General features: G+C 41.5%; 1 protein-coding gene, 1 long non-coding RNA gene and 1 other non-coding gene across 8 annotated transcripts; 2 read left to right on the top strand and 1 right to left on the bottom strand.

Annotated features, from left to right (window-relative positions):
* Positions 1 to 29,022: 29,022 nt before the first annotated feature.
* Ap4e1 (adaptor related protein complex 4 subunit epsilon 1) lies at positions 29,023 to 92,166 on the bottom strand. Its single transcript, XM_003471870.5, has 21 exons — positions 92,002 to 92,166; positions 89,406 to 89,477; positions 83,713 to 83,836; positions 81,402 to 81,475; positions 80,080 to 80,201; positions 74,156 to 74,315; positions 72,631 to 72,797; positions 69,248 to 69,321; positions 65,192 to 65,314; positions 64,980 to 65,089; positions 63,499 to 63,638; positions 61,990 to 62,102; positions 61,778 to 61,899; positions 59,347 to 59,649; positions 56,413 to 56,527; positions 43,443 to 43,563; positions 37,954 to 38,212; positions 36,509 to 37,072; positions 34,868 to 35,058; positions 32,572 to 32,729; positions 29,023 to 31,630 (listed from the first exon to the last, which is right to left on the bottom strand). Exons 1-21 carry the CDS (start codon positions 92,149 to 92,151, stop codon positions 31,470 to 31,472), a joined length of 3,423 nt encoding a protein of 1,140 aa, XP_003471918.1. The 5' UTR covers positions 92,152 to 92,166; the 3' UTR covers positions 29,023 to 31,469.
* LOC111757405 (small nucleolar RNA SNORA2/SNORA34 family) lies at positions 85,991 to 86,127 on the top strand. Its single transcript, XR_002791765.1, has one exon. It is a non-coding gene; the product is annotated as a small nucleolar RNA SNORA2/SNORA34 family (small nucleolar RNA).
* A 90-nt stretch (positions 92,167 to 92,256) lies between the features above and the next one.
* Positions 92,257 to 130,161, top strand: LOC101788910 (uncharacterized). 6 transcript variants are annotated; one of them, XR_002791738.2, is made up of 5 exons: positions 92,257 to 92,388; positions 101,890 to 102,112; positions 102,952 to 103,053; positions 115,790 to 115,930; positions 127,654 to 130,161. It is a non-coding gene; the product is annotated as an uncharacterized LOC101788910 (long non-coding RNA). The 6 variants fall into 6 exon arrangements; XR_010047495.1 differs by having other exon boundaries at positions 92,259 to 92,388; positions 98,000 to 102,112; XR_010047499.1 differs by lacking the exon at positions 92,257 to 92,388 and adding an exon at positions 92,804 to 98,147.
* Positions 130,162 to 130,788: the final 627 nt, after the last annotated feature.

Genomic DNA, 130,788 nt, shown 5'->3' with positions numbered 1-130,788 from the left:
TTTGTCATCAATGGCCCAAGTAAGCTGGGCTGCACCGTCACAGGTCAACCCCACGCTTCCAAAGCCAATCCAGTGCGCACATTTCAAACACGCTATTGGCATCTGGACCCAGGTGACTCTTGACTATAATCTGGCAACCTAAAAGCCTGCAGATTTCAAAGATTTACGTAGCAGTCTCGGCACCAAAGAGGGACTCATAGGTGTCACACTCTCTTGAGGACTCTAGCTATGGCTCTCGGTGGCTCTGAACAGCTATTTTGGTTGAAGCAAAGTGACAGAGGCCAATAGACACTTCCAGAACCCTTGGTCCTCTGTAGACACTCGTCTGTGCTCAGGACTCCACAAAATTTTCCAGTATCAAGAACCACGAAAGCAAAGTTAGAATCTCTGCATGGAGGGGTGGCCCATAACAGAGGCTGTCACTTTGCAAGAATGATGGAGAAGGAAATTATTTCAGAAAGAGCAACAGGGCAAAGTCACCTCAGGGATCAAGCCCCAGGTGTGCTTCAGAGACGCAACCACCAAGTACGAGCATGGCTCACTTCGGAGTAGGGGTGGCAGGAGCGTTTGCCTCCTGGTGTCTGGCAGTGTCACCAGGTCTTCAACCTTCCCTATGTGGCCACATCACTCATCCTTGCTGGTTTGCAGCTGTGAGTTCCGACCCCTCAGTGACTCTAGGTCTCTGCTCAGTGCAAATTAAAATGAGGAGCCTTCTCCATCTGTGCTTCTTCCAACTCCCTTCTTCCCCCATCTGTGTACTTTTTCAAGAGCAAATCAGTACGTTCATCAGCTGCTCTGATGAACTTGAGTGCATTTTTGATTTTAGAAAAAAAGAGCTAAAATCAGAGCTCCATCTTCTACCCCAGTGTCTTTGGGGATCTTAAAAACTCCAGTAGGACCTCAGAGGTCAAGACCACAAGCAATCAATTAAAATTCTAGATCAGCCCACTCTGGCTATAAAGATATTACATTAGCTGGAGCCATCCAGCAGTGTCCCAAGATGTCAACAGCCTTGAGAAAGAGGGTCACCGATGGTCACGGTGGTCAGCGGGTTCCCCTTGTGCAGCCTGACCTGCTTCAGGAGCCATGGTCCAAGCCAGGCCTTGCCTCCTTCTCTTGGTCGTTGTTTTTCCAAATAGCATCTACAGATCCCTGTAGTCCTGGGGCTGGGAGACGAATGAGTCCTTTTGTTCTCCAGGAGTTCTTAATTTTTGTCTCATTTGGATGTCTTTTTCAAAAGATACAATCAGTGTTAGCACGTTCTGAATCACGCAGGAGTGACCTTATAGCCAAGGAGTGCCATCTGTCTTCAGATCTGGGTTTTCCTCTGCATTTGTGTGTCACTCGTGCTAATTGGGCACCTCACTCAACCAGGCAGACTGGAGCTCAACGTGACTCCCAGGCTAGGTCTGGTGTCCCTGGCAGGTCTGCTGTTATGGCCTGGGGTCCGTGGCTGTTCAGTCCTGGGAAGCTCAGCTGCAGCATGTGATGGTGTCCCCTGACCCTGATAGTGACCAATCTGTGGGAGTTCAAAGGGTGAGCAGTGGGCCAGCACCTAGGGGACTGACAGGCTTCCAGCTTCCATCAGCCCCTTGGAAGAAAACTGACCAAGAAAAACTACCAGTTACAAATCAAATCAAAGAGCTGACCGACCTATCCTGGAGTCCTCATACTAAAAGAGTGTCCACCACTGGACACAGCACGGTCTGTGCTCCCACGGAGGGGAAGAGAGGAGGCACTTGCCAAGAAGAGAAGGTAGTTGCACCTGTCATACTCAGTCCTAGGGGAGCCTCCTCTGCTGCAAGGCCCAGGCCTCCAGAGGGCTTGTGTGGGTCCCAAATCCCACAAGATTGGTGCTGGAGAGAAAGGCATATGGCATTCAGATGGGGAGGCACCCGGTTCTTTCCCATCCCAGGAAAGGGAAGCTCAGCAGAGCAGCACAGCTCAGTGTGTCTCTAGCCTTGCCTTTCTTACTGCCCTGTGGGGCCTAGCAAGGCAGGACATGCAGAAGAGGGTCCTGCAGCCCACCCAGGAGCTCTGCTTAGCCAACCGCTAGAGCTTTCTGGACCATGCTGAGGACAGGGAGCCTGGGGTTTGGCTCTCAGCTCAAGGAGGGGCTGGATCAGAGCCAGAGCTGCCACAGTGTGTAGGCCCCCCAACAGTAGCAGCAGCAGCAGCAGCAGTTAGGTTGTGCAGGGGCAGGGGCACTTTCTTGAGCTCTGTGTCACCAGGAAGGAAGACGGTGGGCCATCCACTCGGGAGCAGCAGGCCCCATGCACAGCACTTCTGCACTGTGGGCTTTTAGAGGAGAATCTGATTCATTATCCAGTGAAGCAGTCATTTGCAAATAGGCTGACAAATGGCTTTTCAGTGGTCTTCTTCAGAAATTTTGAATATCGATCTAAGTTCATAGATTTCAAAGCAGAAAAGCCATAAGCTACAAAATGCACAGTAAAATCAAGACCCAGAGGACCATGTGATGGGGCCTGGGAGCCCCAGGGACCGGGTGTCCTCAATGGTCTGGCCCTCTACTAAGACACATTTCAAACTGAGATCGCATGGAATCTGCCTCTGGACAGAGCAGATGCTCAGGGGCAAACTCACACATAAATTGGGACTGATTTGACTCAAGTATTTTAGGACACCATCAGAACCATTTAAAAAATACAGTAAGAGAGCCAGGCGTGGTGGCGCACACCTGTAATCTCAGCACTCAGGAGGCTGAGGCAGGATTGCCATGAGTTCCAGGCTAGCCTGGCCTACCTATTGAGTTCAATACCAGCCTAAGACCCTGTCTCAAAAAGGTCAATAAATAAAAATATATTAAGGAAGCCATTGTCCCAATGCATGAAATTAGATATCTCAAATCTTTTCTCTTTAACAGCTTTACTGAGATATGATTTCTATGACATAGAATTCCCCTATGTATTCACAGGTATGCACCACCACAGCCGATGTTCCAACATTTTCATCACCTTGAAAGAAAGCTGACACCTTTAACAGTCCCTGCTGCCCTTCAAACCTGGTCAGCAATGTGAAGTTGGTCTTTCCCCAGTGTAGCACAAACAAGAATGTCTGAACCCGAGATTTGCTGTGCAGTCTTGAAATCTGGAGCACACAGAGCCCAATCACCTGGGTGACCAAGAGTCACTGTGCTGCCTGTGACAGGTTCAGGCTCAGCTCTCCATGAGTGGGGTTCTGCAGGGTGGGCCCAGCTTCTGGAGCAGGCTGCACCCCGCCCTGGCCTTCCCACAGCTACTGGTGGAGGCTAAGGTGGGGTCACAGCTGAGGGGTTGGGGGAATTGGAGCATCACATAGGGCAGAGACCTCAAAGCATTGCCCTCAAGCCACCTGTGTCAGAATTCTTAGGGACAGGCACAGTTCCATTTGAAAATGCAGACACCTTGGTCCCATCCCCCACCCTGATTCAGATTTCAGAGCTACAGCGTGGGGATCTGCCCAGCTAAAAAACTCCTAGTGAATTTAAACAGTGAAGTTTGCTAAGCCTAGGGCAGAGGACTGAAATTCTTTGCATCTCAAATTTTGTGGTTCTCACAGAATTTGCGTCTCTACAGAACTGTTTCTACATCCTGCTTTTTCTAGCTCTGAAGTAGTCAATCTGCCTGTTCCTCTGTGTCCAAGGGGAGCCCCTGAGTACTTGGATCAAGCCCATGCTGCTTCTCCAGTTTCCATCTCCAGGGTGGTCAGTGAACACTGGACTTCCCAAGCTGCCGTATGCTGTGCACCACAGCAACCATGGCCATAGCGAGACGACAGGGCTCATCCCAGCAATGCTGTGCTTCCCGCATTCTCATCTCTCAATTAATCAATTATGGTCACAGGTGACTGCTTACAGTGCTTCCTCTAACGCCAAGCCCTAGGTGCTGATCAGGAAATGCAGTTTCCAGGCTCACATTTGGCCCAGCTTCCCCATGGTCTCCTCTTAAGCAATGCGGGATGCTCTGGAAACAGGATTGCTCTCAGGACCTAAGGGAAGAGGGGCAGAGGGTGGCCTGCCTTTCCTTCAGGCAGGGGAGAAGCAGAATCTAAAAAGTTGAACCTAGGTTCAGATGCACCAGACATGGGGATCCTGGATGGGAGGGAGAAGGAGTCAGGGACACAGAGACACAGGAATGTGGCCCCCAGAATGGGTGCATTTTGTTCCCCTGGCTGCAGGTTGATCAGGGCCACTCAACCACGTCAGTGTCCCCACCCAAGCTCTTTCTAAACCAGGGGACCTTTTTTCAGAAAGGAATCTGACAGCCAATAAAGAGGGAAAATAGAGAATGGGGGGAGAGGACCCCAACCATGTTGTCCTGTGGGCACTCATAGGCCTCCTTCAGGGACCAGGTGACCCCGCTGCTAGAGTTGACTAATGCCTTGCCAAAGTGAGGGATTGTCCTCACTATGAGGACATCGTGTGACAACAGGCATTTCTGGAGAGGGCGACCAGTTACCAGCTTGGGTGACCAGGACGTTGCCATCCCCAGATGCAGGATCCAGAGCTCAGCAGAGCACTCGGCCCTTCCATAACTATTCCTGTGGGACGTGAGTGCATTTCTTTCCTGCTGCTCCACACTCCTGCCCCCTGCTCACCCTGGCCTCCCAGGGCCATCTTAGGTGTGTGACTCTGGCTTTCCTGTTCTATCCCCACACATTCGTCCAGGAAAACAACAGACCTGTTTCTTCCCATCTCTCTAACTCCTTCCCCTCTTCGTCATCGGTTTTTAATCCCATATCCTCTCCAGCTTTTGCATGATTTTCTATCGAGATCAACCTCCCAAGAAAAGAAGAGACTTTCATGCTGCTCATATGCACACGAGCATATGAATGCATAAGCACCTTCTTTCCAAACTCCCAAAATCATAGCAAAAATTTTGATTTTCATTTTTAAAAAGTTAAATCCAGGGCTGGGGATTTAGCTCAGTGGCATAAGCGCCTGCCTTGCAAGCGCGCGGTCGTGAGTTCAATCCCCGGTACCAATAAAAACAAAACAAAAACAAAAACAAAAAAAGTTAAATCCAGTTGATAAATTTCCCAACTGAGTTAACTGCAGATAACAAGAGTGTGTGAAATATTCTTACCGAAATATCACCGAAAACTCAAATGGAGTACTGTTTAGTTCACGACACTGATGCCCCTGTGCCTGGAGCAGGTCCTTAGACCATCTGACTAGAGCGTTTCTGTCTCGATGTCCCCCTAAGGTCCCATGTGCTCATAGGTGGGACCTTTAGGAGGTGATCGCATTGTAGGGGTTTGCAGCTGACTTGCTGTTATGAGATGGGGTCCAGCCGGAAGAGGCAGGTTCCTAGGGCATGGCCCAGAAGAGTTTACCTGCCTTTCTGGCTCCTCTCTTGGCTCTTGGCTTCCTGTCTGCTGTGCCATGCTGCCCTGCCTGGGAGCTGGCTGACCATAGACTGTAAGCATGAGCCAAAACAGATCTCTCCTCCTTCAAGTTGCAGGAGTTGGGTGTTGTGTCTCAGCAACGAAAAAATGATGAAGATGGGGAGAAGCAATGGTATTTCACTGCCAGTCTCTCCCTTGCCAGGCTGAGGGCTCCTGGTGGACTCATCCAGGCCAGGCTGGTGAGTCGGAGAAACTCCTGCGCCCAGGAGGGCACTGCAGTTTGGCCAGGCTGTGACTCGGCCTTTGTCAGCACTGAGTTCCTGGCTCTCCTCCCCCACCTTGTAGCTGCCTGGGGAGAAAAGGCCCCTAGGGGACTGGGTGGCCCTCATCATCAATGCTGGCCAATTCCTCGCTTGCTTGTGAGTTCCCAGAAGAAATTCGAACAAATCCGACCATGCTTGGCTGCTGGCCAAGGAATCTTTGAACTTCTTCAATAAAAAGTCTTTAAAACTTTGGTTCTGACCCAAATCTTTTACTCCAGCATAAAAACTGTGGGGCCTCAAGTCTCTGTGTTTGGAGAAACAGTGTGTCCACGGCATGCAAATAAGGGTATTTATCTCAGAAAGGGGTCCCTGCACTCCACTGTGTTCTGCAAGCTCACCGTATCTGCTGTCCAGACTCGAAGCTGCCTGCAGGTCTAGCAGGCCCCTCTGCAGGGCCTGCTGAATGCATTACTTGGGAATGTTCCTAACTCTGTCTTCTTACTTCACTGTCCATCAATTGAGCCTTGTAAAGGCTCAGAGATTGCTGAGTTTCCTCTGAAGCCAAGATGAACAAGAACAAGCTCTCTGTCCATCACACAGGAGAATGTAAACCCCTCCCAGGAACAGGACTCCGGTGCTCTGTAAGTCAGCCGGGCTTGCTCAGAAGCTTACTTCAGAAAAGCAAGGGCCAAGAACACCTTCTGCCATTCTCCATCTGTGGCTTCTCTGGACCCATCTTATTTCATGTTTGGCTTCCCAAATTCTGGTTGGTTTGAGAAAATGGAAATTTCTCAGCAGAACTGAAGTTTTAGGTGTTCCCAGGAAAAGACTGACCTCCTAACACTAGGGCTCCTTTTGAGAGTCCCACACCTTTCTGCTCAGAGTTTATTCCACACCTTCACACCTCAACAGGGCAACTGGGGATCAAACATCTGGCTGCTTGCTTGGAAAACAATGAAATGGAGCACAGCTGTGGCAAGTTTTAATAGAAGATGGAAGGCGAAGGGTGCAAGAAGCAGAAAACTCAGGAAGAGATGGCTCCACCCCACAGAATAAATACTCTGGTGGGGTCAGGTGGACAGCATTAAGCACCTGAGGATTATGACAAAGAGGGGACGGGGAAGAGGTCTCCATTGATCAAGGTTCAACCAGGAAAACAGAAATCATTCCAAAAATTCCCAGCAGGGAATTTGTATTAATTACCAACTTGATAAAAGAGCTGAGAAGCCTAAAATGACAGAGATTAGCAATAGGGGAAGCAGTTCCCAAGCCCTGGGCTGCAGGACAAGGTCACATAATTAAATCAAGATTTGAAGTAATTTTAGGCATGTTTCTGATTTCGGGGAAAGAAACTCCCAACCTGCTAGATGTCCAGTGCAAGTTTGTATTCTCTAAAATCAAAGAATGAATTTTAGGAACAATGGAGGTTAAGAGCAGAATATATTTATTGAGAAAAACAAAGCTTCTGTCTGAGAGAGAGACAGAAGGGGTCCCAAGTGGGTTGCCAAAGATTCTGTCTTTTCTAGGGACTTTTATAGAGCAAAACCACAAAGTGAGGCAGGTCTAAGGTGGAGAACTCACAAGATGGACACGAGGTGGGACAGGACTATGGTCAACCAAAAAGATTAATTGTGCAGGTAAAACTGACCAAATTGGGGTCAATTGGGGAAGTGAGCCTCCTAGCAAGGGGACATGCTCACAGAGCAGTGACTCTTCCTGTAGGGGGCTGGGATGATGACTCCTGGCTTCCTCAGGGTGACAGAGACCTATTTAGAAAATCAGTCCTCAGGATGTGGGTGCATCTGTTTGATCCTTTGTCTTGCGGCCTGGCCCATAGCAGGTGTCTGTCTCCCCCACAGCTGCAAGGTATCTGGGCTTCTGCACTGGCTCCTTCGAGGACCTAGCCCTGTCTATTGTCTATAATATTTCTATCTAACTCAGCTGCCTGTAACATGCCTACCTCTATTAAGGGTAGTTAGAGTTAAAGATTTCTCTATAGAATGGCTGAAGGATTAAATAATCCAGTCTGGATCACATTAGACATCAAAGAAACAACTAAGTGTTTTCCTGGTCTTTGAGTCAACGTGAAGGGGAGGAACAAATGCTGTCAACCACCGAGCCCAAACCTGAGGGCTCTCTCTCCAAGATGGCACCACCTCTTTTGCCAAGGACAATCCCAAAATACACTTCATTTTCTCGCATCTCATGTTGTTCATATCATGTCTTGAAATTTCCACCTCATAACTAAGTATCGTTACTATAATTTTATTAAACTAATCTTGGATGTTAGGTAGACTTCTACTTTGCCCTTCTTCTCCTATAGCTTCAGCATATGAAGTGTGTGAGCCCTGTGTGCGTGGACAGAGTTTTTATTTTAGCACATGTGAAAGACAATCAATAACCTGCATCTCTTTTCCTGAAATAACATAACGAACACATCCCTCTCAAAGATGGTTTGCACTAATAAAGTATAGCACATCAGCGATGGGTCCAGCTAACTCCAAGGATGGGCAAGCGTGAGACAAGTGGTGTCATGCACGATGGCACAGGTTTTCCACACACAGGGTACCCCGACCACTGAGTGGAAGGGTCAGTGAAAAGTTGCTGGACTTGGCGCAAATGAAATGCCAGGACAAACAACGGGAGAATGCATCTGGAAAGTCTTCTGAAAGTTCTAGATATTATGAGTTTGTCATTTATTATATGATGCTAATCTACCACTATTGCTTTATCGTCGGCTATCAATACTTTCACATTGCATGGCAAGTCCTTTCAGCAGCAATCAGCTAACAAAAATGAAAGCGCTCAATGAAAACTAAGCACCAAATTTCCATTTCACGAGACGATTAATAATGGGTACTTGACCTGGACAAACGTTCGTCTGTATTTACCATCTACCCTGCCTGACTGCTTGACAATGAAAAGCAGCAGTGTCTGCTTCAAAACTTAGCCATTATTTTAAAAGCCTGCACCCAAAGAAACTAGTTTATCAGATGCAACTGCAGAAGGCATGATCACAGATCATTTGTCAAAGGCCAACTTTTCATTCTGGTTTTAATTCCAAGTTTTCTCAGGTGTAGGCGAAAGGTAAATTAATAGCAGAACACCGCCAGGAGTTCAATGACAGAGGAGAGGAGAAAATGGGCAGAGCAGTGACCACAGCGAAACTCAGCCTTTCTGAGACCTGGATCCAGACACTTGGAAAACACCAAGAGAGAAACAGACTGCTGTCAGATCACTGACAGGAAAATTAGAGCTACAAAGATGGAGAAACAGACCACAGAAAAACAGTCCGGAAACTCATCATCAAGAAATCAAATAACAACCAGCTCTGGGAAGGCCGCGGAGGGGAAAAGCACCCCTTCTAAACTGCTGATGGGATTGTGAAAAGTGCAGCCACTATGAAAACCGGTGTGGAGATTTCTCAAAAGACAAAAACTAGAGATTCCATTTGACCCAACTGTTCCACTTCTGAGTGACTTCCTGAAAGAGTTACAGATGTCATATTGCGTTGGTACATGCAGACCTTTATAGCAGCACAGCTCACTTAGTTAAATTACAGAAGTGGCCTATGTACCCTTCAACAGATGAATGGATAAAAAATATAGTATTTATACAGAGGACTACTCTGCCATAAAGGATAAATTTGAGTTTTTTTGGCAAATACATGTATCTGGATCCCATAATACTAACTGAAATAAATCAGACACAAGAGATTTAGTATCACATTTTGTCTTAAAGTATAAATAAATTAAAGAGCAAAATAACAGATAGAGAATAGAAAACAGGAAAATACATCTTTTGCAAATGGGAACGGGACAGGAGATGGTAGGATGGGGGTGAAGGGAAGGTTAGGGAATTGAAGAAAAAGAATTAGGATGTTTTATGTACATGCAAACTCTCCACAAGGAATGTGATCATTCTTTGCATAATATACACTAATAAAAAAGAAAAAGAAAAAGAAAATAAATATAAAACATTCCAATATCGGCTTAGTACCAGTGTTATCAGATACTTCAAATAGAAAATCAGTTAAGTTTGATGTTATTTTTCTTCTAATTAAGAGTTTAAAATGTTCATTCTGCCAAAAGTGAAACACTTAATATTATTAAGAGTAATAAATTCAATTAAAGTATGACACTGAAGATAGAATGATCTGTTTTTGCAGTAGTGTCTACACAAGTTTGACAAGAGTTTATCGTTGTAGTAAAACTAACATTTTTACCAGATCAAGACTCTACTGAGTAAAATATTCAGGAATGCCCCAGTTCATGAACACCTCTGTTCACAAACCATTCAGTTAGTGCACAGAAGTTACTGGCAAAATTTTGATTCCACTCATGAAAGCAGGACGTCAGGTGCTCCATATCAGGTGATGAAGGCGACTGTGGCCATCTTTTCCACATGAATCCAGACACAATGATCCTCCCCATGAAACAAATCAAGTTCATGAACCGAGGTACCACTGTGCCTGGAATGTATTGTATGAACGCACAATTTGTAATGCAGTATTGTAAGTCGTGATATGCTACCAATCATAAAAGTAGCTGTATATAGAAAAATTTATATTTAATTACAAAGACTACAGATTTTTGTGACATGGTTGATGTTAATTTTTTTCTTTTTTTTTTTTTTTTTGTTTTTTTTTTTTATTTTATTTAAGGAGAAAAGAAAAAAAAAGCAGGGAAAGGGTACAAGTTATACAGATTTACAGAAAAAAAATGAACAGTAGGAAATCACTAGTTAATGGATTACATATTGTCATCTTAGAAATAATTGTTCAAGTCACAAAATTAAAGCTTGTAAAGTGGACATTCCATCAATGATATTGCAAACAGTTCTGTTCATTGATCCAATAAAACTCTGTGATATCATTTTCTATCTTATACACTTAAATATACATGCAGTTATATAGTTTGGAGCACTTTCTTTTCCTCTCTTTTGTACCATGACTATTACACATTTTGGGTTTCATTGCTCCCACGGTTCTTATTACTTTTTTGGAAGAGAGTAAAACCAAATGTGACATAACAGAACAGAATCGGTCAAGTCAAAAGGGTGGACATTATAGATAATGTAAAAACATAATACAAGGTGATCAACAATGGTTACCATAATGCCTCCCGCTATCTCTAATAGAATTGCCTATATCATTAGTTATAATACAATTGAACAAAACAGTAAAGAATAAAACCGACAAAACCAAAACATTGGAGACATTGTAGGTCTTCAAAAGTAGATAAAAGTCAAGAAGAATGGGCGTCATAATGAATCTCATTATCTTCACAGCTGATGCCTAAACTTTCGAACCTGATACTATCCAGCAAAACAGAATAGGGGAACATCAGTTAAAAACCAGATGGTGAGAGTAATACAGGGCTTTAAATCAAGGTAATGAAAAGTCAAAGTGGGTTACTATAATATATCCTGCTATTTTTTTTCTTTAATTAAAAGGATAAAGATAAAAAAGTAAATAATGGAGTGGAGATGGAGATAAAAGAGGGCATAACAACGAAACAGCGCAGATCAAAGCATAACCATTTAAGCAGAATAGTGTTTCACCACCAGATAATCCTAACCTAAAAGTAGTTACCATATTGTTTCTTTCTTTGAAATCCTTGAGTACAACTTCGTATACTGTAGCATTAAGTATATCAAAACAATGTAAAACCATTCAAGAGAATGACAGCATTACAGAGTATTTAGAATCGACTAACAGAAAATGAACAATGGTTTCTGTATAATCTCCTTGTCTTTAAAAGGTTTTTGCTTATACTATCATACATAATAAAATCCAATAAGATACAGCCTATTTAGACCATTGGAGACAGAAGGACAAAAGCTAGATGAGACTTCAAAACAAGATGATACTAAATCAGTATTACCTATTAAGATGTCATTTTCTCCAAAATAGCTGTTCCTATCATCCAATCTTCTCTGCCTCATTTCTGTTAAGCTCTTTTTCTGTCAGTAGCTGTCAGTTTGTCTTCTTCATTTTGTTCTCTGCTCCATTCGCTGTGGCCTCTCTGCCATTATTTCTGGATTCTTTGTATTTTTCTTTTTTTAGAATATCCTGCAATACTCTCTATAGAGTTGAATTGGTGGTTGCAAATTCCCCCAGTTCCTCTTTATCCTGGAAGCACCTTGTTTTTCCATCAATTTCCAGGGACAGTTGTGCAGGATATCTCAATCTTGGCTGGAGATTATTATCTTTCAAAGCTTGAATTATTTCCCCCCATGCTCTTCGTGATTTGATGGTTTGTGCAGAGAAATCTGCTGTAATTCTGATGGGTGTTCCCTTGTAAGTGGTCTGTTTCTTGTCTCTTACAGCTTTTAATATTCTGTTCTTGTATTGAATTTCCGGAATTTTTATTATTATATGCCTGGGTGTTTCTCTGTTTGGGTTGTAGGTAGCTGGGGTCCTGTATGCCTCATACATCTGAGTATCTTTACCTTTTGCTAAATTAGGGAAATTCTTCTGGATTATTTCTGTGAATAGCTTTTGTAGTTCATTTGTTTGTGTCCCTACTTCTTCTTTTATGTTCTTAATTCTTAAGTTATAGATCCTCTTATCATCTTCTAGCCTTTGTATTATTGCTGTTTGTTTTCTTGTTACTTTTAAGAAGTTTTTCATTTCATGCTCCCACCTTACAAATCTGCCCTCCAGTTCAGATAGTCTGTCCTTAGTTTCTTTCAAGCTGTTATGCCAGTCTTCGATAGATTTCTTAGTATCTTGGTAGTCCCTTTGAACCTGCTTCACGTATTCTATGCTTTCTCTGTTTTCTCCATCAAACAATTCTCCCCTTTTTTTCTGTTCTTCCATTCCACCACCTGTTTTTTCTTGGGTGGTACTTAGCATTTCTCTAACTATTTTGCATACTTCTAGCTTCAGGTCATTGATAACTTCATTCCTGAATTGGTCTATGAGGCTCTCTATATGGCGCCTTATTTGTATTGGTGCGGTGTCTGCTATTGCCTGTTTCTCAGAATTGGGGGCCGAGGAGCCTTTCTTGTTGCTGCCTCTTCCCATTCTGCCTCTTCTTCTCTGTTCCTTATATATGCAAGCTTATATAAGAGGCCCAGCTTCTCTCCCAGTCAGCCACAGCCTGATCAAATTGCGCCAGCTAGGTGTTCCCGCTCACCGCTGCGCACCAGGGAGTTACGGACCAGGCAGCCTACGCGTCTCCCCTCCCGGCCACCGTCAGGCTCTGGGATCTGGGTTGGGACAGCCTACCAGGTCCACCGGCAGCGTCAGGCAGGCCAGGCACTTTTCACCAATCCCGCCCGAGAGGGGGATGTGTGGCAGGAGTCGCCACCGCGCCCTGCTCCCGCAGGACTGCTCGGGCCCAGAAAGTCCTCTGCTGGAGTCAAACTGTGGTAGAGTGTCAGTTTCTCTCACTCACCTCACCACAAGTCAGTGCACACCTCCCTGCCGTTCGCAGATTGCCGTTCTCAGAGCTTCTGCGCGTCTCTCTCCTTGCCGAGCCACTGTAGAGGCAGCCAGCCGCCGCGCGGCGGGAAACCCAAATCGCGGCTTACAATGGCGCGGTTCCAGCCTCCACACCGAGTCTTTTCTGTTCCTGTTTTAGCACCAGGACTGCATTCTAAGTTGGCTTCTCTCAGCCCAGTTCGTTCCTGAGTCAGCAGAGCATATCTCCACCTGCTTATGTCTCCTTAGTCCGCACCATTCCTGGCTTCTAAGCCGAGTCTTTCAGAGAGCCTCTGGTAGTTGCTGTTATCTGTCCGCCATGTTCTCCCGGAAGTCACCGTTAATTTTTTTCTTAATGCTGCAGTATAATAGTTCAGTTTTTACTGTATCATCAATTAGATTTCAGAAGTGTTTGAGAGTTTGAAAAATTCCTTTCAAAGTTAATTTAATTATTTTGAGTGGCACTGAATGCTTACATAAATAACAGCTCTCAATTCTGGTTGCACTTTGTTCAAAATCAATTGGAAGTTTTTAATAAGGTGTCTCCTCAAACAAAGTCTAAAAGACATCAGTTTTAAATCTTTTTTCAAAGTGCAGCTATCAAAGATATAGAAAACAGACCAGCTACAACACTATTTCATGATAAACACAAAATAAGAATACAAAGAAACTCTCACGTCTTGATAAGGGAAATCATGAAAAACCCACTGTTGACATTACTCTTAATGGTAAAATGCTAAAAGACATTACCTCTCTAAATTCAGAAACGAACCAATGATGTCCACTTTCACTATTTTTGTTCAACCCTGTAGGGGAAGTTCTAGTTAGGAAAAAAAAAAAAAAAAAAACATCCAAATTGGAAACAAATAAATAAAATGATCTCTATAGATGACATGATCTTATATATAAAAATGCCAAAGATTCTATAAAAAGCCCAACTGAATTAATAAATTATTTTAGTAAGGTTCTAGGATACAAGATGAATATACAGAAACCAACTGCATTTTTATGCTTCAGCAATGAGCAATATAAAGATGAATTTAAAAGAACAGTCAAATTTACAATAGCATCAAAAAGAATAAAATACTTAGGAGTAAAGTTAATCCAATAAGTGTAAGAACCCTATACACTACAAAGCATTATAAAACGATATTAAAGCGGACATAAATAAGGGCAAAAAATATCTTGTATTAATGGATTAGAAGATTTAAGACTATTGAAATAGGGGCTGGGGATTTAGCTCAGCAGCATAAGCACCTGCCTTGCAAGCAGGCGATCATGAGTTCAATCCCCGGTACCAATAAAAAAAAAAAAAAAAAAAAAAAAGACTATTGAAATAGCAATAATCTCTAAACTGACCTAGAGATTCAATAGAATCCTTATCAAAATTCCACCTGCCCTTTCTTTCAGAAATGGACAAAGGCCTGTAGAAAATTCATATGACATTGTAAGGGGTCATTGAAAGCAATCTTGAAAAAAAAAAGCAAAGTTGGAGGACCTATAGTGTCCCATTTTCAGGAGTCACTACAATGCTACAACTATCGAGATCATGTGGCACCGAGGCCAGGCACACAAGCCAACAGAACAGATCTGAGAGTCCAGATAATAAATACACAGATTTACAGTCAATTGGCTCTTGGCAAAGGTGCCAATGCCATTCAATGGGGAAGGGACAGTCTTTCCAATAAATGGTGCTGGGACCAGATAGCCACAGGACAAAGAACCCATGTACACTCCTGCTTTCTACTACAAACAGAAGTCAACACAAATAGGTCAAATCCCTAAATGTGAGCAACAAAACAATAAAATGCTAACACAGAAATTTAGGTAAAAGAGTACATGTCCTTGAATTTGGCAATGATTTCTTAGATATGATACCAATCACATAATCAAACAAACAAACAAAATAAACTGGACTTAAGCAAAAGACAACATTAAGAAAGTGAAAAGACAGCCCACGGAAGCGGAGAAATACTTGCAAATCATTTGTCTAAAGAGTCTGGCATCCAGAATATTTACTCTTATAAATAAACTGGTTAAAAGAAAACTAAAGAATCTAATTTAAATTGAGCATAGAATTTTATAGACATTGTTTCAAAGATGTGATGTTGAGCATGAGAAAATGGAAGGAAAGAAATGTGAACCATAACCACCATGAGCCACCCCTCCATCTCCGCCAGAATGAATACACTAAGAAAAATACACAATATCCAGTCTGATGAAGATGTGGAGAAATTGGAGCCTCATACGTTGGAGTTGAAAATGATGGTGTCGTTACTGTGAACAGCGTGGCAGCTCCTCAAAAAGTTAAACAGAAGCTACTGTACAATCCAGGAAGTCTGCTCCTTGGTTTATAGCCAGGAGAAATAAAAATGTGTAGAGAATTCATGGAAAAACTTGTGCAGAAATGTTTATAGTAGCATTACTCATAGCAGCCCCAAAGCGGAAATAACTCAGATGTCTACCAACAGAATGGACAAATAAGATGTGGACTTTCCATACTGGAGAACCACTGCGTGGTACAACAGAGACGGGTTCCGGTTCCTTATGAGTGAACCCAGACTAAAGGAATCACGCACAAGATGATTCTATTTCTCTGAAAAGATCAGAATAGGCAAATCCCCAGAGGTAGGAGGAGGAGAGTCTGTCAGTTGGCAGGAGCTGAGGAGAGGAGAAAATTGGAGTGAGTACTAAGAGAACAGGGTTTAGTTGGGAGTTGATAAAAACTAGATGGTGTTGCTGACCATGCAAAATGTAGTCCTCAGACAATGCCAAGAATTTAAAATTCACTGCCCACAATATCAAGCTTTGAATATTGCAGGAAATTTTAAGAAGAAAATTTGAGATAGATTTTAGAAACACATTCTTCAGAAAAACACCTGTGATGTGGCTTGAGGACAGACAGGGCTAAGAATTATGAATAGATTCCAAGAAAACAATTCTGATTATGTTATTTTTCTCATGCTCAGATGATACAAAGATTTTAAATTATGCTTTGGTGTATGTGAATTTTGTTTTTCCAGAAACCTGGTGAGAGTAGTTTTTCATTTTATGTACGTATTTTATTGAATTACTAATAAAAACCAGTTTTTGCTCAATAAATGAGTATCTCAAAAATTATAAAATTTGTATCTAAAACCCTCTTTCACTTTCAGAAGTGTCTTGGTTTCCACCATAAAGTACATGGTCAGAGTGACGCGACCCTGCACCCAGATATGAACCCAGCATGTTCCACAGCTCCCCGAGGACATGGTTCCTGCCGAGCACCTGGTGTGTTAGCCATGTCCCCACACCAACTGGACTTAGCCATCAGGGAGGCATCATGCGACGCCTGGGAATTCCTGACAGATGCTGTCCAGCACCAGGACCATAAAAGTGCTCAAAGGACCAAAGGAAGGAAATAGGAGAGGCAGGCGTGGAGGAAAGCCACCCGCACTCATCAGCTCTGTGCTCTGTCCCTGCCATCCCCACATGTACCCTCTGGTGTGGGTCCTTGGAGACCATGGGAAACCTTGTGTGATTACTGGTGCTGCCCCTCTCCTCCGTGGGCGTCTGGGCCTGGCAGCTGTGCCATCCTGGACCCCGCAGTAGAGCTGCGTTTTGAAGTCCTGCCAGCCTCAAACCTCCAGGCTTCCTGCTGCTCTGGGCATTACTCCAGAGCTCTGGACAGGAGCTGGTGTCTGGGTTTTTCATACTCTGCCCTGTTGGGGGCCAATCATGGCACTTTGACTGAGAAGTGTTATATTCAAAGGATTTCAAGTTGAGGTGGCTGAAATAACTTATTAATCTGAAAAAAAAAAATGTTTCACATAAATAAAGTGGCCAGTGATGTGAAACATGTTCATTTTGTTAAATACATGGTGCATTTGTGAGGCTAAATATCTGTGAGTGTGCATTAGAAAGTAGCTTTCCTTTGCTTCACAATTACCTGTTTTCAACAAAATAAAACAAAAGTAAAACAAAATATCACATTATTATTTAATTCCCAACCTAAGTATCAAATTAATCTAGAACAATAAACAAGTTACTATCACTTCTTTTCCTATTTTCTAGCTGGAATTTGGCAGCTGGAAGGACTTCAAATCTGCACATAACCAAGAAAAGAAAGCAAAATGTGTCTCTCCCATAGAAAAAGAATCCTCCCTACGGCAGGCTTCAGCTTGTCAATCTGCTCACAGACATTTTGACACCCTCTTACTGGCAGGGCTCCCACAGGGCCAGCTGCTCTTCAGCAATGCCAAAGGGTGTGGATGACAAAAAGGAAAAACAAAATAAGCAAAAAGGCAAAGGATATTCAAAGGCAATCACGAGATCCCAGCGCAAGTCCTGATTCCACCCCTACATAGCTATGTGGTCTTGGCCCAAATCGCTTAAGCTCGCTCAGCCTGATCCCTCATCAATACAATGGGAAAATAGTATCAGTCTGATAAAAATGCAAGGAGATTACAATTAAATACACAGCGGTTTAGAACAGCTTCCCACCTGCGGCTCTTCATTAATGCTTCCTGCTTGTTGTGATGACAAATTACTTTTCCTTGGAAGCCTTTTGGATTTCATTAGCAGTATGGAGTAACTGTAAATCTTAGAGAGAAGCGGTGTGAAATGAAGATGTGCAGGTTTCATTTTGAGGAACCTCTGGGGGTAACTAGCGGTGGACCCTGCAGTGCTGTGGCAGTGAGGAACCCCAAGTCTTAAATGCAGGGGGAGCAAGGAGATGAGCTAGACCTGCCCAGACAAAAGAGATGACCTGGCCATTCCTGGTCTTCTGGGAATGAAGGTCATGCATGCCGTGAGTTTTATAGCCAGTTTCACAAGAGAAACTCAGACAAGTAATAATTCTTAAACCAAGAAATAATTTAGTTGGGAATCACTTCATTTAAACAACTATCTAAACGGGAGACTATTAGGCAGCCCAGGGGCTAATGACAGTTCTCAACATTTAGAAGTTTAATGTGCATTGAAGGAAGTATTATTTAACACACAGCCACCCTGCCTCACCTTCCCCCCCACAACCCTTCTATCATGTAGGCAACCAGTAATCCAGAGCATAGGGGTTTCCCAGGAGAGGCCACCTCAGCGTCACTCCATTCTCAGTTCCGCTCAGACCAGCCCACCATGAAATCCTTCATCTTGGCTGCCTGGGCCCTGACCTTCCGGGTCTGTCCAGCAGCATCTGCGGCTGCAAGTCTTCAGGTATCACACTCTGATGAGGAGTCTTAAGGCTTGTCTTCTCCACTTACCTTTCTTAACACTCGGCGATGACACTGAAAGGGCTCTTCCTTCATAGCTCAGTCCAGTCCCTGGGACTGGACCTAGGGATGTCACACTGACTGACATCTCAGCGTTTTTATTTAGAACTCTCCCTTCGTAGCCATTGGGACTGGGACTGCTTTCTTGATTTCTTTTCCAGGCCATTCATTACTGATATATAGAAATAGTACTGCTTTTTCTACATCGATTTTTGTATGCTGCAACTTTACTGAAGTTATTAAATTTAACGGTTTTTAATGGAGTCTTTAGGATTTTACATATATGTGTATAATCACGTCATCTGCCCACAGGGACAATTTGAGGGCCTTTTTCTTACCTAATTGCTCCGGGTGGGTCTTCTAATACTATGTTGAATAAAGCAGATGTACTAAAGTGGGCATCTTTCTCTTGTTCTAGAGCTCAGCAAAGAAACTTTCAGTATGTTAGCTATGGGCTTGGGCTTTCACTCTTAAACATGAGAGATTTTAGCATGGAGTGATGCTAAACTTTATGGAATCTTTTTATGTCTACGAAAATTACTATATTGTTTTTGTTCTTGAAATGTTGGTGTGGTACACTACACTGATTGTGGATGCTGAACCATCCTTGAGCTGAATCCTACTTGATCAGGATAAAAGATTTTCTGGCTGGGGTGGGGGTGGGGGTGCTGGGGCCTTAAGTGCTTTGCCACTGGGCCATATACCCATTCTAGTGATCTATGTAATATGCTGTTGAATTCTATCTGCTAGTATCTCATTAAGAATTTTTGCATACATGCGTCTTACGGATACTGTCCTGTAGTTTTCCTTTTCTATTATGTCCTTGTCTAACTTTGGTATTAGGGTGAAGCTAGCCTCATAAAACAAGTTTGAAAGTTCTCTCTTCCTCAACTTTTCGGGATTAGTTTGAAAATAACTGGTATCAGTTCTTTAAATGTTTGGTACAATTCAGCTGTTAAGCCTGGGCTTTCTTTGAAGGAAGACTTTTCCATTATCATTGTTCATTCTCTTTACTATTGGTCTGTTCTGGTTTTCTGTTCATAGTTCAACATTGGTAGGTTGTATGCATTCAGGAACTTACCCATTTACTTGAGGCTTTTCAGATTACTGACACAGTTTGTAATAGTTTACACTTGTAAAATTTTTTCATGATTTTGAGTCTTTTTTCAGTCTAGCTAATTTGTCAATTTTATCTCAAGTATTTTGTTAGTGTTTTGTATCATTTTTTAGTCTCTATTGATTTACTTATGTTCTGATCCTTACTTTTTGCTAATTTTGGATTTAGTTTGTTTTTGTCATTTGAGTTCCTTGAGATGCAATGTGTATTTGTGGTCTTTCTGTTTTTTTGATGCAGGTGTTTATTGCTATCAACCTTTTTATTAGGACTGCTTTTGCTATGTCTCATAAGTCTTGGTTTGTTGTATTTCTATTTTCACTTTTCTCAAGAAATCTTTAGATTTACTTCTTATTGTCTTCATTGAAATATGGGTCATTTTGGAGGGTTGTTTTATTTGCATGAATTTGCAAGGTTTCTACCTTTCCTCCTGTGGAGTTCTAGCTTTACTCTGTTATGGTCAGAATAGTTACTTAGTATGATTCCAACTTTTAATTTGTTGACGTTTGTGGACCAACATATGGCCTAACATGGAGTATATTCTCTGTACTGTTGAGAACAATATGTATTTTTCAGCTGTAGGATGGAACCAAATGTCTGTCAGGCCTATTTGGTCTAGAATGCTACTTAACAAGGAAGTTTCTTTAAGTTTCTGTCTAGATAACCTTAATAGCAGGGGTGTTGACATCCTTCACTACTGTTTTGCTATCTATTTTCTCCTTTGGATCTCTTAATATGTGCTTTACCTATTTTGCTGTTCAATGTTGAGCACATCAGTAACTGTTATATCCTCATGTATTGATCACTTTATAGTTTCTGAGTTACAATCTATCTTATACAACATTAATATAGCTACTCTTGCTGGATTTTGGGGGGTTTGTATTTACATAGAATAATTACTTCATCCCTTTACTTTCAGTCTATGCATAATAAGTGAAAGGTTTCTTATATACAGCATATAGTTGATTCTTGTTCTTATCCATGTAGAAACTCTAAGCCTTTTAGAGAATTTAATCAAGTACATTCAAGGTAATGATAACTAATGATTTGCTTACCCCCATTTCACTACTTTCTTTTTTTTTTTTTTTTTAAACCGGTACCAGGGATCGAACTCACGACCGCCTGCTTGCAAGGCAGGTTCTTATGCCGCTGAGCTAAATCCCCAGCCCTCATTTCATTACTTTCTAGATTTCATAAATTCTTTTTCTTCCTCTTATGATACCTTCCTTTATAAATATCTAATTTTTCACAGGTTTTGATTTTTTGCTTTTTACTTTTAGTGAATCAACTCTAACTTTTTGCTTTGTGATTAACCTGACATTTACAAAAATATAGTTATGTTACTATAAATAGCAACTTTGACTACAAAGGAACAATAAAACAACATATTAGCTCAACTCCCCCACAAATTGAATTTTGTCACAATTTCCATTTTCTCATATTGCTTTTCCCTTGACAAGTTGTAACAGTTATAATCTTTTAAATAGTTTCTTTTGTTTTCATATTAAAGATATAATTATATTATTACTATGGCTACTGGGTTGGAGTATTCTGAAATCATCTGCATACTTACTTCTAACAATTCAGAATCTCACATATACATATTCAAATATAGTCTTGCTGCACATTAGCATCCTTTCCCCTATCCTCATGCCTAGTTTAGAGAACTCCCTTTATCATTTCTTGCAGGACAGATCTTGTAGTTGGCGAATTTCTTCAGCTCTTCCTGGGAATCTCTCATTTCTTAATGACAGCTTTCATGGGTACAATATTCTTAGCTGAGTTCTCTCCCCTTTAGCACTCTGAATAAATTTTTCCTGGCCTGCAGTATCTGCTCTGGGACATCTAGTACAGTGTCTACCATGGGAACTTTATATGCTATTTTCTTCCTTGTCTACTTTCTGGCTCCTAAACCTAGTGGGATGGTGATATTTGGGTTGAATTTGTTGGTGACCTCTGATCTTCCTTACCCAGTAGAACTCTTTCTCCAAGTTTGAAGTTTTCTGCTATTATTTCCTTAAATAGACTTTCTACCCTATGCCTCTGCTATTTTCTGATTTCTCTTGAGCAATGACTTTTAGATTTATTCTCTTGATGTTGTACTATGTATCCTGTATGCTAACTTCACTTCTCTTCACTCTTTTTCTTTTCCTCAATGATGCTGCCTTCAAGTTCACTTATTGCTTCTTCTGCTTGACCAGTTCTTTGTTGTGGCTCTCCACTGTATTTTTCATTTCATTCATGGCAGTTTTCAACTCTGGAAATGTTCTAAATTGCTTTTCAGTATTCGCTTGGGTTTACTAAGTTTCTCCTAAACAACCATGTTAAATTCTTGATCTGAAAATTTTCACCATTCCCATGTAATGTGGGTGAGTCACTGGCACCTTATTTGTTCCTTGTGATAAAGTTGTGGTTCCCTGTGAGCTCTTGATGCTCATGGATTTACCTCTATGTTTTCACATTTAAGAATTAGATACATATCCCAGTCTTTATCATCTGGTTTATTTTATGTCTATCCATTTAAGGTTACATCTGTCTAGGTGTCCAGTGCAGACTGGTTATTGAATTTTCTTAACTTGATTTCACTGCCCTTTTCAGCACTGGATGATACCCAAGCCCAGGCTTGCTCAGGATCACATAACAATTTTAAATTTGGTCAGACTGGGCCAGGGATTTAGCTCAGCCATATAAGTGCCTGCCTGACAAGCACAAGGTAGAGTTCAATCTCTACTACCAAAAAAAATTTTTTGGCAAGATGTCTGATTTGGATGGGTCTGAATGGGACTTTACAGGTGCATCCAAATTGGGTAGGACTGCTGAGACTCCCATATGGTGAACCAATGGAGGACCCATATGGAGACTTGGATGGGCCTGAATGGAACTTTACAGGTGCACCCAGACTGTGTGGGATTACTAAGACTCCCATATGGAGGAGCAATGGAGGACCCATATGGAAACTCCATTACGGAAGACCAAATCTGCTACATTGCTTTTAGAGCCTGACAAAAATAAGAGTTCCCAGTGGTCACAGTCCCATGTGTATCTCATGAACTAAGATGGGAACATTTTTCCTGTTAAGGAACCCACAATGGTGGGGACACCACTGCCAGGCTTAGTCTCACTTTTTAGAGATTAGAATCCATTAGTCTAACTTGGCACAGCACAGTACTCTGGGATGATGACGCAGGAGGATCATGAGTTCAAGCAAGGAGTAGAGCTGGAACACCTTTGGCTGTTCTAAATGGGAGATTCCAGTCCAGGAGACCAGAAGATTGATAGAAATCCTACTGGTAAAGACCAGGCCTGGGAGTTTTCTGCTGAGAAGGACTGCAATGGTTGTTGGACTCCAGATGATACCTGTTATGGCTGGGCAGAAAGTTTGTGTGCATTTTGCTCATGTCCAGAGACTTTGCCTGAGACTGAGATTAAGGGTGGTGGACTAACTAATCTGGTAGAAGAAATTTCAAGGCAATCTAATGTTGAGGTGGTGGCATAGTTATTGTTGGGAGCTTTTTGCCAGATTTATGTGGGAAATCAACAGCAAAAGCCAAAGCACTTTGTGCATTTGGTGAGAAAGAAAGCTCCAGTAAAGCTATGGACTTGTTTTGTATTTGTATTTATTTTGTATTTGTATCCTTTGGAATGGTAATGTTTATCTTATGCCATTGAATGTTGGAGGTGTTTAACTTTGTTTTCATTTGTACAAGAAGTTACAGTTAATATACTCACATTTACGTGAAAAAATAAAAACAGAAGTTACAGTTAAGAATTTGCCTTAGATTTTGGAGGAGACTTGGGACTTGCACTTTTCCGCCATACTGAAACTGTTAGGACTTTGGCAACTAAGAGATGGACTAAATGTCTTTTGTATAAAGGATATGCATGAGTCTTGGGAGGGGATCACAGATGGAATATTATGGTTAGCTTCTGTGTGCCCCCCAAAGCCTCATGTAGTCATGGAGGTTGCTGAGTCTAGGGTTTGTGATTGGTTCATTGTCTAGCACTGGGATTGGTGGTGTGAGTGTTGTACTCACTCAGGTGCAGGTGCCAGCATACAACATAAGGAAGGGGAGAAGGTGTGCTCTTCCCTTTTACCCTTTTTGCTCTTGTCGCTTGCAGCCACCATGAACAACTGCCCCTCAGCCGTGCCACCCTGCCTTGTATGGACTGAAACCTCTAAAAATGTAGGCTAAATAAACCTTTCCTTTCTTCATTTTGGGCATCAGGTATTTTGTCTCAGCAACAAGAGAAATGTAACCAAGACAGTCCCCAATCTTTCTATGCAACTGATAAATACAGCAACACAGACAAATCTCACAGACATAAAAACAGGTTTTTAAAAAAAAAAAAAAAAGAGCTCAAGGCCAGGTATTTAGCTCAATGGCATAAGCACTTGTCTGGCAAGTGCAAAAAAAAAAAAAAAAAAAAGCTCAATACAAAACATTATATCCTTAATTATTCCATTCATATAAAGTTCTAGAACAAGCAAAACTAATGCCCAGTGAAAGAAATAGCTGTCTTAGAGCAGCATGATGAGAATCAGAGACTGACAAAATAAGGTTCTTGGGGTAGTGGAAAGAGTATCCATTTAATAAAGAGAAGCAGTTAAGATTTGTGCATTTCAATGTATACAAATAAACTATAAAAATAATCTCAAGACCAGGGAGTGTTATGGTTTGGATATAAAATGGTCACAAAAGCCTCATGTGTTTGGATTATGGAGGGCGGAGGTGCTACAGTTTACTTGCTGCTAGCAGTTGGGTTTGGTCAGAAGAGGTGGGTCACTGTGGGTGTGACCCGGAAGGGTCAGTGGTCTCCCTTTTCCCTTGGCTCTTCCCTTCTCTCTGCTTCCTGACTACCATAATGTGAGTAGCTTTCTCTCGTGCTAGGCACTTCTACCATGCTATTTCTGCCTTGGAGCCTACTTATTACCATGGACTAAAACCTCTGAAATCATGAGCCTTTAAATTGTGGGTATTGGGTATTGTGATTCAGCAATAAAGAAACTGATTAAGACGGGAAAAGGAGGTATAGAGAGAATGACAAAATGCTATGAAGGCAGATAATGGTATGCAGGGTTCTATCTTTCTAAAATTTTTGTAATAAAGATGTTTACAAAATTATCATGATTTAGACATTTCTAATCAGGCTATTTTTATTCACAGCAACAGCTATCATAGGAAACATAAGGGATATTCAACATCCTCATCATCTTTAACAAAGCAATATTTGAGAAATTCAAGATAAATGATGCTTTATTTGTAAAAACCTAGGTATTTCTGGCTTCTAAGCCACATACATCCTATGTCTATAGATGAAGACAAATTCATATTTGGATTCAACTCATTTCATCTTTCTTATAACTCACAATAATTATTCTCCTGAATCTCAAGAATCACCGTCAACTAAGATTTTAAAAATAAATCTTTAAAATTTCATCTGTATCATCAAGATAGGAACCAGCCTGATCAAGTGGCTGGTTTTGTCCTTAGCTTCATTAAATTATGTGGCAGCAGCACAGATCCAGTGCCTCCCAAGAATGCACAAGCCTGCTCTGCCCCTTGCCACTTACCACACAACATAATGGCTGGAAGAGATGCACACTTAAATTGATTCCTAACCATTTTCCCCTCACTGAAAAATCCAGCTGGCATATGTCCTGCCAGACTCTCAGGGAAAAATATCTTGAGGTCAGCCACTTTCGTGGCCTTGGCAATTTAATGTTTTAGGGGAGGAAAAGAACTCATGCACTTATGAAAACAGTTTAAAATACAAGCAAATTGATTCCCTTTCTTGGAAAGATGCCTAAAATCTGGCTGAGGACCAATTACAAGAACCCACCAGCTTTTCAGTGTTAACAATGCTCCAAAAAACTCGTGGTGTTCCACGTCATCCCACACACAGGACTATCTTTTCTCCACATCGAGACCATAGTCTTTTTGTTGTTAGGGTGCTCTGAGATTCACCTTCTGAGTGCCTTTCAATCTAGGACCCTATGAAAAGCTTCCTGCTGACATAGTGACACACACCTCTAAGCCCAGCACTCCAGGGGGCTCAGGCAGGAGGATCACAAGTTTGAGGCCAGCCAGAGCAACTGACTGCGATTTTATCTCATAATGAAAAGGGTTGGAGAGTTTTGGTTCAAACTTCAGTACAATTTTTTAAAAGAAGTTTCCTCTGTGGTGAATATGAAACACATTTCCTTTTAATCAACTTCTTCCTGGGGCTTGGACCCTGAGGGCCTGCTCTTTCCTAACCGTCCTGATGCTACTGACCTTGTGACTCTTTAGCTGTCTCTCCCATTACCATACTGCTCATTTTTAACAGAAATAGGTGATGCTGATTTTGTCAGGGGGTCTACCTTGGCATATTCACTGGATCCTTATCTTTAAATGCGAAGATAAAATGTCCACTACTTTCTATCAAGAATGAGATCCTTTAGATCAGTAAAACCCTGTGGACACCTGCTGTAATACAGAAAAGCCCCCTCCTTAAGTCAGATCCTCTCGCCACATTTGCAGAGATCTCTTGAGTGGTATGGATGTTATCGGAGTTCAGGCTGGCAAGAGGCTTATCAGGCAGTCTTGCTTCTTCTCCCAAAAGGTACAGATCAACGCAGGCTACTACACTGGAACCCCTTGTTGCTAACTTAAGACTGAAAACCAGATCTTTTTCTTTACTTTTGGGAGTCAGAGCCTTAGGATTACTATTAGCAATCCCTGGGTTTTACCTGGTCTAAGATGACTGGAAAGGTCTTCTTGCTAGCCATTCATTCATTAACTGAGTAAATGAGAAGAGGACATTAAAACCTACATAAACCAAGCGTGGCAGCTCATGTCTGTAATCTCAGCACTTGGGAGGCTGACACGGGAGAATTGCCACAAGTTGGAGTCCAGCCTGGAATACATAGTAAGTTTAAAACTAGCCTGAACTACACAGTGAGTCTCAAAAATCAAAAACAACAACCACAAAACCCAAAAAAACCCCATATGATTAAGAAAAAGAGAAGACACAAATTACTCCCATCACTACAGATCCTGTATACAACACGATCAACAACCTGATGCCTGAATGAAATGAACCAATTCCTTGAAAGATACAATCTGCCAAACTCCCAGAAATAGAAACAATTTGAATAGGCTTATATCTATTAAAGAGACTGAATCAGTAATTAATAAACTTCCATAACAGAAAGTACCAGATGGGTTCACAGATGAGCTCTATCAAACATAGGAAGAAATTACACCAGACAAGAGCAGAGGGACTAGTTCAAAATTTATTATGAGGCCAGAATTACCTAATACCAAAACCAAAGAAAGACACTGTAAGAAAAGATCCATAACTCTGAAGAACATAGCCAATCAAATTCAATAGTATATATGTGTTAGCTAATATATATATAACATATATAGCCAAATTTAAATAGATATTTCATTTTATATATATATATATATATATATATATATATATACACACTATAATCGAATAAGTTTGAGTCTAGGTATGCAAGGCAGTGAAACAGAATAGAGACTAGAAAGAGACCAACATAAATATGGTCAACAGCTTTTAACAAAGAAGCAAATGCAAATGATGCTGAGCCAAGTGGCCATCCATATGCCAAAAACAAAACAAAACAAGCCTAGACACAGGCCTTACACCCGTCACAAAAATTAAGTCAAAATGGACCACGTACATAAACCCAGAACTATAGAAAACTACAAAATAACATAGGAAATAACAAAGATGGTAAATCACAAGTCAGCAGTTAAGAGGTATGTGACACTGTATGTTATTAGGGGAACACAAAATATGATCTACACTAAACACTTATGAGAATGGCCAAAATCCAGAGCACTGACACCACCAAAGGCTGGTGAGAACACAGAACAAATCTGCAGTGGAGGCAATGCAAACTGGAACAGTCACTTTGGAGAGAATTTGGCAAACTCCTACAAGACTAAACACACTTGTATCATGCCCAATATCATGCTCCTTAGTGTTCCCCAGGAAGTTGGCATGCCCAGGTAAAAACCTATACCCTGACTTTATGGCAGTTTTATTCAAAATTGTCAAGATTTAGAAGCAACCAAAAATGTTCCTCACAGATAAATGCACAAAAATATTGTGGAATACCGAGACAATGGAATTTTGAAGCCATGAAAAAATATGGAAGGAACCCAAAGGTATACTAATTAAGTGAAAGACAATCTGAAAAGGTTACATACTGTATAACTCCAATTATATGCAATGTGGAAATGGCAAAAGGATGCAAACAGTAAAAGAAAAAAAATCAGTGGTGGAGGAGATTCACACACAGAGCATGGAGGGATCTTAAGACAGGGAACATAGTGGACACGATACTACAGAGAAGGATGGCTATCCCTGTGCACTGGTCCAGACCCAAAGGATGAACAGTAAGAGTGAACCCCATGTGTTGTTGGGCGTGGTGGCTCACGCCTGTAATCCCAGTACTCGGGAGGCTGAGGCAAGAGGATCGTTGCAAATTCGAGACCAGCCTGGGCTACAAAGTGAGCTCAAGGCCAGCCTGAACTGCACAGCGAGACCCTGTCTCAAAAAGGCAAAAAAAAGAGTAAACCCCACGTGAGCCAGCAACCCTGGGTAGCTTCGACCTGGCAGAGCAGAGTTGTCAGATGCCGATAATGAGGGAGGTGAGATAGTAATAGGGAATCTCTGCACCTTCCTAACAACTCTGCTATAAACACTGGATTTCTCTTTTTAAAAATCTTAACGTCTGTTAAAATAAAAACTCTACCCACATAGTCTCATCTATGATTCCTAGCCATAAAAAAGCTCTGGTCTCTTATTATGGGGATATGCTAAGGAATAACTAGGACAATTCCTAACACTGGCCCCGTTAGGCAGCAGCCACCCCACCCTCCAACAGCCCCTTTCTTTCCATTTACCATGGAGGGTGTGATGATTTAAATCTTTTTCCAATGCACCAAAGTCTCCGAACTGTTTTCTTGCTATAGACCACAGCCAATGAGAGGAGTAAATCAGTGGGATTTAAACGCTTCTGACCTAGCTTTGTGTTGTAAGATATACAGTGAAGAGATGGCCAGGACACTTGGATTCTTTAGTCACTCAGTTTCTGATTTCCTGGAGTTCTTGCATTGCAAGGCACACACAGAGAGGTGTTACAGGAATACAGCTCTTCTTCGGCCGCTCTGGGCAATAATCTTCAGACACTAATCTGTCTGAAGACCACAGAGTTCTTTCTGACCATCACAGGACAATGGAATTTTCAGTATAAAAAAGTTATCCTAGCTGGGCATGGTGGTGCATGCCGGTAATCCCAGTGACTTAGGAGGCTGAGGCAAAGAGGATACAGAGTTCAAAGTTATCAGCAAGACCCTATCCTGAAATGAAAAGAAAAGAAAAGAGAAGGAGACACGGTGATAAAAAAAGAAAAGGTGACCCCAGAAATAGCAGTGCCTTTACCTTTAACCAGTTGGACCAGGATCTTTGGTACTATTATTGATAAATTATTCTCTTTATTCTCTTTATTCTCTTTATTTTTTAGCTAATGCTTAACAAATCACTGATTGGTATAATTATTCAGCTATTTAAATAATAAAGCACATATAAACCAGAGAAAAGTCCAGATCACTGTATTTATTGCATGTTTAACTGAGCACATTCAAATTACAGACTTCAGCTCCAAAGTAAAGTAACAGATGCCAGCTGTAAGTGTTACTCGGTTGCATTTTTTCCTAACTGTTTTAACACAGCACAACACCTGAAGACACATGTACGATTCAGTGCACTTTCCGTGGCTCATAATCTTGAGACAAACACTATGTTTGTCCATAAAAAGAGATGCATACATCAACATTTGAGAAATATTACCGACATGAAATAAAAAGAAAAGCAAATACTGTACTTTGACCACGACTGTTTTGGCAGCTGATGGCATCACACTGTTAAAGGACCCTCCAGGCAGCGGGGGGCCCAGCTCTCACACACATCATCTGGATACCCACTGACTCTTTCGTCCCCACCCCGTGCCACTGCAGGCGTTATTGGGGGGTGGGGCAAGCACCTTCCCGGCCCACTAGGAGGCTCTCTGTGGCCTTGAATCCCCCACGTCTCCAGTCTCAGCAAGGACGCTTGGCATGAAACTCGCCTGGCTGAGCATCTCTCACGTGCCAGAGCTCTGATGCCAGGGGCCACCTCCCGGGCTGAGCCGGCTGAGAGGACACAGGAGCCTGTCACAGACCTCCACCTCCCCCAGGACCACATCCCCTGAGAACTGAAAGCACTTGCTGAGTCTAGGCAGCCTGCTGACTGATCTATACTTCTTCAGTACCTGTTCTCCAGTGCTTATTTTTAAAATCATAAAAATATGAAAACTATAAGTACTTTGTCAAACATTTCAGTAGAAATCCTGTTACCCTACTTGTGATTAGTGGTCCAGAGAAAAGGAGACTGAAGCCATGTTCTCTGTGGTCTGCCCAGAACTGTGCTTCTGGCCTGCACCTGGCACTGGCCACACCTGGCACTGGCCACACCTGCCGCCACCACACAGTGCTGCGTGCCAGACGTGTCTCCCAACAGCTGCTGCCACCACTCACTGGCAGCCATCTGTCTCTCTTAGCAAGGCTTTACTGCATTTTTTAAGGAGTAAAATTAATGAAATGCTACATTTTTAAAATAACTTAAAAATTAATCCAAAACCAACAGTTCTGTTTGCAATGCTCTGTGCCTTGCTGACTGCCCTAGGGCCCTGTGGCATCTGGGTCAAGAGGAGTGACCTGGAGAAATTGCACTGCTCCACTGGCACTGAGCACAGTGACTTACCATGGGGTTACCATGGTGACATCACAGAAAACAAAATAAGGATTATTTCCGCAGCACCACAAGGTTTTATAAAATACTGCTTTAGTTAAAGCATAATCTTCAGAGCCAGGGATTTAGCTCAGCAGCATAAACACCTGGCAGGCAAGCACTAGACTATGAGTTCGATCCCCAGTACAAAAAAAAAAAAAAAACAAGAAACACCTGAAGTACAATCTCTGGATTTTGGTCCACTGCACAGATTAGACAGAACCTCTTTTCTTACTGATGATGATCCTGACTGAGGCCATACAGACCCAGCCATAGCACAAACACAGTATGATGTACTGCGGAGTCTGCTTGGTACACTCAGCTGGTCACTGCTCCTGTTGGACCCACTGAATACGAGTAGAGTCAAACACCAGGCAAGAGAGTCTGAACATCTCTATACTAGCCATGAATTTTAATTTGTCAGACAACCAAAGTGGTAACTGGCTTAAGGCCGGTCACACCAAAAACTCTTTTATAGCTGTTCGCTTTCTAGTGGGGTCTGTTTCTATACAGAAATATGTTGCAAAGGCTCTAGTAATTCAGTTTCAGGTTTAAAATGGAAAATAGGTAAATTTGATAGCCAAATTATCTGGAATTATGTGTAATAAGTTGTGTACAGTAAAAAACACTACAGATGGAATCTCCCCCACTATCCAGCATGCTGTGGATATCCAACAACTGCTCATGTGTGCTATACCAGCTTAGGTCAACAGTCATCCCAGCAAAACATAATTGGAGGGGCTGATTTACCTACACAACACACTGCATTCCAAAGCCAAGCAGTAGTTAGGTTTGGGATTATCAATTTCACGTCTCCACTCTACCAATACAGAGAACTGAACCTTATTTTTATTACAAATTAGCTAGAGTTAGAGTAACCTTGTTATAAAAGTATTTATAACAAAATAGATATTTTCATTATCTCTATACTAAAGTACTTCTGTAAGTACCTCTATACTTTGTGCTAATATAAATCATTAGCATTTTATAACATTTAGCTTAGGTCATTTTTCTGGACCCAAACATACTGTACAATCCTGAGTAAAAGTATAGGGATAAACTTTCTCGGGGATCATTCTTGACCAAGAATCTAAAACAAACACATAAATCACAATTTGTAATAACCCCCATTTTCACGAGCAGTACCGTGAGTTCTTTAACTTTGGTAAATCTGTTTCTCTGTGTAAACTGTTTATCTTGACAGAGTCCAGCAAGTGCTGCTAGGATCCCTCCAGTGCCTTTTGACACTGATACAATAAACAGTCCGGAAGAGCAGAGCAGGAGGACCTAAACCACAGAGATAATCCATCAGCGTGAACGCGGCAATGCAGGAGGCCGGAGGTGGACGGGAGCAGCCGGCAGGCCAACAGCCCTTCACTGCCTGTGGTAAAACAACAATGAAAACTTCAGGACAGAAGGACTCCAACAGGCATTTCTCCAACAAGACACATGAACAGCCAATAAGCATGTGCACTATCACTAGGGAAATGCAAATCAATCCACACTGAACTGCCCTTCACACCCACGACCAAGGCTGTTCCTAACAAAGCTGATGAAAAAACTGGAACCCTTGCTCATGGCAATGTGAAATATAGCTGCTATGAAAATGATACGGTGTTTTTTCAAAAAAATTAAACATAGAATTAACATATGACCCAACAAGTCCACCTGGATATACAACCCAAAGAACTGAAAGCAGGATGTAAATGGGTATATCACATTGATGTTCAAAGCAGCACTATTTGCCATAGCCAAAAAGTGGGCGGAAAAACCAAGTGTCCACAACAGATGAACAGGTGATAAGAAGGTGGCCATTCACAGAGCGTAATACTTGGGCTGAAGAAAAGAACTTCTGACACATACTGCTATCCAGATAGCCTTGAAGACATTATGCTAAGAAATTAGTCAGACTGGAAAGGACAAATACTGTGGGGTTCCACTGATGTAAGGAACCTACAGGGACACAGACACAAAAGAGAGAACAGTGGTTGTCAGAGAAGGAGAAAGAAGGGGAAGTGGGGAGCAGCCACAAGAAGAGTCTGAGTCAGGAAGACGGGAGTTCTGGTGCTGATGGTAGCACAATGTGCAGGGACTTAATGCCACTACATTTACAAGTAGTTAGGACGATACATTCTCTGTCTTCTGCAGTCAACTGAAAAACAACCTAATACAGCCTGGAATGCACACTCATCTGAGGGACACTCCTCCCAGGAAGTTGTGCTGTAAGGGACGCATGTGAGGCCGGAACTGCATCCCACCAGGGGAGGGAGCACCCGGGGTGAAGCACCTCGGATAAGGGAGCTTCTGCAGAACACCACCAACCTCGGACATCCACCACATGCAGCCTCAGTTTCTGTTGCAGCGTTTTCAGGGCAGAAAGCAGAGAAGCTTGAGGTTCTGGTATTTTTACATTTTGCTTCACATCATTTGCAAAGGATAACCACAATTTACCAAAGTCTTCAGTTGAGATTGTTAGTGGCCTGAAAATAATTTTTAAAATTAGATTTATATCCATAAGTATGAAGTAATTCTAAATAAATGGGTTTCTACTGACTTGTGGAAATAAAATATAATTGCTATAAATATGGATACCACCAAGTTTATCATTTTTAACCAGATATGATTAGAATACTGCTATATTCCAACCTGATGAAATACTAAAAGCAGGAGCTATTATTAAATTGCTATGACTCCTCCATAAATCACTAGGTTCTCTCTTTCAGGTGTTAGTCATTCCAGTAAGATTTTACAAAGTAGTTTCATGAATCATTCAAATGTAATACAAATCTTTTCCTTCATGTATACTTTGAATTTGGGGATAATGAGATTTTTCTCTGAAAGTCATGTAAAAGAATGTGAATACAAAGACCCAGCACCTTAAATAAATTATAAGAAAATTTTAACAAATATACAGTATTTTAAAAATAGTTATAAGACTAAAGACCAAATAACTAACACTGAGGATCTCTGGGGGTAGAATTATAGGCAACTTTGATATTGTACTTACATTTTTCTATAGCATTTAAATTTTCATAACTGTATACTGATTTCATAATCAAGAAAAAATATTTTTAAAGATATGATTTTATTATTATACACAAAACAACTGCTTGTGTTACGTATAATGGTTTCCTCAGGTAACTAATGTTCACCAGGGATCAGACTTTCAGAGGACTGAATGTAAGATTTTTTAAAGTTAGAGTAATAGAAGGCAATAGACATAAATACTATTGACAGGTTGATGGACATGTTTTTACTAACAGACTTCAAGGCTGTGCAAAAATTATAGTAGTAAGTAGTGGTCCTAATTAATCAAATATCCACAAGTATTTGCTTTCTGGTTCAGGCAGCCTTTGTTTTAAAAACTGCTTAAGTACAATATGATACATTTATAGAACTAATTAAAATTGTCTGCAATTATTTTGGTAACACTGCAATGTCTAATATGCTAAATAGTGTACATTTAATAAAATTTAATAACCATTTAAGTAATTTTCTTACAGATCTCTGGTGCTTAATAGAATTTATGAAAAAAATCAAATGAAACACAAATATGAAACTTTAAAAACTTAGAAGGACATGCACGATCTTGGAAGTTATCTAGTTCTTCAAATATAGAAGCACTGCTTTCAGAAGTTTCTCCTAATCAAAGCAACCAGCCTGCCTCCCTGGTAAGCAGCTGTGGTGTGCAGGCTGCGGCCCCTCCAAGGGGAGAACCACCAGCGACTCCTGAGATCCACACTATGCTGGAACTTAGGGCACTGGGAAACCAAGCAACCAGCTTGCCTCCCTGGTAAGCAGGTATGGTGTGACAGGCTGCGGCCCCTCCAGGGTGAGAACCACCAGAGTCTCCTGAGATCCGCGCCAGGCTGGAACTTAGGGTGCTGGGAAACCAAGCAACCAGCCCACCTCCCTGCTAAATGGTAGTGAGCCTACTGGTACATGGGCTGAGAGTCAAACATCCCACTTCCCCTGCCCACTCTTAGCAAATGGGAACCAGAGATCTGAGCATCTCTTGGGAGGCTGACCATACACAATATAGCAAATAAGGGGGATTTCCTTCTACCATCTCTTTGAAGGCAAATATTTTTACTACTGTTTTGCTCTGTTCTGATTAATGGTACTGCTCTATTCAATATTCTGTTTTGATAAGTTCTATAATGTTCTGTATTTCATTTTATTTTGCTATACGTGATTGAAAGAACAACTATTGTGACAATAACAAGATATACTAAGATACCTATTACTGTTATCCCGGTAACCTGCTGGAAGTTATGTCTCAATTGGCTTTGTTCTGTCTTGTTCTGTTGTATTTTACTACCTTCAAAAAAAAAAAAGAAGAAGTTTCTCCTGATCACCAATCATCCTCAACCCAATCAGGTCTCATACTACAGTATCTCACGGACCTACTTATCTGCTTATCACAGTATAATTCATAATTATATGTGTATTTACTATGATTGTGCAAGGTCTCCTGCCTGGACTGGAGGTTCTCTGAAGGTAGGATGAACGTTTACCTGTTATACACCCTAGCACCCAGCACAGTGCCTATGTCTTGAGGAAAGCCTAATAATACCTGCTAAAATAATGACCAAATTAATATGCCAAAAATATTTACCGAATGAAATCTAATAGTGATAAGTTTAGAGAAAACTCCAGCTGAACAGCATGAGTGTCCACCATCTGATAAGTGATAGAACCAGAGAGAGTCTCTTCTGTGAAAGGGCTTTCCATTTGCAAGCTATACTGGAAAGTTTTGGTGTTTCCCACTTCTGTTACAGGCAAACAGCACCCAGCTTGCTCACTGATCTGGAAATAAAAGTTAAAAACAATACTGAAAGAAGGAACAATACACTCTGCTACATGAATGCCAATTTCCTATTTAATGAAGTGGTGCAAAATCATGCTAATGTGAGAAGCTAATAAAGGACATTATGAAGATGATCTACAAAAAAATTCACAAGCACACATAATAAATACGATACGGGCCCAAACTACGTAACAAATGACATTACAGTTAAAATCTATGTGCAGGCTTGTTTTTCTAAGACTGTTAAGTTCTCATGTGGTAGCTGTCAATCTTGCCTGGCAAAAGGCACTGTGTGTGTGTGTGTATGCGCACGCACATGCGCACAGTTGTACATGCGTAATGCTGGCACCAAGAGTGCTAGGCAAGCACTCAGCCACTGAGCTGCAGCTCCAGCGCCTGCACCAGATTGAAGCCAGTGGAGTTTAAGGAACGATAGTAACATGAGCATCTCGCACTCCCACTGTCTGCCCTCACTCAGGTGGTGGTGGTAGGGGTTGGACAGCCGCGTTGGCTTTGTCTTAATTTCCTAAGTTCGCAGAGGAAAGCAGGTTGGCCTCATGGAAGGCAGATGCACTGGTCAAATAACTTGACCGAGGACATCTAGGCAACAGTGCAGGCAGGCGCACTCCAGAGATGACACGCCTTGCAGGTGGGAAGGAAACAGAACTGATCCGAGCACGCAGCACAGAGCAACACAGCAGAGGGAGAAAAGGAAACAGACAGTGTACACATGTACCCTTCAGGACCTTACTCCTGGATGTGCCAGTTGGTTCTGTTAAGTAATTTGAGAATTTAGCATCAGTGGTAATAAAAGAAAATGAGACATTTAAAGAGGGCAGGCAGAGAGAATGCAAAATATACAATAAAATAGTAATAAAACATTTATCACGGACCACTTAATGCTAGAAGCACTTTGCAGAGATTAACTCTTTTTTTGTTTTTGTTTTGTTTTGTTTTTTGGTTTTTGGGTTTTTTTGGCACCAGGGATCGAACTCACGACTGTGTACTTGCCAGGCAAGCGCTTATGCCGCTGAGCTAAATCCCCAGCCCCAGATACTAATTCTTAAACCTCACAGCAACAGGCACACACTATCAAAGTGGAAACAGAAGAAAACTGAGGCACAACGCAGTTAAACATCTTCACCATGTAACACAGCTAATAAGCTGCAGAAGCAAGATCGGCAGCCACACAGCAAGAGCCACGGGCCTACTTTGTTACTGTGCTCCGCTGTAAGTAACCATCAGCCTTCCCAGTGCGATCATTACTGTGTTTGATGGTCTTTTTTAAATAATTTTCTCTACTTAAGATGATGAAAGTTTGTCACAATTCCTACCTGTTGTTATTTAAAGAGGTAAGAAACTTACAAATGATCAGAAGAGCCAACAGCAGAAATGCTTAGTATCACTGTCCAATTAAAAGCAGAAATGACAAACCATTCACTGGCTCACCTGGAAATTTTCTGCAGGAAAAATGTCTAAGCTAGCACTTTTCAACTCGGAACCATTCTTAGCAGCAACGGACCAGACCATCAGTAAACAATCCTCCTTCCAGAGTTTGTAAGAAGACACGGTCACGGTTTCATCACCACAGACCTCTACAGGACCTGAACGCATGTCCTCAGTAGTTTCTTCCAAAAAGGAAGAGGCTAAGGCAATTTCCGTGGTCACTGAAGCCACAGCAGATGCAGAAGCTGCAGCAGACGCAGGAGGGTGAAAAACTTCCATGTCGCTATCGGCAAACAAAGCAGGTGCAGACAGGCTGCACTCGGCCAGAGGCAGCTCGGAGACAGACTCTGAAACCAGAAGTTCTGAGCCGAGGGGAAATTCCTTTGCTTCTGTGTTTCCTCTATCCTGCAAAGTTGTCAAGTAATCATTTTCTTCATAGGCCACGTTTGACAGAGAATTAAGAGAAGGACAGGTCAGATTATGGGTGCTGGCCACGTCTCTGCTTTTGGCCTCCTTGACTTTCGATTTTCTTCTGAACTTGTGAGAGATGGTATCTGCTTTTCCTAGCTATAAAAGTAAAACATAATAATATAAAAAGAAATGATTTTACTAGTCACAAGTTTTACACATTCTTCTCAATTGAACAATTTACTAACTTGCTAAGATTCCAACTATCAAGCAAAATTAACACAGAATCAGAGATGAATAAAATATTAAGCCCTCAAATTTTGACAATTACATAACTTTGCACTATTCACTAAATCTTATTTCTCTTAAAAACATATAAAGCCAGAAAAGAGAAATATATTCAAAAAGTCAGTTATGAACAGCTACAAAACTTGCTACACTTCAGGGAACTAGAATAAAGACAAATTAAAAACAGTGAAAAATAGAAAAACCTACCCTTTCAAAAAATTTTCCAGAGTAGTTTAAGTTACCCTCAAATACAGAGATGATCAAACTGTTACAGCTCACCTATAATTGCAATTGTGTGGTCTATGCATTAGTAAGACATTTTTCATTTTACAACACAGTAATCATTTTTAGAGGCTAAATGAAAATTTATGCATCATTCTCCTTAGCTATCTAAACAAATGAATGTCTATTTTTCACTATTAAAAAAGCTATTTTGAGATACCCTCCTCCCACTGAGATTCCACCAACTGTTGATGCAGAAGAGACTCTGTCAACTGTCACACATTCGTGCCTGTGCCTTTGGACCCTGCCCTAGCTGATCAGGCCAAAGAAGTCCCGACTCAAGCTGAGCAGATTTTCTCCTCTGAGGACATAAATGGGTATTACTGGTGGCTCTGAGGCTGGGACACAAACAGAGGCAAGAGCTGGGAAGCCACTTTCCCCCAGGTACTCCCCAGGGCAGCCAGCAGCTTTTGAAAGCAGTGCCGGTGTTCTGCACCAAGGGACGCAGGTTCTTAGAATAAACTACTCACCAAATTGATCGCACTTTCTGATCCTAGCCCAACAAACAATGACGACGCCAACAGCTGCTTCTCTCTCTCTTCTCTTGACTGGGTGAGGACTTGCGCTTGGTCCCTTTTTGGTACAGCTTGGTCCACATTCTCCAATGCTGTGCTCTCTGCAGGAACAGGTGGAGCCTCTGTTTCATCCCCTGCTTTGCTCTCCTTCTTGGGAAGATAGCCCTGCTTCCCCCACAGCTTCTTTACGCCTTCCAGCTTCAAGCTGTTTGTCCTAAGGAGTTGGTGGAGAGATTACTCCAGTTTAGATACCTTCCCAATGGTTACTTTCATATTATACATAGTCAGCCTTCTTTCAAAAACATACCACTGCCCGCGCCCTATGGAGACTGCTTTGACTTCATGACATCCCCCAGAAGTAAGCCTATACCTCTAGACTACTCCAGTTAGCATCAACCTCCTCCTACCGGCTAGCCAAAGACTCTGAAGTGGCAGAGCAAACATCACAGATCACTTAATTGCTTGAATAAATTGTACAAAAATATAACTATTATCAATTGGTATCTTTCCTCCGTTGATTTTTTTAAAAAAACACCTTATCTTGAATTCTGATAGAATAAAGGTCAGAAATGATTCAGGGCTCTTAGCAACAGAAAGGGATTAAACCTAAATTTGTTGCTGGATATGGTGGTTCACACCTGTAATCCCAGCACACAGGGAAGCCAAGGCAGGAGGATTGTAAATTCAAACCCAGCCTGGACAATTTAGCAACGTAGTGGGATCATGTCTCAAAAAAAGAAAAAAAATTAAAGGCCTGGGAATGAAATCTAGTATAAAGGCCCTGGGTTCAATTCCCAGTACTGAGGGCTGGGAATTTAGCTCAGCAGCACAGGCGCCTGCTTGGCAACTCAAGGTCCTGAGTTCAATCCCCAGTACCAACAAAAAGTAAATAAATAAGTAAGTACAATTAGCACTATAAAAAAAATTTTCAGTACTATAAAATCAATGAAAACCCTAAATCCATTACATAATAATTCATAAACATAAATTCACTAAATATAACACTGTTGAAAGCAAAAGAAATCATTCAAATACACTCCTATATATAAATCTATATTTACTCTAAAGGGTTTTCTTAATGAGAACACTGCATTTTCAACTATTACAAATACTTTAATAAACATGAAATGAGGCATATCTAGAAAAGAAAAAGAGTTCTGGTGGATATGGAACAGGAGACATCTTGTTACCATCAGAAAGGTAAGGTACCACATATTTTATATGAACAATCTAGAGAAAGAGAGACAGAGAGAGGAGGGAAGGATGGATGGACAGATGGACAGAAGGACGGACAGATGGACAACAAACTAGACAGTAAACTTTCAGAGACGGGAAGGAGACACATTGGGGGATGAGGGAGGAAAGGGAGAATAGGGAACAGGGATGAAAATAATTGAAACATCATATGCATACACAACATACCTAAATCAATCTTGTTATTCTCTTTTATGACTGGGAGGAGGGGGAGAGGGAGAGAGAGAGGAAAGAAATAAGAAAAGAAAGGAAGAAAGGAAACGATTTCAGGGAAAAGCAAGAGACTGAGGAATTTTTTATAACTACGTGGGAAACAGGTAAAATACTTGGCCAACCCCAAAGTCAAGGCAAGGCAGCTAGGCAAAAACTCCAGGACCAAATTCAGAATATGGACTCACTTGATGTTACCTTGAAATTAACAGCTGTAAATCTGAGTCACTATTACAACCACAAACATAGCATGAAACAGCCCAAGACTGTCTCACTGTCTTCATACAAAAAACTACATTTAGATCAACTGTGGTAATCATCTCACAGTGTGAATACAAACCAAACATCATGTTGTATACCACACACACAAATATATACACTGCTTATCTGCCAGTCACATCTCCATTAAACTGGGAGGCATGCAAGAAAACTAAAAAACAAAAATGAAAAACTGTGCCCTTTCCAAATGGCTCATTTCAGCATTCCTATCAAGGTTCAAAACAGCACTTTCAAATTTATACTACAAACTGGGTGTGATGACACATATGCCCATAATTCCAGCTACTTCAAAGGCTGAGACAGGAAGACCACAAGTTTAGACTACTCTGAGCAAGTTTAGCAAGATCCTGACTCAAGGTAAGAAGAACGGGAGATGCACCTCAGTGGTAGAGCACTTGCCTATCTATGTGGAAGGTCACAGGTTCAATTTCCAGTAACACACACATACGTACACACACACACACCCCACCCTACTAAACAGGGTGAATTAAAAAATGTGTACTGATTATTATCCCCATCTAACTAGTCAGAATCGTGATCAATTTGAGTTTGGGAGAAGGCCAAACAGGCAGTTATGCTTCACACTGAGTAAAGAATCAGTGCTACAGAGTGGTAAGCAGATGAAGGAAAATCTGAATGCTAATAAAGTCCTACTGAGAACTGGCTCATTCCTCCTGGCGATTTTTACTGAAAAGAAATCCTTCATAAGTATCTTCATTTCCTCCTTTTTTCCAGGTAAAAGTTCTCTAAATGCTTTTGCTATTATGTAATAAACCTGTAAGGAGAACCCTGCTTGTCCTGGCCAAAAGCAGATCCAATCATGGGCACAGGACCCCTAGAAGGAGCCAAGCCCCTCCAGGGCTCCGTGCATACCCACCGCTGGCCAAGGGTACCTCTTCACTCCTTAACCAAAATAATTCAATTGTTAAAAAGAAAAACAAAAGCAAGTCATCAAGCATTACTAACAAGTGACCGGACACTAGCGCGAGAGGGGGAGGGCAGGTAGCGGACCAAGCTGCCCCCACAGCCCCTCACCGACAAAGGATACCCATGGGCTATGGGAAATGTTGTCCCTGGGCCAGCCCAGGACTGCCAGCTGCAGCAGGGCAGCCTCCCAAGCAGTCCGAGCCTCTCTGAGGAGCCACATCCAGGCCTCAGAACAGAATTACAAAGCTGTTCCAGCCCCTTGGCCAGGTCCAACTCAGGCAACTCCCTAGCTCAGCAGTGATGGCTGCCACACTGCATGGCTCCTCGTCTGTCCCTTCCTGCTCTGCACACTAAACGCCGGCATCAGCATGCCAATGGGAGAAGGGTCAAGCTGTTTTGAAAGAGTTCACTCTGTGATTTCACTGCATGTTGTTTTATCAAAATAAATCTGTTGCCAGGGATTTAGCTCAGTGGCAAAAGCTCCTGCCTAGTAAGTGCATGGTTGTGAGTTTGATCCCTGATAGAAAAAAAAAAATCTGTCATACATTATATAAACAGCCCAAAAAGTGAGAAAATACCTAAAGAACAACATGAGGCCATTTCAAACACAAAGTATGCCTGTGAACAATACAAAACTTTGTCAAAGAACATGTTAAAAATGGGAGCCATACATGCCTGAATTCTGCCAAACTTTAACACCTGGCAAAGAAAATACATGGTTTCATATGTTGCTTTTAATCAGACTTTTGTATTGCTTTTAATCAAACCATTTGACCACAGACATGAATTCTAACTAAGTAACCCGGGAAGGACGAGGGAGTTCCTCCACTCCGGTCCCGGAGTCCCATCCTGAGGCGGGTGCCCGATGCCCAAGGGCTTCCACGAAGAAGACTTGCGAAGCTGGGCTTGCCGCTACTCTGCCTCCTCGTGCCACACCGGAGAAGAGCTACCTCTCCTCAAAAGTGGGCTCACTTGCCAATCACCATGCAGCCTCCTAATCTGAAATAATGTGTGACATGTGGTTCTCTTTCAAATTTTAAGTTCATCCCTCAAGTTCCATTTCTCGAAAAAAAAAAAAAAAACAAAAAACCAGCATGTATTACTGTATTTCCCAGCAGTTTTGGCCAGTGCTAGTTCTCCAAGGATAGGACATGTTGTGAGGCTGCAGCTCCCATCTGAAGCAGCAGACATTCTCTGCCATCACACAGGTGGACTGACAGAAGGGGACGGGGGGGGGGGGATGCAGAAAGAAGGAAAGTGTGTTACACACATAGACCAACGCTTCATGATGACTGCAGTCATAATGCACTGCAAATGTGGACTAAAACATTTTTTAAGTTATTTTTTAACATATTACGTAAGCACCTCCCTAGGTTTGGAAAGTTCCTGTCTCTCCTTCCCCTGCTCCTTTGTTTCCTGTGTGGGACACTTGACTGCTGTCATCTTTACTATCACATACAAACCACACCTGCTCCCACACTGGGAGCACCAAACTTTAACACCTGGCAAAGAAAATAAGGATGCAAATAGAGCAGGGGAAAACAGGGTAAGAAGGAGAATTTTAACTCATTTTAACTCACTTAGTAATACGGTATTACTAAGCTATCATTTCACATTCTCATAATCAATTTGTGTCACTCTTCTGATAAGAATATTTATAACCAACTCAACGGACAGATATAATAAGGAAAATAAGGAGACCGGCTTCTTAATTATATGAAAACTTAAAATTCAAAGTTGTCATCTCTGAGATTTTATCACATTCAGTCTAACAACGCTGTTTACATAAAAACAACTTGAACTTTTTGATGAAGCTCATTTACAAGGAATGGGCCTTTTTCATTACTTCATGATCAGATCAGTATACTAACCACTGCAACTCAGAGTAATCTCTAATTTCATCTGGTATATGCAGGCTCTGCATGGTGATAACGGTATTGTAATTATTACTCCTGATGGCTCACCATGGTTGTCAACCTGACTGGCCTGAGAGAAGCCTAGGAGATGAGTAAGCACACATCTGTGTTTCCAGGGAGTTGTGAGCCGTGACCCTGGGAACTGACCTGTCCTGACCTTCCTGCTGGTTTTTCCCTTGTTCTCTGCTTCCTGACTGCCATGAGCTGAGAGGTTTTCCTCAGCCAGCTCCTTCCACCATGCTCTCTCTGCCCCAGAGCAGTCAACCAAGGACAAAAACTTTTGAAACTACAAGCTAGATTAAACCTCTCCTCCTTGAAGGTGCCAGCAGCGGGCATTCTGTCGCAGCAATGAGAAAGCTAGCTATGAGAGCCAAGTAGGACCAGAGAAGGTGAACCCTGTGATTATTCCTGACCATGTGATTCAGAAGTCTTGCTGCAAAATGAATCTGGAAATGACCAGAGGAGATGTGCATTAATCATCTTCCTGTTGCTAGGACAGAATACCCAGCACGCACAACTTAAAGGAAGAGAGGTTTGCTTGACTCACTGTTTCCAGTGGTTTCAGGCCACGGTTGGCTTACTCTAGGACAGACGTGGCACGTGGAAGGACACAGTGGAAGAAGGCTGCTTATCCGATGACAGCCAGAAAGCAGAGAGCAAAAGAGAAAAACTAGAGGAGCTAGGGAGAAGAACACATCCTTCAAGGTTACACCCCTAGCGGCCCACCTTCAACATGGTACCCAATTCCTAACAGCACAGTCAGCTCATAACTGAACTCAACAGTGGATGAAAGCAACTAGGAACACTAAGACACTTAAACACTCCCATGCCATCAATTTTAATAAGAAAAGAACTTACTCTTTCAGGCCTGTCTCAGCACTGTTCCCAGATATATCTGAACCAAGAGAAATGCCAGCAGGAGACTGTCGTCCAGTGAAACCAGATGAAAAGGAGAGTCCGTATGGTTCAAAATTGAGAACTAGAATTTTAAAACAGTAACAGACACTCATATTTAAAACAAAACAAAAAAGCAAAAGTTACCAATCCATTCATTACTAAAATAACTGAAAACCAGAATCCACTGATAATTCTTAAACTGTAATGGACTTTGGTAATAAAATTTGTTATAATATTTAGGACAATATTTATACCCTTTACTGAAATAAAGCTACCCTTTACTGAACATGTATAATACTTGATATATTAGATGACTGAGACAAGATGTTCTTCAGCCCTATCTCTTTATTTCCCTTAGAAGCTAAAAAGAATTTAAGTAAAAAAAAGTTAACTGATAAACCAGGTCTACCGAAATGTAGCTGCATTCATGCAAAACTATGCTAATGAGCTATAAATGAAGGAGAACCATGCTTTGTTTAATACGATATGCTTAGGCATATTCTTATACCAAATAATCTGAGGAGGCCTCCAATGTGAAATCTCTCTTCCTGGCGAAGAACATGCTCTACTTGTGCTCCGATTCTTTAAAATCCGTAAAACCTAAATGAATTCAGAGCCATGAACACGCATAGTTATCAGGGCAGAGCAGATGACAATACCCATCCTTACTTTCTAAGTAACAGAACCCTCATCTTCATTGTTTTTGAGGGTACTAAGGACTGAATCCTGGGGATTCACACTGAGCTACACACCCAGTCCTTTTCATTTTATACTTTGAGCCATGGTCTTGCTAAGTCAAGTTTGACTGAACCCAGACTTGCAGTCCCCTTGCTTCCATCTTCCAAACTGCTGGGATTACAGTTGTGCATCAAAAGGCATAGCAGAACCTGCACTTCTGAGCTTGGTTTACGCCGCCAGAAAAGGGACAACTTGCCAACTTCTTTGCCATGTAATTGGAGTTCTGGCCAATGACATCCTGCATACCTTTGGGAGGAGCCTTCCTGGGGGGAATACAATCCCTTCTCCATGTCTGTCTTTCCTACTGGCTATGGTGCCAGCTGACCGGTGGAGTGGCAGATATCTGGGACTGGGAGTGAAAGAGCAAACAAAACTGCCTGAACAGCAGGAGAGGTGGAATCCGGGTTTATATGGTCATGAAGCCATCCTTAGCCAGGGGCTTCATGCTACTCAGCCCCTTCAATGGAAGGCAGCAGAAACTCTCCCCTGTATAGGGCCTCATGTTGTTTATACTTTTCAACATTCTAATTAGCTAAATCGAATTCCAACTGGCAAATTTATCTTGTGACTCTAGGTTATAACGAAAAGGGCCTTTTTAAATCCTAAGAAGGGTCTCAGAAAATGTGTCAATCTCTGAAATCATTATCTGTATTTTATATGTGAGGAGACTGTGGCAAAGCTTGCCAAAAACCTACCCTGAATTACAAACATAGGAAATGACAGAGCCAAAGCAACCCAGATACTAGCTCCAGAGCTGTCCTCCCAACTATAGTATTAACACAGCCTCCTCAAGAAGAAACAGCACTGACTCAAAGGGCACTAAAGAACGGCCTGGCAGACTTCCAGGGAGATGGCAGAGTGGTGAACTGCAGAGAAAGAAAGCCTCTCTGAGATTTGGTGTCCAGACACTGGAATACAACAATGGGAGGAGGAGGAGAAGCGGGGGAAGTGAGTCCCCAGGACTCAGGAAGGATCTGAAATGAGAACTGAAGCAAAGAGAGACATCAATGAAGAAGAACAGGTGGCAGGCAGTGATCTCTTCCTGACCCCGGACTGCAGACAAACGGTGACTAAAGGTGACCCCAGAGGCCTCCATGGAGACGCACCACTGGAACAGAGCAGTGGATACAGCTGGCTGCAGTGGCTGGTGAGTTATTTGGGTTCAGACATCTCAAAGGAAAGGAAGAGTGGCTGGTAGCCATCTTGGAATGGGGCCAACTAGCAGCTGGGGGCAGCTCCATCTAGCATCTGTCAGTGTCAGGGTGAGGCTGCCGAGCTGAAGTTGGCAGGAGGTCAAGGAGCTAAGTTAAAGCCAGCAGGAGGCACAGAATGCTGTAGGCTGACCAAATCGGCTTCCAGCCTCAGAGCCAGGGACCAGCCTGAACTTCAGTGGAACTAAAGGTGCAGGCTTGCTGGGATTAGCCCCTGTCCTGCCATGATTAATCAACATGGAGCCCGTGAATCTGGGCTCTGTCTGCCCACTCTTGTCCAACCTTGACAGCAGAGACACATCCTGAAATGGACCTTTTTTCTCTTTCTTTTCTTGCTGTTTTGTTTTTTCCTTGATTGTTCTTATTTTTGTAAGTGTGAACATGGTTTCTAGTTCTTTTGTTGTTGTTGTTTTGTTCTTGTCTTTATTTCTTCCTTCTCTCTTTCCCTCCTGTCTTGACCAATGTTCCAAAGTTTGTGCAATGTTCCTTTATCTTTCAGCATTGCTTTTAATTTCTTCTATTTATCTGTTTTTCCCCAAACTCCTTTGAATTTTTCTCCCCAAGGATAAAATGACCACATTGAGGGCTTATTTACTACACACAATTTTACGCTTTTAGATTGTATCATACAACACAATTTAATAGTTACCACAGACTGTCGTTTTTAAGCCTGTGTTTGATGCCTCTGTTATTGTTGATTGTACTACTTTAGTCAAAATGATTTAACTGTTCTACTCAGTTGTTCTTCTTCGTATACCAACACTGAGATTACCCCCAGGGATGTAAAGGCCAGTACTAGGGGAAAGGGACTGGGCAAGGAGGCAGCAACTTCTCATCTGTAATAAACTGAAGAGGCAGGATCTTGCAACAGATTCAAAACCCAAAAGCCAGGCCGACAATATAGCTCAACAGCACAGTGCCTGTCTGGCAAGCACAAGGTCCTAAATTTGATTCCTGATACAAAACAAAACAAAAAACCCCACCAACAGCCAGCAACAGCTGGAAGACATCTCTGAAAAGATAAAGATAACCCTTGTTCTTGGTTAGGAAGAACTAATATAGTAAAAATAGCCATACTTCCAAAATTGTTATACAGATGTAATGCAATCTCAATCAAAATGGTAATAATGTATCTCACAGAATCAGAGAAAACATTCCTAAAATTCATTTGGAACCAGAAGAGATCTAGAATAGCAAAGGCAATTCTGGGCAATAAGACAAGGCAGAGGACATCAAGATCCCTTACTTGAAATTATACTACAAAGCTACTGTGATAAAATCAGCATGGTACTGGCCAAAAAAAAAACAAAACCAGACCTAAGGATCAATGGGACAGATTAGAAGATACAGACACAACTACAAACACACTAAACCACCTTATCTTGGACAAAGAGGGCAAACATGTTCACTGGAAGAAAGATAGCTTCTATAACAAATGGTGCTGGAAAAGCTGGCTTTCCACATGCCAAAGACTAAAATTACCTTTCACCATGCACTAAACTAAAGTCAAAATGGAATGAAGATCTAAGTATTAAAACAAAAATATTAAATCTGCTGAAAGATAGAATAAGTACAACTCCTAAAGACAATGCTGTAGGCAAAAACTTTATGAATGAAACCCCAATTGCATAGGCCCTGTTGCAAAGAATCAACTACTGGGATTTTATGTTATTAAAAGGCTTCTGCACACAAGAGAAACCACCAACAGAGTGATGAGACAATCCACAGCATGGGGGAAAAACATTGCCAGCTGTTTCTCAGAAAAAAGACTCTTATCCAGAATATCTAAAGAACTCAAAAAAATCAGACATCCCCTGAAATTTAAAGACCCAATCCAGGACTTCCGGGAGAACATGGCGGACAGACAACAGCAACTACCGGAGGCTCTCTGAAAGGCTCGGCTCAGAGGCCAGGAATGATGCGGACTAAGGAGACATGAACCGGTAGAGATATGCTCTGCTGACTCAGGAACGAACTGGGCTGAGAGAAACCAACTTAGAATACAGTCCTGGCGCTAAAATAGGAACAGAAAAGACTCGGTGTGGAGGCTCGACCCCACGCCATTGGAAACTGCGATTTGGGTTTCCCACCGCCGGGCGGCTGGCTGCTTCCACAGCGGCTCGGCAAGGAGAGACGCGCAGAAGCTCTGGGAACGGGAGTCTGCGAACGGAGTCGAAAAGAGGACAGACAAGGAGGCGTACACGAAAACTGACTGGTGGCGAGGTGAGTGAGAGAAACTGACACTCTACCACAGTTTGACTCCAGCGGAGGACTTTCTGGGTTCGGGCAGTCCTGTAAGAGCAGGGCGCGGTGGCGACTCCAGCCACACATTCCCCTCTCGGACGGGATTGGTAAAAAGTGCCTGGCCTGCGTGACGCTGCGGGCGGACTCAGTAGGCTGGCCTAACCCAGATCCCAGAGCCTGACGGTGGCCCGGAGGAGCGACTGACTCCCGCGTAGGCTGCCTCCTCCGCAACTCCCTGGTGCGCAGTGGTGGGTGGGAACACCGAGCCAGCGCAATTTGATCAGGCTGTGGCTGACAGGCAGGGAAGCGGGCCTCCTATGTAAGCTTGCATTTTATAAGGAACAGAAAATATGGGGAAGGGAAGCAACAAGAAAGGCTCCTCAGCCCCCAATTCTGAGAAACAGGCAATAGTGGACACCGCACCAATATACATTAAGCGCCATATAGAGAGCCTCATAGACCAATTCAGGAATGAAGTTATCAACAACCTGAAGCTAGAAGTATGCAGAATAGTTAGAGAAATGCTAAGCACCACCCAGGAAAAAACAGATGGTGGAATGGAAGAACAGAAAAAGAGGGGAGAATTGCTTGATGGAGAAAACAGAGAAAGCATAGAGTATGTGAAGCAGGTTCAAAGGGACTATCAAGAAATTAAGAAGTCTATCCAAGACTGGCATAACAGCTTGAAAGAAACTAAGGACAGACTATCTGAACTTCAGGGCAGACTTGTAATATGGGAGAATGAAATGAAAAACTTCTTAAAAATAACAAAGAAACAAACAGCAATAATACAAAGACAAGAAGATGATAAGAGGAGCCATAACTTAAGGATTAAGAACATAAAAGAAGAAGTAGGGACACAAACAAGTGAACTACAAAAGCTACTCACAGAAATAATCCAGGAGAATTTTCCTAATTTAGCAAAAGGTAAAGATACTCAGATGTATGAGGCATACAGGACCCCAGCTACCTACAACCCTAACAGAGAAACACCCAGGCATATAATAATAAAAATTCCAGAAATTCAATACAAGAACAGAATATTAAAAGCTGTCAGAGACAAGAAACAGACCACTTACAAGGGAACACCCATCAGAATTACAGCAGATTTCTCTGCACAAACCATCAAATCACGAAGAGCATGGGGGGAAATAATTCAAGCTTTGAAAGATAATAATCTCCAGCCAAGATTGAGATATCCTGCACAACTGTCCCTGGAAATTGATGGAAAAACAAGGTGCTTCCAGGATAAAGAGGAACTGGGGGAATTTGCAACCACCAATTCAACCCTACAGAAAGTATTGCAGGATATTCTAAAAAAAGAAAAATACAAAGAACCCAGAAATAGTGGCGAGGAGGCCACAATGAATGGAGCAGAGAACAAAATGAAGAAGACGAACTGACAGCTACTGACAGAAAAAGAGCTCAACAGAAATGAGACAGAGAAGATTGGATGATAGGAACAGCTATTTTGGAGAAAATGACATCTTAATAGGTAATACTGATTTAGTACCATCTTGTTTTGAAGTCTCATCTAGCTTTTGTTCTTCTGTCTCCAATGGTCTAAACAGGTTGTATCTTATTGGATTTTATTATGTACGATAGTATAAGCAAAAACCTTTTAAAGACAAGAAGAATATACAGAAACCATTGTTCATTTTCTGTTAGTCGATTCTAAATACTCTATAATGCTGTCATTCTCTTAAATGGTTTTACATTGTTTTGATATACTTAATGCTACAGTATACAAAGTTGTACTCAAGGACTTCAAGGAAAGAGTCAATATGGTAACTACTTTTGGGTCGGAATTATCTGGTGGTGAAACACTATTCTGCTTAAATGGTTATGTTTTGATCTGCCCTGTTTCGCTGTTATGCCCTCTTTTTTCTCAATCTCCACCCCATTATTTACTTTTTAAATTTTTATCCGTTTAATTAAAGGGAAAAAATAGCAGGATATAATATAGTAACCCACTTTGACTTTCTATTATCTCGATTTGAAGCCCTGTATTACTCTCACCATCTTGTTTTTGACTGAGGTTCCTATATTCTGTTTTGCTGGATAGTATCAGGTTCGAAAGTTTAGGCATCAGCTGAGAAGATAATGAGATTCATTATAACGCCCATTCTCGTTGACTTTTATCTACTTTTGAAGACCTACAATGTCTCCAATGTTTTGGTTTTGTCGGTTTTGTTCTTTACTGTTTTGTTCAATTGTATTACAAGTAATGATATAGGCAATTCTATTAGAGATAGCGGGAGGCATTATGGTAACCATTGTTGATCACCTTGTATTATGTTTTTATATTATCTATTATGTCCACCCTTTTGACTTGACCGATTCTGTTCTGTTATGTCACATTTGGTTTTACTCTCTTCCAAAAAAGCAATAAGAACTGTGGGAGCAATGAAACCCAAAATGTGTAATAGTCATTGTACAAAAGAGAGGAAAAGAAAGTGCTCTAAACTATATAACTGCATGTATATTTAAGTGTATAAGATAGAAAATGATATCACAGAGTTTTATTGGATCATTGAACAGAACTGTTTGCAGTATCATTGTTGGAATGTCCACTCTACAAGCTTTAATTTTGTGACTTGAACAATTATTTCTAAGATGACAATATGTAATCCATTAACTAGTGATTTCCTACTGCGCACTTTTTTCTTCTGTAAATCTGTATAACTTGTACCCCTTCACTGTTTTTTTTCTTTTCTCCTTAAATAAAAAATTTTAAAAAAGAAAAAAAAAAAAAAAGACCCAATCCAAAAATGGACATCTAAAATGAACAGACACTTCTCAGATGATGAAGTACAAACAGCAAATGAATATATAAAAATGTTCTACATCACTGGTCATTTAAGAGTTAGAACACTGCAACAACACCAAGATTCCACCTCACTTTATCAAGAAATCACCAATAACAAATGCTGGCAAGGGTGTGGGAGAAAAAGAACCCTTCTCCACTGTTAGAGGGAGTGTAGACTGACGCAACCACTGTGGAAACTGTTGTGAAGATTCCTCAAAAAACTAAAACTAGAGGTTTGATTTGACCCAGCTACTCCCCTTCTTGGTATCTCCCCAGAAGAATTAAAAGCATCATATCACAGCAATATATGCACATCCATGTTTATAGTGACATGGTTTGTAATAGCTAAATCTTGAAAACAGGCTAAATGCCCATTAACATGGCTTTTTTTTTTTATCAGTACCGGGGATCGAACTCACAACCATGTGCTTGCAAGGCAGGCGCTTATGCCACTGAGCTAAATCCCCAGCCCCAATGGCTTTTTTTTTTAATTCAATGGATTACTACACTCAGTCATAAAGAAATATAAGCTTGAAATGTTTCTAGGTAAATTGAGGTACCTTGAGACTATACTCTTTAAATGAAATAAACTGTGTAAATATCAAATAGTTTCTCTGGTATGAGAAACCAAAACTATAAATAAGGACCAAAATGTATATATGGATATTGGAAAATGGGAAGAAAATGTTCAAATGAGAAGGAGGAACAGGAGGTGAAGGGCAAAGGGACAATAAAAAAACTAATACAAGAAAAAATTTGAAACAAAGGTTTTGTAAACAAGGAAGGGAGCACGAGCTGAAGGGAAGGGAGGGGAAAGGAATGGGGAAAAAGAAGAAACAAGATATAGCATGCACAGGTGCAAAATCTTTATGATGAGTGTGATGGCTATGTATATCCAAAGTGTACCGATAAAGAGGAAAAGAACTGCCTGTTAGGTGAGTGAATGATACAGAAGGGAAACCAACGCTGGGGAAAAAGAGAGGCTAAGTATGAGAAGAATAATTCCTGATGTAAGTCTGACAGGACAAAACTTTAATTCCTCCATCCACAAGGTGAAGAATCAGGACCACAGCAGGTTTCTGGACACTGATGAACAGGATCGCGCTGACCTGACGGAACTGTCCAAGAACTTCTTCATACATGAGGGATTCAGGTAAACAGGTATTATGAGTGGGCTCAGAACTTTGCCTCATTAAAAAAAAACCTTTGTGACTCTGATTAACAATCATATTTGGAAACTACCTATCTAAATCTAAGGCCTTTTTCAGCCAAAATGTCCTCTCTTTCTTTGCTTTCCATTGGCCTCTCTTTAAAAGTCTTTGTGACAGTCATCTGGTCTCTTCAGCAACAGGGCTGTCTTTTTTTTTTTTTTTTTTTGGTATCAAGGCTCGAACTTATGACCTCATGCTTGCCAGGCAGATGCTTATGCCGCTGAGCTAAATCCCCAGTCCCAATAGCTGTCATTTTTTAGCGGAAGCTGCCCCTGCAATCCGTGCATCACGGATGACTACAAGGACAAAGAGTCTGCGGAGTGAGCACGAATGACTACAAGGACAAAGAGTCTGCAAGGAGCAGGAGAGCGGACTGCAGGAAGAGGAAGGAGAGGAAAGATGGCCGCTGAACGTGTACAAGTGAACCAGATGAGTTAACGGCGCCAGACCAGCTTACACAGAGGAGAACGCATGAGCTGGACGCCCACATGTCCCACCTGGAGAAACACACAAGTATGAGGCAGTGGGCACAGGCGGCCCACACGAACCTGTCTGTGTCCCGCCCTCACCATCCCCAGAGGCCTGGCTAATAGACACACTCCTTTATTCAACTTACTCTGCCATTTTTTTTAACCTTGCAATTGTTTTGTATCTCTATATATTTGGCTCTCCTTCTCTGACCATTCTTAGCTGTTGTTAACTATTATTTAATTTCAAGTATTTAAGTTATTTAAATTATTTAATTAATAGCCCATTACTTTATTTTATTTTTTGCAATACTGGAATTGAAGCTGGAGGTTCTACACTGAACTACATCCCCAGGCTGTTTTTTAAAGTCTGGCACAGGGTCTTAATAAATCACTGCTATGATCCTCTTGCCTTAGCCTCCCAGAGTGCTAGGATTACAGCTGTGTACCACCATGTCCAGCTAATTTTATTTTTTGAGAGACAATCTCAACTTGATGTGGTTTTCTAAAAGCCACAGTCTGAGAGAAAGTTACACTATTTCGCCATATTATTTCTGGTGTTTTCCTACACTGGAGCTATAAGACTTCTGAATAATGTTTTACTCTATAATCACCATTGACTCCTAAATGCTTTTCTTAGGTGGGAACTGGAATAAAGTTTGTTTTCTCTCTTTACTTTTTTTTGTGTGTATATGGGGGATCGAACTCATGACCTTGAGCTTTCCAGGCAAACGCTTACACCACTGAGCTAAATCCCTGGCCCTGTTCTCATTTATTTTTGCTAACTCTTGGTATCTTACATTTTTTTGGAGTTTTTCTTATAAACCAAATAATTCTCTTCCCAAGAGAGTTAAGTATCACGCATTAAAGTTTCATTTACCTATTTCTCTCTACATATGATTTATAAAAAATTTGAAAGAAGTATCAGAATTCTAGAATTAACAACTCTTTATACAAAATACTTATTTTACCTATTTTATCCTATTCTTTATTTTTTCTTATAGCCAGGTATAACTTTAAGATATATAACACATAATTTTATAATTTATCCCACAAGTATTTATTAAACATTATGTGTTGCCTCATAGCCAAATTCCTTTTCTGTAACAATCTAAAAACTCAGCTGGACATGGTGGCTCACACATGTAATCCCAGCACTCAGGAGGCTGAGGCAGGAGAATCATTGAGAGTTCGAGACCAGCCTGGGCTACAAAGTGAGCTTAAGGTCAGCCTGAATTGCAATAGCGAGACCCCATCTCAAAAAAAAGACAGAAAAAAAAAATCTAAAAACTCCTGCAATTTCAATTTTGCTTTAAAGAACTTTTAAAAAGTAGATTTAGAGGTGCTGGGGATTTAGCTCAGTGGCATAAGCGTCTGCCTTGGAAGTGCACAGTCATGAGTTCGATCCCTGGTACTGATAAAAAAACAAAACAAAAAATAAAGCAAAAAAGTAAATTTGGGAAGCAAGAAAAAAAGGCTAACTTAAGAGCTTACTCTCATTTATAATGATTCTACAGAAAAAAATGTGCTTGGCAAAAACTGCATCAGTGTGGGGAACTCAGAGTTGTCTACTGTCTCCACTGGCCACATATCTCACTGAAGGAAAGGAAACAGGCTCTCCATCCTACTTCCCCTCCGATCCCATCTCAGCTTCAATAATAGCAACAGACAGTCTCCAGACAGCGGAAAACAAGGGGTGGGACAATTGAGCTGCATCTCCACAGATCCAGCTCAGGCTGGGTCACACCTCCACGCAGACTCTTGAACGGAACAAGCAGCCCCGTCTCCACATGGATGCTTTTCTTGTCTTGTCCCATGAAATTTCACAGATATCATTAAAAGCACAAGCAACAACAACAAAAAAGACATCAAATTAAAAAACTACCAATCAAAGAAAACAAGACAGCCTACAAAATGGGAGACAATACTTGCAAGTAACATATTTGATGAGGGACTAATCTGCAAAAATATTTAAGGAATTCCTATGATTCCATACCAAAGAGAAAATTAATAACCTGATTAAAAAATAAGCTAAGGACCTAAATAAACTTAGCTCCAAAGAAGACACACAAATGGTCAACAGGTACATGAGTGTCATTAATCATAAGGGAAGTGCAAATCAAAAGTACAATGAAGTATGACTTCATACCTGTCAGCACAGCTGTCACTAAAAACAAAACAAAACAAAAAGGGCAAATGTTGGCAAGAATGTGGAGAAATTGGAACCCATGCACCCCACCAATGGAATGCAAAATGGAACAGCCACTATGCAAAGCAGTATGTGGATTCTTTAGAAAACTAAAAACAGAACTACCACATACGACCCAGCAATCCTACTTCCAGATGTTCATCCAAAAGCACAGAAAGCAGGCTCTGGGAGGTATCAGCACCTCCACAGGCACTGTAGCACTACTTACAACAGCCACTGCTCAGATAAGAAAAAACTGAAGCACCCATCAGCTCAGGAATGGTAAGGAAAATGTGGTGTGTATATGTAAAGAAATACTGTTCATCCCGAAAAAGAAAAAAATTCTGCAGTATATGACAACATGGATGAAACTTGAGGACACTATGCTAAGCAAAGTAAGCCAGTCACAGAAGGACATATACAGAATGATCTCACTTAAGAGTTCTAAGACAGTCAAATCTGTGGATCTGAAAAGTGGAAATATAGGAGACCATGATGGTTTGGATCTATAATGTCTCCCAAAAGTTTCCTGACCAGAGGCTCCTGGAAGGTGACCGGATCACAGGCGAGCTGTACTCATCAGTGGAGTGATCAGTGTGGGGCCCGGCTGGGAGCAGTGTACCTCTGAGGGGCAGCCTATGGAGATGTGTCTCCCTCCCCAGCCCCTCTCTTTCTGCTCTGCTTCCTGGCTGCCATGAGGTGAGCAGCTGTCCGACGCCAGACCTTCCCATCGTGCCATTTCCTCCTCGAAGTCAGTCAAGCATGGACTGAAAACTCCAAGTGACAAGCCAAATTAAACCTCTCTTCTTCAAGTTGTGGGTGTTGGGTGTTTTGTCTCAGAGACAGGAAAGCTGACTAACACCTGCTATGTAACACTGTACCTATAATACAACAACAATGCACTACACACTTAAAATGTCTTAGGTATCTGCCTGGCAAGTATGAAGTTGTGAGTTCAATTCCCAATATGAAAAAAAAGTCTTAGGTAGACCTCATGTTGCATTCTTATTAAAATAAAATAAAGTGAAAAAATGCTTTTAAAGTAAGAGTCTAAAAGAGCAAATGCTTCTGCAAAATGATAACATTGTTGGAGATTTAGCCCAGTGGCATAAGCGCTTGCCTTGCAAGCGTGCGGTTGTGAGTTCAATCCCAGGTACCAAGAAAAAAAAGAATGATAACATCAAGCCTATTAATAGTGTTTATCTTCTTGGTCTCACTTTAGGATCAACTAAATAACTCTAGCAGAACCTAGAAAATAATACCTACTCAAAAAAAAAAAACACTAAACGATAAATACATTTTTAAAAGATCTTTCAGCGGGGTTGGAGTTTTAGCTCAGCGGCATAAGTGCCTGCCTTACAAGCAGGCAGTCTTGAGTTTGATCCTTGGTACCAATAAAAAGGGAAAAGACAAAAAAAAAAGTTAAAAAAAAAAAAAATCTTCCAGCATCTAAATTTTCAGTACTGACATTCTGAACTCCAAAACATGCTCTCCCTTCATTCATATGCACCCTTCCTTCGCATACCTGAATACCGTAGTGAGGGCATCTTTATCAAAACTATGACAGAAGCCTGTCCCTGACAGGCACAGAGTTACTCTTTCCTTTCTTAGCTCTTCCTAACTTCAATCAGGTGCTCTGTTGGAAGTTTTCTCATATTTATACTTGACTTCCCAGAATGAAAATGGAGCTCACTAGTCCACAGGAATTAGGTTTTCTCTTGAACTGCCTCCAGTGCTGACACACTACTATGTATCAGCAACCCTCCCCACACACACAAGGACTGCTGTCACTTCTCCTTCCAGTTCTGTCAAACCTCCAAGAGAGTGTTCCTATCTTAGGCATTTATATATGTGCAGACTACGGCTTTAGGAAGACTTCAAAAGCTAAATTTTCTGTTTCTGAGTATCTGAAAACCTAATCAGGCTAAGAAAATCACAGGCCGTTTTAAAGTGGGATAATAAAAAATAAATGTCTTTAGTCATTTACTTACATGACCATAATAACAAATGCATAAAAATTATGCCTGTATAATCTGGCTTATCATAGGCTCATGAAAAAATACCTTTTTCCTGAGAAAGCTTCTCCTCCTGGCGCTGGTGGTGAGGTTTATAAGGTGCTGCCCCCTGACTGAGTCCTTCAGCCACATAACCATCCAGGAAAGATAAGGAAGCATCTACCTATAGTAAAATTAAGTAGAAATTAATTAAGAATTCAAGTATTCACTCTAAGCAGCAGACTATATTCACGTAAATAATTTTAGCCAATATGTCCTTAAACAAAATTTTAAGGTGAAGACAGAAGCCTCAATTCTAAAAATGCTACCCAACTCTAACTTTCTGCAACACTGATAATCAGATCACCCGGCTAAGACTCATTCATTGTAAATCATCTGCAGGTAACAAAACTTTGCTGCAAGGCAAAATGGATTTGTGGGCACCTAATACTTTAGGGCATCACATTGGGCTTATCCTCCTGGGGGAGACAGGCAGGTGCCCTGCGAGTTAAGGTGCCTGCATTGGTTTTCTGCTCCTGAGGTTTAAAATCAGGTGCAGGCTGGGCCGGTGCCTTCTGGGTTCCAGGAGAATCCAATCCTGTGTCCTTCAGTTCCTAGGGATCACCTGTGTTGCTTGATCACAGTGCTGCTACCTTTGCCTGTGCTGTTATTTTGTTTCTTCTCTCTAATCCTAGTGCTTACATCCACAACCAACCTAGACAACCTGGGACAACCTCCCACTCACAAAATAGTTAACATTATCAGGTCTAGGACATGTTTACATGTGAGGTGATACATGTGCAGTCTTCAGGGATTAAGAAATTGGACATTTCTGAGAGGCCTTTATTCAGCTTCCTACCGTGTCTTAACTATTCTATTCCTTTCCATCTGAAAATGCTTTTTCACAAGTTGATAAAGAATTAATTTCTGAAAAAGTAGAAAGGTATAAGAGGTACTTTTCTAAGTGAAAAGATAAATGATAAAGAAGAAAAAAGAATGAAGAGAAATGGAAAAAAGGTTAGGAGAGGGTATATAGCTCAGCAGCGCAGGTGCCTGCCTGGCAAGCCTAAGGTCCTGAGTTTGATTCCCATTACCAAAAAAAAAAAAAAAAAAAAAAAAAGATGAGAATGTTACAGGCAGCTGAACATTATAGAAATATAGGCAGTCAGACAGGAATAGGCCCTCGAGGAAACCGGCACAGAGGATCAAATGTCTTGGAAAAGACACACACCTCTTGCTGTGGGCCAGATCTCAAGACAGAAGGCAAAACAAATGCAACCACACCCCAAGTATAATCCTTAGGGATTAGGTATGGATCACTTTGAGAAGCCTGGAGTCACCATCCCAAGACCCACAGGAGGAGTCACTAGTCCTTAAGAAGGTCTGATTGCCACCTGCCTCGCTTCCCCATTTGTCCCTAATTTGGTCAATTCTACCTGAACAATTAATCTGAATGGTTGGTCATAGTTCTGCCCCACCTCATGCCCCGTCTGTCTTGCGAGTTCCCAGTTCTACCTTGCCAGTTTCCAGTTTTCCCCACCTTAGACCTACCTCACCTCACGATTTTACTCTATAAAAATCCCTAGAAAAGATACAATCTTTCGCAACCCACTTGGGACCCCTTCTCCCTCTCTCTCAGATAGAAGCAATCTTTCTCTCAATAAATATTTATGCTCTTAACCTCCGTTGTTCCTAAAAGTCATTCTTTGATTGTAGAGAACATGAACTCATATTGGACATCTAGTAGGTGGGAAATTTCATTCCCCTGTATCAAGGAGATAAAGAAAATGATGTATTCAAAAGAGGAGAGCAGAATGTTCTCAGGAACAAGAGATTTGCTTCTCTGGCTCAGCCAGAAGTGTAAACAGCTCAGAAAATTTACAAAAGCACATAATTCTCAAAACCAGAGAGGCATCTCCCACTCTGAATTTGGAAAGGGGCAGCTTCTACACAATTCTGAAGAGATGGGGCTACATCACCGTCATTATTTTTACCAGGGGAAAGGGAAGTGCAGTGACCAGCGTCAATGCCCTAGAGTAGCGTGTGTCCAGCACATCACTGTTTTAGTGAACACATCTAGAATGCCTCCCCAAATGCTAAGCAGTCTCTACCTTCCAGAGCTGCTGAGCAAAGTTAAGAACAAGCGTTCAAAAGGAACACAAGGCATGAAAAACTGCGGAAACATTAGCGGGGATGTCATCCATCCTCTTCTTCCCAAACACAAGAGATCTAACACCTAAAACTTTCAACCAATTTGGTTTCCCCACTGGAAGTTTTCTAATTTACACCAATCGGAGGGAAAGGCTGGCTGAAGCAAGAGGGAGGAGTAGCTAACAACTTTAGGTTAAAAGGTGTAGTTGTTGACAGTAGGTAAAAGAAGCACAGGCGGATGCTCAGATTCCAAATAGTAAAGGATTTAGATAGCTCATGGACAAAATGTAGTTGAGACTTTTAAAAAAAAAAATATTCTCAAAGAAAACAGAGTATTAGCCAGGTGTAGTGGCTCCTACCTGTAATCCCAGCACTCTGGGAGTCTGAGCCAGGAGGATCACAAATTTGAGCCATCTGGGAAATAGAGTAGGAATGACTACCAAAATTTCAAAAGATGATTTTAAAAGTTCTTAAATTACTGTATCGTGAAAGTGATCACTGGGCAACCCATTCAGGACCACTCCTATCTCTCAAGAGCTATTCCTATTCCCTGCTCCTTTTCATCAATACACTTTCTATTCTTAAAAAAGAAACAAACAAATAATTTTTTTTTAAAAAAAGGATCAATCTTCAGTTGTGTTTCCAGAAGAGATATTTTTCTGTTCCTGGCTGTTTAGAATTGGATGGAAACTCTCAATTTTCTTTTCTACTAGTGTGAGAAAAACCGTAACATTCTTCTTAAGAGCCACACGAACTATATTTTGATGTATTCCTTTTAAATCACAGATGAAAGAAAAACTCTGCATGTTTAGACAATACCACTTTTAAAAAGATGAAACCCAGACATCTTACCACCAGGTCTTCGCAGCTCTTATTGACTGGAAGCAAGTTCTTCATAACTTCTACATTCTCATACAAATGCTTTAATTCGAATGTTTGCTGCCTCATACATGTATCCAAAGACCCAGTGAATTCCTGGATTATTCTCTCCACTGTGCTAGAAGTCTGAGCTTGAGGTGTCAACTTGGTCACTGCGGCAATCAACCAGGCTTTTGTTTCTGAAGAAATGGAGTCATTCATAAGTAACTTATACAGCCTGTTTATCACTTCCTCTGGCTTTTCTTTATCTAAGAGGTAAGAATACTCTCCTAACACCTAGGAATAAAACAAAAGAGGTATTGCATAGACAGCAAGTCACACAACAAACTATACTCAGAAACCCAAGCATTATTGTTAGAGTGAAATTAACCTAGTTTAAACACACTCTCACAGTGAAGAAATTACTAAAGAAAAAATTGTAGATTGCAGGTTTAAAATAATACCAAGAATGATATGCTCAACCTGGGCATAGTGGTGCACACTTGTAATTCTAGCACTCGGGAGGCTGAGGCAGGAGGATTATTAGGAGTACAAGAGCAGCCTTATGCTACAAGGTGAGCTCAAGATCAGCCTGAATGGCATAGCGAGACCCTGTCCAACAGGCACAAAAAAAAAAAAGACAAGAATGATATGCTCAAAAGAAATGGAAATCAATATAAAAAGATTTCCCATATATTTGTCATTAACAATATATAAAGCAAAAATATCATTAGAAATTAGTTTTCTTTTGACCTTTTTTTTTTTCAAGACAGGATTTTGCCATATAGTTCAAGCTGGGTTTGAACTCACTATGTAGCCCATGCTGGCCTGAAACTCATGGCGATTCTTCTGCCTTGGCCTCCCGAGGGCTGGGATTACAGGTGTGCTCTACCATACCCAGCTCTTTTGAATTTCTAAACTGTCAGTTTTTACAAGCACTTTCACATTTTGTTATTACATTCCAGCAAGAGTTTAAATAAGTAGTTCTCAAACTTTAGGATGCGTAACATCAACCTGTAGTACTTCATAAAACACCATCCATCTGGCGCTGGTGGTGCACACCTGAAATCCCAGCAGTTTTGCAGACAGAGGCAGGAGAATCATAAATTCAAGCCCAACCTGGGCAATTTAGTGACTCATCAAGTGCCTGTCTCAAATAAAATATGAGCTAGGCCTCAGGGTACATAGCCCAGTATGAGAGTCCTGAGCTTAAGCCCCAGTACCACATTATCAAAAACAAAGAAAAAAACCCCGAGATTTCTAGTCTCTTATCTCAGATATCTTAAGTTAGCATGGCTTCAGTGGGGACTGAGGGTACACACACTTTGGCAAGCATCAATGGTTCTGATATAGGTGGTCCATAGGACACACTGTGAGGGATACTGATCCGTGTGTCACACATCCTTTCTCTTACATCTAATTTACTTGGGTGACATACAATTCTGTTGGCATAAGAATCATCTGCAAAGTGAATTGGGAGAATGAACCTTTCTTAAATGGTATTTATGGAATATCTTCACGTCAAGTGTAATACTGGCTCCAGCAGGAAAAGAGAAGGGCAAAGAAAAATTATAGCTAGTAAGGAAAAGAACAGGAGAAAAAGTCAACAGGACTAAGCAATGCTTAACTAGTATGTTACGGTTTATGTCTAGATGTCCCCCAAAGCCTCATTCTAGAGTTTGTGAATGACTCCTGGTCCATGCTGGGATTATGAGTATGAAGACTACCCCCAAGTGGGTGTGGGCTACACACAATATAAGGGACAGAAAGAGTCCCAGCTCTGTGCTCCTCCTCTCTTTTTGCTCTTGTTGGTTTTGCTATTTTCTGCCACCACAAACTGTTGTCCCTCTGCCATGTGCCACTCTGCCTTGGAGCTAGCTGATTACAGACTCAAACTTCCACAAACTGTGAGTTAAATAAACCCTTTTTTGCTTCACTTTGGGTGTCAGGTATTTTGTCTTAGCAATGAGAGAAAAGTAACCAAGATACAGTATGATAAACAGAGCCATACACAGTGACCTGTGACCTGCGGCTCCAGCCTGGAAGTGGGTCCTTTACCAGTCAAGCTTCAGAGAAGACAGCAGCCCCCACTGAACCTAGAGAGACCTGAATAAGACAGACCAGCCAAGCCAGGCTTAGAGTCCTGACTCACAGAATCAGGGTCATCTGAAACCACTAGGAAACTCAGCTATGCAGCAATACAAAATGAATACAGCACAGATATAGAGACGGTCACATATTCAAACACGGGCTCATAAAAAACACGACAATGTGAACATAAACAGAGACCCAAATAAACACCCACTTACATGAGCTGGCAGAGACAAAGGATGGACAAGAGTTAGCTTTCTGGAGAAAATACGGTGGTATTTGGTTTTTATAAAAAATAATTATAAATCTGTATGATGTGATGTACTTTACTCACCCAACTCATAACCTGAAGAAATCTCTGTGGATAAATTAACGCATTTTCCGCATCTAATAAACTGAGGTATGACTGAACCGCATAGACTCTTAACTGCTGATCTTCTGTCTCATCCTCAAAACCTACAAACCAATTGACACTCAATTTTTAATTTCCTAAGGACTCTGTCATAAGAAAGATAACAAACACTGAACTTGAAAATCTTTACCAACCTTCTGCCAACAGCCTCAGAAAGTTACTGGGGATATCAGGGTGCATCACATCTCCCCCCACTGAAAACACAGCATTCATTGTCTGAATAAACCACGCGTTATCAGGAGCATATGTGTCCACGCGTTAAGAATAAGTACACGTTCAAATGTACTTACTACAATTATCCTTACTGAGACAACCTTTTAAAAATAACCCCAACCCATTCTAGTGTAGCATGGTTATATTTAACCTCTGCCATCTAATGTTCTCTAGCCCAGTTTATATAAAATGAATGTTCAATAAAGTTTATTTCATAAACTGAGTTTATGTCACCTTCTCTAGTACTACGCTTAGCCATAGTTAGCATCCTGGTCATAAGCACTAAATAACTGCAAAATTGAGCCAGCTAATAAAGAAAAATTAAATATTGCAAAAACTCTCTGTAGTTGGGGCTGGGAATTTAGCTCAGCGGCATAAGCACTTGCCTTGCAAGCAGGCAGTCGTGAGTTCGATCCCTGGTACCAATAAAAATGAAAAAGACAAAAAAAAAAACCTCTCTGTAGTTCGTGAAGGCTAAGCACGGCAGTGTAACCACCTGAACACATTAGGTGACTGCTTCTCTGGAACATTCCACATCAGCTCTGAGCCACTGCCATCCTGCTGGGCCAGAGTTCCAGCACTGTCCAGGGCAAAACCATCTTTCAGTAGATTCCAGGATTCTTTGAATAACATTACCTACTCATTCTTTCTTAGAATTAAACAGCAGACATCTTTAAAAGAATGTCATGCCCTTATAAGCCTGTAAGTTTCTCACGCTCTTGAAAAAGAAAACAAAAGTGGAAAGCCAGGCACGGTGCCATGGGCCTGTTATCTCAGCACTCAGGAAGCTGAGGCAGGAGGACTGCTGCAAGTTCAAGGCCCTGGACTACACAGTGAGTTCAGGGGCAGCCTCAACTGCATAGCAAGACCCTGTCTCAAAAAACCAAAAGAAAAAAGAAAGCAAATGTGAAGAAATTAAACTGCAACTTGAGTTTCTAATTGCTTTACTGTAATAAATGCCAAAATAACATCACAGAGGATGCATTTTAGGACGTTGGTCCTGCACCTACTCCTTCCCTTACCCAAAAGCGAACCCCTACTCAGAAGGAAACCTGAGTAGGTGAAGACCAGGAGAGTAGGGCAGAGGCTCAGTGGTAGAACATGTGGTGAGAGGCCTTAGGTTCAGCCTCCACCACTGCACCAAAAGACAGGAAGGAAGAGGGACCAGGCAGGAAGAGGGACCAGGCAGAAGTCCCACTGCTTTCCTGTTAGTGACTGAACACACACACAGAAAAAAAAAAAAAAAAAAAACCATCCTCCAAGAAGTCTGCATAAATTCCTACACTGAGTAATTAAAGGCTTAAAAATAAGGAATGCAGTTTATTACGGGGTGTCTGAACTCAACATGCAAGCGACCACATCTACACCAATCATTTCCAAGTCAGTGGCTCATCAGGGTATTCATGACTTAGGATCCACACAAAGGATATTTCTCAGCCAGCTCAGCTATTTTGCCAACTAAGTTGACAATGATATATTCTTCTTTGCTCTGATGTAAATATTCAAGCATTTTCTGGACAATAACTGTTACATTCTGTGAATTCGTAATTCTGTAAAGAAGCTCCAAAGTCTATTTGAGGAAAAGAAGTAAAAACAGCATTATGAAACTATGCATGATAACACCAAAAACTACAGTAACAAATTTTTTAATACTGCAATGGATTATTCTACTTGTATGGAGAGCTACTAAAAGTCAGTTATAGGTGATCAAGAAATATAAATTGTAACTAAAGAGTTAAAAAAAAAAAGTAAAATTATTGCCAAAAAATAGGTCGAAGCTGGGCGTAATAGTGCATGCCTGTAATTATCAGTACTCAGGAGGCTGAGGCAGAAAGATATTGAGTGCAAGGCCAGCCTGGGCTGGGAGGGAGGGGGAGAAAGGGGAGAAGGGAAAGGGAGGAGAAGAGAAAAGGAAGATGAAAGAGGAAGAAAAAGAAAAAAGAAGTAAGGAAGAAAGGGAAGGGATGAATTTGAAAGTCTAAACATTTTGTACTGGAATAATTAATATATGACATTTCTACATGACAGAACACGTAAAACTAAAAAGTTACAAGGTGTATAACATATTTTCAAACACATAATAGGTGTAAGCGTACACTAGTTACAACTACAGGGGTACGTGTGTGTACATGCAGTACTCCCTGAGAAGCTGAGTAACAGAAAACAGCACTGCAGTCAGCCTCACGGCGGAACGTACGTGGCTTCTGATGGGACGCACAAGGCCTGACAGCTCAAGATCTTAAAAGTGTAAGTGTTGAATGTAATAGCTCTATTTTTAGCTTACTGCTTTTGAGATACTTAAATAGCACATTCTCTTTTTCCTAACTTTATTATTTTTGAAGTTTTTTACTCTTTTTAACTGGGTCCCACATATCACTTTAAATGAAGATACAGAGTGATTTCTTTATATGAGAATAAAAATATTTATATAAACATTCAGGTGAATACTGAAGTAATTTTACAAAAGAAAAATGTTGAAACAAATCTAAGTATATAATTATACCCTATCTTCCAAAAAATTCACTTTAAAGATATTTTCATTAATTATTTTAATATTCCTATTTAATAGTGAATTTATTAACAAATTTTCCAGAGATGATTAGAAACTAATTAACCATCATAAATTATATCTTATATTGTATCAACACAAAGCCTTAGGACTAAAATTCAGCCCCAATGATACAATGTTTAGGTTAAAAAAAATTACTGGATTCAAACAGGTAATTGGATATAACTTCTTCAATCATAATTTAAAGTTATTCCTGTGGCCAATGAAAGTGTTTTTTAGAAAAGTTACATAAACTTTAGTAGAAATAAACACGCAAAATTAAAAACACACACAGTGTATCAATTAAATCTACAAAATACCAATGTCAACATTTCACATACACCATTCAAAGCACCAGTTTACCTCTCTTTTGATAATGGGGTCAGGATGGTCTAAACATTCGATTATTGTCATCTGGTGTTGAAGAGCCAGCGTGGGATCCTGTTGGACAACATAGGTAAGAGCCTTCAGTCCTAGAAACAAAGACCACATTACAGGAAGTGACCTGAAGCGAGGGCCCAGCAAACTTCAAAAGCTTGCTCTACAATTGCCATCAAAAGGATCAACCGCCTTACCTAAATATTTCAGATTTATTTTAGGTGACAGGACAAATTTTCCAATGCATTTGGCAGCCTTCTCAAGTAATTCTGACTTAGGATAAATAGAATAGACTGTATGTACACATTCGAACAGAATAGCTAGGAAAAACAGAAAAAGGGCACAATAAGGACATATTTGTGGGGAATTTAAAGCAAACTGGAAGAATGGTTTTAGTCAAAAGTTTTATTTACAGAAAATTTTTAACAAACAACCTCTATTCGTTTTAGGCTTACACCCCAGTATGACTAAAAGGAAATGGCACTGCTAATAGATAGGAAAAAAACATTAAATTTATTCCCAAGTATTCTACTGAACATTTCTTATGGGGTACATGCGGCACAGAACAATGGGTACAGCAGTGAGCAAACTGACCAAACCCTACCCCCAGGAGCTCAATATGTCCACTCTTCCCAGAAAAACTGGACTTCCCAACAATCCCCAGAGGCTTTAATATGGTTTATTCTCAAGTGCTCTTGAGCACCTAGACACAGAAATTATGTGTGCAGTTTATTTCAATATAATCGTTCAGGATGCTCCACAATTATTTCAAGGGTAGGCTCGCTACTCAAAAATCTTCCAGCTCATTACTTAAAACTAACCTCAAAATACAAAAAAAGTCTGCTATATCCAAGTTTTATTTTCAGGTACAGTCAAGAATCTGGTAACTACAGGGGTCAGAGGGGACACTAACATTTTCTCAAATTCTTCTAGAGAGCATGAGTTGAGGCATGGAAGCTTTGCCAAGGTGAAGAATCGCTGGGACATCAAGGCCCATGTGTCCTAGGGAACTGCAGCATCAGAAGTCGGGGGTGTAGCTCAGCGGCACAGCGCCTGCTGACAAGCATGAGACCCTAAGTTCGATTCCCAGTACCAAAAAATAAATAAATAAAAACAAAAACAAAAAAAACCTCTATGATTCATGAAGTATTAAACCTATAATACAAACAAAACAATTTTCTCTTCCTTTAATTCAGTTAAAGCATGTTACTCATTAATTAACCCACTGCCAGGTACTGGGATAGTTTGGTCAAAAGATAGATAGATACAAGGCCTATTCTTTAAACCTTGAAATTTAAAATTCATATTTTAAGCAATAAAATATTTATATCAGGCCTGCTATAGAACAATCTACCACAATACAATCAATGTAAGCTATAAACTGTATCAATACAAATAAGAAGTATTGCTAAATAAAGAAAAAAAAATCACCTTATGAAAAGCCTACAAGGACACTAATTTTAGGTGCTGGTTCAAGGAATCTTGAACAAAAAGAGGATCTGACCGGAGAACATTTTAAAAAATTCCTCAATTGTATCCTCTACATGAAAGGAAGAGATGAGAGCAGCTATGTCTGAGAATGGGAGCTGGTAGGAGCAGGAGGGACTCACCGTTCACTGCAAAGCCTTTGCACCCACTAAGTTCTGAACAGCATACACATATCACCTATACAAAAAATTAAAGGCTTTCCAGAAAGAAATCAAAAGAAGGGAGGAAAGGGAAAGGGTAGGGCAGATGCTTAACTAATCTGTAAACGGAGCCCCCACAAGCTTGTAGACCCCTTCCTGGACGCTAACAACACACATGGCACGTGTGACTCCAACTCAGCAACCCAGAGAGACGCTGACCGCTCCTGGCTGAACCACCTGCTGGTCACCCTCCCCTGTAACCCCTCAGTCTCATCACACAGGTGCCTGGGTAATGCGGTCAGAGACCGCAGCGCACACTCACAGGGCAGCACCCTGGCCACCTGACTCTTCCTGCATCTCCCAACACAAAGCAGGACAGAAGTTAGGGACTGCCTCAGCCAGGACCTAGACTTTAAAAAGCCAAGTTTTGTTTCCTAGGCCTTCATCAATGCAAGCTGAAATATTCTTACTGCCTTAATTACCATGTATGCATCCTTCAAAGTTTACTATGTTGGTTCATTACCATGGGTGCTAGTTTGCCTGTACTATTCTCATGAATACAATCCTTTTTCCTGTACCAACCTCTCCCTGCCAAGCACTTCTTATTTCAGTTCAGTCCTGCCTCCGGCCTACCCTAGAGAGCCACATCTAGTGGGAAAGGACAGGCCTTGTCCCTACTTCCTGGTGCCTTAGGCCCACGGCTCTGCATCTGCAGCTCCAACCAACTGCAGAGCAGAAACACTGGGACAAGCTGCACCTGTGAATGTAAATGTCATCATTCCCTAAACAATGCAACACAACAGCAACTTACACCCTAACTCTTTTAGAGAGGGTTTATTTTTATTTATTTTTTTTTTCTTTTTTAGAGATGGCTTAAAGTACTTGAGAGCATATAGGTAGGTTATATACAAAAACAATGCCTTTTTTTTTTTTCTTTTTTAATTTGCAGTGCTGGGAAGTGAATCCAGGGCCTTTGCACTGAATTAAATCTGGAGGGGTTTTTTGTTTTTTGTTTGATACTGGGGATCAAACTCATGACCTTGCACTTGCCAGACAGGCGCTTTTGCCACTGAACTAAAACCCTGGCCTGGCAACCTTGTTTTTAATTTTTACTTTGAAACAAGATCTCACTAAGTCACTACATTACCCACACAGGGCTCAACTTTCCATCCTCCTGTCTCAGCCTCCCATAGTGCTGGGATCACAGGTCTGCACCATCACCCCTGGCAACATCAGGTCCCATGAGGGACCAGAGCACCCATGAAATTTGGTATGCATGGGAGAGGACATCCCATGGAGGACAACTGTACTTCCCCAACTTAAGAAGTGACCCCTCAGTACTTCCCCTGTTCTCCAAAGCATGCAAAATGTAAACAGTTTTACTTACTTCTTTTAAATAGCTCCAAAAATCTCAATTTCTTCACTGAGCTTGCTCAGCTCAATCAAAAGAGAGCAGTTCTCTTTGGTTAGAAGTTTTTGGATTACTTTCTCATCTTTCCACCCTTGTCTCGCAACTTACTCTTGTCTATCGCTAAATCACTTTTTGAAAACATGTATAACACAGTTCACAGTCTCATCACAAAATAGTTTGCTACTCTTCTGCATCTATATATTCTTGTATCTTACTCAACCTTCAGATTGAGGTAGAAGACATAGAAACTAGGTAGAGAACAAACCCTAAAGACCATAAAGACATTAAACCTATAAACCTAGGCTCTGGGCCTGTCCTTTCCAGCTGTGAACTGTGCTTCCCCCTCCCCAAAGGAAGTAGCAACATGAGGAGGCAGCGACCTCAACCTGGAACACTGCACTGGGACCATGACAGACAAGGGACACACATCCCGCATCACCCATCTGGAAAGCGGCCTCAGCGCACCCAGCTCCAGCTCCTGAGCACCTCTCTTCTCTGAGCACCCGCACTGTGCTCAAGTGCACCCTGACTCCCTAATAAGCCCTTCCCATGTCTCTTACTGACACATCCTGCAAATGTGCATACTGCAGTGGGAGTCAACAAATCTGCTAGCTTACTCTACGGTTGTGGGGTGGCGGTGGGGCTGGTTACATTCCTTTTTTCAGCCACAGCCACCCTCAGCTGCAGCCTGGCCTCAAGATGCCTTCTTAAAAACTGCTTTCCAGGAAAACCTTCCCTGGTGCCCCTCACCTAAGATAAGCTGCCACCTCCACCACAGCACCTTGTGATTCTTGGGTAACATTCACAACACCTCTCTTTGTAAGCCCGATGACAGCACAGTTTTAGTCATAGCTATATTCTAAGAACCCGGCACTGGGCCTGACAAATAACAGAAGCTTAATAAATAGTTGACTGATTTAAGAACTGTCTTCCCATAGAAGTTTTACAAAATGTGAAACAAACTTAGTGAGGTATCTTCACAGTCTATTAGATACTTGATAAATGTTTTCAATAAATAATTATAATAATGAATTTAGATCACTTAGAAAATGGCAGAATTTCAAATTATTACTATTATTCAGTGCTTACATTAACCCAAAGAACAATCTTAAAATTATGCATAAAATGCTATTGGAATTTACAGTATTCTCACAGATTTAGCTTCAATACGAAAAACAGCATTAGTTACTGGAGTAGCATTGCACGTTACCTACCATAAGTGATATTGTGATTTAACTCAGCTCTTCGCAAGGATTCATCAAGAACATCATACATTAATTCACTTGTCCTGTTTAAAAGATATTTTATTTGCAGTGGAATTATAGTATTCTAACCCAATAAAAACACAGTTTTTCAAACTTCTCTCTCTCTTTAAAACTGAGGATCTACAGAAGAGAAGTGAAAGAAATTCATTTTATGAAGTTATACAAATTTCACATCTAAAAGATTTCATTTGCTCTTTTCATGAGTGAATCTTCCTGTCTAATAAAGCTGACTAGTTACCTATGCGAAGACGCAAACATCAAGAACTCTCAACCTGGTCCTGATTTATAAACCAGGTCACTACCTAACTGAAAACACTCTCTTTTACTATTTTCTCTGCAACAAAATAGTTCTACCTGTTATTACAGTAAAACCTCACACATCCAGATTCTTCTTCTATTGTTTTTAATCAATTTGTTGTTTTAAAGATATTCAAATATTACTCTTTCCCTACATAGCAGCTCGCTTCCTCAATAAAAAACGTTTTAACTTTCATTTGTGTCAAAATAAAGAAATAAACCAGGTATGGTGGTACATTCAGCACTCAGGGAGGCTGAGGCAAGTGGATTGCAAAATCTGAGTCCCACGTGAGCAGTTCAGCAACGCAACAAGACTATGTATCAAGAGTTCATTTTAAAAGGGCTGGCTATATAGCTTAATGCAAAGGCCCTGGATTCAATGCCCAGTGCCACCAAAAAATGTGTGTGTGTGTGTGTGTGTGTGTGTGTGTGTGCATGAAATTAACAATTTCTAACACTTATATGTCTTTATGTCCCTCATTACAGTACATATAGTAATTGGGTTGTGATAGTGTTTAAAAAAACAATGCAGTGTTCACAGAGCCTTCTTATTACTCTGCCTCTCCAAGAGGCCAATGTGCAAAATACTCTGCTCAGATTTCTGTATGCTTCACAAATTCAAAAGGCTCTAACAAGAAAAATATCAAACCGCAACACACATTACATGCCATGGTCTTAGAGAGAAATCAGGCTGCAAAACAAAAATTCCCAAATAATCCGGGGCTGTATAAATTAGACAGCAAGAATGTTACATCTCTTTCAGAAAAATTTCTTCTTTTTTTTCCAATATAGGGCTAAAATAGCTATAACTAAGTACATTTACTTTCATTCTGTCCTAATGTATAACCAAAAGTAAGAACCCAGGACTGTATTCTAAAGTCTCTCATTTTATTATGTAGGCATTTGTTTCACAACAGCAGACATTACCAATCCTCCCTGCAAAATTTGGTGATACTAAACCTTCACTACAGCATAGTTCCTGAATTTCAAAAGCCACTGTCTGGCCTAAGATCATGATTAACCACATGATATGTGGCAGCATTTGTAGACATGACTGAGCCAAATCCTAAAAAGCACAACACTACAAAACACAAGAAAATACTCAAGCGAGGATAGAAAAGGCTTTTCTGGGAATTTTTTCTTCCAATTAAATGATCTAGATTTTTTATAAAAATGACATTTTTACTTTGCCACACTGAACTAATCATGCCTTATGAATTCTAAGATTTCTGCTAGCATAAAATCTCATTATGGGCAGTAAAGGAGAAAGCACCCTGGTGGCCAGCGACATGCAAAGGGTCCCAGCCTTCACTCACTGGATTGGGCCTAGCTACCCTTCAGCACTCTGCAGGGAACGTTCCTCACACATCTTTGCCAGCATCCTCCAAATCCGTCCACAAAGAAGAAAGATAATGACTTCATGAACTAGTGAGCAGGTTAAACTTATGGCAGTGTTTTAGACAAATAAGGTATAATGCACAGTAATATAAAATTAGTGGTTTTAAAATAGAATTCCAGGGGCTAGGGATTTAGCTCAGAAGCATAAGTGCATGCCTGGCAAGTGGGAGGTCATGAGTTTGATCCCCGGTACCAAAAAAAAAGAATTCCAATGACCTTAATCTACAGCTCCATATTAGGACAGGCTGGCGTTCCATACAATGAAACACAATGAATACAAACATTTCTAACATGTTTCTGCTCCATCCCCTCCTTTCACTCCATGTCTCTATCAGGCTTTGAACAACAACAACAAAAAAAAAAAACCCATTGTACCATGAAATTGACAAGGTACAGTTAGCACTGAGCAGGAGCTCACAGGAGGCCTTTCTAGAGCAATAGCAGGAAGACAACCTGAGGCTAAGGAATCAGAATACACACATATTCTGCAGAGTGAAAGGCAGCCTGGTCCCCACAGCCAGCACTGAGACAGAAACACAGCAGGAGCTCAGGCCAAGGTCCTATTCTCAAAGGAATTAAAATGTCATTGATCTGGCTCACAAACAGTTCAGTGGGAGAAAGAAGCACGTGTACTTGCACACAGGAAGAGAACGATGAAGTGAGCATAAATGACAATCGAGGAGCAGGGCACAAGGGACCTTCCTTGTGCTGTTCTTGGGACCACAAAAACTTGTATGTTTGAAAAACTATGGCAAAATTTAAAGTTATGATGGCAATGTGCAATGTATGTACCACTGTTATCCTGATTGCTGCATTTTGAAAGTTTTTTTCTCTTTGAAATAAAATGGATTTTAAAATTAAAAAAAAAATTTTTCTTTTGAGACAAGGTTTCTCTATGCATTTCAGGCTGGCCTTGAGCTCACTTTGTAGCCCAGGCTGGTCTGGAACTCCCAATGATCCTCCTGCCTCAGCCTCCTGAGTGTTGGGATTACAGGCATGAGCCACCATACCTGGCTGAAAATAAAAAAATTTTAAGTTAAAAAAAATAGGCATAATTGGAATGATGTCTTAAAAGTCTAATGTAATCCATGAACTAAGGGTGATCTGAGGTAAACAGATTCTAAAAATGAGGCACTCCCAGGCAAACACAGCACGCAGCAGCAGTTACCTGGCCAGGCACTTGCTTCTGTGCAGCGCAGGCTAAGTTGTTTTGACATTTTTTTAATGGTTGAGAGAAAAAAAATCAAAAAAACATCATTTCAGGACAGGTAGAGACTCTGAAATTCAAGTTTTCGTGTCCACAAAGTTTTTCTGGAACATAGCCATAGAACATTTATGTGTTCTCCACTGCCACTTTCAGCTTTGAGAGCATTCGGCCCACAAAGCCACCCTCTGGCCTTTGCAGAAAACGTGTCCTAATTTTTAGAGAACATGAAGAAGCATCCCAGTGGGGAGCACCTGACTAAGCAGACCAAGGATGATAGCCAGCAACTGGAGAATTATACTTCTTACACAGGTTTGCTTATCACTCCTAAACCAGCAAAGGCCAGGCAGTGTCTGCTGTATCATGAACCTCTAGGTACCTAAAGCCTAAGGCTACCAAGTGCACATTAAGTAACTTACTTAGAATAGTTTACCTTTGGTCGTCTTTTCCTAGAAGTCCTAGTATTCTTAAGAGCTGTATTTGTAACCATGGCGCTGGCACACTGTGGTAATTAAAATCTACCGGGAGCTTTCCGCCAACGACTTGCTTTAAGATTGTTACAAAACTCCCAGTCAGGTCTTTATATCCAGACGCATTCTCCTGCATCCAAAAAAACCCCCCAAAAAACAAAAAGCAACTTTCTGTGAATATAATGTCTTCTCAAATATTAAATGCAGCTAGTTAAATGCCACATAGAACCTAGTGAATTAAAATGTGCTCACTTGGAAGTTTATATTCATCATTTAACAAAACAGTGTTTGCATGATTTCTTCCATGATGAAACTCTGCTGGCTACCCAGTCCAAAAGTTGACTCATTCCCGGAAATGCTTCCTACTCCCTATTTTTTCCAACCGTTTAATCACATTTCAAAAGTTCTTATAATTACATCTTAGAACCCTTAATAGCCAATATTGGCAGTTAAAGCAAAAACTAAAAAGAACTGGCACACTGCAAAGGGGCAGTAACATCACTCCTCTGGATGAAAATCAAGGCTTGTTCGTCATCTCTGCACTCTGTGTGCGAAGACCTCATGTAAATGAATTAAATCCATTCTCTGGCCAGGAGCACAGCCAAGACTTTGTAAATGTTCAAAACCCCCCAATCAGTGAGCTGTCAATCAAGAATTAATTACCCATAGAGTATGTAAATATATTTCCATTTCTGAATGAGTGCCTTGATTATCTATCTGACTAATCTCTTGGATTGGAAAAATTAAATATATACCACCTAAAATAAGCATCAGATTCTTCATTGTAATTTTTATTATGTTTCAAGAGCAAATTTTTAAAAGAAAAATAATAGCACTTTCAAATTTTTGTAAATGTGAGGAAGAAAGTAAGATTTACTATCAAATACCTATTTCTATCTCATACTATTTTGAAACACAAAGGCCAAAAGAGAAGACAAGCTTTGGTTCTATACACTTAGAAATTCAACACTTTATTAGTGTTCACAAAATCACTCACAAAGACATACTTTTGAAAAGGTTTCACGCAATTCGCTGAGACAGAGTTAATACAAAGCCACAATCGTCATTTAGAAGACATTTTTACCATTGCACTCAACCTCTTTCCTCACCTGCCACGGAGGGAACTGGGGAAGTCAACACTGAAATCTACACCTGGCAAGACCCACCCCCAGTTCTACAAGTTATCCTGCAGGCCATGAAGCTACGTACAAGAATCACTGCATGAAAAAACACAAATCTGCCAATTTATATCTCCTTTCAGAGCTACTGTTTTCCATATTTCTTTGGATAAATGAAAAAACTGAAGACATTTTAAGAATTTTAATTCTGTAACATGCCTCTGCCTCACACAATCAATGACTTATGAAAATTACTATTAAAAAATCAATAATAGCATCAAGCATTAATTAAGCCTTTACTGAAATTTAATTCTACAATTACACTTTTCTAGTGGTCAGTTCTGAGCATCTGCTGCAATTTCCACCTCACCTTGATCATCCTGAGGTATATATGCAAAGAAGCAGCCATCACCCCCACATCTCTGTCACAAAGCGCTTTCCGGAACTTCACGTGGATGTGCTGCACTTGGTTAGGAGCAATGAGATGGAATTTGTACAGCGCCAGAACAGCTTTTCTTCGTATAATCTCCCTAAGGACAGAAAGTGAAAGCTAAATGGCAGAATCCAAATCTCTAGGTATTTGCTCTGAAGCTTACAATCCAGATGATTTAAAAATGTCAGCTATGACACTAATCTAAAGAAGAAAAGATACAGTTAGCATTCATTTCTTTTTTCTAATACACTAAACTATAAAAACCACTTATGTCTAGGAGGTATGATCTCAAGAGACTTTAACAGTTCTATATTCTCTAGTTATGGAAGTTTTTCATAACATGCCTGTATTACTTTTGAAATCCGTTAAAACAAGTTAAGCAAATTTCTTAGTTCCCTAATTCCACTTTTAAAAATCTCATCTCAAGAAACTGGGAAAAGAGTCAATAGTAAGTTTAAATCAGTAACATGTAATTTCAGCTAGAGAATGTTTAAATGTTCTCTTTATTAGTATTAAAACCTTTTTTTCTGTGATAGCCAAGCATACTCCAAATTATCTCTGGGGATGAGGAGATACATGGATTAAAAAGAAGTTATACCTCCCTTTGCCCACTCTGTTTTTAAAACCTCAAGGGATATGAAGCAAAAATAAAGGGATCCTACTGTGTAATTTTTTTAACCTTTTCAGTTCTGGGTACAAATTCAGAGTACTGCACATGCTAGGCAAATAGTCTAATAGCTAAATTTCCAATTTCCCATTTTCTAAAATTATACTTTTAGGTTCCGGGAGAACATGGCGGACAGACAACAGCAACTACCAGAGGCTCTCTGAAAGGCTCGGCTCAGAGGCCAGGAATGATGCGGACTAAGGAGACATGAACCGGTAGAGATATGCTCTGCTGACTCAGGAACGAACTGGGCTGAGAGAAACCAACTTAGAATACAGTCCTGGCGCTAAAATAGGAACAGAAAAGACTTGGTGTGGAGGCTTGACCCCGTGCCATTGGAAACCGCGATTTGGGTTTCCCGCCGCCTGGCGGCTGGCTGCCTCCACAAGCGGCTCGGCAAGGAGAGACGCGCAGAAGCTCTGGGAATGGGAGTCTGAGAATGGAGTCGAAAACAGGACGGACAAAGAGGCCTACACTGACTGGTGGCGAGGTGAGTGAGAGAAACTGACCCCCTACCACAGTTTGACTCCAGCGGAGGACTTTCTGGGTTCGGGCAGTCCTGTAAGAGCAGGGCGCGGTGGCGACTCCAGCCACACATTCCCCTCTTGGACGGGATTGGTGAAAAGCGCCTGGCCTGCGTGACGCTGCTGGCGGACTCGGTAGACTGGCCTAACCCAGATCCCAGAGCCTGACGGTGGCCCGGAGGAGCGACTGACTCCCGCGTAGGCTGCCTCCTCCGCAACTCCCTTGTGCGCAGCGGTGGGCGGGAACAACTAGCCAGCGCAATTTGATCAGGCTGTGGCTGACAGGCAGGGAAGCCGGGCCTCCTATGTAAGCTTGCATTTTATAAGGAACAGAAAATATGGGGAAGGGAAGCAACAAGAAAGGCTCCTCGGCCCCCAATTCTGAGAAACAGGCAATAGTGGACACCACACCAATATACATTAAGCGCCATATAGAGAGCCTCATAGACCAATTCAGGAATGAAGTTATCAATGACCTGAAGCTAGAAGTATGCAGAATAGTTAGAGAAATGCTAAGCACCACCCAGGAAAAAACAGATGGTGGAATGGAAGAACAGAAAAAGAGGAGAGAATTGCTTGATGGAGAAAACAGAGAAAGCATTGAGTATGTGAAGCAGGTTCAAAGGGACTATCAAGAAATTAAGAAGTCTATCCAAGACTGGCATAACAGCTTGAAAGAAACTAAGGACAGACTATCTGAACTTCAGGGCAGACTTGTAATATGGGAGAATGAAATGAAAAACTTCTTAAAAATAACAAAGAAACAAACAGCAATAATACAAAGACAAGAGGATGATAAGAGGAGCCATAACTTAAGGATTAAGAACATAAAAGAAGAAGTAGGGACACAAACAAGTGAACTACAAAAGCTACTCACAGAAATAATCCAGGAGAATTTTCCTAATTTAGCAAAAGGTAAAGATACTCAGATGTATGAGGCATACAGGACCCCAGCTACCTACAACCCTAACAGAGAAACACCCAGGCATATAATAATAAAAATCCCAGAAATTCAATACAAGAACAGAATATTAAAAGCTGTAAGAGACAAGAAACAGACCACTTACAAGGGAACACCCATCAGAATTACAGCAGATTTCTCTGCACAAACCATCAAATCACAAAGAGTGTGGGGGGAAATAATTCAAGCTTTGAAAGATAATAATCTCCAGCCAAGATTGAGATATCCTGCACAACTGTCCCTGGAAATTGATGGAAAAACAAGGTGCTTCCAGGATAAAGAGGAACTGGGGGAATTTGCAACCACCAATTCAACCCTACAGAAAGTATTGCAGGATATTCTAAAAAAAGAAAAATCAAAGAACCCAGAAATAGTGGGGGGAGGCCACAATGAATGGAGCAGAGAACAAAATGAAGAAGACGAACTGACAGCTACTGACAGAAAAAGAGCTCAACAGAAATGAGACAGAGAAGATTGGATGATAGGAACAGCTATTTTGGAGAAAATGACATCTTAATAGGTAATACTGATTTAGTACCATCTTGTTTTGAAGTCTCATCTAGCTTTTGTTCTTCTGTCTCCAATGGTCTAAACAGGTTGTATCTTATTGGATTTTATTATGTACGATAGTATAAGCAAAAACCTTTTAAAGACAAGGAGATTATACAGAAACCATTGTTCATTTTCTGTTAGTCAATTCTAAATACTCTATAATGCTGTCATTCTCTTAAATGGTTTTACATTGTTTTGATATACTTAATGCTACAGTATATGAAGTTGTACTCAAGGACTTCAAGGAAAGAGTCAATATGGTAACTACTTTTGGGTCGGAATTATCTGGTGGTGAAACACTATTCTGCTTAAATGGTTATGTTTTGATCTGCCCTGTTTCGCTGTTATGCCCTCTTTTTTTCTCAATCTCCACTCCATTATTTACTTTTTCATTTTTATCCGTTTAATTAAAGGGAAAAAATAGCAGGATATAATATAGTAACCCACTTTGACTTTCTATTATCTCGATTTGAAGCCCTGTATTACTCTCACCATCTTGTTTTTGACTGAGGTTCCTCTATTCTGTTTTGCTGGATAGTATCAGGTTCGAAAGTTTAGGCATCAGCTGAGAAGATAATGAGATTCATTATAACGCCCATTCTCGTTGACTTTTATCTACTTTTGAAGACCTACAATGTCTCCAATGTTTTGGTTTTGTCGGTTTTGTTCTTTACTGTTTTGTTCAATTGTATTACAACTAATGATATAGGCAATTCTATTAGAGATAGCGGGAGGCATTATGGTAACCATTGTTGATCACCTTGTATTATGTTTTTATATTATCTATTATGTCCACCCTTTTGACTTGACCGATTCTGTTCTGTTATGTCATATTTGGTTTTACTCTCTTCCAAAAAAGCAATAAGAACTGTGGGAGCAATGAAACCCAAAATGTGTAATAGTCATTGTACAAAAGAGAGGAAAAGAAAGTGCTCTAAACTATATAACTGCATGTATATTTAAGTGTATAAGATAGAAAATGGTATCACAGAGTTTTATTGGATCACTGAACAGAACTGTTTGCAGTATCATTGTTGGGATGTCCACTCTACAAGCTTTAATTTTGTGACTTGAACAATTATTTCTAAGATGGCAATATGTAATCCATTAACTAGTGATTTCCTACTGCGCATTTTTTTCTTCTGTAAATCTGTATAACTTGTACCCCTTCACTGTTTTTTTTTCTTTTCTCCTTAAATAAAAAATAAATAAATAAATAAATAAAATAAAATTATACTTTTAGACAGGGTCTCACTGCATTGTCTGAACTGACCTCAAACTCACAATCCTTCTGCCTCAGCCTCCTGCATAGTTGCAGCTGGGATTACAGGTGTGTACTACCATGCCCAGCTCTCTATTCTATATTCTTGACATAGTTTTTAATGGACTGTATTTCTTGATATTCTCTCTCATGCCTCTTTCCACATATCTCATACTTGCTGACTAGGCTAGAAGTGCTCAAAACAACAGCAAACAACGCAAAAGTGAAATATTTACTTTAAGGTTCCTTAATATGTACTTCTTTTACCCAAAATCATACTATCTAAAAGTTGATGTTCCACTAATAGCATTTTAAAGAAGAAAAACAACAACAACAGCAAAGAATACTTGGATAAAATTCAAATAAATGGTTACCCAGCTTCCACTAAATTCCATTAACAGACAGCTCACCTCTTCTAAGCAAACTATGCCATGATAGAAAATTCTTTTCACATAAAAAGAAAAGCAAATTATCAACAGACTTGCCATTAACATCTTGATAGCTGTAAACTACCTACCAATGTATCATGTTTGGATGTTAACCAGTGTTAATTTTGGGAGAAAGTGGAGAGTTCATAAAGTAAAGAACACAAAACAAGCTCAAGAATTTCTAAGCCTGGCCCTAAGTGGGAAGATTAACCCAAGACTTCAAGAGACCAGATCTGGACTCTAAGCTGAGATGCTGAAAAGCTGAACTCAAGCCTGGCCTCACAGCTCTGTGATGTCCCCTGGCTTACCAGCCCCGCCACATATTCTACAGCATGAAGCCGCATCTGGCCATAACTTCAGAAGTAGAGTTTCAAAAACCCTAAACTCTAGCCATGATTTTAAATTAGACTAGTTGGGAAGCAGCAGGCCTTTGAATTCTCAGGATGATTTCATATAATGGTTGGTAGGTATGGTCACCACCAAAAGAGTGGTGGTAAGGAGAAATTACAAGAAAATATGCTGCTGCTACAATCAGATCACCTGTAAGTACCCAGGAGAAATTACTATTTTATTTCCAATAATTAATTGCCTTTAACCAACCTTTGTTCTAAACAGATTTAACATATAAAATATTATGAAATGTCCGAAAAATCCTAAAAGTTATTCTACCATTTTTGGTAAATAGCATCATTTTAAGTTAGTGGATTCGAGGTCCAAAATTTCTTAAAGAATGCAAGCTATAAGACAACAGTTTATAATCCAAACACGAATAATGCCAGCTTCAAGGAGCATGGGAAATACAGAAACGTATGAGTAACAAAGGCTCTTTTATCAAGAATGTACATGTAACTAACATACTATAACCACGAAAGAAAATGACTACAAACTTTTTACTAGAAAGGGCTTAGTTAAAATAAATTACAGGTGTGGTGACAAAGTGTATTAAGCAGATTAAGTAGTGTGTTAGGAAATCTTAAGGAGCACTTCAGCAAAATACAGGTCAGTACTTATTTGGTGTTTTCTGCTGGGAACTCGACTTTGAACACTGTGGTTTCCAAGGAATCTCCTTCATACGTGGAAGCTTCACATTCAATGCACTTACATGATCTTAATATATTTTCTGTTATTTTACTTTACCCTCAAAACAACTTCGGGAGAACCAAGAAGCTTCAACCAATGCCATACATAGACAAAAGAAAAACACAACCACTCCTCATTAGTGGTAAAGCAGGAGAAAAGCCAAGAGTTTGGGATGCCATGCCTCACTGTCTCTCAGTTTAACCAGAAAGCTGCCTGACATTTTCTAAACCCCATAAAAATAAGAACAATTCTACTGGGGAGTCTTGCGTTATATACTTGTTTGGAAAAGAATATCCTCAGTTCCGGTAGCACTAAGTTGAAATTCTGGTACACTCTAAGTCTGTTTTGAAATATATGGTGCAGACAGCTATGCTGAAAGTTTACTTACTTAGAATGTTGCAGTTTATCTTCTATTAGTGGAAGGACAGCTGGGATCATTTCTCGAGGGAAAATCTGGCTGACGACAGTAAGTGCCATACAAACTTCTACCAGGTTAGTGCTCTGCAAATCCTGGCATAATTATTAAGCAAAGAAGACATCAGCGTAAATTCGGAAATCAGCACTGGCAAGCCTGACAATATAATGGTCCTACGTACTTGGAATTCTGTTCCGATTTTGTAATTAATTTGCACATCCAGACTTCTGTCATACTTTATAGCAAAATCCCCACTTCCTTTATTTCTCTTAATAAAGTCAATAGATAAATAGTCAAAAGCAACTGATACAAAAGGAAACTTTTCATCTGAGGCTGGCAAAAGAAGTCTCTTTATTTTACACTTCAAGTTTTGCAAAGCAACATGGTATGGGAGGCTGAGGCAGGAGAATTGGTATACATTTGATGTCAGCCTGGGCTACACAGAGAGTTCAAGTCCAGCCTGAGCTATAGAGTAAGCCTGTCTCAAAAAACAAACAAAAAAACCCCCAATTTTATGAATTTTCTTATTAACAAAGAGGGGAAATTTAAAAGCAAGTAATTCTGGAGGTTATACAACAGACTGCATACGTTCATAAATACTCACAAATGCTTACAGTTTATAAACCGTTCTAATAGTACTTCAGAATATTTTTTAAAGTTTGAAAAAAATTTAAATTACTTGTAACTTTAATATCCAACTAAAATTTAGAAAATACTACATCCACAGACTCTCACATACATATATAACCCACAAGACAAAGAAGAGAAAGCTCAACAATTCAATTACACTTCATTATTAATTCTACTAGAAGCTTAGTGGGGCAAAATTCTGAGAGTGCAGGGTAAACTGTTTTTATTATCTGTACAATTCACTACTCAATTATATTCTATGTCCAACTTCAGTGACCTTTGGGATTTGAAGATGTCAGTTCTTCAGTTTATAGCTCTGTCTCTTGAGACAGATTCAAGAGACAAAAACGGCAGTGAGGAAAGCGCACAGAAGAACCGGTCGATCTGGGCTGGAATTCCAGCCTGGGTTTTTACTAAACAGTAACACCTTCAGCAAGAGCGGGGCAGGAGCAGCAGCAACTGTGCTTCACACAGCTCTCACAACTCTAAATTCCGGTACCTATCCACATCTGCGAGACGCAGACACAGGGTCTACTAGAGCTTCCTAGGCCCCTTCAGCAAGCCCACCAGCTTCCCCATTTAGCTAACATAATTCATCATGACTGGAGAGAAACACCAGATGCCTCAGGAGTCATTTGGACTTTGTTAACCATACAACATCTCACCTTTACCACTGTATTCACCAGGAGAAGCAACAGTTCGTGACTTTCATGCAGAAATAAAGACACAGCCAGATAACCTATAAAAATTAAGGGTGACATCTCATTACTGTCCACCAAAATTAAACTTCCCCAAGAAGTTAAATGAAGTAATATATTCTAAAAGTCTTGCATCAAAATATATCAATTACATATAAACACAAAAACAAGTTGCAAACTATGAGATTAAAAAACTGTGCTAAGGAAGATTTCAGGTATTCTTCATCCTGAAGTTTTTCAGTTATGTATTTCATAGCTGGATGTGGTGGCACAAGCTTATGAAGCCTGCACTTGGGAGGCTGAGGCAGGAAGACTGCGAGTGAGTTGAGGCTAGCCTAAGCTAGATAATGAGTTCAAGGCCTGTTTCAACTACATAGCTTGACCCTGTCCCAAAAGAAGAAAAAGAGTTAATGTATGTTACAAGATACATACCTAGTTAACACCCTGTAAAAACACTAGGAAGATGGGCCCTCTATTTCCTGTGTAAGTCTCTATATCATCACTAGAAACATTCTCTATCTTATAGTCAAACACATAAGAATTCACGGACTCAGTTATTACCGTTTAGTCAGTACTGGTCATTCTATTACAGTGTGAGCTAATACCAGTCCTCACAATGTAAATGATACACTAGGCAACAAACAACACCGTAGTTTCTCAATTTAAAGATGTACTCCTAAAAGAGTAACAGCTGTTCACCAAAGAGAAACCAGCTCCCACAACTTGGGTTTTTATATTGGTGTCCTGGGTATGGGTGACGCCTTAGCTGAATAGGTGAGACTCGGGCCACCAAACTTCATCTCTGCTGTAATTGCTTTGTGGGGTTTTCCTCCTCTCTCTCGGGCCTGATCAGAGAGAGAGAAAGAGAGAGAGAGAGAGAGAGAGAGAGAGAGAGAGAGAGAGTATGTGTGTGTGTGTGTGCGCGCGCGCGAGCACAGTGTGTAGTGCTGGGCACTAGACTCAGAGGCTCATGCCCTGGTCAGTTTTTCCCTCTCTCCAGACTGCGGGAGCTGTCACTCTGCTCCTCTGTCAGGCAGTGAGGATTATGATAGGAAGCACCTGTCTATGTAATAATTAAAGCACGGGTGGAAAAATTCCACACTTACATAATGTTTGTGAGAAGTCAAAATTTTAAAAAAGTAAAATTGCTAACAAAGACTACTTTAATATCTCAAGGAAAAAAAATGTGCGGCCTTTAGTCCAGAAGCTAAGACATGGGAGCTATCTGAGTGATCTTGGAAGAGCTGAAACTTGACTCAGAACATGGAAAGGGGACACAGGCTGCCTCAGGACATTCTTCTTAAGGAAAGGAAATCCAGACGATCACAGAGTATTTTGGGTAAAGTGGAGTCATCAAGGGAATGCTGTATGCGCGAAGTCTCGAGATCTTTACCAAGGCTCCTTCCTCCCCGCCCCAGCGGTGGGGACAGAGAAGGCTGGCCCTCCCCCCAGCTTCACACACGGAGCCACTCTGCCCTCACCGCCTCCCAACAGCTTCCCAAAAGCTGAACCTTCTTAAAACAAGATTTAAGTCCTCGACAAAGTTTTTTCTAGTAGCCTACAAAACAACCATAGAGACAAAAATTTTAAAAAGATACAGCTAGTCCTCATAGCTAACATTTGTGAAAGCAAGAACAGGTAATTTAAAGTTATTCTAGGGCTGGGGATTTAGCTCAGCAGCATAAGCAACCTACCTGCCTGGCAAGTGTGAGGTTGTGAGTTCAATCCCCAGTACCAAAAAAAAAAAAAAAAAAGTTATCCTAGTCAATTTTAGTTTTTTACCTTATAGGGAAACATTTCTGAACATTAAGCTTAAAATATGATTTATTAAGATATAATTTACAAACAAGAGAATTTACTAATTTTAAGTTTATAGTTCAATGAGCTTTGATAAATATATATCATCTAAATACCCTCTCAAGAGCAGGTGCTTTTTCATCTTCTCTGTAACTCCAAAATGCTATACTTCAGGAAAAGTAGTTTCACTGACAGGCTTTTTTTGATTTCTGAAGTTACCTTCTAAGGTTTGGAAATTACAATGCAGAGTTCTAAAAACATACTCTGTATTTGCCATCATTTACCTTTCTTTTGGGGGAGGGGGCTTGAGACAGGGTCTCCATATGCAGTCCAGAATAGCCTCAGACACCTGTCTCAGCCTCCCAAGTGCCGGGATTACAGGCTCACAATATCATGCCCAGCACCATCATTCATCTTACAAGAAGTTGCAACTTTTATGACCATACTAAAGTATGAAGTCTTAAACAGGCACAGCACATACCTACTCTTTTTTCTAAGAGATTTCCTTGTTGGGCCAGCTTGATTGCATGTATGTAGCCAAAGGAGGCATCATATCCAAGCATTTCACAATATATAAGTCTTACCATACATTCCTTCATCATTTTCTGAAAAACAAAATACCCAGTCATTATATAAACAAATAGAATGTTCTCTTTTTTTAGCATATGTTTCAATTTAACAGGAGAATCCTTTAATAAATCCTTAAATATGCCAGGAATTTTGTTCAGTGGCATAAGTACCTGCCTGGCAAACTCAAGGTCATGAGTTTGATCCCTGGCACCCAAAAAAAAAAAAAACCTTTAATAACTGAAGATAAAATATACATATTATAAATTGGCCACCCAGTAACACACTGTAAGTAAAAGTGGCTTCCAATCTTTTTTTTATTTAAAGAGAAAAAAAAAACAGAAAAAAGTGTAGAAATAATACAGAATTTCAGAAAAATAAACAGTACTCGTTGATAAGTTACATATTGTCATCTTAGAAATAGTTGTTCAAGTTACAAAATTAAACCATATAAACTGATATTCAAATAATGACACTGCAAACAGTTCTGCTCAACGATCCAACAAGAACTTAGTAATATGGATATCAGTCCTACACACTTGTTTTTTATCTTAAAGAGGTAAGATTAAACATAACAAAACAGAACAAAACAGTTCATAAGGAAACAATTTAAAGAAACACAGATTTCAAACCAAGTCCACTGGAGAGCTTCACTGTCTATCTTGTTGTCTCTAGTTTTCTTCCAAATAGTTGTCCCCATCTTCACATACATTGAATATATACTGAACATTATAGAACTAATCAAATCATTTTACAGGATGATGAAGGCTTTTTAGGTCTTCAAGACCTGATTTTGGGGAAGTCAATAATGACTACCTTAATGTCTTGCATTCTCTTCAAAGTAGCTATCTTTATCTTTACGTATGCTGAAACTGAACATAAGAGACTAGACTAACATCACTCTGAACAGTGAATGATAGTATTGCTAGATTTTACATCATAATGCTACATAATTAGCATTGGGTTTCTTCATGTTTCTTCATGTTTCATAGTTAGCATTGGGTTTCTTCATGTTTCTTTTTCTTCAGAGTATCTATTCATTACATCATGTATTATATAATCTGTTCTCGTAAATAGTTTAGAAACTCTTCCTATGTGTGAATCTCTACATATATATCTATCCTTTCTGTATTTTAGGGAAAAACAGATCAAAACAAGACAACAAAACAAATTCCTAGAAAAACATGAAATGAAAAAGACATATAAGACCACAATATTAGGTAATCTACAATAGTTACTATGCTTTCTCTTAATTGTCCACATCATCAGGCATTATATAGTTAAGCATAGCATTACATAGCTATTTTTATAAAAACACAACTTTGAAGACATTGTAGGACTTGAAAGCTGGAATGTATATCTTTTACATCTTGTCATCCTCAGAGTAGTTGTCTCTTCTCTTAGACTTAATACTATCAAGCATACCAAATTCGAATAAAATCAGTCAAGGCAAAATAGCGGTCTAACAAACCAGCTTCAAATAAAGATCTATCATAGTTAGACAATGTAAGTAATACAGGGTTTCAGTTTAAGTTAATAGGAAATTAAGGATAGTTACCGTGGTATAAGCTGTGATTTTTGGGTTAGCTGTCTGTGCCCTCAAATCTCGTATGAGTAGACAGACCAGAACAAAACATAATCAAACTAAACAGAGCGATAAGGCTACTGTGGCTTTTAAATTCTGATACACTTTTAACAATGTCCTCTGCCTTCCTTTTTTAAGCATTTGAGACCTGATTTTCCCCTTCTCAGGATGCTTTGTATATTTTGGGTCCCACTAGCTCCTATAGTTTTTAGACTAGGCAGGGGTCAACCTTTTATGTATCTGAGTGTTGCTGAACCTTTTTACCCCTGAGCTTAATCTTGAGCTGTACTCCTTTACTTACTAAAGAGTGGCTTCCAATCTTAATTACCAACAATATTAATTTTAGTAAAATTATCTAAAATGTTCTCACGGTAGTGAACATAAATCAATTGTATAAATCTAATTCTATGTGTCCACAGCATAAAATTGGTATAAAGTGAAACATGTCTTCATACAAAATTTCATCCACAATTATCTTATTTGGCATCTAAAACTTAAATGCGTCAAGTGAAATATGCCTTATTAAATCAAAACACCCATAAAATTTTTACAGATTAGCAATAATTTCTGCAATAAAAATATTTTTCACATTGAAGAATGAAATCATCTGGCCCTGAATCAAGGCCGGCAGCTTCCTGACACTACTGGTTTCCAGCAGGAGCCTAAAGAGATGTCTTTCTATGGTCTGTTGGCCATTTCAGAACTTGGGCAGTGAAATGGTCAACTGATTAGAAAGAAACAGCTTGGGGCTGGGGATTTAGCTCAGCGGCATAAGCACCTGCCTTGCAAGCAGGCAGTCGTGAGTTTGATCTCCCCGGTACCAATAAAAACGAAAAAGACAAAAAAAAAAGAAAAGAAAGAAAGAAAGAAACAGCTTGAAGCAATCCCTTCTCACCCTGGTGAGCGGCTGTGAACATGGCAGGATCCAGTGGCCCAGGACGGAAGCCACTGGCATTTACTGGGACCTTCGCCACTGAGCTGGGACCTGGAGCACTGGGAAACCAAGCAACCCTTCACCTCCTGCCTGTTTTGTTTTGTTGAACTTCAATATACATGAAAGTATGATCAGCTATTTTGAACAGAACGAGAGACTCTACCACAGCCATTAGTGACTTTCCTATTGTCTGGTTCCGAAGACCTAAAACGCCTTCATCATTCTGTTTGGATCAGTTTTATACTATGTTGTTTTGTATGAATTCTCTGTATGCAGAAGACATGGACAACTATTTGGAAGAAAACAAGAGACAATATGATAGATAGTGAAGATCTCAGGTTGTTTAGCTTTGAAATTTGTATCTCTTACATTGCTTTCTTATGTCCTATTTTGTGCTGTTATGTTGTGTTTAATTTTACCCCCTTTAAAATTAAAAAAAAGAAAAAGAATGAAATCAAAAGCCAGGCACACACCGGTAGTCCCAGTGCTCCACAGGCTGAGGCAGATGGGTCATATGAGCCCAGAATTCAAGAACAACCTGAATGGCACAGCAAGACCCCATCCCAAACAAAGGAACAAAAATAGAGAAGGAAAGGAGGACCCAGATTTTCTTCAGAAATGTTATGCTATATACATGGAACAGTCTGCTTTTCAGGTACTTTTTCTTAAATGAACTTAGGGTTGAGCTAGTTTAGCCTTCACCAGTCACAATACGTGAATTCAGGGGCATGATTTCATCAAAAGGATAGTTATTCCAGTGATATTTAACTTTTTAGTAGTGCCTTTCAATATCTTCAAGACTAACATTAAATAATATAAATTTATATTATAAATTTATAAAATTAAATAATTAATTTATATTTATAATATAAATTTATCAGTACAACAATATTTGCATTCTTAATTTTTATAGCAAATTTTGGTCGGAAGTAAAACTGCTTCAAAATAGAGAAAAGCTCAGGCTTTTAGTATCTCAAAATTAATTACCATATTACAGGATTATAGGGTTATTAAATCACAAAATGCCTACAGTATATAGTATGTAAGCATTTTGTGATTTAATCATAAGAGTAAAGTCAAACATTCTAAAGAAAGGATAGTAATGTTTAATATTGCATGTACATGTGTACATGAATGTGTGCAAATACAGAGCTTAAAAAGACCATAGGAAAATCATAGGGGAATGAGACTCAATTGAGGTCACTTGTGCTTAAACCAATAAAAGTTAATTAATTAACACATTAATTAATTCTGACTACTAAATCCTGGAGCTGGGGAGATAGCTCAAAGTATTTGGTTAGCTTTGTGCAAGGTCCTGAGTTCAATTTCTAGCCTTACAAAAAAAGACTACTAAATATCAATTAAACTATGTCCCTCTTCAACAACAACAAGCTTCTGTGTTAATTTAAGCCATTAAGTTTCAACCCTGGATTTGTAACATCTCAGAGTTCTCCAAAAGTCAGTACTAGCTTTAAGTAAAATTACCACCTATATTATCATTCTCTTAGTGTTAGAGAAAAAGTGCATTTCCCAATGTAGCAGTTCCTGTTACAATTTTTCTAACAGTTTTTCTACCCTTATACAGTCATCTTAGACAATGCTAAGAGAGACGCCCAGAGGTGGAGGGCCATGATTACTATATAACCATTTGCCCAAACCGTGGCTCCCTAACTTCTACCTGTTAATCTTAGTTCTACCCAGTGCCTGGCTCATGCCTTGTTGCAAGGAAAACTGCAGGGCTGAGGTGTAACAGTTCAGTAGCAGAGTGTTTGCCTAGCATGCAGAAGGCCCTAGTTCTCAGCACTGAAAAAAAAAAGAAGAAAAAGAATCAAGTATAAAAAATACAAATCTAACAGCAAAATACTATTTTCTGAGTATAATGGTACACACCTGTATGCCATCATTCTGACAGGATGAGTCAGAGGTGGGGTGGTCACCAGAGCCCAGCCTGGCATCTTAAAACATAAATAAGCTAAGGTATTCATTTCTCTTTGGAATTTCTATCAAATATCAAGTAGTATAAAAATGTTACACAGATACGTACAATTATATACACAAACATACATATATACACAGATGCTAGATTGATGTGTTGAGTTTTATTGGTCCACATATTATTATTACCACCATAAAAGAAAACACACACATTCTCTTAAACTTTACAAATATTATTTATGTTCCTGACCATATACTCATGCAAAATGGGGAGGGTGACACATTCCCACAGTGACACAAAATATATTAACTAAAAATACATTTATTAAATGTTGGTTGAGACAAACCTCATGTTAAAAAAAAAAAAAAAAAAAGCCAGATGGGAAGTCTCTAGATCCAACCCCCAGTACTACCAAGAAAACAAAGATATTACACATTGTTTGGATATATTGAGCTATCACATTATACCAGTAAAAATGTACAATTATTAAAAGTACAAAATAACAACAAAACCCCAGGTCTTAATCTAGCCACATGATGATGGCCTCACAGGAACCTACAAATAGTGGCTGCTTATTAACAGCTGCTCAATGAATGCTGTTCGAAAAATCAAATTCTATCTAAGCACGTTTAAAAATATGTAACTGGCTCTTGATTTAACTGCTGTGGAATCTACTCAAGTTTCAGGGCAAGAAAACAGTTCTACCTGCCAGCCAACCTACATCCCAAAAGGTATAGGATGAAATTAAAGATCTGCAATTTAGGGGTCAGGGGTGTAGCTAAGTGGTAGGCATTCAGCTCTGATTTGATTCCCAACACCCTCACTTCTCTGCAAAAAATCTATATCAATTTTGGAAAGAAGATGTGAAATGGCATACCCTAACTTTTCAGAGTATACAACATTAAAACAAGGAGATGAGTACTAGAGTCCTACAGGTGTATAGCCACATGTGCGTGATGCCGTCACCTCTGTCCTGACTACACAGTCAGCTCCGTCGTGGTCCACCCAATGACACAGACCTAAGGTGACATCTGCTACTACCTGCAACCCACTCTGACTACAAGACATGTGAGACACTGTCAGTCAGATGGTACTGTCAGCCAGTGGGCCAGATTTCACATTCAAATGTGCTGGCGTTCACAGTAAGCCTACCAGTGTCGTTGTGGGAGCAGAAACAGTCGCCTTCAGACTACTCAGTTCCTGCTGGATTAATTTCTCTTCTTCCTGAAAAAGAGAACATATTTAAATGCTTGAATAACTGTCTCTTTAAACTGTAACAGTATTTTAAAAGAGAAACATAAAATACTATTTTCAATTATAAAAGAACATTATTTGGGGGCAACCTACTCGGAACCCCTTCTGTCTCTGAGACAGAAGCTTTCTTTCTCTCAATAAATATATTCTGCTCTTTAAAAAAAAAAGAACATTATTTTGGCCAGGTGTGTGGTGCACACCTATAATCCCAGCACTCTGGAGGCTGAGGAAGAAAGATGGTTGCAAGTTTGAGACCAGTCTGGGTGACAAAAGTGAGTGGAAGGCCAGCCTGAACTGCATGGTAAAACCTTGTCTCAAGACAAAAAAAAGAAACAAAAGGACATTATTTTGAGATAGATAAGTATCACATTTTTAAGATCTGCATCTCACCAACCCTAGAGTCATCCCTAGAGAGAGTATTCCCAGGCTAACACACTTTTCCTCTTTTTATCACTCAAGTATTAGCCCCTGGAAAAACTAATCAGCAGAAAAATGCTTCTAAAAAATTCAATGTGGAAAGCAGAAAGAAATTCTCCAAGTCCTGCCAAGGATAAGTCTCACAACTTCCTCTTAGAATTAAAAAGTCTTCATGGACTAGAGAAATAAAGTAAGACACAAATGAGCACACAATTTTTTTTTTTTTTTTTGAGGCAGGGTTTTGCTACATAGTTTAGGCTGGCTTTAACTCTCTATGTAGCCCAGGCAGCCTTTGAATTTGCAATCCTCCTACCTCAGCCTCTCAAGTAGATGGGGTCACAGGCATGCCCCCCTACCCTACTCTTCCTTCTTCACTATCAAACACACCCTAATGCAGTCATTCTCAATATTTCCATTACGTTTTATCTCCTTAAACGCTTAAAAATTGGCCCCATTTTGGGCTAATATTTTGCTACCTTTTAATACACAGAATTAGCATGTGTTATGGTTTAGATCTAAATTTTGTCCCCAGCTGGACATGGTGGCACATCCATTTAATCATAGCACTTGTGAGGCTGAGGTAGGATTGCTGAGTTTGAGGCAGCCTGGGCTATACAGTGAATTCAAGGCCAGCTTGAACTATGTAGCAAGACTCAAAAAACAATGATGATGATGTCATAAATAAATACAATGTCTCCAAAGACTCACAAGGTGATTGGGTCAGGGGACTCAAGAAGCTGACTTGCTTCTAGGAGATGGAGTTTGGCCAGGAGAGGTGGGTCCCTATAACCATTCACTATGCTCTTCCAGCCTTGGTGCCGGCCAACTATAGACTAAAAACACAACCTTGAATAAACTTCGCCTCCTTGAAATTGTGGGTGTCAAGTATTGGGTCTCAGCAACTAGGAAAGTGACTAAAACAGCACTGCCACATTTGGATAGCTTCAAACTGCAATCTAAGACCAAATATATACACATTTTTTTTTCACTAGGAATTGAACATAGGGCGTCAACCATGGAGCTATAAAGCTTTTTTACTTTCTGTTTTGTTAAGGTCTCCTTAAATTGCCCCTGCTGGCCTGGAATTCTGGATCCTCCTGCCTCAGTCTCCCAAGTAGCTTGGATTACAGGAGTGTACATCTACTCTGGGCCCCAAAATAAATGTCATTTAGCATCTCATAAAATTGAGCAATGGACAGAAACATGAAGAGCAACAATATTAAGTCCACAAATAATGACTGGGAAATGTGCAACAGGCCAACCTTCTTCTGCATAGCGTCATCTTAAATCCACTTATAAAAACATTCTAACCCTTCATTATACTACTTTTTTTTTTCCTCTTGACACTACTATTGCCTTGTTGAAATGCTTATAAAAGACGGTTAATTCTTTGAGAGAAGAGAATGTATTTTCCTCAGGGTCTAACACAACCCTGCTACGTAAATATCTATTGAACAAATCATGACACACTATGTGTTTTTAAGACACCAATTCCTTGAGACTTTGAAACAGCATCTTATACAATCCGTGCAATTCCTTAAAATCTGAGGGAACTTAACTTCTAAAACAGCAATTTCAAACCCCATCTGAGGCAGACTTACTCAGCAAATTCTACACTCGAGAATTTAACTTTCTTTTTCTTTGCCCAACCTTTGGCCTAAGAACCTCCCGCTCCCCGGAGGCCCGCTGGCCGAGGTGACAGGATCTGTCCAGGTCATCCAGCCCTCGGAGGGACCCAGGGAAAGGAACTGAGCGGGACAAGAAACTGCAGGTGGGCGACGCCTGCCACTTCCGTGCACTGGGTACTGCCACACGCTTGAAGCCTCGTGTGAGTCCACAACAATGACGAAATTTGTGGCAGTCCTCGTCCTCCCGAGCGCTGGGAAACACACAGAGGGGTCAAGGAGAAAAAAAATTGCTCCAGATCAGAGCTACTCGGTGGAAACCCGGCCTTCTTTGGACTGTCCAGGCAGGAGGACGCCTCCAGCCAGACGGAAGGAAGGGAGCCCTCGCCCGGCCCAGCCCTGCCCGCCCGGCCCCGACCGCCCCGGCGCCGACCTCGCCGCCCGGCACCTACGTGCTTGGAGGTGAGCGCCGTGACGCCGCGGACCAGGCCGCCCAGCCGCGAAGAGAAGGGCGCTTTGGCCGCCGCGGGCCCGCTGCCTGGCGGGCTCTGGAGGAAGAGTCCTGGCAGCGCCGTCAGCGTCCTCTCCACGATGTCGCTCATCGCCGCCGCCCGCAAGCCCGGAGCCGCCCGGCCTCACACCCGGCAGTCGCCGCCCTCTCGGCCTCCGTAGGCGCTCGCGCGATTTGAACACGAAGTTTCCCTGTGCCCACGTGGGCGCGAGCGCAGCGCCGGCCCCGGGCCGCCCATCAGCTGAGGGAATGGCGGCCCGGCACGGGGGTCCAGGACCCTCGAGGCTCGGTCCCGCGGCTGTGGTGGCAGTGGGAGCCCACCGCAAAGGTGAGTCCTGAGCCCGCGGGCCTCTTTCTCACAGCCACGCCTGTGGAGGGCGCCCGCGAGGCCTCCTTCCAGGTCGGACAGGCACCTGTCGCCTGTCACCTGTCAGCACCCTCCGTCCTTTCCTTGCCGGCCGACCGACCGTAGTGCCCACTACATAAATACTTTTGCTTAAATATATAAATGCTTTTGCTTCCTCTCCTACCTGCCGCAGAGCCCAGTTCTATGGTTCTCAGAATGAGAGTCGGCGACTTGGTAGGGTCCCCGGGTCCCACACAGGGCATCCAGCGACAAAACTGTGAAGAATTGTACTTCAGTGTTATTTGCCGCTCACACGCCAGTAGTGCCAGCACTGTGGAATGCTGAGGCAGAAGGATCAAAAGTTTTAGACCAGGGTGGGCAACTTAGCTATTTAGCAAGACCCTGTCTCAAAATAAAAAACGAGAGGAGAAAATAAATCTGGGGGTGTAACCCAGTGCGAATGCCCTGCTTCAATCCCTGGTACTGCGTGAGGAGGTAGAAATTATTTTTCTTTTTAACTCTCATTCTCACTGGCGTGTACAGAGGAATTTTCAAGAAGTTAGATGAGACAACCAGGCGTGGTGACACACAGTCCTGTAATCTCAGTACCTGGGAGGCTGAGGCAGGAGAATCACTGCGAGTTCAAAACCAGCTGAGCCACAAAGTGAGCTCAAAGCCATCCTGAACTGCATAGCCAGACCCTGTCTCTAAAAGACAAAGAAAAGAGAAAAAAGATTAGAAAGGATATGATTGCTCTCTCAGCTGGTGAAAAGTATTTTTGTGCTTTGTAGAATTTACTTACATCTCATACTGAGAATCGTACCCACACCTTTGACTATGGTTAATAGGCAACCACTGTACACCAAGCTACATCCCCAGCCCAAGAATGCTTTGTAATTTGTTAAAAATGTTTCGAATACTAAACTTGTCCAAAACTGAGATTCTTTTAGAATTTAATATTTTATCCCCAAATAAGGTTTTGCTTATACGTTTTTTAAAATTTTAGGATCTTTTACTGTTGTATAAGGGGGAGTTTGTGATGGATTCCACCCACATGAAACTCAGGGTGGTGGCTGCCAACCTGGCTCTGGACCCTAGAGGAACAGTGTGTCTCTTCAATACTGACTTACGAGTTCTTTTTCCAAGCCTGAGATTAAACTTCCTACTTTTCATGCATGCCAGCATTCCCCCAGTCAGTTGTCAATATGTTGTTCTGCTGGTCTTTTCAAACTCCACCCCCTGTCCAACTCGATGAAGGCCTACCACTTCTTTGTCTACCTTAAAGGGATCTTGCACTCTGCTGCAGCCCTCCCGTACCTACAATAAAGGCCTTTTTTCCCTTTTCCCCCTATTTCTGCTCTTGCTTCTCTACTGCACCAATGAAAAACATAACAGCTTAAAGATTTGCTTTCTAGCTTTCTCATATCTAAAGATATTGGGAAAATGATGTTAATAACATCAGTATCAGACAATTGACACAGGAAGGGGAAGATCTGGTAAAAGTGTTACTAAGGGAAGTATGACAAAAGCTGCTTTCTTTTCTCTGAGCTTTGGAGATGTTAATCATTTTCTTGTATCTCGTTCAACAAATTTTTTATGAATATAGTACTGTTATAGTGCCACTTGAATTGAGACATCATTTTGAGACCACCAGAATTTAAAAGAAAGAAAATTTGGGCTGGGGATTTAGCTCAGTGGCATAAGCACCTGCCTTGCAAGCAGGCAGTCGTGAGTTAGATCCCTGGTACCCATAAAAAGGAAAAAGACAAAAAAAATAAAAGAAAGAAAATTCAGTATTTTAAACATAGACATGATGAGCTTTATTAAAACTCAAGCTTTTGGCTAGGGATTTAGCTCAGTGGTGTAAAGTGCCTGCCTGGCAAGCATGAGGTTGTGAATTTAATCCCCAGTACCAAAAAAAAAAAAAAAAAAAAAAGCTTTCTAGGTAGTTTTCAAAATAGAAATGAAAAACTCAGTGATATGTTAAAAGTAGATATGAAAAACTTCATGATATGCTATTGTAACACATTGTCTAGAGAAAGGCATACAATAGCTAAAAGACCAAGTGAGCTTTGGACATTACTGGATGCATCCTTACTGAATGAAAAATTGGTAAAAGAAATCATGGCAGTGGGATTTTCCAAAGATGCAGTAACTCACCAGAAATTTCTATAAACTTGCAGTAATCAAGACAGTGCAGTATTGGGTAAAGATAGACTTACACATCAAACAATTGAGAGTTCAGAAATAAACTCTTAGTGTATGACTTGTTGAACTTTTATGCAGTAGCACAGAGAGGATAATCTTTTCAACAATTGGATATTGATAACAAAAAGGGGGAAAAAAGGAACTGAACTTAGACTCTTTGTGCTACATACAAATGTTCATAGCAATATTATTCTCAGAAGGCAACTAAAGAATAGATAAGTAAAATGTGAATGTTGTCATTTGGCGCTCAGAAGGCATGAAGCACTGATACATACTGCATAGAACATGGTTGAACCTTGAAGACTCTACAGTAAATGACACCAGTCACAATTGGCAACATGTTATACGATTGCATTTGTATGAAATTACCAGAAAAGCAAATCAGTAGAGACAGAAAGCAGATCAGTAGTTGTGAGGCTGAATATGAAAAATAAAGATTGACTTCAGAGAATCTGGAGCCAATTCAAAAACTTTATTGTTCCTTGATTGATGTGTTTGGAAATTTTTTTTTCTCTTTGAAATAAAATGGATTTGAAAAAAAACTTGTGTCAGTGACAGTACAATGCTACAAATTTACTAAAAATTACAATGGTTGAAGTTCTGTGGAATATAAATATATTTTATATTTCAAAAAAACTAAGAATTAATGAATTTCAGCAGTGCATGTTCATGTTGATTGTTTACACAGCTTCCTCCACCCCTAACTGCAGGTTAGTGACCAGAAATGCAAGCAGAAATATAATTTGTTTAGGAAACAGTCAGAGAATGGTGGTGCACACCTGTACGTCTAACACTCATGAGGCTGAGGCAGGAGGATCTATATGGGTATGAGCCAGGACTACATAGTTCAAGGGCAGCCTGAACTGCATAGTGAGACTCTGTCTCAAAAAAGATAAAATAATAATAATAGTAATAGTAATGCACTGAGGAGGGTCCGTAGAGGCTGACCAGAGAGAGAAGCCATAGGAATGTCAAGAAGTTGGTCAGGAAGGCTTCCTACTGGAGAAGGAGACTTCTGGATGATGGTTAGAGAATGGTAGTGGTGGAGACTTAGGCAACTTTATTGATTTATTTTGGAGCTATTTTGAAATGCCTTGCTATAGTTCAGACTAGCCTTGAACTCACTGTGCAGCCCACTCTGGCAAGGACTGGGATTACAGTGCCACACACTCCAGGTTGATTCCCCAGTTCCCACAGAGAACACAATCCCACACTCGTGCCCAAGAGGGCACCAGAGAGCCAAGACCCGGAGGTGACTGCAGACATTCCCAGCTCCGGCTGTAAATTCATTCCAAATCTGACCCATGTCCTTTCCAAACCAGGACACTCCATTTCCTTTTATTTTCTTTCTGGAGAGTGGGAGGAGAGAATTTACTTGATCTGAAAGTGTAGCGGGGAGAGCCAAGGGCTGCTCCCCACAGGAGAGGTGGCCAAAAGAAACACCCTAGAAGAGGGTTTCCAGGATGACACGGGCTATTTTCTTCCTCTCCCACAGTGACTCAGATTCACATTTCACACAGCCCTTTTTCTGTGTTTTCTGCCCCCTCCCCTGACCTCTGGCCGGCAGAGTGCGTTTGCAATGTTTTCCCAACCCCAGTCCCAGGCCTAGATCAGCCAGGTCAAAACATCAACTGGCAGAGCTCCCAGGGTCAGCTTGGGGGGGGGGGGTGTCAGTTCCAACTCCAACAAAACCTTTGCAATGCAAATCCCTATTCCTCCCAGAGTCCTCCCAGCCCATCCCTGTCTAATCTATTTCAAGCCACAGACTGTGAAATAAAACTGCTCCATACCATGTATTTAGATAGCCTGGTTTGAGCTGCTTATAAGATTTCTTTTCCCTAAGGAGCTTAATAAATTGAGGCAAACACAGAGCCCTTTGGGCAGAATTTTCCCACGTGCACTCATCTTAAAACTTCAATTCCCAGGAAATCTGTGTGAGGACTTTTCTCCTCCTAGTCTACCAGGTCAGGATAAAAAAAGGAGATAAACTCCAGAAAGGATATCAGGGACCTTCCCAGAAGAAAAAGAGGTACTTAGCATTTGATTAGGCCCTGACCCAGAGTGGCTGTAGAAGGGATCAGAAGTAAAACAAACAAAAGTAATGTTCCAATCAGGGTGGTGGGGCATATCTGTAATCCCAGTGCTCTGAGATAAATTTGAGCTCAGCCTGGGCAACCTGCAATTTGGCAAAAACCTTGTCTCAAAAATAAATATAAGCCAGGGGATATAACTGTGTGCAAAGACCGTAAATTCAGTCCCTGGTAACATACATGCACACACACATGCACACAGAACATTAGATAAAGGTGATAATATCATTGGGAAATTGGTCCCTTGTTCCTTGATCCTTTTACATCCTCAAAATAGTTCAGTGAAGACACATAGAAGTATAGATAGACTTTACTGTATAATGGATAAACTGGGTGTGGTGGCAAACACCTATAATCCTAGCACTTGAGGCTGAGTCAGGAGGCTTGCTGTGAATTTGAGACCAGCATAAACTACATTGTGAGTTAAGACCAGCCTGCACTACATAACAAGACCTTGTCTCAAAAATAAAAAATCAATATATTCTATAATGGACTTAGAGAGAAGGTAGGCAGTGTCACAAAGATGTCTAGACCGAGTGCGAGTTTAGGTATGTTTTTATGCACATTCAGAGTTACTCCTTGGGTTTAGAAAACTATGGTGATGGTCAGTGTTCTATTTGCATGATGTATGTGCTTATTGACATTTCTCTTATAGGTCACTTTGGAGGGTCATTATCTCAGAAGCATGTACTTTGTTCCTTTATGGTGGTCAGTGTTTCCTTTGGGCCCTTAATCATAGAGGAATCCACATCAGGTCTCAACCCAAAGAGGGAGGGTCTTCAAAGAGTGCTCCTCTTCCTGCTGTCATTGGATACAGGCCTTGGTGCTCAGGAAGGCTACCTGCCTACCTTTGGAAATAGCCAGCCAGGTGGCCAGGTGTCAGAAAGAATGTGCACAATAAGTGACCTTGACCTGTCATTGTGCTCTATGCAGCCACTTTAGGTCTGAGACCAAACAAATGGTTATGAATGAATTCTGCATTGAAGTCTCTATTTCTTTACTTAACTATCACTGGCGGAGCACAGTATTATAGACCTCCATCCTCGGCCCTCAGCCCCACGATTGTCTAAATACATTCCCACCAACAGTATGCACTGGGGAACCCCGAGGCCACTACTGAGAATCATCAAGTCTTCAGAAATGACAGAGCCTGTATCCAAGGTCAGCAGTAGTTCTTACACACTGCTTGGAGCCTCGGTGTTGAAGGAAACGTTTCTTTCTCCCTCCCTCCCTTCCTCTCTCCCTTTCTCCCTCTCTCTCTTCCTCCCTGTCTCCTTCTCTGGTCTATAAAATAGAAGATTAACAAGATTTCTGAAGTGAACATTTAGCCTTCCCACTACTTCCTCACCTTATTTCTCCCCACCCTGAAAGAGACAGTCATGATCACCAATTCAGGATCTATTCTGCCTGCGCACGGAACCAGCCAGCATTCAGGAGAGAAAGGTGAGTGGCAGGAAAATCAGGTTTTATTAACATAAGCTAACTGATAAGGGAAAATGGCCCAACTCCAGTCCAAGTGGACGTTTCACAAGAGCACAAGGGCAGAAAGGCTGTGCCAGGTTGTGCGTCCTCCAGGGCTGTTCCTCTTGGTGCTGCTCTCCTTTATACACCAAAGTGATCTCCAGGCAAGGGAAGCATTCTTAGTCTTTTACTTAGACAACGGGACTTGCAGATCTTGGCCCACACTATGATCTCATTGGAAGCCCACCAGATGTTCTGGGTTCTGAAAAACTAAAGGCTGCTAATCAGGAGGACTGGGAACCAATATTTTTCCTTTAGTTCCCTTTTCTTGGAATAGTTGACTCTGGGAGTTAATATTTCAGCCATTTCAAATGTTGTTTTCTTTCTTTTATTAGTTCCAGTGCTGGGCAAAGAAAAAGAATGACTTTAGAAGATGCAGTTTTGCAAGGTGAAGCTAGTTTTGAATAGGGTGCTGGAAAGCAAATCAGCACAGCCATTGGTATCCCCTCATCTCCTCATTCTGCACCCACCCCACCTGCAGAGAACCCACACCCCTCTGCTTCCCAAGAGGCCTGAGTCCAGTGTTAAGAAGTCTGGCAACGAGGCTCAATCTGTGGCCTCCCATCAAAGCCCAAACTTTGGTGTTAATTTCTTAGTAGGCTTTGAATCGTTATCTATTCACTCGCTCATTTATTTATTCAAGGTCTCACTATGTAGCGCATGGCACGGTGCTCTTTCTCTCTCACTTCCCCTGAGTGCTGGGATTGCAGCAGGCATGTGCCACTACACCAGACTTGAGGCAGGAGATTAGGGTGTGGCCAACTGGCTAAGCAAGTGGGTGTAACCTGTCAATCACAGAAATCTGCAACACATGCAGATGTGGGGCTAGATGTGGGGCTAGTTCCCCAGCCCCACATCTAGCACCAATCAGAAAGTACCATCTTCAGTTCATGCTGGTAGGCACTGCATCACTGAGCTAAATCCCTGGCCCCTTCTTCAGTTCTGGCACAAAAGCAAGCAGGTTTTTGATAGGATGGCCTAGATCTGATGTAGCCTGAAGAGTGAAGGATACAAAAGACTTCCAGAATTAACCTCATAACCTCTTGACCTGCTCTCATCTACAGAATGTACTTCGTTTCCTACCTTTAATAACCGTAAAACCTCATTACCGTTTTCATGTGTCTTGTCCAATTCCTTGTTCAGGACACCAACGACCTGGAAAGTGTCTACTGAACTCCAGAATCTGGTAACAGGTTCTAGAGGTTCAAGAATTTAGAATGGCCAAGGATTTAGCTCAGTGACCTAAGCAGCTGCCTGGCAAGTGCAAGGTTGTGAGTTTGATCCCTGATACCAAAAAGAAAAAGAAAAAAGAATTTAGAAGGGCCAGAGATTTAGCTCAGCAGGCATAAGTGCAGGCCTGCCTGGCAAGCACAAGGTTGTGAATTCAATCCCCAGTAAAAAAAAACAAAGAAAACTTAGAAGGGCTAAGGACTTTATTTCTTGGTCTCTTCAAGGCTCCAAACTAAGACTTGAAATAGCTCTGACATAGCAAAATTTGAAAACCATTGAGGACACAAGGAAATTCTCTCAGGAGGCTGAATTCACTGAACACCTCCAGGCGAGGGCCGAGCCTCTCTGGCAAAGACAGACAGCACCTATCCTACAGAGAATGACGTGGTGCCCAGAGGACACACATGAAATGCAAGGAGGAAGAGCCTGCTTCCCTGGAGCCAGGAATGGGGACCAGAAGAGAGTTAAAGTCCCAGCTCTTAAAAGATTCTCAGCCAGGGGCTGGGGATTTAGTTCAGCAGCATAAGCAACTGCCTGGCATGCACAAAGTCATGAGTTCAAGCCCTGATACCAAAAAAAAAAAAAAAAAAAAAAAAAAAAAAAAAAAAAAAAGATTATCAGCCTTTATGTAGATAGAATAGAAAGAAAAAAAAAGATAGGTAAATGGAAACAAGAAAATCAGAACTGAAAATTGTATCTTTAAGAAGACTGTAATTTTTGAGAGCCAGCTGACATCTGCATTGGTTAAATTTAGGCTACCCCATTCCTGACCAGCAGACCCCAAGCTCCCCAGGAATACTGAAAGCTCAAACATTGGCTTCATGGACAAAGTCAAGAGCAGGAACCCAATCCTGAGATAAAGGGACAGATTGAGAGTCCACAGAATGTTTTGGTCATCTGTCTTGATAGATAAACCTGTCCTTGCAGCAGGCCAGTGCCTGTCTGGCTGGGCCACATTTCCCCAGGGTTTCCACCACTCAGGAGAAGCAGGAATGGTCCCAGTTCCAGAACACAGGCGCCTCTCTCCTGCAGGGCCTGCTCTCTACCTCTCTGACTGAGAACCTTTTCACTTCTGCCTGATAAACCCTTCCCATGCTGGTTACTGAGGAATCCTGGAAATTCTATTTCCCCTAAGAGAGTCAGAGAAGCTGTGTGGATGCCTTAGGTCCCTTATCTCACCTTCAGGGATTCCTAGGACCCTGTGTGGTGACATTTACCATTTTGAGCCTTGGTTTCCTTATTTGTAAATAAACAAGATTCCTATCTACCTTTGAGTACTGTGAGATTGCAGGCAAATGATCTTATTTTACACTGAATGTTAGAGCAGTAGAAACAACATAATATGAAAATGGAGAGAGATTATGGTTTGGTTTGGTTTCGCTCTAGCAATGGGGATTGAATCCCAGACTACACATCCCCAGCCCTTTAAAAAAATTATTTTTTAAATTTTGAGACAACACCTGACTAAATTGCTAAATTACCCAGGCTGGACTTGAATTTTTGGCTCTCCTGCCTCAGCCTCCTGGAGTGCTGGGATCACAGGTGTGTGCCAGCACAGCTGGTGGAAGTGGGCACCAACAGACACTGTGGGGTGGAGGTGCTGTATTGCGTTTACTCCTCCTGATCTACTCTCCACGCCATTGAATTTTCCCCAGCCATCAGTGGCCCCTTACCTTCTTGCCCTGGGTGAATTAATCAGTGCAGTCTGAACAGTACAGAATAGTACAGAGGAGACAGGGCTGATGGGACAGGTTCCCCAGTGCCCTCCCTGCAGGGGCTTCTGACTCTGTGGGGCTCACAACTTCTATCCCACTGCACCCCCTCACCAACAGCACAGCCACCCAGGGAGCTCAGAGACCGAGGGAAGGCTAAGTCATCCGGGTGATTCTCACACACACCAAAGACTGAGAGTCAAAGTCTTGAGGAGCTATGCATCTTCTTTTGTCCTGAGACTAACCCAGGATGGTGCCCAGTCCCCCGTGGCCACTCCAAAATGCTGTTTACCTTCCCTTTGTAAATCATGTTTTTATTACAACTTCCTCAAGTTACTCACTATGACTTTGCTGTCATTTCCTGCAGCATTCTGAGGCTGTACGAGGGACTTCTTTGGATCTCAAAATAGACAAGTGACTGTTTTGTGTTTTGGTAGGAAAGAGGCAGCCCACTGACTGAGCAAGGTGGGACAAACTCAAACAAGGCGACCTACTTGGACACAGTGGTGGACTCAAACTCCCCAAATGCTGGAGGCACAAGCTCCCAGGGAGTCCCTGAAGATGTCACATCCTTAGGAGACAGATGGCTAAACCTAAGGTTGTGCATGGGCTCAGGCCATCATGTTGGTTTCTGGACAGGGCTTTAGGTAAAAGTAGAAAACTGCTAAAATACGCTGCTATTCACAAAAGGAAGCTGCTGTTCTTTTCTTTCTTTGTTTAAGGCCAAGCCCGTGGTGAACGAGACTTATTCTTGGTTTCACCCACTGTAGAAGTTGTGTGGACGTCAACATAACCTCCTAACAGCTCAGAGGTAAACAAAGTCGGGGCCGCTCTGATGGAGTCTGCAATCACAGGCTGCACTGGGTGTTGTTTCCTTCCATTTCTGGTCAGAAGGACTCTCCTTGTTTTTATGGCAGAAATACCAGGAGTGATCTAGAAAGCATGGTGAGTGTTTAAGTTAAAAACTTTATTATACTAAAAGACTCATTGCCATTAATTCCCCTCAAAACCCTCCCTCTCAGTTGGAGCACACTTACTATTCTCACCATTTGTTTCTTCTCTCTCTCTCTCTCTCTCTCTCTCTCTCTCTCTCTCTCTGTCTCTCTCTCTCTCTCTCTCTCTCTGTCTCTCTCTCTCTCTCTCTCTCTCTCTCTCTCTCTCTCTCTCTCTCTCTCTCTCTCTCTCTCTCTGTCTCCTTCCCTCCCTGAGACAGGGTCTTGAAATGTTCAGTTCAGGCTGGCTTGAATCCTCTATGTACAGCACTCCTCCTGCCTCAGCCTCCCATGTGCCTGAATTACAGGGATGCACTACCATGCCAGAACTCACCACTTTCTGAAGCAGATCAGGAAGTCCTCTTTCATGAGTATGTTTACAAGGTGTGATCAAAATTACAGTGAATGTGGAGAGAGTAAAAAAAAACTACAGTGAAAGCTGATGCCAGTGACATCTAATGCAAAGGTGGACTCATAAAAACATGGTGCTATGTCCTCATCCACTTTGTTCACCAGATCTGGCTCTGTGCAACTTCTAGATGTTCCCTATAGTCAAAATGACCAAAAAAGGAAAAAATATTTTGAGTCGATTTGGGACATTAAGGCAATCATGACCATGTAACTAAAGACACTCACAAAAGAGGACTTCCAGACTTGCTTCGGAAAATGGCAAACGTGATGGGATCAGTATGTTTAAAGCAAAAGGGTGTGTTTTGAAGGGGATTTATGGCAGTGTCTTTTGCTGTAACACATTTTTTAAAGTTTAACCATTCACCATATTTTGGATCACAGCTTGTGGTTCAGAGAGGTTGGGATGGCACCAGGAGGAGAGAGTGAGTGAGGAGCTTGTGCCAGCAAGTCTTGTCCTTTGGAAACGTTGAGTCTGGAACCAGGGTAAGAAAAGGGTGGGGCATTTGGGCCAGAACACTAGCCCACGTTTTCCTCCCAGTTGCAGATTGAGTTCATTTCCTTTGCCTTCAGATGAAAAAACCAGTTCTCAAAGTATTAGATCTTCTTTCTACCTAATGGTTTGTGAACTTAACCGTTACAAGCTGGGCCCTAAGAAATGGTGAGGCAGAGTAAGCTCATCATCCAGTTTGCTCTTTCATGTACTTCTTCTTCTTCTTCTTCTTCTTCTTCTTCTTCTTCTTTTTTGTGTCTTTTTTCTTTTTATTGGTACCGGGGATCGAACTCACGATTGCCTGCTTGCAAGGCAGGCGCTTATGCCACTGAGCTAAATCCCCAGCCCCTCATGTACTTCTTCAAAGCACTGCCTCTGCCCACCACACCAGGAAACCTGGTGTTCTCAGGCGGTAGCTGGTCTACACCCCATTCCTGGAACAGCCTCCCCTCTCAGAGCATTTCCAGAACCCTCTCAGAACTTTTTTTTTTTTTTCCTCTTTTTGAGCCAGGGTCTCACTATGCAGTTCAGGCTGGCCTTGAGCTCACTTTGTACCCAGGCTGGTCTTAAACATGCAGCGACTGTCCTGCATCAGCCTCCTAAGTGCTGGGGTTACAGATGCACACCACCATGCCCAGCACCTACTCAGAATTTAAACAGAGAGGTTCCTGTCCCCTGGGTCTGGTTAGTCTCAGGATTACCTATCTAGTGCAACAGGCAAGAGCTTGATGCTGGCAGCCGTCTTACGTAGGGCATTTCAGAGCAGCAGGTCTTGCCACTGAGTAGCTGGTTGTAACCCGGGAAAGCTACAGAGAAAATACTAACAATCATAGATCTGAGGGAGAAAAAGGGATCAGTGATTGAATATATATTGTAACTGCTCACCCACTGAGATACAATCGTCTTTTACAGTATTTCATTTTTTTAAAATTTTATTTGGAAAGTGGTAAAATACAACAGAACAAGACAGAATAAAGGCAACTAAGATTGTACAGTGAAATTGGTACAGAACTTCACAGCAGGTTACCAGAATAAAAGTAATAGGTATCAGAGTATATTTCATTATCTTTATAATAGTTGTTCTTTCAATCACGTATATCAAAATAAAATGAAATATAGAACATTATAGAACTTATCAAAACAGAATATTGAATAGAGCAGTACCATTAATCAGAATAGAGCAAAACAGTAATAAAAATATTTGCCTTCAAAGAGATGGTAGAAGGAAATCCCCCTTATTCGCTATGGTCAACCTCTCAGGAGATGCTCAGATTTCTGGTTCCCATTTGCTAACAGGGGGGACAGGAGAAAGGGGGGTAGGGGAAGTGGGATGTTTGACTCTTGGCCATGCACCAGTAGGCTTACTATTGCTTAGCAGGGAGGCAGGCTGGTTGCTTGGTTTCCAAGCTTCGTAAGTTCCAACATGGTGTGGATCTCAGAAGACACTGGTGGTTCTCCCCCTGGAGGGGCCGTAGTCTGCCACACTGCAGCCACTTACCAGGGAGGGGAGCTGCTTGCTTGACTTCCCAGTGTCCTGAGTTCCAACATGGCTCAAATCTCAGGAGCCGCTGGTGGTTCTCCCCCTGGAAGGGCCGCAGTCTAGTATTTCATTTTCTACTGAAAATAATTCCTACTACTTATTGCCCGTGTCCATGGGCTTGGCATGTACCTTATCTTTAATCCTGAAAGTAATCCAGCAAGGTAGTTAGTATGTGAGTCCCATTTTACCAATGCAGAAATTGAGACTAAATAGGACATAACTAACCCAAGGCAGTGACAGAGACAGGGTTCACATCCCATCCTGGTGGGTCCTAAACATGGTGCTGTTCCACTTTGCTGTGACTTTCTGAGTGCCTGTTCTTATCTTATCATGGAAATACCAAAAACTGTCTTTCTCTAAGTGCCACTTCCCTAACACCTCCACATTGTCCCACAAGAGAACCAGTAAAATCCACCTTTTACACTCCTTCAGATATTTAAAGATGTAGAAACTACTTTGACCACTGTGAAATCTTTCAGCTTCTCCTCCTATGAAGATGTAAAATCTCTTAACTGCCATGGGGGTTCCTGAAGTGATCACCCACTCAAAACAAGAGTGTTAAAACCCTTAGCAGCCGAAGCGGTCCTGACTCACATGTACTGAGTGGTCAGAAGATAACACAGAAACTCGGACCAAAACTGCGGAGAGGAAAGCAAACTCTATGTAAGACCCTCTTGTCCCTCTCTAGAAGGCAGGCTGCAGCCTCCTCATTGTCCCTGAAGGCCTTCTGTGAGGCCAGAGGCAGGGCTGCTGTGGCCCTGCACCTTTGAACACATCACTGCAGACACGACACAGGTGCTCCTGCAAGACCCACCAGGCCAGCTAACCAGGAAAGGACATTCCTGAGATCATGGCATCGCTGCCTGGCCCTCTGCCCACATTTGCAGACCCTTGTGGTCTGACCAGCCTCTCGCCTGTCTCTCTCAGCAACACCTAAGCTGCACGCACTCTGATCTCCACAAGCATCATTGGCCCCCCATATGTCTCCTGCAATAATAATCCCCCCTCAAAATACAGCAAAAGACACTGAAAATACACATACAGAAAAAATGCAGCCTACGCTCAAATTTGTATTCCTCCTGCCTCAGGCTCCCAGAGTGCTGGAATTACAGATGTACCCACCCAGCTAGTTACCTCATTCTTAAAGTAAAGGAATTGAACTGTTGATGTCTCAGGTTTTGCCTATGTTAGCTTCTCTGATTTGTGATAGATTTGTGTCTAACAAGCCTCTTCAGTGAACTATTCAAGGGCTCAACTAACAAAAGCCACAGTGATTTTTTTAATGTCTGTGCGATCCAGTTTATGTGATTTCATCTTACTTGCTCCTAAGCCTGTAAGGTGCTGTGAGCACTTGAGGCTCTGTGTGAGACATGCTTGCATAAGGAGAGCTAGCGCCCAGCAAAGGACTCCCTCCTCCTTCCAGGTGAGCGCAGACAGGTGAGGGGTCAGGCTGCGGCCAGCTATGGGCAGCTGCAGTTCCCAGCCTGGTCACTAGAGGGCTGTGCGGCCGCATCTGGAGCAGCCAGAGGAGGAAGACAACAGAGAACCAAAGCCAGGATCGTGCCCAGGGAGCTGTGAGCTATGAGCCACCCTGGGCTTTCCCTGGGGGCTTTCCAGATATCAGCTAGTGAGGAGGCTCTGACTAGCAGACTTTAAAAAAGTGACCAGTGATTCTATCTTCTCTGACTTTCACTTCTCGTGGGGGCTTGGTAATGCCCTGGGGCTAACAATAAAGATGATACTGTATTCCTGGACCAGTTAAAGTGGTGACCCTGATATTTGATCCTTCATCTTGTGACTTTTTCATCTCATTCCTCTCTTCCTTCGCCCTCACCCATCACAAGTCAATTTTTTGATGGGCTCATTATTGAAGCACATTGACTTAAAATGTAAACTTGGCCAGGCATGGTGGCCCAGGAGGGTCACCACTGTTTGAGGCCATCCTGGGTTCCATAGTGAGTTCAAGGCCAGCCTGAACTACACTCAAACTAAAGAAGTAAATTTAAGAGGATGTTTACAGGCAGGTCAGTAGCTCTCCAGTTTTAAAGAACACTGAACTCACTGTTGTATGAAAGAAAATACAGTCTAAATATTTCAAGAATAGGGGGCTGGGGATTTAGCTCAGCGGCATAAGCGCCTGCCTTGCAAGCAGGCAGTCGTGAGTTCAATCCCCGGTACTGATAAAAAAGAAAAAGACCAAAAATAAATAAATAAATAAATATTTCAAGAATAGTTAGAAACTTCATTATCAGATCTAACCAGATCAAGATCATACAAATATGAATCTGTCCCTGACAAATGTGGCTAACATAATAATGTTGGTGTACATATCTCCAGATAGTCTTCCTAAGGGTATATATGAACATTTTAAAAATAATCTTGAAAACTTTATTATAAAAAGGATTTGATTAAACCATGACTCCTCAGAGTTAACCTCCCTCTACTTCTTCAGAGACCAGGAATTTTAGTAAAGTGTATTTAGCCCTCTTTCCAAACCCTCCAGTGTTACTGACACTTCTGCCATGAAGATATTCTTAGTACTTGACACCTTGTTCTAGTATCACTGCTGCTCTTGGTTTCCAGCCCTGTTTATTTCAGGTGGGATTAGCACACTTCACTGTTCTATCGGTTATCTTCACAGAAGCTCAGTGACACCTCTGTTAGGTTCATTCTTTGGAGCTCATAGTGCCCTTGTAGAATAAAAACAAAAAAGCAGAGAATAAGTAAATAAGTGTTCTGGAGATAACAAAGAACCATTTTAACCACCTGTTACCATCATGTAGGATAAAATGAAACAGGAAGCATGAAGGCACTTTGAAAATACAAATATGCCAGCAGGGCATGGTGGCTCACGCCTATAATCCCAGCACTCGGGAGGCTGAAGCAGGAGGATCATTGCGAGTTCGAGACCAGCCTGCTCTACAAAGTGAACTCAAGACCAGCCTGGACTGTATAGTGAGACCCTGTCTCAAAAAGACAAAAAAGAAAGAAAGAAAATACAAATATGCCATGCAAATATAAATGAATATGACTGTGGATAGAAATCAGGAACTGCTCATCTTAGTTACTTTTCTTGTTGCTGAAACAAAATACCCAATACCCAAAGTTAAAGGGGGAGAGTTTGTGTAGCTCACAGTTTGTAGCAGTTTCGGTTCATCATCGGCTGGCTGTCGGGCAGGATGGAATGGCAGAATGGCACTGCAGAGGAGAAACAGCCCACAGCAGGGAGAAGGCAGCAAAGCAAGGAAGGAGGCAACCACAGCTCTTTCTGTCCCTCATGTCTTAGCCAGGTTGTTTAGCACAGGCTGCACCCTTAATCTGAGGGCCCTTGATCCTAGCATTGTACCGGGAATCAGTCCCAGGGTCTCATACACTAGCTCCAGCCGTCTCTGAAGAAGCCCCCCTATGACTGCATGAGGCTTTGGGGGACATCCAAACTCAAGCTGTAGGGCGCCAAAATAGTGATTTATTCAGAATTACCAACTACTTGGAGTTAACTATTTGAGGAACAAGTGCAAAGAAACACGATGGTGTCGCGTCTTAAACTTGCTAAGTACTTTTTACATTATTTGTACGTGTTCTGGCTGCTATCGTGACTCTTAACATGCGTCGGTGACACAGCCACAGCAGAGTACACATTCCCAGGGGCCTAAAAGTATCAGGGCCATCAATCAGCACCCAGTCTTAAAAGTGGCTGCTTTGACAAGACGGAGCCAGTGTAACATGGCTTCGCTATTTGCTCAGCTATAAAGTTGGCTATTAACTAAGTAGTTAATTGGACCTTCCTGCTGTGGAAACACAGGAGCACTTAGTCCTGCAGGCTGGAAAACACGCTGTTCCTCGGGGACTTTAAAGCCTGGCGATAACTGAGCAATGACTAAACACAGCCTTCTTATGTCAGATTTTCAGAGGCACTGAGCACGGGAGCTACTGATGCAGAGCTATCTTTGAGCCTCAGCTCTCTGCGTGACTTTGATCGTGTATTGTAGTCTCTATGAGCCTCAGTTTCCCGTCCATACAGTGAGGGTAACAGTGTCTGTCCTCTTTTACTTCATGGAAGTACAAGGATTGCCAGGTAAGGTGGAGCATGTCTGTAATCCCAGCACTCAGGAGGCTGAAGCAGAAGAATCACCCCAAGTTCAAGGCCATCCTTGGCTACACAATGAGTTCAAAGTCAGCCTGACATGCATAGTGAGACCCTATCTCACAAAACAAGGATTAAATTAGATCATAGACAGGGAAGAGCTTTAGAGAGTTAAGTACTACAGAGATATTAGTTACAAAACCAACCACAGCTATCACATTTTATCAAAAAGGAAACTGAGGCACCAAGATAGTGAATAATTTGGCTAAGGACCAATTGTAGCTACCCTAAATCTAGAATATGGATACCTATGGCCTCTTTTCTTCTCAGTATATTAATCAATACTTTTTGACATTTTCAACTTGTACGTATGAACTAAGTTCTCTATCCATGACTCATTTACATACCATTTATTACCCAGCCATAAAAAGCCATTAAAATTTAACTTCAAGTTTGTTAGAGGCTAAAGTTAATTACTGTGCATGTGCAGATGAATTACCGAACTTCCAACTGTAGCTGGGCCGGTCCCTGAAGGAAAAAAGTTTTGTTTCTATTTGCATGTCAGTGCTTGGCAAAAACTTGTGTATTTATAAAGTAGTCACATGAGATAATCTAAACCCTAAATCTAGTTACTGGGAAGAATCTTGTATGAGAGCCAAAACCATCACTGTACTTTCAGTCTTCCTAAAATAACCTTCTTACCTTCAATCTGCCATATATATGTCAAGCCTGTAATTTAACTATTAACATAAAAAGGACCATTGTGGCTTTAAAGATATCTTATTGTAATATCATTAACAGAGCCATTTATCAATGATTTATCTGAAAACCACATCCAAAGGCACATTTTTGATTGTTTTAAATAAGACTTTTTTGAGTTTTTCCATATCACCTATGTTAGATTTGGACTAAGTAATACCTAAATTTGGTTCTAAGTTCCTATAAATTGGAATTCAGAATTTTTAGGCATAATTGTTGTTTCCAGCTATAGTCACATGGGGATTGCAGGCTAGTTTCCCTTCTAAAGGGAAGCTAGGCACATGTGCAACCTTGCAGCCTTATTACAGAGCTCCTCTCAAAGTCTTTGGGTTTATACAGTGGTCCATGGTGCAGCATACACAGACTTTGTGTCTGAAGATCTGTCTCATGTCCGGGCTGGTGGAAGCCTCTGAATCTCAGTTTTCTGACCTTATAAATGGGGTTGTTCCACAGGAAACCCAGACTTCGCTCTAAGATTAAAGGAACCACAGGCAGCAAGGGATTCAAGGAATCTTAAAAAGCTACTGTTGCAAAGCCAGAGAATTTTTCAGTGTAGAGAGAAGTAAAGCTTTGACTATTTTTTATAGCCTCCTTTTTCTGGAGAAATGGTCAATTAGTATCATTTACAAAAAAGAGAAACAAGCAGCTCCCTGCCTCATGCAGAGCACACTGAGAAAACCCAGATGCGGGAATCTGCAGTGGAGAAGCTGCTCGGTGTCCTTGGTAACAGTTACCGGGAGGCTCTGACAGTTCTCAGCAAGGCAGGCTGTCTTTTCTCTCCACTTGTGTCTAAAGGCAAGAACCCCACTTTGCTTGTGCCTGGGGAAACTGTACCTTCTGCCCCCAAAAGGTAAGATCAGAGATCAGAAACCTCGGGCCAAGGCCCAGCAGGTGGCAGGTGCTCAAAGACTGTGGTCATGTGAGCCCCAGGCCTGGCTCTTTCCCCTCTTCACACTCACTTCCTCAAGAATCTATGAGCTTCCGCCTCCTTTCTCTGACATTGCCAAAAACAAGCCACAAGAAGGCTAACAGCTAGAATGTCCCTATGCTGGCAGAAGTGGTTGAGATGAATTTCTTTTTTTTTTTTTTTTGTCTTTTTTTGAGACAGGGACTTGCTATGCAGTTCAGGCTGGCCTTGAACTCCTTTTGTAACCTAAGCTGCTGAACTTGCAACAATCTTCCTGCCTCAGCCTCCCGCGTGCTAGGATTACAGGCATGCACCACCACATCTGGCTGAGATAACATCTTGAGCTGTATTTCAACACCAAAAAATTTCTTATTTCCAAACTTTTAAATCACTTTAAACATTCTATTTCAATGCTTCTCAGTCCAGCTGCTTTCCTTCATTCTAATAACTGTGAATGGAGGGGTTCATATTTTAGTACGTGAAAGTGCGTGGGCATTCTGCAAGTGATTTGGAGTGGGAAGGAGCTCCCCTCCCAGAAAGATTGAAGGGAGTGGGGACTGTGGTGCAGTACAGGTGGACCGGACAAGAGCCCTTACTGGGGTTTGACTCGATTCTCCAAGGCACCTCCATTTGGTCACGTTCTCGTGAATCCGTCTGACTCCTTATCACCTCATTGTCTTAGTGCTGGCTACTGCAATGGAGTGCCACAGACTGGTAGATTAAACAAAAAGCACTTACTGCTAATACTTGTGTTGACTGGAAAGTCCAACATCGAGGTGCTAGAAGATTCCATGTCTGGTGAGAGCCTGCTTCCTAGTTAAATCCACTTTTTACTGTGTCCTCACAAGGCAGAAAAAGGGCTAGAGGACTCACTGAGAACTCCTTTACACAAGAATAATCCCTTCCCACAACCTGGTCTCCTCCAAAGCCCCCCCCCCCAAAAAAAACCCATCACATTGAGCAGCTAAGACTTTGACAAAGAGCGGAGGGCAACACACTCCAGCCCCTTTCTGCAGGAGTCAGTGCACCCTAAAGGAACAGAACCTTACCTCTTCCCCTTGGAAGGTGTGCTTCCCAGGAAGGCAAAGATTAAAGCAGTTTAGATTGCTGCAGACACCCATCCATCAGAGGGAAGTTCAAAGGCAGGAACTACTGAAAACAGCTTCAGTAATTTCTTTTCATGGACTTGTTATATTTAGAGAAAATAGAGTTTTCCAAGCAACCAGCCTGCTTCCCTGCTAAGCAATAACGAGCCTATGGTGCACTGAAAGTCAAACATCTCACTTACTACCGCCCTTCCCCTGCCCTCCGTTAGCAAATGGGAACCAGAGATCTGAGCATCTCTTGGGAGGTTGACCATAGCAAATAAAGGGGGATTTCCTTCTACCATCTCTTTGAGAGCAAATATTTTTATTACTGTTATGCTTTATTCTGATTAATGGTACTGTTTATTCAATACTCTGTTTTGATAAGTTCTATAATATTCTGTATTTCATTTTATTTTGATATGCATGATTGAAAGAACAACTATTGTGAAGATAATGAGATATACTGTGATACCTATTACTTTTTTTTTTTTTTTTGTCTTTTTCCTTTTTATCGATACCAGGGATCGAACTCATGACTGCCTGCTTGCAAGGCAGGTGCTTATGCCGCTGAGCTAAATCCCCAGCCCCTTGTGATACCTATTACTGTTATCCCGGTAACCTGCTGTGAAGTTCTGTACCAATTTCATTACACTGTCTCAGTTGGCTTTGTTCTGTCTTGTTCTGTTGTATTTTACTACCTTCAAAATAAAGAAGAAAAAGAAAATAGAGTTTTGCAAAGTAAATTGAACTCATGCATTCATTCAACAAATATTTATTGAGGGCCAGTTTTAAGGCCTCTACTATTTCAGGTACTAGGGATACAGGTCATGAAGAAGACAAGGTCTCAGCCTTCCCAGCAGTTACATTCCCATGGAGATAAGGAGATGATAACAAATAGGTACATATACAGGAAGTCGGGTAGTGACAGGAGCAATGACAGAAAATAAAACAAGGTGAAGAAGGTATAGAGTATCATTATGGATGAGGAAGGGGTGATTTCTGTTCTGCACAGCAAGATACCCTATTGGTTGACAAAAAACGTTTATCATGATCTTGTAGGTTGACTTGGTGATTGTTTCTTGTGGTCTTCACAATCACATGGCAACTGAGTCTGGAGTTAGCTAGAGATTCAAGTGCACGTGGTATATAAGATGTCTTCATATTCATATGGCTGGCCCCTCAGCCAGGAAGGCTGGAATACCTAGGGTCCAGCCAGGCGTCACTGTGACTCCAAACGACCTATTCCTGTGGCAGGCTTCCTCACGATATGCAGGATTGGGAAGTCAAGCTTCTTATATACTGCCTCACCCCTAAAACAAGTGTCCCAAGAAATCTAGGCAAGAATTGCAAAGCTTCTAATGACCTAACTCTCAAAGCCATGCAGGTATGACCTCTGACACACTCTATTGGTTAAAGTGAGCCATAGGGTCTCCTAGCCCGCAAGAGAGAGGACCATAGAAGGCTTTGAATGCTGGAGGGTGTGGTTCATTGAGAAACCATTTTTGGACACTAGCTTCCATAGTTATTAAGAAGATGGCCTCATTGATAAAGTGATATCAGAGGAGAGGTCTCAGGACACAGCGAGCGGGCTGGGTGGGTTCTGGATTAGGTTTCCTGGCAGAGCAAATGACAGTACAAAGTCCCAAGGTAGAAATGGCCATTGTATGTTTAAGGAAAACTAGGAGACATCTGTGACCAGTCAGTGAGGTTATGAGAGATGTAGGAAGTCATCAAAAAGCAAAGGAAGCTCCATAAGGTGTGTGGTCTTCTAAGCCTGTAAGGACTTCACGTTTATTTTAGCAATATGAGAAGCTAATTGAAATACTGAACAGACAAATGATATGATATGAAACAGTTATTACGATCATCCGGGCTGACAAAATAAAGCCTGGATCAGGGTGATAGCAGCAATAAGAGGTAGATTCAAATATACTTTAAAAGGAGAGATTTCAGTATTTGCTGATGTTTTGTGACATAAAAAGAATTAAATCTAGCATCGGGTTGTTCTGCTGGAGCACCTAGGAGAACAGTGTTGCAATGTAGAAGACGCCGTGAGCTGTGATACAACAGCGTGGCCCCCAAGTTTGATTTCATATGTGTTAATTCCAAGATGCCTCTTATATAACCATGGGGAAATGAAAGTCAGTACGAAGCTTAAGTTATTGGATCATGTATGTGCCCTGGTATTATATAATTGCATATGTTTATTGTGACACTTGAAAGAAGAAAGAAAAGATTTGGGTAGCTCACAGTTCTGGAAAAGATTTGGGTAGCTGACAGTTCTGGAAAAGATTTGTGTAGCTCACAGCTCTGGGAAAGCTTGAAAACAATGCTCTCATCCGGACAAAACTGAAGGGGTGGTAGTACTACGAAAGAAGCCCATGGTTGTAATTCAGGCAAACAGATCTGAACTCAGGCTCCACCTTTTATTAGCGGCGAGGCATCAATGCATTCCACAATCAAAGCTTTAGTTTTCTACTCTGTGATGTAAGCATAATGAAACTCCCCTTGGAATGCAGTTGTGGGAATTAGTGAGCTAATGCACATAAACCAGGTGACACCTGACAGATTCTCCATCAATGGGGGCCGTTTTCCTAGCCCTACCATGGCCCCTTCCTCCTGTAGACTGCAGAGGAGGGAAGCACACAGAGGGCAGCCCCAACACCTGCAAGCCTGTGTGGCCCCACCCTTCCCTTGGGACAGCACCTGCACACTGTGGGAGGAGCAACGGGCAGCAGCTGGACAGGGTTAACAGCAGGGGAGACCTCAGCAGTCTGTACACCGCCTCCTCCAGGCTGGCCTGGCAAACGTGTGAACTGCAGGTTGGCAGAAATGCACGCCAGTGTCCCCAGGTGAACCAGGCTTTGTTCACTTTTGAAGTTTCAGACAGAGGAGGCCCAGTAATGCAAACCAGATGAGCACAGCTGGCACAGAGCTCCCTCAAAGCTCTCTGACTGCCTAATAAATGCAATGCTCTTGAGCTGCATGGCACCCAGAGTAGGAGCTGTGGTGTAGCCAGGACTGAGAGGAGGTGTCAGGGCCACCGAACTCCGGGCTCCCCTGTGGCTGGAGAAGTTCCCTGAGCACACCCTGACCTTGCCATTCCCTCTCATGTTTTAAAAAGCAAAATAGGCATTTCCTTGCCGAATTCCATTTCCTTTCCTATTCCCATCTCTTCCCCTCACCTTCCCACAGTGAACCCACAAAGCCAAAGCCCAGGGCTGCTATGTGCTGGGCCCCTGTGGGGAGCAGTGAGGCAACCCCTCTCTGCCTGGCTCAGATTCTGAGGGTTCTGGTCCGGAAACAGTTAAGTCATGTTGTTCGGAAGTCCCTTCACATTATCCAGATTTGGCTTAGAGATAGATTTATGCTACTGGTCTTGACTTTTCTCCTTAATTTACAAAGAGCTCTATGACCTCAGTCATTCCAGCGTCTTGTTGGAATTTTCTGCCCAGTGCAGTTTATTACAGGGCAGTTGGGGCAAGCGAAGCTGCAACCTGACTCCTGACTCAGGCAGGATCCCAGCAAAACAGAGGCCGCCAGACCACGAGGCTTCTGCTCAGATTCCCCTGCAGCAGCCTTCTGTTCCCAGGCTGCAGTGGCTGCAGGAGATCAGCTGACGGGGGCTGTTTGTCGGCTTGCTGAGCTGCCCTTTCACCTGACTGAAAACTATCTCACAGCAATCAGGGCATCAGGGCTCGTTTGCCAAAGACAGTGACACAGCAGTGTCGTCCAGAGTCCTTCAGTTCAATGAGCTCCTCACTTTAAGGTCAGAGAACTCTTCACCAACTACAGAAAGGACAAAGAAAAGTCCATGAGGTTGTGGAATCACAGAAAAGAATAAAGTCCCAGTAATGCGAAGTCTGCCACCCTCGCCCGGTGGCCAGAGCTGGCTCAGGGGAGCTGCTCTGGAGTGGAGCTGTCCGTCACTTGGAAATTGGGCCTCATCCTCTGGGATTTTAAGAAGTTCTTTTTCTCGTAAAGCAGATTTATTCCTCCACACTTCTACTCTTTCTGTTACTGGCTTCTAAGGTATATTCTCAGTTTGAAAAATAATTCATTCTTTCTTGCTACAGAAACAAGCCTAACTTAAAAATTATTCATTCTGGGCATGGTGGTGTGCACCTGTAATCCCAGCACTGTTCAAACCCAGCCTGGGAAAGTTAGCAGCTTAATGAGACCCTATCTCAAAATTTTAAAGAATTAATAAAAGGACCTGGGATGTACATCAGTGGGAAGGCCTTAGCTTCAAATCCCAGTGCTGCCAAAAAAATGTTATCACAAGACAACAAATCAGAATAACCAAGTCTTAAGTTTTAAAATTTTTATCTTTTTTTTGTGAAAAGCGTAGCCTTTTGGAAGAGGACTTGTTTCTCCTGAGCCCAGCCAATGCTGTCACCTTTCCTGGCATATGAAATAGCAGAAGGAGACGGAGAGTAAATGTCAGCAGCCTCAAATCCAGCTCGGCTTTTTACGAGCCGCATCATCATGGGTATGTTATTCTTAATTTACAGCCCAGTTTCCTCATCTGAAAAACAGGAAGAGACACCTGTGCCGCAGATAACAAATTGTGAGAGGGTGCTTATTTAAGGTTCACCCCAGAACTCCCCACTGGCTTGTCCAGGGGTTCCCCTGTGCACAGCCCCTTCCTCCCTTGTCTTTGCTCCCCAACCTTTCCCATCCTGCTCCCTAGTGTCCTGCTTCTTTCTGGGAATGTTTTTGTAGTCGAATTCTCAGAGACTGCACAGAAGCTAAAAATACAGCCAAGATGCAATGAATACCTGTGAGCAGAGCCCGGCTTCCTGCTGATCACGTTACTAGAGGGCGCTCTGAGACTGGGGAAGCAGGAGAGGAAGCGGGTGTCAAATGACAGGAAAGATCATTCCACACCTCTGCACCCTGTCAGGAAAGGAGGGAAGAGGGCGGCACAGCACCAGCAGATCCTGAAGGTGCATGAGAAAGTTTGTGCAGAAAAGTGCAAAGCAAGCACAGGAGGACAGGATTCACGGCAGGGAGGTCTCGGGTAGCACTGCAGGCAGATGCCATGATAAACTGAGGTTATGAGGTGACCCAGGCCTCTGGGGAGAGTCTAATGAGAGGAAGCTGGACCTGTAATCAAGTACTGGTAGGAACCTATACTCATTGTTATGTTTGTGTCGCAGGTAAATTATACTAGGACCAGTAAAGTAAAAAGAGATTAGCTTAAAGTCCCAGCTCTCTGCACACGAGAATGTGTGGAAGCTGCCGTTAGAGCAATATGCCTCCATATCTGCATACTTTCCACCCTTCAAGGTCAAGTGACTCTACAGGAGCTCAGAAATAGGAGACAGGGCTTCCACAGGCTCCAGGTGTGGGGGTTGAAAGAATCAGAGGAGGAACCACTGTTCGGGCTTCCACCGGGGCCCAGAGGGTGCAGTGTGGCCTCTATGAAAAAGCAGTCCCACTGAAGATTCCTCTTTCTCTCTAATGGAGTCTTTTTGAGCAGGGTAATCACTAACACCCAATCTACCTTGTCATTAGAGGAGCCAGGCACTTATTTACAGACCAATTCTGTGGATCAACGTCCCCTTCTCCAACTTACGGCAGACACATGTGCAGTAAGACATATTTCCTTCAGCCTGGATAAAGGAGTGCAGATCTCTCCTGTCTCTTACCCGCACAAGACTGCTTCAGGACTAGATGGGGCAGCCACCAGGACAGCACGCTGAGCTTGGGAGAGTGAAATCCTAGAGAGGGCGAACTAGTTGTTTTCACATCCCAGAAATATTACTTCTGTTTTCACATTCCGTTCTTTTTCCTCCATTGGTCTGTCTCTGTCCGCTCACTTCCCTCTCATCCCAGGAAAACCCTTCTATCACTCCATTGTAAGTGCTAGGATGGGTCTTCCCATATAGCAGGAGTCTGAAACACTGCGTTCCTTCTTTGGCTGCTCTGACATCAGCCACTTTATGCAAAACTGAGTGTTCTAAAGACAGAGTCAAGCATCGGTGGAAAGAGAGGTCTTCTTTTTAGCTCCTGCAAATGGTTCAAGTAACACAGCTGCTATCCAGCTTCATGGCCAGTGTCACAGCCATAGGTTCCCTTTGGCCGATGGAAGGAGAAAACAAATAAAAATATCCCAGGCTACCCTCACGGACTCCCAAACTAGGATGATTTCTGACGAGTGACCTCACGTTTAGGTTCACAGTGCTAAGGCTTCACTTTCCAAACAATACAGCAATGTTGTTCCCCGGGGTTTCTTTTTCCCAGGTCATTGTATAGGGAAAGAACAATAAAGAATTAAAACCCTCTGCGTTGAGAGTAAAACCTTTCAAATTCCACTTCAAGTGGATCTAGTGAGACTGAGCAAAAGTGTCTTCCCCAGCTGCCTGCTGGACACTTTAACAGGAGAAGGCAGAGACAGAAAAGTCCAACTCTTGAGGTAGGGTAGCAAACCCAGGAGAGCCAGTCCAGTGCTCACACACACTGGACTGGAAGAACTGGTACGCATGACCCTCTGTGCTATGTATGAAGCAAATAAGGTATATCCCTCCACTGTACGGGAGTTTCAGAACACTAGAAAATATTCATATGTCATGTAATAGTAGTTCCCAGATGATATACTTTAAATACAACTCATCACATTCCTCGCCTTGTCTTGATTTTCAAAACAGGCAGCCTAACCAGGCACAATGACACACACCTGTAATCCCAGCACTCCGGAGGCTGTGGCAAGAGGAGCATTGCCAGAGCAGCCTGAGCTGCAAAGTGAGTTCAAGGTCTGCCTGAACTACATAGTGAGACCCTGTCTCAAAAAGACAAAAAACAAACAAACAGAAACATAAAATCAGGCAGCTAAACGTCTCTTTTAAGTAGTTCCCTGTAGCATGAATATGCTCCTAGCATTACATACATACTTCATTGTTTGATGTTTGTCTCTTTCCTCTTGATTAAATAAATTCATAATTTCATACTTCTTTTATTATAGTTGCTCCCATTTCTTGTGTTGTTTGTTATAAGTAACCCACCTCTCATCTAATTTGGAAGAATAAATACAAAGATATTTATTTGTTAGTTTGTTTTGAGACAGGCTGACCTTGAACTCACTCAAAGTACCCATCCTCCTGTTTCAGCTCCCTAGTGCTGGGCTGACAGGTGTGTGCCACCACACCTGGCTAGTTATGCATTGTTTTAAAAAAGAATAAGGGTCATGACTTCTAGTCAACAAAAGATCTTTCTTCCTGTTATGGACTGAGTATTAAACATAGTCACTAATATGATGCTATTTGGAAGTGGGATCTGGGGAAGGTGATGCTGCAGGTGGAGTCCTCACACATGGGACTAGAGCCCTTATCAAATAACACACTGTAAAGTTTGCTTCTCTTATCTGTCTCTCTGCTGTCTGCCACATCAAGATACAACAAAAAGACAGCCATGCACAAACCAGTAAGGGGCCCTCACCAGACTGGTTCTGCTGACTCTGGACCTTGGACTTCCAGCTTTCAGAGCTGCATGGAACAAATGTCTGTTGTTTGAGCCACCTAACCTGTGGTATATCTGTTACAGTGCCTGACCTGACTAAGACAGTCCTATCCCAGGCATCTAGAAATAAAATAAGAAATTAAATATATTGATGAGTTCAAAAGCAAGACAAGGAAGTTCCTAGATGCCAAAATCAAGGCACAAATGAAAAGCCCTCTCAAGAGGCAAGAATGTAAATAACAAAGTCTCTGACCCATCAGGTGGCCTTGCCCTGAGCCAGAAAAGAGAGCAACCTCTGAGCAGATTCACTTTCACAGGTGCAGGACGTGGTGAGTGAAGTTCAGCTTGAATTCACCCCCCTATGCCACCTCACTCAGTGCCCTTGTGTACGACACAACCTGCACTTCTGTACCCAGGAGGCCCGACAGGTGCCACATCATTCAGAGAGGCCTGGGATTAGAAATAGGCCTTTGACGTAATGGACAGAGTTTAAATGCATACATAAAAGAAGGGCATTAACTCTTAATCCGTGGAGGATGAGGAGCTGATTGTACCTAAATCCTGAAGATAGAACCCAGAGTCTGTGGGTGGGTGCCTGGATGGATGAGATGTGGTGTACACATACACGGGATAGTGGCCTTGCATGTGTGGCAAGCTAGGAAAACCTTGAGGGCGTTATGTTAAATGAAAGAAGCCAGTCACAAAAAGACAAAATAGTGCATGATTCTGCACTACGAGGCAGCACTTAATATAGTCAGATACACAGAGGCAAGAAAGGTGATTGTCAGGGGCCAGGAGGAGGGAGAAATGCGTTTAATGGGTACAGAATTTCTGCATGGAAAGATGAAAAGTTTTTAGGGTAGACGGTGAGGTTGATACAACAGTGCAAATGTACTTAACGTCACTTGAGTGTTCCCTTAAAAATGGAGAAGATAGCAAATTTTTTGTGTATTTTTTCCCAATTTTTCAAAATTAGAAAATTTAACAAATAAATATATATATAAATGAAATCTTATTTTTCCATAAAAGAGAGTTGAAGCCTCTCCATCCCATAATGCCAGGAACTACAAAAGGCTGCTCTTGAAGTAAACCAAGAAGCCAGTCCTGGGGGCCTCAGTGGGAGAAATAGGAATCAAGAAGTCATGAACATCAGGACTGGATTCACACAAGTTGTAAGAATCTCACCTGAAAAGGGAGCCAAATCCAGTGTTTTTTACAAGGTCAGGGAAACATACAAATTCTTGTTGAGCACCTCTCAACCCAGACCCCAAGGAATTCCCATGTAAAACGAATTTCCCTGCAGATGAACTCACAGCCAACACCTAGCAGTCATACAAAGGAACCCCCAGGTGAGAGTGAGGGCGTGGCCCAGTCTCTGCCCGCCCACCCACACCTACGATCCAGCTGCCTCCACCTGGCCTCTGCGCACAAGGCAGACCCATGTGTGCTACTCCGTAGTCTGAGGAAGCCCTGGATTGCAGGGTGGGATCCAAGTTTTTACTCCCCAGTTGGCTCACCCATCTTTGGGCAGTGCCATCTCTTAACAGGAGGTCACTGAACTACTCCAGGTCACCTTCTTTTACTAAACTCCTTCCAAAGTCTAGGAAGACCTCCCTGTTCTTACCTCTTCAGGGCCAGGTGATGGGCTGTGCTGCCACTGCTTGCAGGTTATTGCATCATCCCCCACTGCCCGCCCCTCTGTAACTTGTCCCTTTGTAAATAAGTTTCCTGGAAGCTGAATACATCATCTGTTTCCTGTGGGAACCTTGATGAAATAGTCATAAACACATTCTAGTTTAAGAACCAGAAATTTTAAAGTAGGCACCAAAACTTTTCAAATTTTAAAGGATAAATGAAGTAACAGACACTATAAAGCAAGAATAGAATTGTGTTTTCTTTTAAAGGTCACTTTCAAATCCCAAGTGAAAATTCTAGAAATAAAAAATATAGTTGAAACTTTTAAGAAAAATCTAAATGTATAGGTTAACAAGGAAGTTCATCATTGCCAAAGAGACAATTCCACACTGGAGATATGTGTGAGGTCACAGGAGACATTACAGAAAGGTAGGAAATGTGGAAGACAGAAAAGCTGGAGTGAATGGAATAATTATGCATTTAGTAGGAAATTCATGAGAGAACAGAAGAAGGGAGCAGGGGGATATTTGGAAGAGAAAAATAGCTGAGCATGTCCTAGAATTGAAAAGAGGTGAATTTCATACTTCAGAAACGTGCTGGATCCAGCTCCTCAGAGATTGTTCTTACATTTTCAGAAAGTTTGTGAGCTAAGTGCTAGCCATCGTTAAAATTAAATTGCATAAGCTGGCAAGTAAATAAGTATGCTACAAAGAAACAATAAATATTTAAAGCTTATTATTTCCTAGCTATTCTACTATATTTTACTATTACCTATGTCCTCAAAGTTATTTATGTCTGTTGTATATTTGTGGATAAAACACAGTGGTGTGCTATACAACATCTGTTCCAAAGTTTGCGTCCAGAAATGTCACAGTGGTAACTTGAAGTAGGCCATAGTGGGAATGTTTATATCACAGACATTGGCAAACTCACTACAAACTGTCCCCTTCCCACTCCAGTTGTTAAACATTTACCAGCAGAGTACTGTTCAAGCATTAACATATTTAAAGAACAACTACAAATACTTCTAGACATTCCATAGTGAAATTGGAAAACATTAAGGGAAAAAAACCCTAAAAATACCAAAGACAATAGATTCCACCTCCTGGCTATGGCCACCCACCATCTCCAAGAAGCCTGCTCTGAGTTTAAGTATATCCCTTATTGGTATCCTCCCAAGAGTTAAAGGCATTGTATTACAGTAATTAATATATGCATATGTATGTTTATAGCAGCATAATTCATAAAAGCTAAATCTTGGAAGTAGCCTATATGTCCACAAAACAGAAGAATAGATAAAGAAAATGTGACATTTATACATAACAGGGTACTACACTGTGGTAAAAGATAAACTTCAGTCATTTGCATACCTTGAGACCATGTTGTTAAGTGTAATAAATCAATACAACAATTGAAGTACTATATGATTTCTCTTAATGAGAAACTCAAAATATAAACAAAGAACAAAATTAAAATATAGATAATAGGAAGTAGGGAGATCTTTGGCAAATGGGAAAAGGGCTGAGGAGTGGAAGGAGCAGGATAGGCGTAAAGGAGGAAAAAAGAACTGAGCTATGTCATGTACATGTACCAACCCCACACAAGGAATATGACTGTCATGTACACAAATGTATACTGTACTAGCAAAAAAAATAAAATCTAAAAAAGAAAAGATAACAGAGTTATCAACACTGAAATCTTGAAATCAACAGGAAAAAAAATAAAACAAAAAGCTGGCTCTTTGAAAACAGTATAATCTATTCAAACTCAGAAAAAGAAGTGATGGCACAAAATAATTTCAGACAAGAAAAAATTAATATCACTACCCAGTTCATGAACGCTGATGGTAAAGTAATACTCAGTGCTAAAGTAATACTAGGATCAATTCTATATCCACAGAGATGACAACTTAGATGAAATGGGCCAGTTCCTTGAAAAACCATCAAAACTCACGCAAGAAGAAATAGACATTTGAATAGTTCTCTTGTAATCCACAAACGAGTCCCCCAGAACCCCAACCTCGAGTCCAAAAATGGGGTGAAACATGTTTTTTAAAAAAGCAGCACTGATTTATTTTATCCTGGGCCCAGTGACATAGTGCAGTTGGAGTTTGCAAAAGCTGTGTGTCTCCCTCAAAACTTTCCAGACTTTTTGTAGAAAGCAGTTTACAAAGTAAGGGGTTATAGGCGTGGATCGGGAAATCTGCTAAGGAATGAGGAAGACCTTTGTTTCCCTTTGCAGAGGACAGAGAAGTCTCGAAGGAATTAACAATCCTTTGTCAACTTATTTTAGCACAACATCTGTTTTTTGTAGAGGGCAGCAATGGTTAACATATCAATTAGATCAGGTTCCCAGGGATTTACAATTCATTACAGAGGGGAGCATTGATTAACATATCAATTAGGTCACCCAGAAAAAAAGACACACAGAACAGTACAGTGGCATTACAGGTACTTTGGTCATATAACTTAGGCATAAGACAAACATAATGAAGCTCTTTTTGCTAATGTACTGCAGTTCTATTGCTGCTGAGAAATTGCATAAGTAGTTAGCAACCTCCACACATTCAAGCAATAAATTACACCACTTTTATATAATCTATTACAGAAGATAGAGACAAAGAAGACTTCCTAACAGACTTTTTGGGCTAATAGTGCTAGAAAAGAAAAGAACAGACTAATCTCTCATGAGTTTAGATGCAAGAGTCCTCCATAAAATACTAACAAACTGAATCCGACAGTGTATAACAAGAATTATATGTCATGGCCAAGTGGGCTTTATCCCAGGCATACGTAGTTGGTTAATGTTTAAAAACCAGTTAGTGAAATCTGAGCATCATTATCAACACAAACAAATCACTTGATCACATCAGGCATAGATGCTGAAATATGGGGCTTGCTAGCTCGTGCCTGTAGACCCAGCACTCTAGGAGGCTGAGGCAGGAGAATCACAAGTTCAAGTCCAGTCCGGGCAACTTAGCGACTCAGCAAGGCCTTGTCTCAAAGCAAAAACTGAAGAAGGGATGGAACCGTATCTCAGGGCAAAGCCCCTGGTTTCAATCCTCAGTACTAAAACAAAATCATGTTGTTGTTTGTTTAATGAGAAACAGAGGGTATACTTGATAAAGAACATTTACTAAAAACAAAGAAACTACAGATAATATCATTTTTAATAGTAAAAATTTGAAGTTTTCCTGGTAAGATTAAGAATAAGAAAAGATATGCTGTCTTACCATTGCTTTATAACATCAAGAATCCTAACTTCTTAACGGATTAGGATTTCTTAAAAAGAAATAAAAGATACACAGATTTGGAAAGAAAAATAAACTGTCTTTGTTCACAGCTGACATGATCACTTATGTAGTGAATCTGAAAAATTAACAAAAAAGCTCCTCGAACTAATTAGCTAATTACCATTTTGTGTGTGTGTGTGTGTGTGTGTGTGTGTGTGTGTGTGTGTACTGGAGAGTGTACCCAAGGCCTTTGCACCCATCTATATCCACTGCGCTTTTTAATCCTCACTTTGTTTTTCTGCAGTGTTAGGAATCAAACCCAGGACCTTGTGCCAGTCAAGTTCTACTACTCTGCTACATCCTAGGTTCCTTTTTTGTCTGTTTGCTTTTTGCTTTTGTTTTGTTTTGTCTTTTGGGGTTTTTTTTCTTTTTTTTCCAGACAGTCTCACTAAATTATTGCATTGCCCAGGCTGGACTTGAACTTGCAATCCTCTAGCCTCAGCCTTCCAGAGTGCTGGGATTACAGACATGTGCCACTATATCCAGCTAGCTAATGATATCTAATAACTAGCAAGACTGCAGGCCATGAGATGAATGTGTAAAAATCAGTAATTTTCCTATACCCCCAGAGACAAACAACTGAAGCTGAACATAAAACACTAATACTTATATTAGCACCTGCTAAAATGAAATACCTAGGTACTATGATGGTTAATTTTATGTGTCAATTTGAGCTCAATTATGCCTATAGATAAATAGTTAATAATTTTCAGAGTGTCTGGGCAAGTGTTTCCAAAGAGGTTATTCTTTGAACTGGTGACCTGAGTAATACAGACAGTTCTCCCAGTGTGGGTGGGTCTCACCCAATCTGGCAAGCTTCTAAGTAGAACAAAGAGGTGAAGGGAGGTTGGACTTATTTTTGGCATTCCATACTCCCACATTGGAGGGCAAGGTTTGAGATACATCCTGGCAGAGCTCACAAGAAGATCAGCACATACTCTACAGATGAGCAGACTTTTCAGAACAGGAATCATCAAAAGGAGTTCATGGGGCCTAGGGATTTAGCTCAGCGCAATAAGTACCTGCCTTGCAAGCAGGCAGCCATGAGTTCGATCCCGATACCGATTAAAAAAAAAAAACAAAAACGGAGTTCATGGAAGCAGAGGGTGTAGAGACCTTTCTTCTTCACAGCTGGGCTAGGGTACACTGCACACCTCTAGGGGGCACTGTCCCTGGGCAGTTATTGGAGATTTACATAGTGCTGTGAAAACTTCCCGACAGATGACAGTAAAGTCTCTTGAAGCCTAAAGCCATTTTTCTGACTCACCCAAGGCCACATGGAGTCATAGAAGCCCTGCTCCTTTTTTGCATTCTCCCCCAAAATGTTTCCATTAAAATGAGATTATAGGTGATACTAGAAATAAGATACAAGTTCTTACATGTGCTATAAACATCTGGGAGATTATACAGCACAATTTTGTTACCTATGAAAAAGCTCTTTTTTGTTAAGAATATAATTTCAGTAAAATGATGGCCTGCCACGTGACACCGTTGGACAAAAAGTGGTGTGCCATCCAAATGAAGTTGGCTCTCTGATCCGGAATGCCAAAACCATGTTCTCCTTTTGTCCCACCCCGATTGGACATCCAGAGGTAAGGAGGTTTCCCAGTATCGCCAGTTGTCCTCTTTGCAACTCAGTCGGCCCCACATGTTAGACAAAAATTACAAAGGTTTGAGAGGTTTGAGGGAATGCCCCTCAGCCAGTTAATAGAGATAGCACAAAAGGTCTTTGAAAACTAGAAAATTTACAAGAAGCTACCAACAAAAAGATAACCAAGGTGTTAGAATTGCTCTATGAGAAAAATTAAAAAAAAAAAAAAAAAAAAAAAAACAGACGAGAGTTTCTGGGGGCGTTTAGATGCTGTAGGCTAAATTTTACTGAAAAGCTCACCTATATATGACTCCTGTAAGGAAAAACTCAAAACTCACTGAACTGGACTGATGAATGTGAACAGGACTTCCAGCAGCTCAAGCGGGCCTTGACAGAGGTCCCAGCCCTGGGACTCCCTGATGTTACCAAGCCGTTCACCTTGTTCATAGATAAACTCAGGGGCATTGCCAAAGGAGTCCTAACTCAGGACATTGGCCCTTGAAAGAGGCCTATAGCCTACCTCTCCAAAAGACCTGACCCAGTGACAGGAGTATGGCCCCCTTGCCTAAGAATACTAGCTACTGTGACCATGTTACTTAAGGAGGCAAAAAAACTCACTTTGGGCAAGTGATTTCAGTGGTAACCTCTCACAGTTTAGAGACTCTTATCAAAACCCCTCCTGAAAAAAAAAAGGCTTTCGAACGCCAGAATGCTACACTGTCAAGCCCTGCTTCTAGACCCAGAGTCAGTGATATTCAAGACTTCTTCAGCTTTAAACCCAGCCACCCTTATGCCTGATGATGACCTGGAGAAACAAAGGACACCTCTCCATGAGTGTGCTGACATCCTCGAACTGCAGCAGAACCTATGGGCTGATCTTACCAACCAGCTTTTGGAAAATGCCGACAACTATTTCATCGATGAAAGCAGCTTCATCCAGAACGGCAAACGAGTGGCCGGGGCAGCAGTGACCACCAAAAAAGGAGGTACTCTGGGTTAAGCGGTTAGAGCCTGGCACCTCTGCCCAAAAGGCAGAGCTTGTTGCTTTGACTGAGAGGCTAAAACTAGCCACGGGAAGGAGGGTAAACATTTTAACTGACAGTAGATATACTTTTGCTACTGTACATGTACATGGAGCCATCCATCAGAGCAAGGTCTCTTAACCTCAGCTGGGACTAAGATTAAAAATGCTCCACAGATTCTAGACTTGCTGGCAGATGTCTGGCTGCCTCAATGAGTTGCTATTATTCATTACAAGACTCACCAGACAAGAGATGACACTGTCACCTTAGGGAACAGTTTGGCAAATCAAGCCACTTGAAAAGTAGCAACCACAACAGAGGGGCCAACCAAGAAAGTAACTGCTCTGATGTTAGTCCCTCCGACCTTGTCAGAACCAGTCTACACAAAAAAGACCTACAGTTAACATCTCAACTTGGAGTAAAGTCCCCCACCCCCGGGGGCTGGTACCAGTTACCTGATAAACAAGTACTGTTACTGGAGGCACTAGGGCGGGAGCTGTTACACTGGGCTCGCCAGACTACTCGTTTAGAGAAAACTAAACTTGTGGAATTGTTCAGAACTCGGTTTTTTATTCCAAAACTCTACAAACTGACCACCTCTTTGAGCTCCAGATGCCCACAATGATTGTTAGTCAACTCAGCCAAGAGCTCTATGCTGGAGACCACCCGACATTAAAAAAAATTGTTCCAGGAGAACATTAAAAAGTACACTTCATGGCATGGTAAAGCCTGATTTACAGGGGTACCACTATCTCTTGGTATTAATAAACACTTTTACTGGCTGGGTAGAGGCTTTCCCTACTAAGTCTGAGTCAGCCTTAGTGGTAGTTAAAAAGCTATTGCATGAGATCATACCTTGATTTGGCCTCCCACTATCAATGGGGTCCGATAATGGCCTGGCTTTCATAGCCCGAGTCACCCAAAAGTTAGCCCAGGCATTAAAAATTAATTAAAACTCCACTGTGCCTATCAGCCACAAAGCTCAGGGCAAGTAGAACGTATAAACCAAAGTCTCAAGGACATTTTAGCTAAGCTGTCTTCAAAAACTGGCGATAATTGGGTGAGCCTTCTTCCCTTTGCACTAAGAGCTAGATGTACCCCATATGTTTCTGAAATCTCCCCCCATTAAAGCCATGATTGGGAGGCCACTGCCATTGGTTCCAAGATTGCCAGAAAATAAACTAGCTAAAATAACTAATCAAGATCTCATTAAGTCCCGGCAGACTCTCCAACCTGTGTTGACTTCAATCCACCAGCTGTTTAGAGTAGACAAAAACACCCGGATCTGCCTTCAGAGACACCTCTCAAGGTGTCGATCAAGCCAGGGACTCCAGTCTTGGTGCAAGGTCACCACCGTGACTCCCTCGAACCCTGCTGGGAAGGACCTTTCACCATGGTGCTCAGTACCCCCACTGCCATCAAGGTAACAGAAAAAACTGCGTGGATTCACTACACTCATGTAAAGCCACTGGAAACAGTGGACAACGAGGGACATACTCAGTGGACTACACAGCAGACTGGTAACCCCTTAAAGTTAAAATTGACTAAGACATAGTTAGATTATGCTGGTCCTGAACTGTTTTAGCTTGCTTGCTTTGATTTTAATAACATTAATGCTGACCTTGCATGGCGGCTTTGGTCCCCCTGTAAGCAAAGAACAATTGTTAAGATCTTTATGTAGGAGCTCCTGTGATTGTGGAGGGGGCTATATTACTAAAGGTAAAGACACCAACTGGGGGGAATTATATATACAATAGGAAACAAGGATCAAGATCCTTCCTACACAAATGATAAATTGTATACATACAGTCTTTGGACAGATTGTGGGGACAAGTTAACATTCCTTGTTGCTATACCCTCAGTTACAGGGGGGTTGACTAAAAGGTGGATGTAAATGATAAAGCCCTGTGTGATACCTAACAAAGGCAGCCAGCCAGGGCCATGCCCTCAGAATTGTTCTTAGTATTCAAAAATGCATTCCTCCTGCTATGACTCTGTACAAGAATGAATAGGCATAGATAACAAAACTTACTTCACTGCTGAGCTTATGAGGACAAGGGCTAAAAGAGTTAAAGGTGATTGGTCAACAAATCTGACAGTGATAGGAAGTTCAAAGTATGCCCAAGCCTCATGTCTCAACATGGTTGATAAATCAGTGTGCTGGAGCAGGGTGGCCCTATACATGTGTCTGATAGGGGCGGGCCACAAGATAAGATCAAAAAACTCTGGTGGTTGAGAAACGAGTCAAGCTGCTAATAAAAATAAGCTGCCTAAATTGCGGGGAGTTGGTCTAGATGCTCAAACTTATGATATTCTAGAGGCCACTCATAAAGCCTTAAATGCTTCCAACCCAACTTTGGCTGAAGAATTGCTGGTTATGCATGGCACAGGGCTCCCCCATCTGCCTTGCCATCCCCAACAGTGTTTCTCTGGCTACACTGGAGAAACAAGATTACTTAAATTGTAGTGCTGGTCCCCCCTATAGAGTACAACCAGTAGACTTCAAGGACTCTCTCTGTCTCCAAGGAGGTTTTCATAACGATACCTCCAACATTGACGTGGAATTCGTTACATTTACTAATTGTAGTTCCATAGTTAACCGGACTACCTCCTTTATCCTGCCACAGGACAAGTATTTATTTGTGGAGGAAATATGGCCTATACTTTCCTCCCAACTAACTGGACAGGGATATATGTAACAGCTGTCCTGTTGCCTGATACAGAGATCCTACCCGGGGATGAGCCTCTCCCCATTCCTAGTTTAGATTACATCACAGGCCACTCAAAGAGGGCAATTCAATTTATTCCTTATTGATAGGCTTAGAGATATCAAGAGCCTTAGGTATGGGGGCAACAGGAGTAGGGGTTTCTGTCCAACCTTCCAACCAGATTGTTAGTGATATACAGACATTATCTAATACCATTCAGGTCATTCAAGACCAAATAGACTTGTCGGCTAAAGTAGTTCTCCAAAACAAGAGGGGACTAGACCTACTCCTCCTAAAGGAGGGCGGCCTATGTGTCGCTCAAAAAAAGAGTGCTGTTTTTATGTTGCCCATTCAGACATAGTAAAAAACACCATGTCCAAACTCAGAAAAAATATCAAAACTAGAGAAAAAAAAATACTCTTTGGGGACATCCTTCTCTTCCCTATGGCAAGGGCTAGCTCCTTATGTTGTCCCCCTCCTAGGCCCTTTAGCTGCTTTGCTCTTACTCCTTACCATTGGCCCTTGCGTTCTAAATAAGTTTACACATCTGGTGCGATCACAGGTCTCCCAGGTAAAGATGATGGTCTTGAGATACCAATATGACCCAGTACCTACTAATAATCTCTAGGATTAGAGATCTTCACAAAAAAGGGGGGGAATGAAACATTTAAGAAACCCCCTCTTGCCTTGTCACATGGTCAGAACAACCAGATGTTCTGGCCTGATAGGGAACTTGTGGTCCAACGTCCCAAAAAAATAAGAACACTGTAAACTATCGTCCCTCCCAGACAGGATATGAGTTTTCAAAACATCAAGCGGATAACTCACCCACCAATAAGCAAATGACACGACCCCTATTAACCAATGCCATCTGCTTCTGTAACCAACGCTTGCTTTGCGGTTTTCGGCTTTATATACTCTGCACTCCCCTAGCCGGGCACTCTCCCCACCGGAGTGCGATCGGAGAGTCCCACGCATGCGTGGATAATAAAACCCCTTGATTTTTCATGAGAACTGATTCCTTGAGGTCTTCTTTGCGACGGTGATCTTACAGTGACCATCCTGATGCATGCATTGAGACCCTGTCTCAAAAACAAAACAAAACGGGGGCTGGGGATTTAGATCAGCAGCATAAGCACCTGCCTTGCAAGCAGGCAGTCGTGAGTTCTATCACCGGTACCAATAAAAAAAAAAAAAAATCATTCAAAGAGGCTGAGGGTTTAGCTCAGTGGCATAAATGCCTGTCTGGTAAGCATGAGGTTGTGAATTTGATCCCGGGTACCAAAAAAAAAACCCAAAAAGTAGGAAAAATCATTAAAAGAACCCATGTAAAAAACTAAACATAAAGATATCCCATGTTCATAGATCAAAAGATTTAGTATTGGTAAGAGGAAGCAATATTCCTAAAATTGAGCTGCAGATTTAACACAGTCCTGGTCAAAATCTAAACTGGTTGCTGTTCTTTTGGCAGAAATTTACAAGTTGGTCCTAAAAGTTCATACAGGAATTTAAAGGACCCAGAATCACCAAAATAATCTTTAGGAAGAATAGAATTGAACAGATCGTGATGGCACATGCCTATAATCCCAGCTACTCAAGAAACTGAGCCAAAAGGATTGCAAATTCAAGACCAACCTAGGC

This window comes from Cavia porcellus, unplaced genomic scaffold, assembly GCF_034190915.1.
Source record: "Cavia porcellus strain 051 isolate PalLab524CR breed Dunkin Hartley unplaced genomic scaffold, mCavPor4.1 scaffold_1, whole genome shotgun sequence".
Lineage (NCBI taxonomy): Eukaryota > Metazoa > Chordata > Mammalia > Rodentia > Caviidae > Cavia > Cavia porcellus.
This window is presented reverse-complemented; position numbering and strand designations above follow the sequence as displayed.

Coding starts and splice junctions, on each gene's coding strand:
- Ap4e1 (XM_003471870.5), bottom strand. CDS start 92,151: ATGAGCGACATCGTGGAGAGGACGCTGACGGCGCTGCCAGGACTCTTC. Junction 81,476..83,712: donor TCTCTTAGAAAAAAGAGTAG/GTATGTGCTGTG, acceptor TAATTTTTATAG/GTTATCTGGCTGTGTCTTTA. Junction 32,730..34,867: donor TCACTATTAGATTTCATTCG/GTAAATATTTTT, acceptor AATTATTTTCAG/GCCACTAACAATCTCAACTG.